Source organism: Cricetulus griseus, chromosome 6 (assembly GCF_003668045.3).
Source record: "Cricetulus griseus strain 17A/GY chromosome 6, alternate assembly CriGri-PICRH-1.0, whole genome shotgun sequence".
Lineage (NCBI taxonomy): Eukaryota > Metazoa > Chordata > Mammalia > Rodentia > Cricetidae > Cricetulus > Cricetulus griseus.
Window position 1 is genome coordinate 44,327,453 of NC_048599.1, and position 144,179 is coordinate 44,471,631.

The following is a 144,179-nucleotide window of genomic DNA, read 5'->3' on the forward strand; positions in this document are numbered from 1 at the left end:
AAAACAGGTGGGCATAGGTGGACTTGGGGGAATGAAGAAAACCAGGGAAAGAAAGATATTAAGAGAAAGGAGTGAGAGGACTGAGACAGGGAGGAATAGAGGAAGGCAAGAAAGGAGATGCCTTGATAGAGGCAAACAGTATAGGTATGGAGAGAGGTCTGGCACAGTGGAAATGTTAGGGGCTCCACAGGGATGACCCCAACTAAGAATCCAAGCAGTGGTGCAGAAGATGCCATTGATGCCTTTCCCCTATAATGAGATTGATGTGTACCTTGGTTACCATTCCTAGAGCCTTCATCCACTAGCTGTTCGAAGCAGAAACAGGCACCCACAGCTGAGAACTGAACCATACTCCTGGAATCCTGTTGTGGAGAGGGAGGAGGGATGAGCAAAGGAGCCAAGACGGTGTTGCAGAAACCCACAGAAATAGTTGACCTGACCTAATGAGAGCATGAAGACCCTAGTCATAAAGCTGGGAAAACAGCATTGGATCAAACCAAGCTCTCTGAATGTGGGTACCAGCTAGGAGGCCAAGACAGTCTATGGGACCTCTAACAGTGGAGCTAGTCTTTAACCCTAGAGCACAAATGGGCTTTGGGAGCCCATTCCCTATGGAGGGATACTACTGCAGCCCAGATACAGAAAGAGGGCCTAGGCTCTCCTCCAAATGATATGACAGAATCTGAAGGTCCCTGGTGGAGGGCCTCACTATCCCTGAGGATGAGTAGGGAGATGGGTTGGGGGAGTTGGTGGGGAACTTGGGAGGATGAGAGGGAATGGAGGGTATGGATATGTAACTATGAGTAATAATTAAACAGTTTAAATTAAAAAATTAATTACATAAATATAGTATTCATATATGAAATTCTCAAAAGAAAACAACAAATTAGTTTTAAAATGACATTTTAAGTTAACTTCAAATAATCCCCAATGTCAGGAGATAAAATGGATCACAAATAAAAATAATTCCTTTATTTTCAAGAAGAATTAAATAAGGATGACATTAAGTGAAGTTGCTCTAAATTTTGTTTTCCAGGATCTAATAACTCAATAACTTCCATGCTTAATGTTACCACTTCTGAGCAAATACTGCATTCATTTGCTGCTTTGAAGCTTACAATAATAATGCTGATAATAACTAAAATTTGTTAAAATAATTTTTATAGTGGGATTTAACTAGTTACTTACATTCATCATTTAAAACAACTTTCATTTAAATGCCTGAATGATTTTTTGGATGAGCTTAATTCTTCAATCAGTAGATTCAATTATGCAGATTGGTCTGTTAATATGAGGGCCTCATAACCAGTTAGTTGAAGAAAAAATACAGCATAAAATCTTCCCCAAATAATGGAAACATTTTCTGTCTAACAAGTGGATCCTAGGATGTTAGTCTTTGTTGCTTTCTGTCAAACTGTAATATTGCCTATTCATTGGTCTCAAGCCTGCAGGTTTTCAGACTGAATCTATTGTCTGATTGGCTGAAACAGGCAAAAGTTGACCAACAGAAATTTCAGACCCAAGGACCAGAGATTAGAATGTCCATGTGAATTTTTAATTAGAAAGCAAATCAATTCTGTTTAAAATAATATAAATTATTATGTAAACAAGATTTCCTTGAAGAACTTTGTGTTCAAGGAAGACCTTACAGTGAAAATGGCTGCCACTGAATTAGGGAGCCAAAGTGGAAAGGGAGAAAACACATCACTTGATTGCACGGTGCCAAAGCCAAAGTTCAGTATGGCATCCTAACTGTAGTAGAGTCAAACCAATGAACTGTCAGGGAAGCCTGGGTCTCACAGACCTCTGGTATCAACTATCTAATCAAAGTGTTCCTCTATGGGAAATAACAGAGCAGCTACCAAATTCTCATTTCATTGGTATTGACAAAAATGATCACATTCTAGCCCGAACTATAGTAATCAAAAGTTACAGCCCTTCAGTCAACTTCCAGACTTGATGCAATGACAGATCCAGAGGTACATTAAATTATGAGAAGACAGACCTATATGAAGACTGACCTTCCTTTGGAAACACATTCCAAAGTTTGTACTGTTAACATGTCTCCTAATATTCAGAAATACAACCTATGGCTTTTGGATAGGGAAACTACAAGGCAGACAATGAAGTTCTCAATCATTAAGGTACTGAAGACACTGGTCCCAGACTGATACTAAGTCTAGAAGACACCAAAATTACAGTGTCTCTGAGTAGGAACTTTTGAGGGTCAGGATATTATTTGGCGTTTTAATTCTACCTTATAAGTGGGCCTAGTGTGTCCTTCAGATATTTCTGTAGTTTCCTGTTCCATCTTGATCAGTTTTCCAGTGCATTGACAAAAATAAGGGCAAAAAGTTAATTTCTGAGGTTTCAGTCCAAAGTTGGCTGACTCCCTACTTCAGTCCTAAAGTGAGGCATTATCAGACTTGGTAGGAGTTAGGAGGCTCTCATTTTCTCATTTCATGGCATCCAGGAAGCAAGGTTATGGGAGGAGAGAGGGAAATGGAGAGGGAGACGGAGAGAAAGGGAGATCTTAAGTGAGATACTTCCTGTAAGCCCTGGTTCTTAATGATTTATTCAGCTATTAACTCATCAATGGATTGACCAACTTTTGGAATTGAATTCATATGATCTGATATCCTGTCAACACTGCTATGGGACCAATCCTTTGACATACAGACTTTGAGAACCTTGAAATTTTGGTATCCAAATCTTAACATTCTCAGTCATGGATGTATAATTGGAGTGGATGTATTTAGTTGCTTACAGAACCTCCACATAGCTCCATGATCTCAATGAAGGCAATTACAATTGAGAATCCAATTGGAAGTCACTGAACTACCTGTGCTTAGGAGAGTAGCAAACTGATAGAGACACTGCATCCCTGGAAGACTGCAGAGAACAATGCTGCCATCAGGGACTGCAGCAATGAAACAGTTGAAGGTGTCTTGCCACCTGGTCTAGCTGGTTTGGATGCTTGAGAAATGTAATGTATCTTATGGTACCTGGTCCATAGCTTTTAGTCTGACATGCTTTTTCTTTATCTCTGCCCAAAGAAACCACTTAATGCCACTCCTCTCTCTCAGTCATGCACACATCAACTCTCTAGACTTATTTTTGTTTATGGGGAACTTTTTCATCTTCCCACTCTAAAAGATAAATATACTGGTTCATTTTAGCTTTTCACCCATGGAGTGGCTGGGGGTTGGAGAATTGAAAGCGTGACTGGGAAATTTTTGTCAAGAAAATGAGAGGAAGAGTAAAAAGTACCCCTCCCCATTCCCAAAAACACTAAAGTTGTGGATGCATTTCTTTGTATGTGATTACTCCAGTAAGTGGCATCAGAAAAATAAAGATTTTAATAATCATGTAAATAAACTGACCTGTTCTCATTCAATAAGTTAAGCAAAAAAAGGGGGCATTATGACAAAGACACAGTCAGTGAAATGTATGCATCTTTGAACTTGAGCTCTATAGGTTTGCCTGCCTATTGTTTAATTTGCTGCCAGTGAATGTAGCCTTGAGACATAATGTGTCTTGTTCCGAAAGATGAAAAGCCATTATCCTGGCAGTATATCAACTAGATTACAACAGTTCTGTCATGGGACATGAGGTATTTTATTGCAACAAATGCTTTAGATAAAGACTTGTTTTCCCTGTATGGACTATTTTGTCCCCAAACTGCCACCAAAGGGTTCATTGGGTGGAGTGTTCACTGCTGTGGTTCTGTACAGCACTGTTCTTGATAATTCCACTTGAAGTTTGAAAACCCCAATATCAATCTCCTGGGTTTTTTATTAATTCATGTTATATATTGGCACCCAATGTTAAAGTATGAATTCACAAAAAAGTCACTTGCTTCAAGCTGAATATCAGTAATGCAAAGCAGGTGGCCACTACTTCTCGCCTCTAGCTCAGGATGAAGAGGCTGATCCACTCATGAGCTCTTCACCAAGCCTCAAACTGCTGCCTCTCCTCAGTGGGACTAGAGAATTAATGCCTCCCTGAGACCTTGCTTGTCTTATATATTTTCCTAAGGCTGGCATTAAAGGTGTGAGCAAAATTCTCTTTTAGACTGATTCACTCTTGTATAGATCTGGGTGGCCTTGGAAACACAGAGATCTGTCTACTCTTAATCCTGAGCCATAGGATTAAAGGTGTGTACCACCACCTCCAAGCTTCTGACGGAATTAAAGCTGTGCGCCTAGTTTCCAAGGCTTGTGGCTGACTTCGTTTTTCTGAACCCTCCGTAAAGCTTTAATAAATCATAAATAATATCTCACTATAATTCTAGTAGGTGTGAAGTGATATTTCATTGTGTTTTACATTTATGTTTCTCTCAAAATTAAAGATGTTAAACATCTTATTGTAGATATACTGGTCATTTGTATGACCTCTGTTGAGACACTTCTTTGCCTTTATAATTGTGTTTTATTATTGTTGTTCTTATTATTCCTGTCATTGCTTTTGAGTTTTTTGCTTTTCTTATATGTTCTCAGCATTAACACACTGTGGGTCAAATATCAGCTAATACTTGATCCTATTCTGTTTGTGTTTCTTCATGACTACTTCTTTTGCGGTGAATTTTTGTTTAAGGTAATTCTACTTGTGTTTTTTTTTTTCTTAAAACACATGTATTGTATTATGTAGCAAAAAAACTTTCTAAGACCAATGTGAAAAAAGGGGATTTCTCTTGTTTTCTTTTTTTCTAGTATTTTTATAGCTTCAGACTGATGTTAATGTCTTTTATCCATTTTGAACTGAGTATTATGTAGTAAGAAAAGGATTCAGTTTTATCCATCTGCTCTGAATATCTGGTTTTACAATCCCCTTTATTGAGAAGGCTACCCTTCCCTATTTTGTGCCCTGGCACCTTTGTAGATGGTTATTTTCCATATTGCATGTATTATCATTTGTGCTCTCTATTCTGTTCCATCAGTTCATTTGTCTGCCTATTAATTAGTTCCTATTGCTTTCATTATGAAGGCTTTGAGAATATTTTGAAATTACAGACTATGATACCTCTGGCTTTTTCTTCTTTAAAAAAAGCATGCAGAAATCTAGCTTTCTTTGAGTTGCACACATTAGGAAATTATATTATGAAAAAATTGATAGTGAAAATCCTGATAAAATGTGCTTGAGTTTGTGGTTACTGGTGTTAATGTACACAGTCATCACTGTTAATTCTTCAGCCAAGAAACATGTTTGCTTTCTGTTAGTTTTCATTTTTTGCAATAATGTTGAAGTTATTTGTATATTATTCAGCTGAATTGAACTCCAAGATGACTCAATCATACAACTAAGGTTTGACCCAGTGCTTGGCTATGCTGCTAACCACAGCACCTGAATGCGGCTTCTCCACTGTGGTAATCTCAGGTTAGACAGATGTTTCTCATGGTGGAGCCTTCAGAATGAGCAGAGTGTGGTAGAGCCACAGATCTTACTCTGGCTTGGCCACAAAAGTAATTTAATATCATTTCAACTTTTTTTTTTTTTACCACAAATGAATCAACAAGACAGAGGCAGGTTCAAGGGAAGAAGAAGAAAACAAAACAAACCAAACAAAAACCTCTTTCTTTGAATGTCAGAGATGTTGTTTAAAAATATGCAAAATAATCTGGGGCCCTGGTTATTTTGAAGTGGTATAAAACAATAATATGGGTTTTAACATGAGATCAGGTTTGAACCTTTTCCATCCCTCATTGTTTTTGTGGCTTTGACTGCTCTAATAAAGACCTGTTGGTCCCCTGACCTTTTCTTTCGCTGGTATCTAACTTGTGCATGAAGGTGCTGTCTATGTGCACTGTCTGTCATGCTATCCAGGGCTCAGTTAACAGTGAAAGGAAGAGTTCACACTTCCATGAATGATTCACCCACTTCCAGGATTTATTAAGTATAATTTAAAGGTGCTTAACTGTCTAATTTTAGTTTCCTTTTTTCCTTTAGAGACAATAGATACCCTTCAAAGTTTATGTATTAATACCAAAAGAAAATTAAACAATAGCCCTCTGTGCAGGAATGGTAATAATTACCAATGAGCTCCTCAGTCTCTCTTTCCTCTTTTGGCTGTATAATGTCATGCAGGTACTTATAAGATACTTAAGGAAGCAGTAGAAATTTCTCTGGTCAAATCAGAATTTTTGGTTGTTCTGCTCTCATGAAACTTTCTCTTTTTGTCTGACTTAGAGAAAGGAAAGTTCGGTATATCTAGTCAGATGTTTTATTGTACAGAGCTCAAGAAAAATCTGCTATTTGGAATCTCCCACATATGAAGAGATTAACTGAATTAGCAAATCTAGTTTAAAGAACAGTAACAGGTAAAAGACAAAAGCCAGGGACACACTTGATGTGGTACAAAGTGGCGCATGTGGAAATCATTCGCACTGGAAATTTTCACATGGCATGGATGAAAGTACTCTTCTGTAGAGATTCAGGAGGCATGCTGGTCATCCCATTACACCACCTCCGCACCTCTGCCAACTGGAGCAGTTAACCTCGCTGTTGTTTTGATGAGACAAAGATAAAAACTGAAGCCCTGGTGATTTCATAGGAGCATGAGCTGCCTGTGTCTTTGGCTATTTCTTGCACCCATTTGCTGTTGAGACATACTTGATTGAAAGCAGATGTTGTCCCCTTGGCATGGCCCACTGAATACACATTTCTCAGAGACCTCTGTGGTTAGGGAGAGGTACCCAGGGATAGTTTATCTGTCCATCATAAAAGATAGGCAGACAGATACCTGATGATTTTTCAGGAGGCTTTCCTGGGAGTCTAACTTAATAGATAACAGATATCCACATATCACCCTGTGACTGGATGTGTCCCTCCCTCTCCCAGAAAGGTCCTTGCAATCATTTAAAGTGCCATATCGACTGCAGCATGGACTACTGCTTTCCACTCTAGTCTTGAAAATTTAAGAGGTAGTTATCATAAAATCTCAATTTCCAGCTTCTGGCTCTACTTTTCATATAATGACAAATAAGTGTTTTTTACAACTGCAGGCTAACTGAGCCTTGGGCTATTTTCTGAGCAGATGGAACCCTGCTTTGAGAACTGGAGAGCAGTTTTCTTGTTTCCTTGTGGGAAGAGAAAGTGGGGAGTTTTCAATGGAGCAACAGAGTTAAGCAGGCATGGGTTTGTTTGGAATAACAGAATTTATACAGCTTCCATTAAGAATATCTAATTATAAATAATTACACTAAACTTATTTAATTTCATCTTCTTGAACTTTATTACAGCAACAAGCTCAGCCACATGCATTTTGTTAAATAGACCATTGCACTGTGAAGGGGGAAAAACACTTAACAAGATTGATCTGACTTGCATGGGAAAAGAGGGATTAACAATAATTGAGCATGTTCTGCAGTATCATTTCCCATTCCATTAGAGCTGAAACATAAGTAGGTGTTTCAAAAAATGAGTTCACAGTAAAGAATTAGCTTGGTTTTAATAGTTGTCCCTGCCCTATTTAGGAGTTAATGCCAGAAATAGGCAAACAATTGGTTTTAGTATTGAGCTAAAATTTTAAATATGTAAGAAATTAAATTATTAAAGCTAACTGCTGACAAGTGACTGTAATAATAAGAATTGATATTAATTTTTCTCAGCAGCCAGCCCATAAATGTGTAAAGATATAGATGCTTTCCCTCTGAAGATGAAAAATGTGCAACATGGTTTAGAGTGGTTACTTTTGAAACCCATATTCAGCTCATTTTTGAAAACCTAAAGAGTTTTATTATATTTCTGAAAAATAAAGCTCTTATAGTGCAAAAATCCAAATGAAACAAAACATAGTAATAGACTCTATATACTTCTAATAGCCCTACTGTAGAGATAGTGTAACTATTTACAGACTGGCACATCACCCTCCAGATGTACTGTTAATGCATGAAAATTATTTTATGGAATTGTTAATAAAGCATGTCATACCTATAAAAATGATAAACCATGTTTATTCTTGAGGCAACATCTGAAAACTCTAGTTAGAAACCTTGCTCTCCCCATTTGCCTCCACTGAGCCAACTTCCTTAACTTTAAGAATTTTGATACATTTTTAACTAAAATAGAATTATGTAGCTGGGCATTGGTGGCACACATCTTTAATCCCAGCACTTGGGAGGCAGAGGCTGCAGATCTCTGTGAGTTCGAGACCAGCCTGGTCTACAAGAGCTAGTTCCAGGACAGCCTCCAAAACCACCGAAAAAGCCTGTCTCGAAAAGAAAAACAAAACAAAAAGCAAGCAAGCAAACAAACAAACAAAAAGAATTATGTAGCCTTCCCTTTTTTTATCCTCCCTCCAGCAGCTCCCTGGGACTCTTCATCTAACTGTTCCCATGCTCTCTGACACTGAATTTGATAACCTCTTTTTCCTTGACTTTTATTATTATACACACACACACACACACACACACACACACACACACACACACACACACACGAGAGAGAGAGAGAGAGAGAGAGAAAGAGAGAGAGAGAGAGAGAGACAGACAGACAGAGAGACAGAGACAGAGAGACAGAGAGACAGACAGACAGACAGACAGACAGATAGACAGACAGAAACAGACACGGACACACACATGGGCATATATGCATGCACAAATATAGAGACAAACTACTGAGTCTGTTTTGTTCTTTGTGTGTACATGATTTCAGGACTGAGCACTTCTTGATAATCAATACGGAGGCTCATACTCCCAATTTTCTGTCTCCCAGACAGCATTAGTTACCTGTATTTTTTTTTGGTCCAGGCATGGGAGCCAATTAAGATTTCCCTCTGCTGTATTAGCATGTCCATTGATATTGCCATTGTTTCTGTCTCATTTATGCAGCAATTTCCAGGAGAGAATGATTCACAGAAGAATCCCTGGTATTCTGGCCCATACAATCTTTCTGCTTTCTCTTCAGTGATGTTCTCTGAGCCATAGATGCAGGAGCTATGATATAGATGCATCTGTTGGTCTCCATTTGCTGTAAATAAAATATTATTTGATGAGAAGTGGTACCTACACTTCCCTGTGCCTATAGGATAAGATTTAGAATGTAGTAAGGGATTATGCTAGTCTAGCAAAGTGCAGTAGTAGATTCTTTTCTAAGATCCATTACCTCATTAGTGAAGGAAATGAGTTAGGTTTCCACTACCAGACTGGATTTTCTTCCTGATGATCTGGAATTAAATCCACAGAGACAGCTCTTGAATTCCCATCAACATATGAGTGCCACTTAATGCACAGTTAGGGATATCTTCCCATGCTGGTCATTGTGGTGGTTCATAGGTGTTACAGCAGGAGTCTAAAAACTGGTCCCTCAATTAGCAGCTAAGATGTTTTTATTCTCTTAACAAGGAAGCCTAACTACAGGAAGGTGGCTTTCAGCTGAGATCCACCTTCATCTGTAGCCTGCATCTTAAGTGTTTAGTGTCTTCAGCAGCAGCGGCTTACTTCAACCTCTGAGAGAGAATTGCGGGTTATATTGAAAATCTATATTGTATTGGGAGTCACTTCGATTACCCTGACTAAATCTTTGGAATAGAAGTTTATTGTGTCTGGTACTATGGTTATTGTACTTTAATTTTTCTCTCTCTTTCTCTCTCTCCTTCTCTGTGTGTGTGTGTGTGTGTGTGTGTGTGTGTGTGTGTGTGTGTATGTGCGCGCGCGCGCACATAAATACATACATACATGAATATTATGTATAATATTAGGTAAATATAAAACAATGATTCCTTGAGGCTTTATCAAACAACATTGGTGTTATTTGACTCCCATCTCTCCTTCTTTACTGACTTCCTTTTGCCTCCCCAGTCGGTGCCCTCATCCCAGTTTTTCCTACTTCCCACTTCATATGTCATCTCTATTGTACTATTTCTATCTCAAGACCTCCTTTTTTTCAATAAAGTGGCAGCCATCCTGATTCACTCTCAGATTGTGTCAGTTTCCTTCCTTCACCCACTCCACACCTCCTCTTTGTGATGTGAACTCCTCTGGAGCTGAACTCTGGCATGTGACCACAGACATGAATTCAGGAGTCACTTCTCTCTTTCCGTTAGTTTTATCTTGGATTTGAACTTAAGTCCTCAGGCTTGGTAGCAGGTCCCTTTGCCCTCCTAGCCATCTCTCTACTCCCTCAACAGCATCTCTTTTAGAGAAAGGGTTTTTGATCAAACTGCTACAGGAGATGAAAGCTAAACCCAAAGCTTAACCCAATGGATTCTTCAGAAGCAACCTTCAGGACAGCAGAAACACCTAGTGTGAAGACATTGGGAACCTGTAAAGCTCTAAGGAGAGATAAGTAGCCAGTGGCTTTGGAACAAATGGATAATGAAGGCCTTAATTAAACAGCAGGTCTGAGAAGGTCTAGATTGTAGGGCCATCATGGAGTAACATCACCACAAGGGCTTTGCCATTTATTTAACATTTGAAAAAGATAAGCAGAGAGGATAGATATATGATTAAATATATTTTTAGCTGCAAAACCCCAGTAGTTATTTTGAAAATAGTCTTTTAGGGAATCAATATCAAAGATGACTATGCCTATTAGATCACTAAAAACTTTGATTTTATGGGAGTGACATTGTACCAGTTGCATCACCACATTGTTAGCTGTGAACATCACCAAGTTGTTAGCTGTGGAGTCTGTTAGCATGAGCTTCTCTCAGAATATTTGAAGGAATGTCAATTCCCCCTAGCAAGGGCACCAGTGCCAGATCAAGAGTGATTTTATTAAGATATTGTTAAAAGTCCTTACAGGACACATGTGACAGGAAGAGGGTCAGATACTGGAGGGGGAAATGTTTCAGGGGGTATGGGTGTTAAAGGATAGATGATAGGATAGAGCAAGTAACCACACTGAGAATATATGAAAAAGAACATGGAAATCTACTATTTTCTGAGCTTATTTTAAAAGATAAGTTACTAAAGAAGAATTTGAATGTAAGTACCATTCTGAATAGATAATGCTTCTCCTAGAGACTATGTCATGAAAAATTCTCATTGCCAGTTGTACAGTCACACTCCATGAACTGCTGGTCAGGGAGTCCCTGGAAACTTCCCAAACAGCAAAGGCCATATTCATTTCTCTTGGTTGCCCTGTGGAACCACAAGGTAAGACACCCTTGATGAAAACATCACACACTTTGGTGCAAGAACATAAAGAAATCAGACTGGGACTGAGGTAGGAGCCTCCTCTCTGCTAGCCCACTCTCATAGTACCAGAGGAGTGGGAAAGTCATGAACAGTATTCAGGTAGCTTTGAATAACTTTGAGTCTGGCAAGCTAAAAAAATTATTGCCTAAGCAAGCTGAACCATGGATGCCATATGACATGACTATTATGAGAACTGGGAACAGAAAAATCACTTTTTGATTGGATTTGAGGCCCATTCCATGGGAAGGAACTTATACATGCCACTGTAAATAGCTCAAGAATGCATAGATCCTACTTGGGAAGTGAGGGTCTGTTGTTGGAAGAATATGAAGGAAGGTAATATGACTGATTACTACAATGAGGACTTGTAATTAACACTAGACACTGGAATTCAAGACCCAGAAATGACATCTTTGTCAGAGTTTTGTTTCAGCTGAAAGGCAGAAACCATAGCTGACTAAACACAGAAAGAGGAAAGAAATGGAGGCTGAGTGTAGATTATTTTTCTGGGAAAATTTGTTGGAGATGGAATGAGTGAGTGGAGTTAAAGTCAGGCAAAGGACAATAGTGTTTTAAAAGTTACAATATTGGTTTGCAGGTTTCTCTGTAGTAGGATATAGAGTCCACTGAGGATATGCCCAGGAGTGGCATAACTAGGCCTTATGGCAGTTCAATGTTTAGTTGTTTGAGAAACCACCAGACTGATTAGAAGAGTGACTGTTATTAGTTTGTACTCCCACCAGCAGTGCATGAAGATTACACTTTTACCACAGCAATTCTAGCATTTCTTGACTGTATTCCTAATGACTTTTCTGACTGGGGTGAGATGGTTATTCATTTTCATTTTCTGGATGGCCAAGCATGTTGAGTACTTTTTAAAGCATTTCTACATGGTTTGCTTTTCACCTTTTGAGTATTTTCTACTGAGTTAGTTACACAGTCTATTTTTAAGTTGTATTTATGCATTTTCCCAATGTTTACTCCCTTTAAGTTCATTGTGTATTCAAGACACTAGAGAGCTTCTATTCTGGGAGCTGTGTATTCATTCACTTCATAGTTTCCTTTGCTGTGTGGAGCTTGTTAGGTAAATGAGATCCCATTTGTTGATTGTTGATCTCACTGCCTTATTCAGAAAGCCCTTACCTGTGCCACGTAAGTTGAAACCTACTCCAACTTTTGCCTCCAGTAACTTTGGCTCTTATGTTGAGAATCTTGATCTACTTAGAGCTGAGGGTTTTTTTTTTCTAGTGAGAGATCAGGGTATAGTTTCATTTTCTGCATGTTGAAATCCAGTTTTCCCAAGACTATTTGCTAATGATACTGTCATTTTTGTAATGTTCATTGATTTTTTTCCTTTTCTTTTTATTTTTTTAATTTAAATTCTTTAATTACTACTCATATTTACATATCCATCCCCCCATTCCCTTGCCCACTCATCCTCCCAAGTTCCCCACCAATCCCCAGAACCAATGCCGCAACTCATCCACAGGGATAGTGAAGCCCTCCACCAGGGACCTTCAAAGTCTGTCACATGATTTGGAGGAGGGCTTAGGCCCTCCTTGCTTTATCTGGGCTGCAATAGTAGCCCTCCATAGGGAATAGGCTCCTAAAGTCCATTTGTGCTCTAGAGTTAAAGACTGGCTCCAATGTTAGAGGACTGTCTTGGCCTCCTCTTTGGCACCCACATTCAGAGGGCTTGGTTCGGTTCAATACTATTTTCCCAGCTTTATGACTAGGGTCTCCATGCTCTCGCTAGGTCAGGTCAACTGTTTCTGCAGCACATCTTGACTCCTTTGCTCATCCCTCCTCCCTCTCCACAACTGGATTCCAGGAGTATGGTTCAGTGCTCAACTGTGGGTGCCTCTTTCTGCTTCAAACAGCTGCTGAATGAAGGCTCTAGGAATGGTAACCAAAGTACACATCAATCTCATTATAGGGGAAGGGTATCAATGGCATCCTCTCCATCACTGCCTGGATTCTTAGATGGGGTCATCCCTGTGGATCCCCTAACATTTTTCCTGTGCCAGACCCCTCTCCATACCTGTACTATCTCCCTCTATCAAGACATCTCCTTTCTTGACCTCCTCTATTCCTCCCCTGTCTCGGTCCTCTTGTTCTCCTCCCCCTCCCCTTCTTAGAGGGACTATGCAATCTTCTCTTGGGGTCCTCTTTGTTTCCTAGCTCCTCTGACAGTGTGGATTGTAGACTGGTAAACCTTTGAACTATACCTAAAAATCATATATGAGTGAGTACATACCATGTTTATCTTTTTGTTACTGGGTGACCACACTCAGGATGGTTTCTTCTAGTTAAATCCATTTGCCTACAAATTTCAAGATTCCATTTTTTTTCTGCTGACTAGTACTCCATTTTGTAAATGTACCATATTTTCTCTATCCATTCTTCAGTTGAAGGGCATCTAGGTTGCTTCCAGGTGCTGGATATTACAAATAATGCTACTATGAACATAGTTGAACATACATCCTTATGTATGAGTGTGCATTCTTTGGGTATATGTCCAAGAGAGGAATTGCTGGATCTTGAGGTAGATTGATTCCATTTTCCTGAGAAACCACCATACTGATTTCCAAAGTGGTTGTATCAGTTTGCACTCCCACCAGCAATGCAGGAGTGTTCCTCTTTCTCCACATCCTCTCCAGCATAGACTGTCATTGGTGTTATTGATTTTAGCCAGTCTGATAAGAGTAAGATGGTATCTCAGAGCTGCATTTGAGCTGCATTTCCTTGATGACTAAGGATGTTGAACACTTTCTTAAGTGTCTTTCAGCCACTTTAGTCTCCTCTGTTGAGAATTCTCTATTTAGTTCTGTACTCCTCTATTTAATTGCATTGTTTGGTGTTTTGGTGGCTAGCTTCTTGAGTTCATTGTATATTTTGGTGATCAGCCCTCTGTCAGATGTGGGGTTTGTGACTATCTTTTCCCATTCTGTGGGCTGGTGTTTGTTCTTGCTGACTGTGTCCTTTGGCTTTCAGAAGCTTCTCAGTTTCAGGAGGTCCCATTTATTGATTGTCAACACAATGTTTGTACTACTAGTGTTATGTTCAGAAAGCCGTCTCCTATCCTAGGGTAATACCTACCTTCTCTTCTAGGAGGTTCAGTGTGGCTGAATTTATGTTGAGGTCCTTGATCCATTTGGACTTAAGTTTTGTGCATGTCAATAGATATGGATCTATCTGCAATCTTCTACATGTCCGAATCCAGTTATGCCAACACCATTTGTTGAAGATGCTTTCTTTATTTTATTGTATAACTTTAGGTACTTTGTCAAAAATCAGTTGTTCATAGGTGTGTGGGTTAATATCAGGGTTTTCTGTTTGGGTCCATTGGTATACCTGTCTATTTTTGTGCCAGTACCAAGCTGTTTTCAGGACCATGGCTCTATAGTAGAGTTTGAAGTCAGGGATGGTGATGCCTCCAGAAGTTCCTTTATTGTACAGGGTTGTTTTGGCTATCCTGGGTTTTTTTGTTTTTCCATATGAAGTTGAATACTACTCTTTCAAGGTCTGTGAAGAATTGTGTTGGGATTTTAATGGGAATTGCATTGAATCTGTAGATTGCTTTTGCCATTTTTACTACATTGATCCTACCTATCCAAGAGCATGGGAGATCTTTCCATTTTCTGGTATCTTCTTTAATTTCTTTCTTTAAAAACTCAAAGTTCTTACCATACAGGTCTTTCATCTGTTTTGTTAGCATTATCCCAGATATTTTATGTTGTTGGTTGCTATTGTAAAGGGTGATGTTTTTCTGACTTCTTTCTCAGTACATTTATCATCTGTATATAATAGGGCTACTGATTTATTTTAGTTAATCTTGTATCCTGCTACTTTGGTGAAGGTATTTATTAGTTGTAGGAGTTCCTTGGTAGGGTTTTTTGGGTCACTTATGTAAAATATCATATCAACTGCAAATAGTGAAAGTTTGACTTCTTCCTTTCCGATTTGCATCCCCTTGATCTCCTTTTCTTGTGTTATTGCTCTAGCTAGGACTTTAAGTACAATATTGAAGAGATGTGGAGAGAGTGGACAGCCTTGTCTTGTTCCTGATATTAGAGGAATCGCTTTGAGTTTCTCACCGTTTAGTTTGATGTTGGCTGTTGGTTTGCTGTATATTGCTTTTATCATGTTGAGATATGTTCCTGTTATTCCTGGTCTCTCCAAGACCTTTGTCATGAAGGGATGTTGAATTTTGTCAAAGCTTTTTCAGCATTTAGGAATATGATCACATGGTTTTTCTTTTTCAGTTTGCTTATATGGTGGATTACAATAGAGCTCAAATCACACATAAAACCTCACACACTTATAGTGGGAGACTTCAACACCCTGCTCTCACCACTAGATAGGACCACTAGACAGAAACTTAACACATAAACAAAAGAACTAACAAAAGTTATGACCCAGTTGTGTTTAACAGATATCTATAGAACATTCCATCCAAATGCACAAGAATATACCTTCTTCTCAGTGCCACATTGAACTTTCTCTAAAACTGGCCACATACTCAGCAATGTAGCAAACCTACACAGATACAAAAAGATTGGAATAACCCCCTGTATCTTATCAGACCACCATGCCTTAAAGTTTGAATTCAACAACACAAATTCCAGAAACCCTACAAACTCATGAAAATTGAATAATGTGCAATTGCACAATTTCTGGGTCAAGGAAGAAATAAAAAAGAAATTAAAGATTTCCTAGAATTTAATGAGAATGAAGACACAACATACCCAAACTTATGGGAAACTTTGAAAGCAATGCTAAGAGAAAGTTCATAGCAGTAAATGCCCACATGAAGAAACTGGAGAATAGTCACACTAGAGAATTAACAGTACAACTAAAAGCTCTAGAACAAAAGGAAGCAAACTCACCCCAGAGGAGTAGATGCTAGGAAATAACCAAACTAAGGGCTGAAATCAATAAAGTAGAAACTAGGAAAACACTACAAAGACTCAATGAAATATAAAGGTGGTTTTTTGAGAAAGTTAACAAGATAGACAAACCTTTATCCAAACTAAACAAAATGCAGAGAGAGAGCAAGCTAATTAACAAAATAAGAAATGAAAAGGGGGACATAACAATGGACACTGAGGAAATCTAGAGAATAATCAGGTCATACTTTGAAAACCTGTGTTCCACAAAATTTGAAAATCTAAAGGAAATAGACAATTTTCTGGATAGATATCACTTACCAAAATTAAATCAAGACCAGATAGGCAATTTAAACAGACCTGTAACACCTAAAGAAATAGAAGCAGTCATGAAAAGTCTACCAACCATAAAAGCCCAGGGCCAGATGGTTTCAGTGCATAATTCTACCAGAAATTCAAAGAAGAGCTAATACCAGTACTCCTCAAATTGTGCCACACAATGGCAGCAGAAGGGATATTGCCAAGCTCTTTCTGTGAGGCTACTATTACCTTGGTACCCAAGACACACAAAGACACAACTAAAAAAGAGAATTACAGACCAGATGATTAAAGGAGAGATGTGGGAGATAATAAGTAAATAAACTACGTAAAACACAGGTTTAAAAAAACTAGGTAAATAAACTAGTTAAAAAAAAAATCCTAAGGATGTATGGGAAATTCCTACAGAAACTACCAGTTTCTGTAATCTACTTTCAAAATAAAATGTTAAATAAAAAGGAATTTGGTACAGGTCTTTCAATTTTTTGGTTAGTGTTACCCCAAGGTATTTTATGTTGTTTGTGGCAATTGTAAAGGATGATGTTTCTCTGATTTCTTTCTCCACCAATGTGTCATCCGTATATAGTAGGGCTATAGATTTTTTTGAGTTAATCTTGTATCCCACTTTGCTGAAGGTGTTTATCTGCTGTAGGAGTTCCCTGGTAGAGTTTATCAGGTAACTTATATAGACTATCATATCATCTGCAAATAGTGAAAGTTTGACTTCTTCCTTTCCGATTTGTTTTCCCTTGATCTCCTTTTGTAGTCTTATTGCTCTAGCTAGAACTTCAAAGACAATATGGAAGAGGTATGGAGAGAGTGGAATTTTAGAGGATTTTTAGAGGAATTTTGAGTCTCTAAAGAAAGAAATTAAAGAAGATACCAGAAAATGGAAAGCTCTCCCATGCTCTTGGATAGGCAGGATCAACTTAGTAAAAATTGCAATCTTGCCAAAAGCAATCTATAGATTCTATGCAATCCCCATCAAAATCCCAACACAATTCTTCACTGACCTTGGAAGAACAATTCTCAACTTTTTATGGAGAAACAAAAGACCCGGGATAGCCAAAACAGCCCTGTACAATAGAGGAACTTCTGGAGGCATCATCATCCCTGACTTCAAGCTCTATTACAGAGCTATAATCCTGAAAACAGCTTGGTATTGGCACAAAAATAGACAGGTAGACCAATGGAATAGAGTTGAAAACCCTGATATTAACTCATACACCTATGAACACCTGATTTTTGACAAACAATCCAAATTTATATGATTGAACAAGGAGAACATCTTCAACAAATGGTGCTGGCATATCTGGATGCAAACACATAGAAGACTACAGATAGATCCAAGCCTTTCACCCTGCACAAACCTAAGTAAAAATGGATCAAAGACCTCAACAGAAACCTAGCCACACTGAACCTATTAGAAGATAAAGTGGGATATACCCTTGAATTAATTGGTACAGAAGACTGCTTCCTGAACATAACACCAGTAGCACAGACACTGAGATCAACAATAATAAAAGGGACCTCCTGAAACTGAAAACCTTCTGTAAGACAAAGGACACAGTCAACAAGAAAAAATGGCAACCCAAAGACTGGGAAAAATATTCACCAACCCCACATCTGACAGAGGGCTGATCTCCAAAATTTACCAAGAGCTCATTAAGTTAATCTCCAAAATGACAGATAATCCAATTAAAAAGTGACTCCTCAACAGAGAAGTCTAAAATGACTGATAGACACTTAAGAAAGTGCTCAACATCCTTAGCCATCAGGGAAGTGCAAATCAAAATAACTCTGAGATACCATTATTACTCCTGTCAGAATGGCTAAAATCAAAGACACGAATGACAGCTTTTCCTGGAGAGGATAAAAGGAGAAAGGGGAACACTCCTCCACTGCTGGTGGGAGTGCCAACTCATACAGCCATTTTGGAATTCAGTATGGAGATTCCTCAGGAAAAATGGGAGTCAGTCTAACACAAGATCCAGCAATTCCACTCCTAGGCATATACCCAAAAGAAGCACATTCCTACAACAAAGACATCTATTCAACAATGTTCATAGCAGCACTATTTGTAATAGCCAGAAACTGGAAGCAGCCTAGATGCCCCTCAACCGAAGAATTGATAGGGAAAATGTGGTACATTTACACACTGCTCAGCAGAAAAAAAAAACACAATGGAATCTTAAAATTTGCAGGAAAATGGATGGAACTCGAAAAAACCATTCTGAGCAAGGTAACCCAATCACAAAAAGACAAACATGATATGTACTCACTCATATGTGGATTTTAGACATAGAGTAAGGGATTACCAGCCTACAATCCACACCGCCAGAGAAACTAGTAAACAAGGAGGACCCTAAAAGAGACAAACCTTGTCCCCTGGAGAAGGGGAAAGGATCATGATCCCCTGAGCAAACTGAGAGCATGAGAAGAGGCAGGAGGGAGCTATGAGAATGAGAAGGGAAGAAGAGGAAGGATGCAGAGGTCATGAGGGAGCAGAAAGTTTGAGTCAGGTGTAGATTAGAAGAAAGGATATGTGATAGGTAGGGTTTTAGTTGGGGGGTAGGGGAGGACAAGAGGGAGAAGGGAACTCAGATTGTCATGTAATTCAATCTTGTTTGTAATTCAAATAAAAAAAAGAGAAAAAAAGGAATTTGAATTGAATTACTCTGCATAGGTGGATAATGTTGCTCCCAGAAGAGATGGGTTATTAAATGGAAATTGCAGGATAAAGCATGAGATACATCCCTAAGAATTAGTGGTCAGAGAGGGCCCTGATGTCTTCAAAACAACACAGGCTACTATTACTTTCCTTGGTTGCCCACCCACACCTAAATGGTGAGATTTTGTTACTGAAGACACAACATATTTTGGCTACAGGATGTAAAAAGCAAGTACCAAAACATCTTGGGAATGTCCTCCCTGTTGGATAGCATCATTGTACTTGAAGGTACTGTGCATATTGTTGGGAAAGAACAGATATTAAAGGCCTTACCCAGTACTGGACCCTGAATGCAGTACTGGACCTACGAGACATATCGGCCCACTTGTGTAGTAGTGGCATGAGTGTTATGGAGGAGCCTACCAGTTTCTGCTAAAATTGGAGGCCTTCGCTACAGGAGAGAATTTCATGCATGTTATTGCTAATCTGAACAAAAGCTCATGGCTAGAAATACCATAGGTTCTAAGGTAAACTTGATACTGTAAAGTTAAGTTCTCAGATTGCATTCTGTAGGGTTTTTTGTTGTTTGTTTTCTCTTAGGGGGCCCACCACCTGGATCCAAAATAAATACACAGAGATATATTCTTATCTATGAATGCCCAGCCTCAGCTTGGCTTGTTTATAACCAGCTTTTCTAACTTAAATTATCCCATTTCTCTTTATGCTTTGCCTCTGGGCTTTTTACCTTTCTTTATTCTATATATCTTTCTTCCCTTCTTACTTTGTGGCTGTTTTTTGGCCCCAGGCATCCTACTCTCCTTCTCCTTTTCTTAATTCTCCTCTCCAGATTTCTCCTATTTATTCTTTCTGCCTGCCAGCCCCACCTATTTCTCTCTCCTGCTTACCTATTGGCCATTATTAGAATAATCAGATGTTTTAGGCAGGCAAAGTAAACCAGCTTTACAGAGTTAAATACAGCATAAAAGAATGCAATATATCTTTGCATAATTAAACAAACATTCCACAGTATAAGTGAATGTAACACATCTTAAACTAATAACCCACAACAGCCTTTTAAATGTTTATATTTGTATCTGTAGACCTAGGATGATCTCAGAGAAATGTTTTGCATTGGACAACAGGCAGGGGGAGATACACAACTGTTCAAAGTGCTGAAAATAAGAGACTTAGCTCCCAATTCTAAATTAAATCTCAAACCACTAAAGTTCCAGGAAATATTGTGGGAAAGGAGGCAGCAAGAATATAAGACCTAGAGGATGGGAAGACGTGCTGTGAGAAAATGTCTTTTGTACACAACACAGTCAACAGCTGTGATCACATGTACAAGGCCTGACCAAGATCAAGCCAACCAAAATCCTGGCATAGATGTGGTGGATGATTTCCAAGTGCTAAGCCTTACTTAGAAGCAGTGGAAAGCTGCAGGGAAGGTAAGGTACTACATTTTTGAGGGTATGGTCACTGATGAGTATCCCATGCTACAGTGGATGGTTCTAGTCCCAGTGTCACATGCCCAGCACTAACTGGACATAGTGAGATACAACCACAGCCCCCCGCCACATGCACACATATGTGTATGTAGATGATTGACATGTGTTGGGGGGAAATATATACATAGTTAAAATCATCAAAAAATAAGGGGAAAATAAAAATTAATATAAAACTATTATTTTAATGATGAAATGACAGCATTTCGAACTGATAGAAATGACTCAGTAAAGGAATCAGTGTGGTTACACTTAGTGAAGAAGAAGGCATTAAGATAAGCAAAGGGCATAGGATCTAGTACAGTGGTAGGCTTAACCTTTGGTGGGAAAGTGGATATTATTTGTGCAGATGGGAAAAAGGCAGAATGAATAGGGAGGTGGTTAGCATTTGAAAGTCATATTCATAATGTTCTCATTTTCTCTACTCGGTACAGTGCAGAATGATCATCTAGCCCAAAGATCCATAGAGAGCTGGAAGAAAGAAGAAAGCAATCAGATGTCACGTGGGGAATTGCAAGAGCTGTTGAAATTAGCAGAGCCCACCATGCGGTTCCCTTACATGGACTTCCAACACTGGCTTCTGCCTCAGCAGTGGAAAGGAATCATGCTCTTAATCCTCAGATCAACAGCATGCTACTTCTGTGCTTGGGGAATATTAGCTAGACCTAGATCGTAACTCAAACTTGTTAATATGTCAAACAGTGTCCTATGGCCTGTACAAATCCATATACACATGTATACTTCTCTGAATATCCCCAGGATCTGACACAATTCAGGTTCTTAGAGGCCTAACTTGTTCTAATGCTGTGTACGTGCTCAACACTGTGTCTTTGCATAGGCAGTACTCCCTTTCTGAAGAAACCTGGAAATACCTTTTCTTCTTAAAATGCTGCTCCTGATCCTCTGTGACCTGTCAGCTTGGAAAGCAGAGCTTGTAGGCTTGCCTAGTGAGTTCCAGTTACACTAGAACTCAGTTCAGAACTTTGCTCTGTCAAATTGTATTATTGTTTAGTGAGTCTGCTTGCTGTAGATCAGGTAACAATAGAGATGGCATGTCTCTCTCTCCCTCTCTCTCTCTCTCTCTCTCTCTCTCTCTCTCTCTCTCTCTCTCTCTGTGTGTGTGTGTGTGTGTGTGTTTTACTCAAACTGTTGAAGCAAGCATTTACCTAACTTCTCTCACTCCACAATCAGTTATAGGAATTTTAACTTATATTTTATAATTGCCTCTTTCTACCAGATTTATGTGTTTTTAATTTAACAATAACAAAAACCACTACACAGTGCCGGCATTGGATTTTGGCAATGATAGACATCAAGTATAATTAGATGAAGAATATGTAATCTAAATTGGATACAACTCTGAACTTCTCTCAGATGGAAATGTTGAATGGAAAAAAATCTGTAAATAAATGAAGTAATTGTCCTGAACTTGTGGAATACTAACTGTCAAGATTTTTAAAGTAATAATTTGGTTCATTCCTGGTGAAGTTTCCTGTGCTTATCTTTGTGTCTTTGGTGGAACTGACTTTTGCGTGATAATGAGCATTACACACTGATCAAATTAATGTAATAAAACATCTATTCTGAGAACTAAAGATCTACCACAGGAACACTCAGTATGTTGTCCCGTTCAGAGCTGTTCTTCAGAAATAAGTTTTGAGTCTTTAGCTGTAGGAGAAATGGTGAAATCCACAATGTTGTTGCTTTGTTATTGAAACTTTAAAGAAAAAACTGATTGGCATAAGTGAAGTCAACCACTGGTACTTGACTAAATAACAAGTATGTGCCAGGAAATACAGAGAGCACATTTGGTAGAAAAGGTTATATTTGATTATGACCCATGCTGGGCATTACTTTATGTAGAACAAAGTTTCTCAAGTCCTAACGCTTAGGCTAAAATAAAATTTGGCTGTGTCTTTCACACATCTAACCCATATATTCATACACATGTGTATTCAAATATATATTATACACACATGTACATACACATGCAAACACATACATATCTATCTATACTCATGCACAGATACACACAAATACACATTCTGTGTAGGTCTCATTACACACAAGTACTTGTTTAGTTGTTCCAATCTTGACCCTCAGTGTCTAGTATTATTTTCAGAGCTCTTTGGGTGATTTGAAAGTTTATAGCTGAGAATGACTTTTTAAATTATTCACATAGAATGAGCTAAATCAGATCCAGCAATGGTCCTCTGCAATGTGTTTATACTTCTTGCTTTAAATATTATTACTTGGTATTTTTTAATTAGGAGATTTTAGTGTAGTCCTTTCTGTAAATATTCAGAGGCTGACAATGTATAAATGGCTGAACAACATTAGAATATTCTGAATAGCTGTTGCCCCCTTGAAATAGTGCCAGATCATCTTTTTCCTCTTCTTACATACAAACTCCTCTCTTTTCTATAGTGATATGTCACATACATTTTTATCTAAAGCAATATCTCTCATATATGTCAAACTCATTTTTCTCCTCTGCTTACATACAAACCACTTTCACATCTATAGTGGTATCTCTCATACATTTCAAGCAACAGAGTTTAGGAAACTTGATGTGCAAAACCCTCTCAGAAATAAACAGTGAGTACCCATAAGAGATATGTAGAACACTCATTTCAGCAATAATTTTTATTTGAATTGTGAAGACAGAGAACGTCTTAATGCAGTGAATAAATAAGATGGCACTGCCAAAGGTAAGACGGGTCAGAACTGCCAGATCCGGAGGTTCCTTTGGCATGGTGTTATGATTTGACTATGATATTCCCTCCCTAGGCTCATGTGCTGAGTGCTTGATCTATCAGTGAACTATTTGTGGTAATGCTAAATGATGATTTCCTTTGAAACACACCTTTAGAAGTGGGGCTAGCAATTAGAAATGAATTACTAGCAGGTCAGGCCTTTGGAGGTTTAGCCTGGCAAGCCTGAGAACTGAGTTTGGATCCCTAAGACCTATGTAAAACAAAACAAAACAAAACAAAACAACAACAACAACAAAAAACTGAACATGGCTACAAGTGTCTCTCATCCCAGACTGGGAGGTTGGTCAGACTGATCTCTGAGATCATTAGTCTCCCAGAGTATCAGAGAAGGTGTGCTTCTGTCTCAGTGATGGACCCTATCTTAACAAATAAGGTCAAGAGTGATTGAGGACCACACCTCACATAGACTTCTGGCCTCCAGAGACACATGCATGGACAGATGCTCTAGCACACACATCTGCACACTCATGAACACACACACACACACACACACACACAAACACACACACACACACACACACACACACACCGCATATACATTTGTACTCACACATAAAGAACTACAAATAGTGCTATGTCATACTTTTTCATCTGGATGCGATAGACCTTTGACCATCATTTGATGTCATGTGCACTGATTACATTCTGGCTTCAATGTCTTCCAAGTTTACAGATACTGGAGAGAGGAATCTCCCTGAAAATGCTGCAGAGAGAATCCATGAAATCCATTCCTTTGACCCCAGCCTGCCTTTCAGATGTGTACTTTAGAAGTATTGCTTCACAGCAGTTTCAAGATTTCAAACAAAACCGTCTATAGAATTCAAAACATGAGCAGAGTATCAGTAACCTTCACAAATGTGTTTCACATTATAATAGAAATTTGAAAGACTCAAGTCAGGCTGAAGGGAGTGACTAATGGACTTCACTTTGAATTTTGAGTGAGCTTCTGCTGTACCCATCATCTCATTTGATGGGCTTATTTCCTTCTTATTCTGAAAACACTTCTGATAACTGAACCAGAGCCTTGGACATCTAATCCAAAATGGCAGTCCTTCTGAAGCCAACCCCCAGGAGAATGAAGGCTTGAGAGGCTGCTGACAAAAGAGTTACTTTACAGAACTCAGCATGGCCAGCACAGGGATGTTTGGTTACAAAAGAGAACAACTTATGGTTCCCAGCGAAGAAGGGACTCCACTGCTTTTTTTTTTTTTTTTTTTTTTGTGTGTGTGTGTGTGTGTGTGTGTAAACATTTTTGGCTGATATCATGGACTTTGAATTTCTGAAGGATCTAGAAACAGAGTGGAGTGTGTAAGGAGCAGAAGAATTTTACATTGACGCATGTGGAATGCTGTGTAACGTTTCCACACATGCATGCATTGTGATGTATTCAATCAGGGTAAGCATATATTTCTTCTCAAACAATGCTCATTTTTGTAATAAAGACATTCAAAATTATTTTCTTTAACTTAAAGAATACTCAGTACATCGTGTATGTTTATTCTATTGTGAAATAGAATGTGCAAAAATGTTTTCTCCAGCTTAATTATAAATTAATATGCATCAGTCAAACTTTACATAACTTTCTATGGCTCTTATACTCCCAGTCTCTGGTAGCCACAATTCATACTACAAGATAAACATTTTTTTATTGTACATATGAGGGTATATGTGACATTTTTCCTATGGCATAATGACCACCAGCTTTTTAAAAAAAAAAAAAAAGGATGAGCAGCGTTTCCTTGTGTATGTGCACCTCTTGTTTCTCTTTTTCAGCTTTTTTTAATATTTATTTTTTATATATTTGAATTACAAACAAGATTGAATTACATGACAATCTGAGTTCCCTTCTGCATCCCTTTCTCCTCTGCCACCCCACAACTAAAATCCTACCTGTCATATGTCCTTTCTTCTAATCTACATCTGACTCAAAATTTCTGCTTCCTCATGACCTCTGCATCCCTCCTTTTCTTCCCTTCTCATTCTTGTAGATTCCTCTGCCTCTTCCCATGCTCTCAATTTGCTCAGGGGATGGTGACCCTTTCCCCTTCTCCAGGGGACAAAGTTTGTCTCTTTTAGGGTCTTCTTTGTTTACTTGTTTCCCTGGCAGTGTGGATTGTAGGCTGCTAATTCCTTACTCTATGTCTAAAATCTACATACGAGTGAGTACATATCATGTTTGTCTTTTTGTGATTGGGTTACCTCGCTCAGAATGGTTTTTTCGAGTTCCATCCATTTTCCTGCAAATTTCAAGATTGCATTGGGTTTTTTTTTGTTTGTTTGTTTGTTTGTTTTTTCTGCTGGCACCTCTTGTTTCTTATCCTGTTGGTTTGATTCATATTTCTATGCTAATTATGCATAGTTTTCATTGATTGGAAAGCCCAAGAAATGTTTTCCTTTGAAGCATGACTGTATAGAGCTACTGTTTATTTTGGATTTATGTTGTTTTTCTCTTGATCAGAGTTGTTTAAACCTCTTATATGTAATGATTAAATATCCTTGCCAGATACTGGTTGCATTTGTCTTCTGTTCCTTCAAGTTTGTTTCACTCTGGTAATCACTTATTTGTCTGAGAAGAACCTTTTTATTTTAATGAGATGTCATTTTTATATTTTTAGTATTGTTTTCTGGGATTTGGGGTTTGATGAAAAATATGGCTAATTGAAGGTAGCAGCACACTTTTCCTGGGCTTTCATTCTTCTAGTAATTTCATGGTTTTAAACCTTACATATGTATCTTTAATCCACTTAGAGTTTATTTCCAAACATACTGAGAGAGAGAGGTCACATTTTCTACAAGGATCCAATATTCTTACATAATGTGCTGAAATGACTTTTGAGATAGGAGCTTATTCCTGAGTCCTGAACTGTTTCATGCCTCTATGATTGTGTTTTTCTCATCCATATCATGCTGCTTTTCAGAATGGGTTGAAGTTGTATTCTCTGGTGCCTCCAGCTTTGGCTCTTTAGAGCAGGTTTACTTTAGTTATTTAGGATCTTTTGTTGCTCTATACACATTTTAGGAATACTTTATTTTTTTTTTCTGATGCTATGAAGACTGCCCCTAGTATTCTGACAGCGCTTTGATATTTAGCAACCTCCTGGTTGATTTGAGTAGCTTGAGCATTTTAACCACAATGCTTCTTCTGACACATGACCATGGGTATCCTTCCCATTCATTTACAGTTATCATTGTAGAGATCTTTTACGTCTTCAACTAAGCTACTAAGTTATATTTTTATTTTGTGCTAAAGACATAAAACAAGGAAAATGTTTGGTTAACAGATTTAAAGCACACTGCCCTATTATTAATGTAGGCCTCACACTGCCTAACAGGCTTCTAGAGTCTTCATTTGATAGAAATTGAAATTTTATACCCATGCTCACCCATTTTTCTCTGCCTCCTGTGACTACCATAATTCTTCAAACTATGTTATTAAAGTTTTGTATTTGTTAATTATGTCCCGGCAACATTAGATAAGGTAATCCTAAATTAATACTTCAACATTATATAATATGATCAGGAAAAGTGCTCATTTCTACCACCCACTAGACTCACTGGCTAATGTGTTCATTCCTGGGTCTGCTGGCATTGTCAATATTGAAAGAAGCATCGAAGTTGAGTGCAACAAATTCAAATGCAGATTAATCTTAAGAGTCCTTGAATCATGTCTGTCTTCTGTGAGTGTTTCAGTAGATTTTTCCAAACAGGGATTTACAAGATAAACCCTAAGCAAGAAGCGTAGTTCTAGCAATAAAATTCAGGAGATAGGGGAAATATTTGTATCATGACCTGTGGTTCTGGAAAGGGGTATGTGTTCAATTCTTTTGGTAAGGTTTGCCCTGCAGAACTCCTGATGACTCCAGGCATTGCATTGCCAACAGTGTCCAGGTGGGTCTGTTACGGTGTATTCAGTCTGCTTCTCTGTTGTCCTGATAATCACCATTACCAAAAGTAACTTGCAAGAGGAAAGGATTTATTTACTTTGCACTTGTACATCACAGTTTATCACTGAGGAAGTTGGAACAGGAACTCAAGCAGGAATTTGAAGTCAGGAACCATGAGGGAATAATGCTTGCTGGCTCACTCTCTGACTATCTTTAACTCATGCAATATATATAATCATATATAATATGATTGCATATATATATGATTGCATATATATGATTGCATATATATTGTTGCATAATTATAATATATTGTATAAGATTAAATATACAAAATATTAAAAATAAAATTATGTATGCATATAAAATGAGTTAGAAGGGACAGAAAGTAAGCTATCAAGCAGCATTTATCTATATATATGTGTGTGTATATGTATATGTATATATGTGTGTGTGTGTGTGTGTGTGTGTGTGTGTGTGTGTGTGTATTAACCATTTGCTGGAGGAATAGGGCACCCTACAGTAAACTACATAGTAGTTTTTTTTTTAAACTCTTTGGAGGAATGCCACCCAACTTCCAAATAAATATACAGAGACTTATTCTTACTTTTGAATGCCTGGCCTTAGCTTGACTTATTTCTAGCCACCTTTTCTAATAAACGATACCATTTCTTATTAACTACATTTTGCCTCTGGACTTTTTACCTTTCTTTATTGTATATATCTTTCCTTCTTACTCCATGGTTGTGTGTAGCTGAGTAGCTGACTGCTGGCATACTCCTCTTTTCCTTTTCTGGCTTCTCACTTATCTTCAGAGCCTGGATTTCTCCTCCTATTTATTCTCTCTGTCCACCAGCCCCACCTACTTTTCGGTCTCCTGCCTAGCTATTATCTGGTCAGCTTTTTATTATACCAAATTATACCAACCAGTTGTTTTAGATAGACAAAGTAACACAGTTTTACAGAGTTTAAAAAATAAAACATAAAAGGATACAACATATCTTTGCATCATTAAACAAATATTCCATAGCATAAATAAATGCAACACATCTTAAGCTAGTGTTCCACAATACTATATCATCCTACACAAATTAATAATCAAATACTACCTCATAGACATGACCACAGACCAGCCTAATCTAGTCAGTTTCTTCTCTCTGATGACTCCAAACTGTATCAAGCTAACAATTAACATTAATCACCAATATAAATATGGTAATACCTTTCTTATGTATGAGGCATTTTGCAACTTCTCTCTTACCAATGGCTAGAATAAATATTAGCTAGCATGCACAAAAGACCCCATTTAAGATGTCATATGTAATTGGCGATCTGAGAAATTATATGGATGCCTTCCTCTAATTTATTTGTGGAAATTGCCACAGTGACTTGTCTTGTTAAACTTTTCTCAGTGTCTCCAAGTGACAGTGAGCCTGAAAGACAGCATTGTGAGCATCAGTCTGAGGTAGGATTAAAACAAGATGCTCAAGAAAACAGAACTCTTTACACCTGTGAAACTTCTGGAAATCAAACATGTCCTCAGCAGGAATATAGACATTAACCTCTTCATAATTTTTATAATTACAGAAATTTTGGATTTAGAATCTAAAGAATACAATCTCTGATGATAATGGCTTCTGGTACAAATTATGAATTTTCCACCACACAACCTTGATGCATTAATATGGCTTGAACTAGCTATAAATTTCATTGAAATGACAGAAGTATTCAATTTTGAAAATCAGATGATTGTATGCAAACAAATTTCAGTGTGTAAAAGGAGAAGGCACTAGCAATATATGGAAGATGAAGTTGGGATTCTGTCACATGCTAAGAGCAAAGGGTATTATTCTTTTGAAAGCAAGATTGTGGGGGTGAGATCTTTAGTAAAAGTGAGAGACAAGATACACAAACTTGAAGAAGAGAATGAAGTGTCTGGGGGATTGTTTCAAGCACTGGTTAAAACTTTTAGGGATATTATATGGGGTCATCTGGTGTAACTGGAAAAAGGATACATTTTCTATATATCTGACTTATCAATCCTTGACAATTATTTACTCCAGGCTATGCCAGATTGAAACCAGACACCATGCCTTTAAGTGTCTCCAGGTACAAGTTAAGTGCAGGTTGGGTAACCTCTCCACGTTTGTCCTTTCTTGTGTAAAGTAAGAATGGTTCATCAGTGAAAGAGTGTCCTGTCTCACATTTGTTGACAAAAGGATTGTGCCTGGAAAATCAAACCTGCTAAATTATATTGGGTTTTTAATCACTGTTGTTAGAAGATTTATTTGAGCTACAAATTCTTTTTATTTAAATTAGAAACAATCTTATTTAACCTATCAATCCCAGTTCCCTCTTCCTCCCATCCTCCTATGCCCCCCTTACTCCCTTGCTCCCATCCTCCCATTCCCATCCCATCCCCCTTCTGTTCCCCAGGGAGGGTGAGGCCTTCCATGAGGGATCATAAAAGTCTGTCACATCATTTGGGACAGGGCCTAGGCCCTCCTCCATCTGTGTGGGCAGAGAGAGCATCCTTCTATGGGGAATGGGTTCCTGAAGTCCATTCATACACTAGGGATAAAGATTGTTTCACCACCAGAGGACCCATAGAGTGCCCTGGCCTCCTAACTGACACCCATGTTCAGGGAACCTGGTTTGGTCCTATTCTTGTTTCCCAGTGGTCATTCTGGGGACCATGAATTCCCCTTGTTCAGGTCAGATGTTTCTGTGGGTTTCCTCAGACTGGTGTTGACCCCTTTGCTTATCACTCCTCCCTCTCTACAACTGGATTCCAGTAGTTCAGCTCAGTGTTTAGCTGTGGGTCTCTGCTTCTGCTTCCATTAGCTATTGGATGAAGGCTCTAGGATGACATATAAGGTAGTCATCAATCTCATTATAGGGGAAGGGCATTTAAGGTAGCCTCTCTACTATTGCTCAAGTTCTTGGTTGGGGTTATCCTTGTAGATCTCTTGACCCTTCTCAAGTGCTAGATTTCTCTTTAAACCTATAATGGTTCCCTCTATTAAGGTATCTTTTCTTGCTCTCCTCTATTCTTCCCCAGACTCAATTTTCCCACTCCCTCATGTGCTCCTCCCCACTCCTCTTCTCCCCTTCACCATCTCCTAATTCCCTCTCCCATCCCCACGTGCTCCCAATTTTCTCAGGAGATCTTGTCCCTTTCCCTATTCTCCAGGGCACCCTATATGTCTCTCTTAGGGTCCTCCTTGTTTCCTAGCTTCCCTGGAGTGTGGATTGTAGGCTGACAATCCTTTGTTCTATATCTAATATCTATATATGTGTGTGTACATAATGAAAGGTTTAGGCTTTAATGCTGATTGGCAATATCTCTTTAAGAGACAGACCCTGCCCCCTGACAACAGTCAGGGCACACACAGGAAAATGTTCTCTATCATCACCATGTCACTCGCCATGCATTATGGCCTGCTGAGGACTTTGGGCATGCGTGGAACCTCAGTGCGCATGCCCAGTCTTCCCTTTAAAAGTTCTAACTTCTCTGCTGCTCTCTCTCTCTGCTTTGTCACTCTACTCTTCGCTCTCTCTCTCTGCCTCTCTATGGTGACTGGCCATGGTGGTCAGCCATTGCCCCTGTTCCTCTTCTCTCTTAGTCTTCCTATTCTGCCTGGGCCCTTATAATAAACTGGTTAATATGTCTCATCATCCATCTCTTTTCCTCTTTTTCAACAAAAACATAACACATACCATGTTTGTTTGTGACTGGGTTACCTCACTTAGGATGGTTTCTTCTAGTTCCATCCATTTGCCTGCGAATTTCAAGATTCCATTATTTTTTCTCCATTGTGTAAATGTACCACATTTTCTTCATCCATTCTTCAGTTGAGGGGCATCTAGGTTGCTTCCAGGTTCTGGCTATTACAAATAATGCTGCTTACAAATATTGAACATAGTTGAACAAATGTCCTTCTTGTATGTATGTGCATCCTTTGGGTATATGCCTAAGAGTGGAATTGCTGGATCTTGAATTAGACTGATTCCCATTTTCCTGAGGAACCACCATAGTGATTTCCAAAGTGTGGAATTCTTAACTTAAACACAGATGACCTATGGACATCTCTAATTTTTTATTTGATGGGCATCTTAAATTAAACATCTTAAATTAAATGTCTAAGGAAATTGATGGTTCTTTTCCCAAAGGTAGGCCATATTTCAATGTTATCTTTTGAATAGAATTGAATCCCCAGAATCTGATTTCCAGTAGTTAGAAATCTGGGACTTACCTTTTGCACCTCCATCAGCCTCACCCCTTATCTTCAATATTCAGCCAAATCCTTCCAATACTTGCCAATTACAGATAGATCAACTAATCTTTGAGTTTATGTTTTCTTCTTACTGTTGCTGTACTATTTTAACTTTTTGGTATATAAATTCTGTGGTATAGCAATGCCCCCCCCCAAACAATGCTTATCCTGGTTGTTTGTCATCTTTTCTTGTGCAAAGCAATAGAAGATTATTAGAAATACTAACTGGATTATAGAACACTCCCTTCTACAATGCCTTCATTTGCTGCCAATGCTCTGAGAACGCAGACCCAAATCCTTAAGCAAACTTCACACAATGTGGATGCTACTGTTGTACATAATAGGATCCTTTGGCATATAACTTCTCAGCCCTTTCACTGAAGGCTGAAGTATGCTGGTTCCTTGGTATGGAAGGAAGCCCTTCCCACTCAACCGGCTTCTGCATCCTCATTTGCTAGGCTGTACCTGTATAGTTACTAAGAGCAAGTCTTGCTGAAGGTCCCATGTCAAATTGCCTCTCACAAACTTAAAACAATATAAACTTTGCTTTATGATTTATGGGGCATTTTTCTTGTTTGTGTTTTAAAAATTAAAATGTCTTTAATTAAAGTCTGTTTTTTAATTTGAATTTTCTCTACAGATTAGGAGTAGAGAAATGGCACAGCAGTTAAAAGCATTTGCTGCTCTTGGAGAGGATCTGAGTTTGGTTCCCAGTACCCACATCATGAGGCTCACAGTAGCCTAATATCTGTAGCTCTAATGTCTTCCTCTGGATTCAGCAGTACCTACCTACCTACCTACCTACCTACCTACCTACCTACCACACACACACACACACACACACACACACACACACACACACACACACAAACACACACACACACACACAAACAAACACACACACACACACACACACACTTAAATACAAATAAGATATTAATGTTCTCCACAAGCATTATTTCCTTCCATGAATCTTGGGTACTAAAAGGTTGGCTGAATTTTTTACTTTCCCTATCCTCCCTTAGGAACTGGAAATGATATTCAGTAGCTCAAGTTGGTATTTGTCACATACAAATAGGAAGTAAGAAAAAACAAAAAAAAATATTAGCCCCCAGCAAGACTGTCTGTGTACAACATGCTTGATTCTTTTTCTTCAGGGTTCAGTGAGTTCCAGTACAATGACTGACTAAATTAAGCATGCAAAGATCATCTGGATCGTGGGAGAAATGTTAGTAAACCATTCCCACTTAAATCTTGGGAATATTTGTTCAAATTAGATTTGTTGAATGAGCCCTAATTTTTGGAACTAGGCTGACTTACATGCAATTATCAATAGAGATATAGATAATGATGATAAAACTGCTTATTACCCATGAAGAAGTAGAACTTTTGCCTTTGTTTAAACTCTTCTAATATGCTCCCCATCCATTCTTCTTCTTGCTAATGAAGTTCAATCATCCTGCTCCTTTGGAAGGCCACTTTGTAGTCTTGCAGTTCTCTGGCTCTCTCTGCTATAGAACACATTTTGTCTTTAACATTTCATATTTTTCTGCAAAATCAATTTGCTTTTTTATCCCAGAGATATGGCTATTTTATTGGATAAGGTGATGGGCACCTTGTAAGGGGATTTGAATGTGTACATTGGCACTTGTTTGTCTAAATGGTCTGCTGAAGCTATGGACCATGTGCACAGCTGATTTTCAACTTAGGTGATGATAGGATTTTCATACTCAGTTGCTATGGGAACTGAACCATACAGCCATATTAAAGGGAAAGACTGACACTGACTTTTTGGCCAAATCAGCAAAACTCGTGAAATCCCCATGCATTTGGAATGGGTCTATGCCCAAGCTCAGTTCAAACAGAGGGCACTGGTGAGGCTTAAATTAGCAGGACACCTAATATGGGTGAGCTGGTTGCCACATTGTCCATTAGATTTGAAAAGAATACTGACATTCTAATTCCATCAAAAAACAAGGCACTTAGAAAAGCAGATTTGGGGAGAGCAAACCATGAAAATCCAGTGTTTGATTTCCATTTCTCTTATAAGACTCATCCAAGTCGATTTTGAACTCAGTCACTTCGACTTCCAATTTCAGATTCTTATAAAAGCTCTGCTTGCTTATTTCAGCTCATTGTCTCAAAATCCAGCTATGACAGAAACATCCTAATATTATCCCAAAGACAGAGTGATAGTGCTTATATAGTAAAGTTTCTCATTTTGTGGAGTTTTTGAGACTTCCAGACATTTCCTTTAATTTGTATCATTTAGCAAACTAAATGTGTTCCATATTTTTATATGGTATGGTAGAGTGAGTCAGAGATTAGAAGATTTTCTTTTAGGGGCATACAGGTCTGTGTTTATCATAAGTACTCCAACATGGATAAAGGAGGTAGAAAGACATGACAAAACAGTGTAGCTTATATTAAGCCTTTTGGGGACTGGAGTTTGTCAAGGACTTCTGGGAAGTGTCGCCATGGGTTTACACAGCAAGACACTTGACTAGAGGGAGAAAATGAAGGCAATTTTATCAGGTCTGTAAGGTGCTTAAAGAATTGTGAGGAGGACCATGTAGAGGACACAAACCCTGTGACAATGCCACAAAACAACACAGAGCTATTCTGTGGGCTGTGCAGTCTTCAAAGACCCAGGGCTTTGGAGAACCAGAGACAGGAGGCAGGAAGATAAGAAGTAACCCTTGCTCTAAATCTTTCTCTACATTCTCATGACTCACCTGTACTAGTTTACATTGACTCTCTATCTCCCCTCCCTACAAGGTATGGAAAGTGAGATTAAGCATACAGATGAATAGTAAGCTTACCTATAAGGACTGAGAATTATTTATTTATTTATTACATACTCCAGAGTACCTGGAGAGGTAACTGAGAGGTAATTTGAGTTGGGAAGGAATGAGATAGCAGCACTAATTAGAGTGCCTCTACCAGACTCATAAGGAAATTGCAAAAGAACTAGAAATCCAAACCAAACAGTTCTCCCAGACATATTTATTGCTTTAGCTACAGTGAAGAAAACAAAAGTATTTCTTTTGATGTCACTTCCCATTGCATTTTGAAATGAAGGACTCAAAAGCTTCCCTGCCATTCTGCCATGTTCCTTTGTCAGTAGGTGTTTCGTTGAGCATTAGTCTGCTTGGGGACTAAAAGCCCATTAACTTCTTTGTTGAAAAGTCACAACATGGGGGACGATTTCATGACACTGGTAGGATTTTGTGGCTCGGTCCCCGAAAGAAACTGCCATCAGATGGAATGGAAGTTCATATCTTGGTCTAGATTCTATACACTTGTCACGACAATTCTGAAAGTAGTACATATCAGAAAACAAAATTTATAGATAGAATATCAAGCAAACTTCATAAATAAAAGTTTTTACCTGGCCTCCTTTTGCAGGCAGATGGGCTAACGTATGGGTATGGCTGCAGGGAACAAAGTGTTTCTGGCCTCCTTTTCCTGGCCATCAGAAGTACACCACTCTTCATGCTTCAGATAAAATCTCTGTGACTCTGAGCCAGTTGTAGAGGAAACCAAATCTTAACCACCAGATGTAGGCTTTTCTGTCTCTGGAATGATGGTGCAAAGTACTTTTCCATCCTTGGTGTCAGATCCTGCTTCATCTGTCATTTTGATTATCTATTGGATGCTGTGGACATGCTGTGAGTAATATCACTGAAATATGACTTTTCCTTTTATCTCTTTGGTTGGGAGATATGCCTCCTTCATTCTCTCTAGTTAGACTGTCATGCCTCTCTTAACCAGGATGGCAATTAGGAACTTAATGGTTTATCTGCTGACCTCAGGATTCTTCCCTACTGTACACAAAAAGCATGATGCTGGATCAAGAGAGCATGAAGTTCATATATTCTTCTGAGGTAAGAATTGTAGACCATGCATAACTGGTGAGGCTTTTCTCATTAGAAGCCAGGCATTAACAAAGATGTACATGTCCCTATAAGTTAACAACAGGTCACCTTTTGCCCCTTTAGGGACTTTTTCCCTTTTTAAAAAAAAATTCTCAGTAATCAAGAGAAAGTGTGAAGTACCCTTGAGTGAATTGGTACAGGAGCTAGCTTCTTGAACATAACACCAGTACCACAGACACTGAGACTGACAATAAATAAATGGAACCTCCTGAACTGAGAAGCTTCTGTAAGTCAAAGGACACAGTCAACAAGACAAAACAGCAGCCCACAGAATGGGAAAAGATATTCACCAACCACACATCTGACAGAGGGCTGATCTCCAAAATTTACAAAAAGCTCAAGAAGTTAGTCTCCAAAATGCCAAATAATCCAACTAAAAAGTGGGGTACAGAACTAAATAGAGAATTCTCAACAGAGGAGTCTAAAAATGGCTGATAGACACTTAAGAAAGTGCTTAACATCCTTAGCCATCTGGGAAGTGCAAATCAAAACAACTCTGAGATACCATATTACTCCTGTCAGAATGGTTAAAATCAGACACGAATGACAGCTTATGCTGGAGAGAATATGGAGAAAGGGGAACACTCCTCCACTGCTGGTGGGAGTGCCAACTCATACAGCCATTTTGGAATTCAGTATGGAGATTCCTCAGGAAAATGGGAATCAGTACTCATTCATATATGGATTTTTGACATAGAGGAGAGTATTACCAGCCTACAATCCACACTGCCAGAGAAGCTAGGAAACAAGGAGGACCATAACAGAGACATATATGGTCCCCCAGAGACAGGGAAAGGGACAAGATCTCCTGAGCAAACTGGGAGCATGGGGGTAGTCGAGAAAGAGCTAGGAGAAAGAGAAGGGGAGAAGAGGAGGGAAGAGAAGGACATGAGGGACCAGGAAGGTTGAGTTGGGAGAAGGACAGAGGATAGCAAGATAAAAGATACCATAACAGAGGGAACCATTATAGGTTTAAAGAGAAATCTAGCACTAGAGAAATGTCAAGAGATCTATAAGGATGATACCAACTAACAATCTAAGCAATAGTGGAGAGGCTACCTTAAATGCCCATCCCTGATAATGAGATTGATGACTACCTTATATGCCATCCTAGAGCTTTCATCCAGCAGTTGATGGAAGCAGAAGCAGACACCCACAACTAAACACAAAACTGAACTCCTGGAATCCAGTTGCAGAGAAGGAGGAGAGATGAGCACAGGGGTCAAGACCAGGCTGAGGAAACCCACAAAAACAGCTGACCTGAGCAAGGGGGAGCTCAAGGACCCCAGACTGATAGCTGGCAAACCAGCATAGGACTGTTCCAGACCCCCTGAAGTTGGGTGTCAGTGAGGAGGCCTCAACAATCTATGAGGCCTCTGGTAGTGGATCAGTATTTATCCCTAGCATAGGAATGGACTTTGGGAGCCCATTCCACATAGAGGGAAACTCTCTCTGCCTAGAAACAGGCCTAGGCTCTGCTCCAAAGGATATGACAGACTTTGAAGATCCTCCATGGAAGGTCTCACCCTCCCTGGGGAGCACAAACAGGATGGAATTGGGGGTTACTGGGGGTCAGGGGAGGAGGGGAGAGAAAGGGAACTGGGATTGATATGTAAAACAAGTTTGTTTCTAATTTAAATAAAAAGTATAAAAAAGTATAAAAAATAATTATATGATTAAAAAAGAAAAAAAAAGAGTAATCATTGTATTTTCCCCTGAGCCTTCATTCTTATTCTAACCTCTACACCTTCCCTTTGTCTTATCATCTTCAGTGGTAGCTTTCAGAGGAGTGATTGTCTGGAGCTGGACTTTCAAGGAGCCAGCAGGGGTGATCTATTAGTTACTTTTCTTGCTGAGGTGATAAAATACCTGGCAAAAACCATTCAAAGGAGGAAGGTTTGTTTCAGGTGATTTCCACCTGTCAGTGCTGGTAGGCAAGGTGATAGAGGCAGCTTCCATCTATGGAGGCAGGAGCATGAAGCCACTGGTGACATTGAAAGTGCCAGGCAGGAAGCACAGTAGGAAACAGAAATGGGGCTGTGCTGTAACTCAAGCCAGCCCGTCTCAAAGCTTGCTCCTAGAAGTCTCAACCTTCTAGCTGAGCCCCACTTCCCAAAGACTCCATAATCTCTTCCAAACAATTCTACCAGGGGCTAAACACATACTCAAAATATGAGCCTGGGGGCTGAAGTGATGGATGGCTCAGCAAATATTTACTGCTCTTGTAGGGGACCTGGATTTTGTTCCCAGCACCTACATGGTGGTTCATCCAGGAGATCCAACTCTTTCTTCTGGTTTCCATGGGCTTTCTGTATACATAAATGTGCAAACACATATACATACACATAAGAGTTTAAACACACACACACACACACACACACACACACACACACAACAATCTATGGTAGGTGTTTCAGATTCAAATTGGTAGATGCTAAAGTAAAGAGTGGGCATTAAAATGATCTTGAACTCTCCTGGAATCCAGTAGTCACTTTAAGTTCTAGTTCTCATTCAGCTCCAACAAGAAATACGGTAGAAATAGTGAAGGCAGGTGGAGGATTTGGAAGATGATCTTGGTTAAAATACTTATTTAACTTCTGTTTCAGTATTTGAATGGCTGAAAGGACAGAGTTGGGAAGCATAGCTATGATGCTGAACTTTGAGCCCTGACTCATGATGGAAATTTAGTTTTCTTTATTATGCCTTGTTATTGTCTCCTAAGTTTGAGCTACTGGAGGTGAGTTACTGGAGGTGAAGGCTGAGTTACAGTGCAAATGAGGAATTAATTAATTGTAATCAGTGACTCTGCAGTGGACCCCATATGATACAGAGGACTTTGGCAAAAACAGGGTTGTGCACATTTCTTCACAGCACTTATAGATTAGCTGCTAAACAATATAGCCTGTGTTTGTGCCCAAGCATTTTCGCTCATACAGTTACCAACATTTCCAAAGGGGAAACCATAGAGTAATCATGGAAGTAAAAGGAATCAGAACTGATAAGAGATAGATATGTTGGGCTCTTTCCTTTGTCAGCCATGTCTTTATGCAGAAATCTTCCCTCAAGGGAGACAGATGACACTCAAAAAGCCTTCTCCCACCTGCTCCAAACTCCAAAGATAAAAGTTCCCTCCCTGAGAAGTAAGCTTTCCAGGGTTCAGCTTCAGTTATTTCTGCATCCATGGACGGATGTTGAATTACTTCCTATACTTTTGTCTCTAGCTTGCATTATCCAGGGGTTCATTCGGTCATGCCAAAGATGCTAAACAAATGCCAGCAGACATGTTTGCCTAATCCCCATTACCTTTACCATAGTGCAATGTAATTTCTCCAAATGTTTCATTTATTTTATTTTAGAGCTTGTGACAGTCAGGATTTTGAAGTACAAGCCTGCATCTGTAATCTATTTACCAACTCTCTCCAGTGCAATGGAGAGAGGAGAGAGAGAGAGAGAGAGAGAGAGAGAGAGAGAGAGAGAGAGAGAGAGAATTTGGGAGTTTTTTAAGCATTGAAAAACAAGCAGAGAGAGTAAGAGCACATCTGTTTTCATAAGAAATCATGGAACCTGGCCCCTTTTCAGTGGGGTATTTTACTACCACATGGCTTTAATCCTACATCTGGGCCTGTTGTTTTATGAAATATTTCCCACAGATGATGTCAATTATAATTTTTGTCCCGGTCGTCAATTTACGAACTCTTGGAATAAGACAAAATGAAACAACCAGAAAAAGAACAACTTATGTGGTCTACTCTCTGACAAAATTATAGCTGTGTGATACACATCTAAAATCAATAACTCTGCTAATGATTAGCAGAACACACTGCTTGGTTTATGGGCAGGGATGGGGCCCACACTGTGCACATGTTTGGCTCTGGCTTGCATTTTTTTTTTGTTTGCTGTGTATTTACCAGCAGATGTCCAGCCGTTTATTTAATGCTTCTTCTATGAGCCAGTAGTAGGCCATGTCAGCGTCTGTGCGACATTTATAAGTCATCTGCCAGCAATACAGGTGGAATGCTTTCATGAGGCCTTTTCCTTCTCTCTGTGGTGATGATCTATCAGAGAAATCAGGGATAAGTCTTTATAGAGTTATATGGCTATTAAGATGTGGAGCTCTGATCATGTGTGTAAAGAATTTTGGATTCCAGCATATGGTTTTTTAGAATTGCTTTGAAAGGAACGTTTGTGGTGTTCAACTTTAGCAGCTGGTCTGAGGGCAAAAGGTTTTCCAGAGAAACAAAGAAAAACCATCAGACTTAAGCAGAGCCAAAATGTTGGCAGCAAATGCAATTTCTCTCTATTTGTAAGGATTCTTTCAGTACACGGAGATAAACTGGATTCCTTAAAACTTACTTCATGAATACTAAGTTTTGTAAGTAATAAGAAACCAGAAGGTTGGGGGGTTTAAATTGGTGGGGGGGCAGTGTGGTACTGATGAGAGTGCTGTCTACTTTTGGTCTATCAGTGCTCAGGCTGGCTTCAATAAATAGCTACCACTGAAGCTGTGGCAAACTTGGTTTCACAAAGAAAGTGATTGGAAAAAGGCAAGAGTTTGGGGATATCTTAAATCATCATGATTCTTCTTTGTGACACAATTCTTCATATTTAACTTTGGAAACTCAGTATCTAGTTTTATATATCCATAGATGAATGAGCACTTAATGGGGTTTGACATTGGTTAATGATAGGCCAAAGACATGGACTATTCCATTTCTTATCATTGTACCTCTATTTTCTCATGAATGTCGATGTGGAGTAAGTTAGAGCACATCATAGTTGTCAGAACTGAAGGGAACTAAGAATTTGGATTTGATAACATCTGTGTTGATTACTGGGTGGATGGGTGTGGGCTTGCACTTTAAGGACAGTGTTTCTTTCAAAGGGTTTATATTTAACCAGCATATTCTCCCATTGAAAATGGGTTAAGACATTAGGGAAGACACTGTCAGTGTTCTAGTCTGACCTTATTTAGATGTGCTGCACATTCTATATGTGGAGTCTGCATTAGCTGCTCAAGGGTCCTGGCTCAGCTTCTCACTAACACCCAGCCTGCATCCTTCATTTTCTTTCTCAGAGGGTTATCTTTCAAGACATCACTTGTGCCTGGTGCCACATTCAAACTACAGCAGTATAAACAAGGAGTAATCTTATGGAAGAACGAGATCATCAGGGAAACCTACAAAAAAAACTTGAGCTCCATAGCTAGTGAGTGTGAGAAATAAATATTTCTCCTTCATCTTTTTCTTTCAAGACGCTGTATATCCAAGACTAGCCTCAAACACTTGCCTACACCTTGCCTAGGCCTCTAGAACACTGGGAATGTAGGTAGTCTATAATGAAGGATATGGCTGTGTTTCAACTATTAAAGTATCTTTACCCCTGCTCTGACTGCATCAACTTGCTCATGTCTTTTCTCTCTCCTCCTCCTCCTCCTCCTCCTCCTCCTCCTCCTCCTCCTCCACCACCACCACCACCACCTTTATCATTATCATCATTTAAAAGACGTATCTTCACTTTTCTCCATCCTCTCTGGTCACTCTGATTTATTCATTTTAACACCTTTACTTACCATTTCTTTTCATCAGACATTTAGCAGGAGTTAAATTAAATGCTAAAAGCAATATAAACACAGAGAAGCAGTTTTTACAGTGATAATTATAACAGAAAGCAACCAAGTTCCAGTTTGAGTCTGGTATAGAACTCTGGAAAGCATAATGAGCTCTGCTGGGACAGAAAGCCCTCACATTTGAATAGTAACTGGAAATATGGGTAAGGGGATTTTGCCAGAGAAAAGAATAGGAGAGAAGTAAAAACAGCACAGACACATAAAACCATTCTACCCAAGGGCTGAAGTTCAGAAGAGATGGAAGGTGATGGCTAAACAACTTTGCAGTCACTCACAAACACTTCCCAAAAAGGAGGTCCTCTGGCTTTTGCTCCATAGGAACCACCAAGAGCAAAAGCTTGGAAGGGGATTTGTTCTCGGGTTGAGAACTATGTTGTTCTTTCTATAGTAGAGCCGGAGTCAGCACACTTCTAAAGTTTGGTTGAGATGCTACCATAGCTCTCATTATCATTTGTAGGGTCTACTCTGCCACCCCAAGGAATGAATGGAATGCTTCAGCAGAGAATTTAGCAGCAACAGCTGAATTATTTACTGTCAGCCCATAAGAGAAACAGGGTTTTATGTTAGAGCACTAGAGGAGTGAAAGAATGGTTGCTGAAATAGCTAACAGGAGGCTCTGTAATGGCTGTGGCTGCAGAGGTAAGCGGCTAGCTCAGGGCACTAGCACTAGGACTAACAAGAGGACAGAGGAGAGAGACATTACTGCGGTGGGATTTTAAGTCACTGTTGACTGATTAGATCGGGCCATTCTGAGGGGAGGAACTGTGTCTGCATTTTCCAACATATGAAGGGAATTGGGCAGTTGGTCACAGCAATACATACAGACACAGAAACAAATTGAAAAGGGGAAGGAAGAAGTGAATGAAGAGTATGGTTTTAAAATCACTGAACATGAAATGCTGATGAAATATCAAAGGCTGATCTCTAGGTGGTAGATTGATACGTGACTAAGAACAGAAAGATGGGTTTTGGTTCTTTGAGATCTCTGTTTGATGTAAATGCTGTGTGCCCGTTGTGTAACAAAACTTTTCCTAGAGCAACAGAACATGCATGTATACTCACCCTAGATGGGGATCCCATAACAGACTAAAGTACTATGGGTACCATCAAAGTCAACTTGGTGAACCAATGAGTGTTATTGGGGTTTCTTGCAAGAATATGAATGAAGGGTTACATATAAGAACAGAAATGACTCATAGATATCAGAGCCCACTTCTGCAGGGGTGACAGCTCAAAAAGCATGGGAAGGACAAACTTAATTTGTTCTCTAAGGGGTGAGCCATTACATTTCCCTATGCCATAGCTCTTCCATGGAGCATCTTTACATTTCTCCATGTCTGATTAACTCAGTTGGCCTGACTTAATCTGTTCAGACTTACTGAGGGCTGAGGGGGCATGAAGCTCTGTTCTACCTACCCTGGGATACCTGCTGTCTCCCCAACTCTCAGAAGCCCTCAGTTTGCACTGTAACTGTAGCCATAGCTGTTGTGTCTCCATTGACCATACTCTGGCTAGGAAAACCATCTCAACCCCTAGCACAAACTTTTCTCTCAGGGAGATTAGTGATGCACCCTCCCTAATGTGAGTGGATAATCACCCACTCCTGGGACAAGCTTTATTGTCTTTACTGTATTGCTCTATCAAGTATGTCTTTTGTGAACTGCTCTTCAGGCTTTAAAGCCTTGCAGTGGTTCCTTAGCACATAATCTGGCTATCATTTCCCCACTCAGCAATTCCACATTGATATAAATCATGCCACATTGTTCCTTCAGGTAACACATACAGACCTTTCCTCTGCTTTACTATTTTCTCATCATCTCTAGGTTGCACTCTCATTTTTATGAACTTTCTTGACATGCAGGTAGAAGTCACTGAGATCTGCCAAAGCCTTTCCTACTTTATAAAGATCTTGCTTGCCACAGAAACCACTAAAGCCCCATATCAGCTTGAGGTCCCTGCTGAATCAATCTTTACTTGAGCTCTTCTGTGAACATAGCTCTATCTGGTCCAGTGAACTGAGGTTTGAACACAGCTCCTATTATTCGTCGTTCTCTCAATAGCACACATCCCTCCTGTATTGTTTTCCATTTATGGACATTTATGGAGACTTCAGATGGAGAAAACAATGTGTTTCCAATGGCTCTAATAAGCCAGTCCATCATACACTGACTTCCTTCATATTGTCTCAGGCTATGCAGCTTTTGCCTTAAGAAGGGATGGGTGGGTAGTTACTTTCCTCAGGTTTTTCTGCCTCCACAGCAGTCAGACAGATGCCATCTGCTCTCATGTCCCACTGATTACCCTAGTTTCTTGTAGGATACCATTGTAAAGGTCCCATCTGCACATTGGGTCTCAGGTTCTCCCTGTTTTTCTACTACAGGTTTGGCTTGAAGGACATCTTCTATTACCATTACCACATTTTCCTCCTTCTCATTCTCAGAGTCTTCCTGAGGAGTCTAAGCTCTTGGATCCTAGGAAGGGATTTGGGGCACAGATATACCTTGTACTCTATTTTTCTTCTGGCCCCTGAGCTAGACAAAGTGTCAAGCCAACACCTTCATCTCAGCGTCGTGTTTATGGAATTTACTTGTCGAATCAAAAGCTAACATAGGAGATCCAATATGGTGCAAAGGGCAAAGGAAAAACACCCTGACCCTGACTTGGGAACAGGGATGAAATCTTACCCATCCCTGAGCATGGAGTCCTACCAATTCCTGAGGCCCCTGAGCACAAAACCCCATCAATCCCTAGTCACCCTGGAAAGTCCCCTGACACAAGGAATCCTATATAAGCCACCTTCCTGGATTCTTCCCTCCCAATTAATGTCTTGAATGAGGTTTGTATAAAGACCTAGCAGGGAAGTAACACTTTTCACCTGGGGCAGGGTGGGCAGGGCAGGACACATTTCTGCCTAGAAACCTTCCCCTAGTGGAGCAGGGTTGTTATATTCCAAGGGACCTAAGCAGAGATGTTAACACTTTGACTGGGGAAACTGATGCCTGGACCAACACTTACAGATGCTAGCCTCAGCCCCCTTTCTTATTGAAATTGCTTCTTTACACAACCAAGTTCCTGCTTGGCATCATCTCACCCCCAGATGCATTTCTAACCTCAATTAACTGTGTTCAGGCAACCCCCGCCTATGCTTGCAGACAATCTCTAGTGCAATAATCTCAAAGAATTCAAAATTTACTCTAAACCTTGAACTGTTTTCAGGGCATCTCCATAGACACAGGGTGGACCACATTTAACAAGCAAGCATGCCACTCCACACTACACTGTTATCCTGGGATTCCTCCCACAGACACTCCTAGTCCTGATTCTCCCCCTTACTTGCACATCTCACTACCTATAGCAAAAAACATGCAACCACTGTCATAGCTCAAATACAAATTAGCATACCCCATACAGGGAAGGACAACTCTATCAGAATTTCCTCCCTGGATGCTCCCCCTTCAGAATTCTCAGCCTCAGTTGCATGCCTTGCTACTCATAACCAGGCCATGCACTCACTCCTTCTCAACTCATCTTTAGATCTATCATGTCCCTGCTCAGGTGCTAACAATGTTATGTGTATGTGACTCAATGACAACTGCATCATCAAAACCCACCCCAACACAGATGACAGCTCACAAAAGCTGGGAACTTGGAGCACACTGCACAGTCCACAGGCAGCTCAGCAAGTTGGAGAGTATCCTTTCCAAGTGATTCTGACCTAAACCTCTTCCAGGCAGCTCTGCTTGTTTCTCTTTTTTTCCAGGCAACTGGTCTGGTCTCAGAGTCTTTATTGTCCCCTGGCTTGTCTGATAATAACTTTCTGTAGCTTGGCTTGTTTTCTCAGGCAGGGAGGGGCCTAGTGAATCTGGTCAGTTTCGGGAACTTCCTGGAGTTATTTTGAGTTGTTTACCTTCTGGCTTAAAGAGTTTCCTTGAAGGATGGAATGTTTTAATCCCAGAGGAAACTGTTAAAAAAACATCTTCCCTGCAAAGCTGTGCATTTCTCTTCTGTAGTATCTTGCATGAGTTATTACTGTAGCTTTGCTATGTTACATTGAAATTTTCTGGAAGGCGGTCATTTCTCACAGTTAGTTAATACCTGGCATGTCAAACACTCACTGAACATGTATTCCTTCATCTCCTATGAATGAGCTCATATGCATGTCTGATAGTATTCACATTCTCAACTTTAGCTGATTCACAAGTATGTAATTCCAGCCAGGCTCGATCTCAAAGACAGCTGTCATTTATTAATATCTCAAACCTTTTGAATGTCTTCCCCTTTCTATTATTATCATTCTTGGTTTTTCAGAGTCATGCTCCTATAGGATTCCAGACCATAATTTCTATATTCTTGTGCTGCTGAAGATGTACTTCCAGCAAGCCTATCTTTTCCTTACACTATTTGAAGATACATAGGGATATTGTGAGGGCATTCAGTTCTGATAAATAAGGCGATGGGTGTGTTTGCTTTTATAGAGTAGCTGTGGGTTTTGATGTTGTCCTTCCCACTAGGTAGATATTAAACCATTAGTAGTAGAAACCATGGAATTTTCTTTGAAATTTCTCCTCGCTGAGTTTCTATTAATTCTATGCTATTTAAGCTTGGCTCCTGTGCTTTCCAAAACTCTGGCAACTAATTAAAGACTGCCGTTGTGCCTTTTAAACTAGTTAAAATGGTGTGTTTGTTACTTTTCTTGTAGCTGTGATATCTACCTGACCCCACCCCTGACCCCCAGAAAAAAAAAGCAATTGAAGAGAGTAAGATTTACTTTGGCCCACTCCATCATGGTGGAGAAAGTCATGGTGGCAGAAGGAAGCTTGAGACAAGGTCATATTGCATCCAGTCTGGGAATGGTGCTGCCACATTTAGGGTGTGTTTTCCCACCTCAATTAACAGAATTCAGAATCTCTTTTACTGACATACCCAGAGCTTTATTTCCATGGTAATTCTTAATTCTATTAAGTTGGCAATCAAAACTAATGTTACAACTCGAGCTCTAGTCAACTTGAGATCTAAATACATCACTTTTAAGCCATTAAGTCTATAGTGTATCCCTTGTATGTCCATCTTATTTTGAAAAATACATTCATTTCAATTTCAAATATCCCTAAAGTATTTAATAATTCCAACACTGTTCAGAAGTATAAATGCAAAGTCTTTCATTGTTGTTGTTTTGTTTTCAACCAAACTGTAAATCTCTGATCAATTGAAACAAGATCCATGCTTCCAACATACAATTCGACAGAACAAACATTCCTCTTCCAAGATGGAGGAACATAGGCCTAGCAATGAAAGATTGGGTCACAGCAACCTAAATGCAGCATAGTAAACACCAGAACCTGCAACTCCATGCCCAGCATCTGAGCTCACAGTGATCATACTTGCTGCAAGGTACTTGTTTACCCTGCCTTTCAAGTTCTGCTGCTAGCACCACATGTATTTTCTCTCTTGAGCCAGTTCTACTCCATACATGCAGATTTCCACAGCATGGTTCTAGTATCTTAACATCATGGGGTCTCCATTGAAACTTAGTCTTCACCACTTCAAATCCTGGTACCACAGAGCCTCCTTGCAAGAGGTCCAGCCCTACCAGATATTGCCTGATCTTAGAAACTCTTGAATAGTGGTTCAAGACATCATAACCCCCTCAATGTTGTATCTTTCATGCCTGCAAAATCAGTACCATGTGGCTACTCAACGGTATACACTAATGTTTAAAGATTCAAATCTAAAATCCACAAATATGAGAGAATGCAAGGCATTTGTTCTGGGTTACCTCACTCAGGATAATTTTTCTAGCCCCATCAATTTATTTGAATATTTCATGAGTTCACTTTCTTTACAGATGAGCAGAATTCCATGTGCTGAGGAATGGATTTTATAGGTCATATTGTGGGACTATTTTTAGATTTTGAGTATTCTTCACACTGATTTCCTTGGTGGCCACACCAGTTTGCAATCCTTCCAACAGTGAATGAGGGCTTGATTTCCACACATCCTCTTCAGCATTTTCCAGTTGTTTGCTTGATCTTAGTAATTCTGAGTAGGGTAAAATGAAATCTCAAAGTGGTTTTAATTTGCATTTCCCTTATTGCGAAGGATGTGGAATATTTTCTGAGAAATTTCTTGACCATTTTTATTTTCTTCTGAAATCACTGTTCAGATTCTTAACCCATTTTTGAAGTATGGGACTTAGTGTCTTGACTTTATTTTTTTTAATATTCTGAATATAGTTCTCTATTGGCTATATAGCTCACAAATACCTTCACCCAGCCTCTGATTGCTTTTCATTCATTCAATTGTTTCCTTTGCAAAACAGGAGATTTTTAATTTATGTGGTCACATTTGTTAATAGTTACCCATAATTCCTAAGCAAATGGAAGTCCATTTAGAAATCCCTTTCCTGCACTTATATCCTGTAGTTTCTGCCTATGTTTCCTTCCAGAGACTTCAGGTTTCACATTGATATCTTTAATTCATTTGCTATAGATCTGACTCTAATTTCATTCTTCTCCACATGCACATCCAGTTTTTCCGGCACGATTTTTTTAATGCTGTCTTTTTTTTTATTTCTTTACTTTTTGGAATTTTTGTCAAAGGATATCAGATGGCTATAGTTTTGTAGATTCAGACTTAGGTTTTCTGTTTTGTTCCACTGATCTACAAATATGTTTGTGTGCCAGTCTCATGCTGTTTTTATTACCGTAGCTCTATAACATAACTTGAAATCTAGTATGATAATCTCTCCAGCACTTTTTTTTTTCTTGCTCAGAATTTCTCTGATTATCCAGGGTCTTTTTTGCTTCCATATGAATTTTAGAATTTTTAAACAGTTTCTGTGAGGGATTCCACAGGAATTCTGTTTTCATTATTTTGAGGATTTATTTATTTTTACTTTATGTGTATGGGTGCTTTGCCTGCAAGCATCTCTGTGTACCACATGCATGCCTGGTATCCACGAAATTGGCTGTAAGCCACTATGTGGGTGCAGATAGTCAAACAGGGATTCTCTGGAAGAACAGCCAGCATTCTTAACTGCTGAGCCATTTCTTCAGCCCCTGTCATTGGGATTTTGAGTAAGACAGCACTGTCTCTATAAGTTATTCTTGGTGAGAGGGTATGTTAGTCAGGGTTCTCTAAAGGAACAAAACTTATCATATATATATATTTGAGATTTGTTATACTGGCTTTTAGGGGGTAGTCCTTGTACTCCTTGTACTCCAGCTATGTCTCTCATGACAGATAGGCTGAAAATCCATTAGTTGTTTCATGCATGAAGCTCCGTGTCTCAGCAGTCTCATTCTGGCTGTGGAATACTGGAGGACTGCTGAAGAGCTGTTGGTCTTTAATCTATGTTGGAATTCTGAAGAAGTTGAACCTAATACCAGCTATAGTATCAAGGCAGACAGATTTGAATGTGAGAGTGTGGACAACAGGCACTAAAAGCAAGGTGAGCTTTTACTTTTTGTATCCTTTTATGTTGGCTGCCACCAGAAACTGTGGTCTAGATTTAGGGCAGTTATTCCTTAAGCTGATTAAGAAAAATCTCTCAGCAAGACAGGGTGGTGCACACCTTTAAGCTCAGTGCTTGAGAGGCAAAATCAGGTGGTTCAAAAGTGGTACATAATGAGACCCAGTCCTCTCAAAAAGTAATAGAAATGAGAGAAAAGAAAAAAATCCTTCTCAGGAATGTGTCATAGCTACATCTTCATTGATTCCAGATGAAGTCCATTTGATAACCAAGATAAGTCATCAAAGATGGTCATTTTCACAATGTTAATTTTATCACTCCTTGAACAAAGGAGGTCTTTTCATTGCCTAGAACAGTGGTTCTCAACATTCCAAATGCTGCAACCAATCAGTTCCTGATATTGTGAAGACCCCAGCCATAACATTATTTTCATTGCTACATCATAACTGTAATTTTGCTACTGTTATGAGTCATAATATAAATATCAGATATGCAACCCCTGTGAAAGGGTTGGTCTAACCTCCAAAGGCTGATAGAACCTGAACTTTGAGAGGTGCTGTTCCAGAGTCTTCTTAAAGCTTCTATGAATCAAAGTGCTTTCATCCATGATCTTCTTAGAATGGGTGTTCTCTCTCTCTCTCTCTCTCTCTCTCTCTCTCTCTCTCTCTCTCTCTCTCACCCCGTGTGTGTGTGTGTGTGTGTGTGTGTGTGTGTGTGTGTAGAAAAGCTACTGATTTGTGAGTAGCTTTTGCACAGGGGCCATGCTAATCTCTGTATCATGCCAATTTTGGTGTATGTGCTGCCAAAGGGATCTCTAAATTGACTTTATAATTCTGCCAGTTTGCTCAAAGTATTGGCCATTTCTAAAATCTTTCTTTTATGTCTATGTTTTAGTAGGGGATCCTTTAAGGAGCATTCCCTACTTAGGCTCCACTTAAATTGAATTTTGTTCTCAGGTACTTTCACATTGTCCCAGTGCATGGAAACAATTTTTGGAGTGGGGCAAGTCTTCTGCTCTCTTTTGTTTAAAGCTGTAAGCATGCAGACTGCTTTCCTTACAACATTTCATGTTTTTCAAATATGCCCATGTCACTGTAGACTTGTACGAAAGAAGCAAACAATAGCCATAGACAAGCATGAATATTGTCTTCCACCAATCGAATTAGCCCATTGCTCCTGCATTCAGCCTCCCTACGTTCTCAGGATGTAGCCAGATTAATTATCAGTATGATGTAAAAAGGCCTTCAGCACAGTTCCCAAGAAGGTCCTTGCTCAACTATGAAACCTCATGATCTGGACCTCTACTCTTTGATTCTCTCAGCATTCATGTTATCCAAGATCTCACCCAAAGAGATCATTAAGTTCTACTTAGTACATCCCAGAGTTTTGGAACTCATAGCTGCAAACTCTTCAGATTCCTCTCAAAAGCTAGATTCAAAAACTTAGGTATGTGGTAAACAGGCTTATTTCAGCAACAACCACACTTTTAGGTACCATTTCTCTTCCCATCACTGTGGAAAATACCTGATGGTGGGTCTATCACTAAGCCTGGAGCTCAACAATTCAGCTAAGCTGGGTAGCCAGCATGCCTCAGGGATCCTTGTGTCTCTCACTGAGATCCCAAGAGATCTGTTTCTATGGTAAGTCTAAATGCTGTCAAGTTGACCATCAAGTTTCAACTTTCTTCTATTTAATTGATCTTTGAGGAAGAAAATAGTTTTGTGAGAAAGACATGGTGCTAGAGAAGTGACATTTAATTCAAGGATTGTGATTTGGATAGTCTTAGTTAGGGTTTCTATTACTATGAAGAGACAAAATTATCACAGCAATTCTTATAAAGAAAAATATTTAACTTGGGTGGCTCATTAGCATTTCAGAGGTTTAATCCATTATTGTCATCGTAGGAAGCAAGGTACCATGTTGGCAGAAAGTAGTGGAGAGTTCTTACATTTTGACTCCCAGGCAGCAGGAAGTGCTCTGAGGCACTGTGTGTGGCTTGGGCAAACTCCCACAGTAACACACTTCCTCTCCCAAGGCCATACCTATTCCAACAAAGCCATACTTCCTAATAGTGCCATTCCCTTTGAGGGCCATTTTTTTTTTCAAACTACCACAGATACTTGATAGGTGAAGTACTTCTGTGTATGTTTATCTTATTGATTGTTAAATAAAGTTCTGTTTGGCCAATGAAACAGCAAGTTAGACAGGACTAAGAGTCAAAGAGGATTCTGGGAAATGTAGTAGAGAAGTGGTGATCCAGGCTGGAAGTGACATACAAGGAGACTCATATTTAGCGAGAAGAAACGGGAAGTGTCCCCTTTTCTCCCTTCCTCCTCCAGCGTCGCAATGTGATCCACCTGCAAGATAAGTCTTATGAAATATATAGATGTATGATAATTGAGACTGAGCTAACAGATGAGAATACTAGTCATTGGCCAAGCAGCTTTGAGCCTAATACAAGTCTCTCTGTGCTTTAATTGGGGCCCTAACTCAGGCGGGCAGCTGGCATAGAGCGCACACCTGGCGGTGGAACTCGGGCGGCTTTTGGCTGAAAGATTTATCTTAACAGATACTGAAGATTGATCTTCCATGCCAACTTCATTGGATTTAAAATCATGAATTGATGAAGCACAGCTTCAAGTGTATCTGTGCGTGGCTTCTGGAAAGCATCAATGGAGAAAAGGAGATCCTTTGAATGTGAGAGGCACTGTTGAATGGGATGTGGATGTAGAAAGGACTAAAAAAGGCAAAAGAAGAAATCCAGAAGAATGCTAGTATTCAGTATCCCTCTTTCTCCTCTCCTTGATCTACCATAATAGAACCTGCTTTCATCACCACACTGCCCCACAGCAGTTCATTGAAACAATGAGCCCAATGGATCATACTTTCTTCATGGTGTTCTGGCAAGTATTTCACCAATGTTATGGAAAGTAACAGATAGAAATTTTCAAGTGAAAGAAATATTAATATAAACTGGTCAGTGGTTTCTTTTAAGCATTTAGAAGTATATTATCGTGAAGAAAACTCACTTGTGGAGAATTTTTCTATTTTCTAAAGAACTGATCAGTACTAATAACTGCTTCCCACTTTATCTGTGGAGAACTTTGTAAGACAAATCAAGTACACATCTGTATCCTATTAATACACTCTTACTTTGGTGCTTATGCATGTGTCATGTGTGTTGTGTTTGCACACACGTGTGTACGCGTGTATGGTACACTATTTTGCTAAATTGTCATGTGCTGTTTGGGATCACTGCAAAGCTGACTCTGTCAGCAGAGCTGAGCTTCTCCATTTCAGACTCAAGCATGTTTTTTCTCAAAGTATCCTCTCAGATCCCTTGGCTGTGTGTGGCCTGTCCCCCTAACTCTTAGAGAGAAGACAAAATGGCTCGAGTGAAAACACTGTGCCCTGAGAACAGCTGGAAAGTGAACCATTTCCAACAAATGCCTCTGCTTTCTATCCGTGGTATAAAACTGCCTGCAATGGGAAAGGGAGGCTCAGCTTGGGGAGAGAACTCATGTAGAAATTGGTTGTCTTTCTGAGTTTCCACATTGGCTTCTGTTGTTTGAGTGCCCACTTTTACAATATTATCTCCATCTATTGTTCTTTGTTCTTTTACTTGGCAGCCTCACCTGAGAGGATGCTTTGTGGTTTTGAACTCTCTACTGGGAATAAACTGGTGGCCTTAAAGGAGCTTCCTCAGTCAGTTTGGGTTGGAGGTTTTTGTTTGTCGAGTACCTGATTTGATGACACTGTACTATCTGTAGTCAGTCTGTCTAAGATACTGTTTTGTTTCTGTGACAAGACACCATGATCAAGGCAACTTACAAGAGAAATCATTTAAAAGTGGAAACCAGACAGACACACATGGTTCTAGAGGAGTAACTGAGAACTTGATGTCCAGATCTGCAGGAAGCAGGAAGAGAGAGACACTGGGACTGGTGTGGGCTATTCAAACTCTGAATTCCCAGTGACACACCTTATCCAGTAAGCCTGCATCTACTCCATCAAGGCCACACCTCCTAATCCTTCCAAATAGTTCATCAACTGGGGACTAATCATGCATATATGTACATCTATGTGAGGCATTCTCATTCAAACTGCCACACTATCATCTCCCCATCTCCATATATCTATCATTTATTCGTTTGCCTTGATTGCTGTATCCTTAATTACCCCCTCATTCAAAATGAAATACTACTTTGGATCATTCTTCAGAGCATAAGGAACAGTGTGTATGGGGCGGAAGGTGTGCTGGGGATGAAACCCAAGGTTTTGCACATGTTACACAAGTTCTCCATTGCTGGGATACTCTCACTCTTTATAACCCACAAGAAAACACATCTGGTACAATGCTGTCTCAGTTTATAGTGTCGTCTCTTTATATTGTGTTACTTGTGAAGTCATTCTGGGAACACGGAGCCCAGTGCAGATTTTATCTCAGGATCTCCGAATCCCTGGCAGGGCAGTGTCTGTTCACCAAAGAGACATGTGTTTTGGGATCAGTACTCAGAGTTCCAGGGCTTCTTCCCCTTAAAGTGCTTAAAAGAATTTGTTGCCCACTTAAATATAAGGAAGAGTGCTGGGGAGTGTGACCTAGGTGTGAAGCTGGATAGATGGTCAATGCAGCCTACTTACATAGGTGGATTCCTATGTAAGTAGACAAAGATATTTTTTGATCACTTATAACTGTTTCAAAAGGTGAGTGGTATGCACTATAATGCTGATACTTCAGCCAGGAGCCTTTAATTATACCCAAGAAAGAATATGGTACAGCTGTAGACAGATGATGTGAACTGGTCTCTGTAGAACCACAATAAATCTTGCTGTAAGCTATATTTTTGCTAATTGGATTGCCATTACTTGCATTACTGAGCCATACTCAGTGCTTCCACCCAAGTTTAGGTTAAAAGGACTGTGGCATTCTTGTGTCTAGCACAAGAGGAACTGACAGCACAGAGCTTATAAAACAGCCTGCACACAACCTTTTATTAAGAGAGGACCAAATTGACTATCACTGGGATTTGTCATTTGTCTTGAACTATTTACCAAACCCCAAATCCAGTTTGGTTGGATTTTTTTCTTTATTTTTTAAGCCTAAGTCTTTCCTGGGAAATGTATTCCATATGCTTCTGAGCCATTTACACTTAGATCATCAAAATATTTTGCAAGAACTATTGATGTCCAAGATGTCTTTTAAAGCCACTTCTCCTGTAAGCAGGAAGTCATTCTTTGTTTTGTTATTTTTCATTTATGCTTTTTTCTTAAGAATAAAGAACCCAGCAAGAATGAAACAAACACCAAGATTCTGAAGGGGTTCAGCAGACACTGTACATAGAGCAGAGGTTTTCACGGTAACAACTGCAGGAAATTTACTGATTTATTAGAATACTGGTACACAGTATTCTTACTGACTAACACCAAAGAAGTGTTAAATTCCCCTTTCAGAAAAATATAAAAGTTGTTATAAAACAAAAAATGAATATAGTTGTAAGTACAGAAGTAATAAAAACATAGCCAATACCGATTTCCTGATAAACTTAACATGTCTTATTGGTTTTGGTGAAGTTTTCTATTGAGTGTTCAATAAATAGGCAAAATAAGGCTAAATGTGCAATAAAATAGTTATTATTATAATATATAGCTATTAGTATAATAGATAGCTCAGTAATAGAATAATTGTGTAGCATCTATGTGTAAGGCCCTGTATTCAAATCCAAATTCTGCCCCCAAATAAATAGTAACAATTAAAAATAAAATGAGCAAATATGTTGAAGTGATTTTATAAGAGAATGAGTAGACATGGACAGCAAGTATCTAAAAAACTCCTTCCACTACTAGAATTCTCTTGTGTTGCTGACAATTGTCTACTAACCCAGAAATCATCACACACCACTGATGATTGTGAGAAAACACTGACTAAAAGCAACTCAAAGAGTTGTCTTTGAGTTTACTTGTCTTCCATTTCCCAGGTCATAGTGCATTGAGAGAAGCCAAAGCAGGAACTCAATGCAAGAAATAGGAAGAGGAGCTGAAATGAAAACACGGTGAAGGAGCACTGCTTACTAGCTTGCTCTCTCATGGCTTCTCTCTTCTACAAGACTAGACTACCAGCACAGATGTGGTACCACCCTCAGTGTGCAGGGTCCTCCCACGTCAATCATTGATCAAGAAAATACCCCACAGGCCAGTATGGTGGAGGCATTTTCTCAGTTGAGTTTCCCTATTCCCAGATGATACTAGATTGTGTCCACTTGACAAAATCCCAAACAAGACATGGGTAAATGGTATACCACGTGGTTACAATGTAAGGGCTTCTTAAATGCAAGCATTTATATACTGTAGCAGTTGATGTGATAGCTTAAATGGCTGCTAAATAACCACGAGGCAGCTCCCATCTACCAAGTAGATACACTAGATAAAGAAACTGCTTTGAATGGAAGGGAATTGTGATGTCACATGATATTTAGAGATACACAATTAAAAACTTATAGATTGTTTATATCTGGAATTTCCCCTTTATTTTTGGATCCCAATCAACCACATGTACCTAAAACAATAAGTGGAAAGGAACCCATGAAGTGGAAGTAGCTACCAGAACTGATTGTGTATACCAGATACCTTACCTGTGGTGCTAAAATTGCCTTCCTTATTATCAGATTATTTTATTAAGTTTATTTTAATGATAGCATTTGTAGCTCACTCTAAAGTATATCCCATCCAGCCCTTGTTTCTGTCATGTTTTTTCTACCTGTAGTGACTCCTCATGAATGTAATATTTGTACAGGGTCTGATCCTGCTATATAGCAAAAACATCTACGTGACCTGGTTGCCTACTTTTCTTTTCTTACATTTATGTGATAAGATGCTAGCTGCCAATTTGTTGATTTTATACTCTCTTAAGCATAATTTGATAATACTCACTGATATGTCAATCTTGAGTAGCAATCAGTGCTTTATATAGTCATTTGTTGAGCACAGGCAGTGAAATCAAGAAATGTATTGCTTGATCTCAAAGAGGCTCAATCCATAGCAGCCTATTTACTTCCCAAGTTTTCTATATGGTCAGGACTTACCATAACAAAACTTTACATGATGCCATATATATGATAATAAAATATATGTATTATCCATAGGTAAATAAATATCAATCAAATATAAATGATGAAAATGGCCTCATTTACCAAGGAGGACCCATCAACTCTTGTCATGATTTTTTCAGGGCTACAAAGCAGCTTAGACAGAGTCCCAAGACGAATTCAGCTCTCCTGAAGAGTTTGCTAAATAAACTGAGCTTGTGTAAAAGAACGAGGTTCATTAGAGTTACTCTAAAGATCTTGTTTCAATTACCTATGGCCCGGTGAGTAACAGGACAAAGAACTCAAAGCCTCAGGTGGCACCTATTTAGAATAAGATCGGCTCACTCATGCTGACAACCAACTGACTATTGGGTGGTCCAGATTGCAGAGCCTCAGCTCTACCCCTCAAACCTCTCCACTCCTAGACCAGAAGAGCCCGGAGATGTTCTTAGTCTGAGGATGGAGAGATTAGGGGAGCAAACCCACTTTCACAAGTGCTTTTCCAACAGCTTTCATGCTTGTTGATTTCTCATTGGTCAGATCAAGTCACATGGCCATTCTTTGGTTTACAGTTAGGCAGTCCCCACAAGCTTTCATGACAAAGACTATGATGACAGAAGGGGCTGGAGATTTAGGCCATTTTTTTTTCCACTACAGATCCCTGTCAGCATTGGGATTTGTAATTGGATTGCTTAAGGGAAAAAAATTGTTCCCAAATTCAGTTTTTATTGTCACTCCTGCATGCATAATACAGGAAATTAGACTAATAGCTATGGAAAATGGAAAAGAAAAAACTATGCTAATATTTAGGCTAATCTTAGATTGTGTGGTTTTTTAGTTTAGTCCAATCATGAACATCAAAGCCACACTTTTCTAAGAAACTCACTGTTGTGTTTTTATTTTTATATTTTAATACTTAGTGTGACTGTCAAGACTTCCTAACTTTAGTTAGTATGCAACTGGATTTTTGAGTTTTTTCAAGCAGTCACTGACTTAATTATCTTGTTGCTCATTTTTATTACTATATTGAAAAGGGGGAATGAAAAAAAACAGATTCAGGGAACCTAAAAATGGTCTTGCTGAAAAAAAAAGTGGAAAATTAATTATATATAAATCTTGCCAATTTTTTCCAGATAAAAGCTCCAAATCCCTAATCACCTAGATACCTAGATTTAGAATTCAGCAGCAAGTGTTTCTATGACAACCTTACCCACCAGGAATCCTGTTTCTCATCTCCTTAGCTATGTGAGGGTGTAAAGATAAGATGTTTCTCTGCTCAGAAAGCCCCCTTCTCTTCAGTCAGCTGCTTTATGTTCTAGGCCAGTCTTGTCAGCATCTCTCACAGCTCACTCTATGAATAAATCTGCCTCATGTCACATGTGTAAAGGTGAAACTATGCTTCCCACTTGGAATTTCACAGTGCTCTCTACCAGAATAGAGTCTGAAAATCTTATGATAACTAATTCCATTTAGTTTGAACTCAGCCTCACAATTCTAAAACTCTATTTGATGTACATGCCCTTTGTTGGTGGGGAGAGGGCAAACAAACAGCTATTTCCAAGCTATTATGAAGTAGTTTTTCATGGAATGCACCGTGTAAAATGCTACCCTCTAAAACCACTGAATTTTATTTATTTACTCCCAAACGTTGAAGATATATGATTACTAAAGCCTTACCTTTCACTTAGAACTCTGTGTTGTGGACCTTTCCCTGTGCTGAATTAGTGGGAAAAGCAGAAATTCTGTATGTTAGGCAAGATCCTATCAGTTAGAAAAATGCCCTGTGGCTGATTTTCTATCTGAGCCCAAAGAACTCAGTAAGAGTGGCACTGCCTGCCAGGAGGCTGGCGCTCTATGCCTTTGAGTGCTCTTGGTCTCCCTGGACTTTAGATATTTTTGAGATACAACCTAAAATTATACAGCAAGGATTCTTTGCATATTGCAACTAGGGGAAAAATCAACAGTGGTTTTTCAAGTTGCTTCATAGAATATGAAATGCCTCAAGTAGGGTTTACATCCTTTTACTGGGGATATACAATGCTATGTGATGCAATGCCAGCAGAGACCTATCAGTGATTGTGTGATTTTTTAAAACTGTGTCCCAAAAAAAGGTATACTTTAGGCTTTTAACTTTTATTTAATTAGCAAATAAAATTATAATTTGAAGAGCCATGACTGGTTTACAATTTGAAATTGAAATTAAAAGCCAAGCAATCCAAAAAACAAGTTACCAATTCCATTTTCTTTCTCTGTAGAGTAAGTCACAGCCACCACCTGTGTTTTTCTTGAAATTCTGAAGTCTGATGAGACTACAATTTCACCATTAAAGGGTGCAGACATGGCACAACCTTAGTGGATCATAAAGCTGGAAGGACCTTTAAGTATGGACAATAGAGGCTGGCTCATGTGGTTTCAGAGAGGAAGGAGTAAGGACCCTGTCTGGAACTGGATTAGAGTCATTTGTGTGATACTCTGGAATCTGGCTACATTTTTTACATGTCCTGAGCTTCCTTGCTTGGCAGAGGAAATTTCAAAAACAAGATAGGATTCAGGCTAGGGAATGGCTCCTGTTATTTTACTATTCTAGGTCCACAATAAAAAAAAAAAGAAAAAAGGGCAAAAGTCTAGCAGAAAGATTAAAAATGTGAAGCCAGTCAAGGAAAAGATCATGAGACAATTAAACCCTACTGACAAGATAGGTTTGAAAGCAGTTAATTGTTAGACATACTAGACCAACTAGAGTTAAATCATAATGCTTTGCACTGGGACAGTATGGTATACCTATCCTGAATACAAGATCTCCCCATTAAAGGCTGGTGAAAATGTGAATCATTTGAAAGGAGAAAGTCTAAACTTGGGAATGCTATTGAAGTGGTTCCTTGCTACTTGAAAGTAACTAACTACATGGGAATTATTTCCCTGGGACCAGTACACATAAGCTGATATAACTGTGATCCAATGGGAATGAGTTCTGTCATGAGCTTGTAGCATCAATTTGTCACAAGCATATTTGTAACACTTATTTTGCTGCTGTATATAAAGCAAGATTGAGAGTGTCATACAGTCTGGACTCTAGACAGTCACTGATGCTGGGAAATATGTGGAAGAGTTAGAATACTTGCAAGAAGACACAAGAAGCACTGGATGAAGTGTTGATTATGGTTGCCACATGCGCTCAAAGATGATCCGTAGTCTGTAAGGCTAAGATTTCTTTATTTAGATAAACACCTGCCCAAACTCAAGCTAGAGCGGTGCTAGAGTGTCTCCCTACAATTCTCCTTTTAGTATTAAAGAGGATTAAAACTTAATAGTGTAAAACATCTAAAATTAACAATCATAAAGGTGAAATATGTGAAGATACAATAATCTGCTATTGCACATCCTATGTCTATTCCAGTTAAGCCCTAAAGTCATGTGGAAAGGGTGTCTAACTTGAACACCTCCTTCCAATCCCAGCTCTAAACAATAAGAAGGTCATTCTTAACTAGGCTTACACTACCCTAATAAACAATAATGGGGAACAGGGGCGTAGCATCTTCTAAGTTACTTCCTGCTGAAATGGGATGATGGTAGCCATGTGGGGTCCTGTGGAAAAAAGAATGATAGTACAGGGAAAGTCTCTAATGAGTTATCTCTAGTCCATGTTAGATGAGATTTGCTTGATTGAAGATTTAGGTTGAAATCCTCAATTTGATTGAAGTAAGTATTGGAGTTTTCGGTTGGAGTGTCAGTCGAAACGGAGTGAGTTGAATCCAGTACAGTAGGAGAGGTGTGGTCCAATTCTTTTTCCGGAGCATGTAGGGATTGTTGTCAGGCTGGTTCTCATTGGCTGTATGGGACTCAAGCATAAGTGTCATCAGAGAAATGTTTGATTGTACATGTCCCGGTTACCTGGGGCGGGGCTAGGATGTCTCCCTACAGTGAAGTTGTGAAGATGAAACTTAAGTTTCAATAGATCCTAGAGATGATAGGACCATGGGACATATGCTGAGGAAAGCATGGAGTCAAGTGGAGATGCACCAGTAGAAAGGCTACTTATATTGCAGGTAACACAGATGGTAGCGTGGGACTACTCAAGTGCTTTGGACCCAGAAAATCTTTTCTTGAGCCCCAGATACTAGACACAGAGCGGAATCTAATATTTGCACTGATGAAACTTGGTCTTGCTTTTTGATATGGGATGTCATTCTGTATGCTGTGAATACGTGTTGCTTTTATTGGTTGATGAGTAAAGCTGCTTTAACCTATGACAAGGGAGAATATAGCTAGGCAGGAAAGCCAAACTGAACACAGGGAGAAAGAAGGATGGAGTCGAGAGGAGACACCATCTGCTGCCCAATGAACAATATCACAGAGCACCACTGGTAAGCCACGGGCCATATGGTGATACACAGATTAAGAGAAATGGGTTAATGTAAATGTAAGAGCTAGACAGTAATAAGCCTAAGCCATTGGCCAAACATTTATGATTAATACTAAGTCTCTGCGTGATTATTTTATAAGCAGCTGTTGAACTAGGCAGGACACAGAAAATCTTCTGGCTACAACTTTTGTTTGATCATTCACTTCTATGGCCCCAACTTCCTCATTTGGAATGAGAATGTTTATTTTGTGCCATTGTATATAGGAACTGTGAAACAAAGCTTGTTTTTTTATTAAATAGAATCCCACAATTGAGCAAAGGAGCCAAGACTGTGCTGGAGAAACCTGCAGAAACAGTTGAGCTGACCCACTGAGAGCACAGAGACCATAGTCGTAAAACTAGGGAACCAGCATTGGACCAAACCAAGTCCTCGGAATGTGGGTGTCAGCTAGGAGGCAAAGACAGTCTATGGAACCTCTAACAGTGGAGCCTGGCTGTTTATCCCTAGAGCACAAATGGACTTTGGGAGCCCGTTCCCTATGGATGGATAAGATTACAGCCCAGATACGGGAAGGAGGGCCTGGACCTTCCCCCAAATGATGTGAAGGATTTTGATGGTCCCTGGTTGAGGGCCTCACTATCCCTAGGGAGGTGGGGGAGGGGTGGGTTGGGAGGTTGGTGGGGAGCACGGGAGGATGGGAGAGTGAGGGAATGGGGGAATGGATATGTAAATAAGAGTGCTTCTAAAATAAATAAATAAAATAAATAAATAAAAGGAGGTTGTTTTAATCTCAGGAGATCTGCACTTATCCTTTTGATCAGTGTTAAAATTTTAAAGACTATGGGAACTCTTATAGATAAAAGACCTTTCCAATACCTATATCCTGTAGGTACCACCTATGTTTTCTTCTAGCAGTTTTAAGTTTCACATTGATGTCTTTCATCTAGATGGAGTTAGTTTTTGTGCAAGGAGATAGATACAGATCTGCCTTCATTCTTTGCCATGTGGAAACCCAATTTTCCTAGCATGATTTCTTGAAGATGCTATCTTTCTTCCAGTGTATGTTTTGGCATGTTTGTCAGATATAGATATCTGTAGTTACATCAACTCATGTTTGGGTCTTCCATTTTGTTCTATTGCTCTACATTGCTGTTTTGTGCTGGGATGTACTTTTTTATTACTATCATTCAGTAATGTCTTGAATCAAGAATGATAATTCTTCCAGCATTGCCCTTTTTGCTCATAATTGTTTTGGCTATAAAGGGTCTTTTGTGTTTATATATGAATTGTAAAATGGGTTTTTCTATTCCCATGAGGGAATAGAGCGTGAGGGAGCCTTTGACTGGGATTGTATTGAGCCTAAAAATGGCTTTTGGTAGAATGTTCATATTCTCTATATTAATTCTACCTATCCATGACCTTGAGATGAATTTCTATATTCTAGTGTTTTTTTCTTATCTCTTTCTTCAGAAACTTAAAGTTTTTATTGCTGAAGTCTCCCTCTTTTTTAGTTGTGTTTATTCCTAGATACTGTTTAGTTTTATAAATGGAACTGTGTTCATAGCCTCCTTCTCAGAGGGTTTGTTAGTGGTGTAAAAGAAAGCTATTGATTCTATGGGTTTTGTTGTGCTGTCCTTGACCCCTCTGGCTCTTTTAGTGGCTCAGAGATTGAACCAACAACCAGGAGGTCTGCATGGGACTGACCTAGGTCTTCTGCATGTATGTTACAGTTGTGTAGCTGGGTCTTTTTATGGGATTCCTACAGTGGGAGCAGGGGCTGCCTCTGCCTCAGTTGGCAGCTTTTTGCATCCTATTCCTCATGTGTTGCCTTATCCATCCTTAAAATAAGGGGCGGTGCTTACTCTTACTGCAACTTGATATGCCTAGTTTTGTTGATATCCATGGGAGGACTGACAGTTTCTGAACAGAAATCTAGGAGGAGTGGATGATGGGTAGGTCAGAAGGGAGGTGGAGGGGAGGAAATTGGAGGAGAGGAAGAAGGAGAAACTGAGGTCAGGTTGTAAAAACTTATAAAGTGAAAGATTCCTTTATGTGTTAAAAAAGAAAGAAAACAAAAGCTGTTGACTTTTGCAAGTTAATTCTGCATCCTACCAGTTTGCTCAATTTGTTGATCATTACTAGAATTTTTCCTGTGGAATATTTTTGGATCTCTTATTTATGAAATATAATTTATAAATATTCATAATTTGACCTCTCTCCCTATTTTGTGACCATTTAATTTCTTTCTCTTATCTTACTGCTCTAGTTAGAGTTTCCAGCACTAAAATGAAACAGAATATGGATAGTGGACAGTTCTGTCTCATTGTGATTTTAAAGGGATTTTTTTCACGTATTTTCTACACTTAGGAAAATATTGACTGTGGTTTTGACATATATAGCCTTAACTATATTTTAGGTATGCTCCCTCCAGTTGTACTCTCTCTGGGACTTTTATCATGAAGCCCTATTGGGTTTTGTCAAATATGTTTTCAGCATCTAAGGAGATGGTCATGTGGCTTTTGTCTTTAAGTACATTTATGTTATTATATTGATTGACTTGTGAGTATTGAACCATCTCTACATCTTCAGGATAAAGTCAAGTTGGCCAATAATATTTTTGAGTATATGGTTGAAATTTTTTGCAAATATTTTATTGAAAAAAATTTGAACCCATTTTTATCATGACTATTGGCCTGTACTTTTCTTTTTCTGTTGTGCCTTTACTGGGTTATAGCATTATAATAATGGTGGCTTTATGCAAGGAGTTTGGGAGTCTTCCCTCTTTTTTTCTTCCTTCCTTCCTTTATTTCTTATTTCCTTCCTTTTTTCTTTCTGTTAAATAATTTAAGAACTGGCTGTAGGCCTCCTTTTCAGGTTGGGTAGAATTCTGCTTTGAATCTACCGTGGCCTGAACTTTTTATAGTCATAAAGGTTTTTATTATTGTTTCAATCTTCTCATTTCTTATGAGTCTGTTTAGGTTGTTGATCTCTTTGTGGATTAATTTTGGTGGTTTTGATGATTTTAGAAACTCAATCATTTGTGTTAGATTTTCCAACTTGAATTTTAAAATACTCATTTTAAACATTCTGAAATTGTTTGGTGTCTCTTGTAATGTTTCCATTTTCATTTCTGTTTCTGTTAATATGGGTCATTTCTATCTTTCCTTTGGTTAGTTGGACCAAATGTCTCTTCTTTTAATTTTATTTTATTAGTTCAAATTAGAAACAATCTTGCTTCAGATGTCAATCCCTTCTCCCTCTCCCTCTCCCTCCCCTCCCCCCCAACATCCCACCTGCCCCTAGCCATCCCCCCTCCACTCCTCAGGCAGGGTAAGGCCCTCAAAAGGGGCTCCTCAAAATCTACCACATCATCTGGGCCAGGTCTAGGCCCTTCCCCATGTGTCCAGGTCAAGAGAGCATCCCTTCACATGGGATGGGCTCTCAAAATGCCTTCTTTTTTTTAAGACCTTACATATATAATACAGTGCGTTACCCCTGTACAAATGGAAAAAAATTAAGTTCAACATTTCTAGACCAATATGGTGTCAATTTTTGTACAATGCCAACTCAACACAGTAAACTGGGATACTTTTTTCCAAAGTTGACAGCACAGCTAAAGTTTCCAAAAATTCAAATTATATATATATATATATATATATATATATATATATATATATATACAAATAATGACAGTATGTTATGCATCAATAGCAGCAACAGCTTTTCCAGGTTCTGCAGTCATTTGAACAAAATTGTAGACATCCAGCACTTTCCATTTAAAAAAAAAAAAGTGAAAAACAAAATCCCAGAAAAACAGCACAGTTCTGTTACTCTTGTGATACCTGGCACCATTTTTTTTTTAAATTAGCTTCTCAATCATCATCTGGAAGGAAACCATTCTGAGCAACATCATTAAAAACAGCTCTGATAACACACTATTATTTATCATAAAGCAGGTCCACATATGAGTGAGTACTTATCATGTTTGTCTTTTTGTGATTGGGATACCTCGCTCAGAATGGTTTCTTTGAGTTCCACCAATTTTCCTGCAAATTTCAAGATTCCATTGTTTTTTTCTGCTGAGTAGTACTCCATTATGTAAATGTACCACATTTTTTCTGTTCTTTCTTCAGTTGAGGGCCATCTAGGCTGCTTCCAGTTTCTGGCTATTACAATTAATGCTGCTATGAACATTGCTGAACAGATGTCCTTCTTATATGAATGTGCTTCTTTTGGGTATATGCCTAGAAGTGGAATTGCTGGATCTTGTGGTAGACTCATTCCCATTTTTTTGAGGAGTCGCCATACTGATTTCCAAAGTGTTTGTACAAGTTGGCACTCACACCAGCAGTGGAGGAGTGTTCCTCTTTTTCCGAATCCTCTCCAGCATAAACTGTCATTGTTGTTTTTGATTTTAGCCATCCTGACAGGAGTAAGATTGTATCTCAGAGTTGTATTGATTTGCATTTCCCTGATGGCTAAGGATGTTGAACACTTTCTTATGTGTCTCACAGCCATTTTAGATTTCTCTATTGAGAATTGTCTATTTAGTTCTGTACCCCATTTTTTAATTAGATTGTTTGGTGTTTTCAGAATAGCCTCTTGAGTTCTTTGGATATTTTGGAGATCAGCCCTCTGTCAGATGTGGGGTTGGTGAATATCTTTTCCCAGTCTGTGGGCTATTGTTTTGTCTTGCTGACTATGTCCTTTGCCTACAGAAGCTTGACCTTTGTCTGCTCAAAGAACGAGTTCTTAGATTTGTTGCTTCTTGTTTGTTTCTATTTCATCAATTTCTGCTCTGAAATATTTCATCAATATTTCATACCATCTAATGGATTTAAGTTTTGTTGGTTTTCATTTTTCCATTTTGTTTTAGTTGCATCATTAAGTCATTAGTCTGTGCTAATTGACAAGTAGGACCTCATAAAACTAAAAAAACAAAAAAACAAAAAAAAACAAAAGCTTTTGTACAACTAAGAAAACAATCAAGAGAAGAGGGAGGCCTCAGAATAGAAGATAATTTCTGCAACCAATAAGAACCCCAGTACTAGGTGAGAGAAATCCCTTATGAATTGGTCTTGGGAGTACAAAAGACTATACCAAAACAATCCAGGCTATTGTTGTTGCTCTTGGTTGCCTCCTAGAGTTTGAAGGTAAATCTTTATTGTTGAAGACAGCATCCACTTTGGGCACAGGACTTGGAGAATCCAAACTGAATCTCACGTAAGTTTTCTCCACAAGGAATGACTTTTGTAGTATCAGAAAGTATTATACAAACTACCAGGGTGTCAGAATAATGCCTGTGAACTATAACAGTAACCAGCATGGCAAGATATCTCCAAAGTGTAATGGTGGCACTCATATCTTGGTGATAACAATCAGCTGTCCAAAAGGAGTTAAGGTCCCTTCAGTAGGGAAATTGGGCCTTGTACTGGAGACCTAGTCAATTATCCAGTGCTAGTGAAGACATGGATCTTAGAGGAGAACCTACTACTGTCAATTTACTAAAGCAGCATAATTCCCAAATTCATTCTAAATACATATCTTTTTATTCAAATTTCATGTAGTTCTCATTCTTCATCAATTACTATTCTCTTTGCAGTAGATAGAGATAATCACAGAAATCTAAAACTGGCAAAAATGTAGAAAGCAGCTGATCACGTAGTTTTCAGATCCAGTTGATATATCTACCACATAACTCTTGCACCTAAGACTCAAGGAACACCACACAAAAACTAGCAGAAAGATTGTAATATGTGAAGGACCAGAAAATAAGCTGTGAAATTGTGCATCCTAGAAAAAACAGGAAAGTCTTTTCCCATGACACCTCATCAATATGGCTGTTTAAACAAAGCCTAAACAAGGATGCACCAATACGCATGCCAGCATAGAAGGAAACATTCATACAACACACTAAGCCATGTACATAAAACACACACACACACACACACACACACACACACACACACACACACACAGAGAGAGAGAGAGAGAGAGAGAGAGAGAGAGAGAGAGAGAGGAGTCTCTAAACTGGTGGTAAAATTTAAAAGCAAAACATTTAGACACATATTCTTAACTTTCTTATTTCCTTAAGTATTATGCCAATTCATTAGTCTGTTTTCTTAATCTGTCATCTATTTTGTTTTTCCTCACCCCCTTTTCTTCCATTGATTGTTTTCAACAAACATGCACAATTTAATTTTTAAAGGGTTCTTTCTGTCTTCAGAACGTAGAATCAACTAACTCTCCAGTGCTTGTTTCTAGAAGACCTGTCTTCTCAAAGTGAATGCTTAGAAAGTACATTGTGTATACAAAAAAGGAAGCAATGAACTGTAACTATATTCAACATTTCAGGTAAATCTCACAACTATGTTAAATGATAGAAGATATATAAAATAAGACATTTTAGAATTTCATTTATATAAAGATGAGAGACAGGTAAAAATTTATTTATAGTTGGCATGTCCGAAATGGGCATTCTGGCTGAGCTTCTCTGAAGTCATAACATTTTCTAGTCCTATATCATATATGGGTTGAATAGCTGTGGTGTCTGAAAATGCACTAAGATATCATTAGTCTTTAGATTTCTTTAAGTTTTGGAAGATCATTGTTTTGGAGGGTACTCTCTCTTTTTTTATCATACTCTCTCTCTCTCTCTCTCTCTCTCTCTCTCTCTCTCTCTGTGTGTGTGTGTGTGTGTGTGTAATTATATTTACATCATTTCCTTTTCCCTTTCCTTCTCCTTCCTTGAAACTTTACCATATACCCATCCTTGCTCTCTTTCAAATTCATGACCCCTTTGCTTCATTAATGTACATATATATTCATAAATATAATACATACATAAATAAAACCTGCTCAGTCCATATAATGTTATTTGTGTGCATGTTCCCAGTGCTGACCATTTGATACTAGATAACTACTGAGTGTGCACTTCCCTGGGGAAGACTATCATTTTTTTTCTCAGCACTTCTTAGTTCTTTGTCTACTAGGGTTGAGGCCTTGTGAGCTTTCCCAGGCCACATTGGCAGTCATATCTCACAGCAAACTTCATTATTCTCTGGCTTAGACACCCTTTCAGTCCTTTTGCAAATAGCTCACAGTGTAGATCAGACAAGATCAAAGCAGAATAGATCAGAGAGTGGTCCTTGTGCTAAGTATGGAGTAATCAAAAAACAAACAAACAAACAAACAAACTTGAGAACAGATCAGTTTTTGAAACAAATAACCAAACCAGATAACAAAAACATCCAGATGAAACTTCCTTTGTTAGACCCCCTTGAACAAAAAGCAAATGTGACACTAGAATCTATTTTTCATTCTTTTTCTGCTCTTCAGCCCTATGTTGCCTGGAAAGCAAACCATTCTTCACACAGTTCCTGTAAAAATGCTAAACCTGAAGTGCAGCACATAACCAAAAATGAAATCTAATTCTATCTTCAAAACCAATCCTTTGTAAAGTTGCCAATTAGCAGGTATGTTATGAGATGTTCAAATTCATTTTAGGTCTCCACAGCCAATCTGGATGGTGTATGTCAGATTTTGCCATTCCATGCCTAGGCTGAGGTCTCTGGGTGATGAAAACAAAAGATGGAAAGTGGTCAGCTGGGGTAGATATTCCAAAACAACAATTCTGAGATTGTCCTTCCTGAATAACAAGAATTCCAGAATAGAGTTCTGATTCTTAATTCTTTTCTGTCTGGTGCTTGCCCAGAAGCTATCCGTAAAGTTGTGACTGAAGCTGACAAGATGCATCTGGTTAGGCCAACTGAACTGACCAGCTCATTTCTTTGCATCCTGCTTTCTGCCATGTCCTTTTAAAAGCACCAAGACTAGCATCTCAATTGTACCTCAACCTCTGAAATCCACTCCACTGTAAACTCTGCTGCCTCCTAAGATCCCCCATCCCCATGAATCTACTACAGTAGCTGGAAGTTTGGATCCCATCACCTGTTTCATCAGTAACATTAGAAATTAAAAAGCATTTTTGGCATTCCTTGGAATTTAAATTACCATATAAAAAGATGAAGGTGTCTGAGTATTGATGGGGATGTCCTTCTGTATGCTGTGAATATATGCTTCTTTTATTGCTTGATGAATAAAGCTGTTTCAGCCAACTGACAGGCAGGATGTAGCCAGGCAGGAAGTATAGGTGGGGTTACCAGACTAGGAGAATTCTGGGAAGAGGTACACAGAGAGTAAGTTGGGGGAGAGAAGACAGGTAGCTGCTGAGAAAGCAAGAGACTCAGGCATCACCGGTAAGCCAAGACCATGTGAAGATAAACAGATAAATAGAAATGTGTTAATAATTAAGAGAGAGCTAGCTAGTAAGAATCCTGAGCCATAAGATAAACAGTTTATAATTAATATAAGCCTCTGTGTGCATATGGGGGGGGATTGAGCAGTACAGAAACTTCCTCTCCAGTCTTGAGTACAGATCCAGCATTATAAGCTATTCAAAGGGAAGTGAGAGGAATAATTATTCCCTTAATGAGATAATAGACTTTTCCTACCCAGAAACCCCTCACCAAGCCAGCTGCTTACAAGCCAGTTGCTTGCAGAGCTCCCATCAGCAGCACTGTGGAGCTTCTGCAGTCTGCTGGCTCTTCTGAGTTCAGACTTTAAAAGGCTGACCATTGCTCTTACTTTTCTTTATCCCTCTTTTGGATACCAACCAAAGGCCAAGTAAACTTTTCTTGGCACTGGGCTTTTTCAACTCTTGACTTACAGCTACCTTCTCCTTTTGCCTCATGGCTCTCTACAGCCTCCATTTCAAACTGTGTGGTCCTATCTCTTCCTCTTCTGCATTTCCCTTCTGTATCTGTCAAGAATTACTGCTTGGCTGGGCTATTGGTTTCTCTTAAATCTCCAATAAAATTGTCGTGGAGCTAGCTTCCTTTAGTGTCAGTTTTCAATTTATCTACAAAATCAAGAATCCTCAAATGGAACTTCAGTGTCCTGAGAAACAAATCTATAATAAACGTTTAACATTGATCCTCCATGGTCCTCAAATTTCTTCTTGAGATGAGAACCACTGACTTCTTAGAAATTTTGTGTGACCATGACCTCCAGGCACACTGAGTTAAAAAATGCTTTGGTTGTCTATTCTCTCCAACTGAAGAAACTAAAGTGCTTGACTTTTCCTAAGTCTTTGAAAAGTTGTTCTGTCTACTTGGGGTTCCTCTGCACTTTGGAGAAGACAGAGAAAAGACTTTAAAGAAGCAGACAAATAAGCAACTCATGTGATTCTGAAACGAGTTTTATCTCCAATAATGTAATGATAACTCTTTCTGCCTGCTGCCTGAGTTCCACTGCCATGTTAGGGCCCCCAAATAACACACGGAGATTAATATTAGTTACAATGCTGCTGGCCAATGACTAGGATTCCTTATTTGCTAGCTCTGTCTTAAGTTTCAACCATAACCATTAATCTATATATTTTATAAAGACTTATAGAGGATGCCAGCGGCATGTGTCCTCTCTTACCCCGGATCACATGGCGACTCACATCTTTACTACATTTCCCAGAATCCTCCTCGACTCTAGCTTCACATATCTTGCTTCTCTATTGTCCAACAGTGCTTTATTTATCAACCAATGTGACAAACATATACACAGAAGGACTTCCCCCATCACAAGAGTTTATTTAAAAATGTATTTTCTTAATCATTTCACAGTATACATTTTTTAAACTAGTGATGATATGGAATTTGGACATCCATACAGACAAATCTAGATATATTTTTTAAGCCTGTGGGGACTGTGAGTACAAATTGAAGTTACAGACAGAAACTCTCATAAAGGTTCTGTTTGACATATGTATTTCATAGAGAATGTGTTCCATGACCCCCAAAGCACTTTACTTCAGCTAAAATTGAGTTGATGTAGTAGTTTGATGAGCCCTGTATTTCTTTAAGTAAGAGCAATCACTATTCCACATATCTTCAATGGGTGTTCTATGACATATTAATCACTTAAAAAATCAAACTAGACTGTCCCTCATTTGTGAAACTGACACTAACCAATTGTTAATGCCAAGTAGTGGGTAGAATTATTTTCTTTATATTTCTTTGCTTTCTAAGTTTTGTGACTCACTAAATTTTAAGATGTGTATACATTCTACAAAAGAAGACAATAGCATAGTTACTTTGCTCAAGTACAACTGAAGGCTCTATGACATTCATAAAAAAAAAAAAAACAAACAAACAAGAAAACCACACTATACCAACTGATGCTTAAGAGAGGTGTCCTTTCTCCTGCCTGCATCAGAACCACCCTGGGGCTTATTAAAATTTCAGATTAGGAAAACTATTAAATCACAGTCTCTGGGGTGGCATCTATTCAATTTTGGGCTTGAAGTAGTGATCGATCTCTTGGGGTAATTTTGGACAGATTAGGTTTGAGAATCAGAGGTACTGATTGGCTGACATTATTCTATGAGTTCTTGGTCATCTTTAAAAAATAATGTTAAGGATTGCAACATAAATAAACAATGACCCAGAGACTGGTATTGGGTTACAAGTTTCAAGCTGAATATCAGAAAAGCTAAGCAGCTGGCCACTAGCTTTTTACCTCTACCTCAGGGTGAATGGTCTGGTCCTGTCTCCATGAGCTCTCACCAAGCCTCAGACTGTAACCTTTCCTCAACATAGCTGGAAAATGTATGCCTCTCTGAGACCTTGCTTCTGTCTTACATACTTCCATAATGTTGGGATTAAAGGTGTGAGCTATAATTCTCTTTTAGAGTGATTCATTCTTGTATAGAACTGGGTGACCTTGAACTCACAGAGATCTGTCTATCTTCTTTTTCCTGAGTCCTAGGATTGAATGTATGTACCACCATCTCCAAGCTTCTGGCTGATGGGATTAAAGGTGTGTGTCACCACTGCCTGATCTCTATAGCTTGAGGCTGACCGTGCTTCTCTGAATCCTCAGTCAAGCTTTAATAAATGATAAATGATAAATGATACATCACTACAAATTATACCCTGTGAGATAGCTGCCAGGGCTATGTGGATTCTCATCTGATTGTTTCAGAACTTTTTCCTGGGCTATTATTAATAGTGTTGGTTTTGACACCTAGACTCTCCTTGTCTACCAGATCTTTTCTCCAACAGAGTGAGATTTTTATAAAACCATCATTTACAAATGTTTATTTATAAGGTGACCCCTGCCTCAAGGAGAAAATGGGCAAATTAATTTGAAGTTTGATCCCCAAATCATCTTGCCTTGTTCTCTAACATAGAATCTAAAGGAGGAACAAGGATAAATCTCTCCCTCTATGAGACAGTGCAGCAAATAAGTAAACCTAAATTTAAAACAGAAAAAAAATCTGGTACCTAGAGCCCCTGGTGTCTTCATAGTCCTGTCAAAAGAAGTACACTTGAAAAGCCTTCTCTTGTTCTGCCTGGGTGGGGGCATTGCATCATCATCTCCAGAAACTCATTTGGGCAGAGGCAGGAATCTGTACTTGGAATGGGTGTGCTTGGTGCACGAATGGTAACCACTGTGAGTATAAATAGAGCTGGAAGAATAACCTTTTTGTGAACTGCTGTGTGGTAATCATCAGGAAGCCAGGAAGCTGCTATGGCTTCAATGGCCCTTTTATAACATTACATGTTACTCCCCCAGATGCCCTTCACACACCAGCAAGGCTTACTTAAGTTACCATTTTTAATGCAAATCATCATAATGGCTTGATAATTATTTCAATTGGCATTTGTGAAGCCATTCAGTAAAAGACCAGCCAAGGCAAAACCTTCTCTAATCTTCCCATCTTTCATACCCTCTGGTTTGAGGTAGAATAACACAAGAAAGCCCCAAAGCCAGAGGGTTTTTGAAGTTTCTTCTTAATGAGCCCAAGTCTCCCTCCTTGTTACTCTACAAAGTGTACTCAGCCCAAGCTAAACAAAACAGCAAGAGCATAATATTTTGGGTGGCTTGAAAGGAGAGGAGGCAGTGACAAGTGACCCCTTCCTCCCTGGCTTAGCTTTCAGATTGGTTAGTCAGCTTTTTAACAAGTTGCTGTTATTATTGAGAAGAACATAATAAACATTTATTGAACACTGTGATATGCCAACTATTCTAAAGATGTTTTGTCTGAGAGGGTCTTTAAAAAAATATTCATCTACTTTTAAGTAGATATAAATATCTACATTTACTTTCCTAACAGGGTTTCATTTTATACTCTGAGAATTTCATACAGTACATTTTGATCATATTCTTTTCCATCCTACACCTACTCCCAGATTCTTCCTTATTTCCTACCCACCCAACTCCACATTCTTTCTCTCTCTTAACACAAACACAAGACTAAAAGAGCTAAACACATAGGAGTCTGATTTGTTAGCTAATCACTCCTTAGCATTGGGGTCTTTCCTGGATTGTGGCAGATATATCCAGTGTCACTCCATTTGCAAATATGGCTGGGGGTGGGACTTTGTGTTCATTTCCCCTCCTTTTGCTGGGATTTTGTCTAGCTTGAGCTTGTTCAGGTCTTATGTGTGCCATGTGGCAGTCTCTGTGAGATCATATGGACCTCAGTTCTGTTCTGTCTGGAAAATGCTGTTTCCTTAAAATCATCTACCACCTCTGGCCCCTTTTCCACCCTTTTAATTGAAAGTAGATTTTTTTTCTCACATAATATACCCTGATTAGATTTCCCCTCCTTGTACTCCTCCCAGGTTCTTCCCACATCCCTCTTATCTGAATCTACCTCCCTTTCATTAGAAACAAACAAACAAGCAAACAAAAAACACAGGCTTCTAAGGGATAATGATAAAATTTTTAAAATCACATAAAACAAACACTATTGGAAAAGGACAAAACAAACAGAAGTGAAAGAGCCCAAGGAAAGGCACAAAAACCAGATCTAGATGCATATAGCCACTCATTCACACACCCAAGAATCCCATACAAACACTAAACAGGAAGCTATAACATATACCCAAAGGACCTGTAAGGTAAAAAGATAAATATATAAATAAAATAAAAATGAAAAATAAGATAATTTTTTTAAAAAGCCCTGACATAATGTGAGAAAAGGAACCTCCAAAGATGTCATTGAGTTTGTTTTCTGTTAGCCTTCTATTGCTAAGCTTGCAGCCTACCCATAACTTTGTTTCTCCACTGAGACTCCCTTGTAGAAAGCAAAATTTGACTTTTGCAAGTGGTTATTTACTTTTGGTTCTTAAAACCTTCCAGTCTGCCTCTTCGACATAGATCCCTGAGCCTTGGGAGGATGGGAAGAAGGCATCCCATTTAATGCTGAATGTCCTAAAGTCTCTCTATGTTGCTCAGTTGTGGATTTCTGTGTTAATTCCATCTACTGCAAGAAGAAACATCTCTGCCAAGGCTTGGGTGATACACTTATCTATGGGTAGAGCAATATGTCACTAGGAGTCATTTTATTGCTGTGCTCATTAAGTAGAATAATAGAGGAAATTTTTAACTGTTTCCAAAGTAAGTAGTATTCAGTTTATGTGTATGAAATTCAGATATCCTCCTCTTTGTCTTACCCCCCATTATAATTAGAGTCAGACAAACTCAGAACTGAGAAAGCCAAATCCTGGCTACTTGGAGTTGGGGTGCATTGGGTGATGCTAAAGACAGCATCCAATAACCACCATAATTTACCCTTAAGAACTTGGGCTTGAATTTTTTTCTTCAAAACCAAAGGATGCTGACTCTGTAATATACTTCTATGAAAAATTTTCAGATCCATTAAAGGATTTTTCTTGTCTGAAGAATGGAATCTCCCTCTGTGTAGAGACATACCATTGTCTCCTCCCATAAGAGTCAATCCAGTTGGGCCACTCAATCACCTGGCCAAGAAACCATCTCTCTGGTATATAAATTCATATTAAACCATACTTAGGTGATGGGATGAATCCTTCCCAGAACCCAAGCTCTCTGTGCTCTAGGGTCACCACTGTGCACTGTGTTAAACATAACTCCATCTTCTTCCCTTCTGTCCTGCTGCAGTTACTCAAAACCAGGGTGTGCTTTCCTGGACACTCTGGGCTTTCTCACGTTTTTATTTGTAAACTTACCCACCCCTTTCCTCCAGGTGGCTAATTACAAACAACATGGCTCCCTGTAGCCCTCTTTCCCATCTTCTTTCTCTGAAGAAATGCAATGATTGTCAGCTTGCCTGCCCTGAGTTCTTCTTTTTAAACTCTAATAAAATTGTTCTTAAGCTTTTTTCCTTCTCTTAATCCTTTCTTAAATTCTTTTATTCAGAAGACTAAGAACACTGAGAGAGAATTCCAATTTCATTGTTAATAAAACAAAAAGCTGGTAGTTATGCATGCTTGAGCCCACATAGTTGGCCTACTAGACTGATGGAGCCATGTATGTGGTCTTAGATCTCTACCCTTATTCCTTAGCTTTACCTGTCAACTCTATTTAGGAAGCTGGCTCCTGAACATAAAATTTTGACCAAGATATTAGTCAACTCAGTGGTAGGAAAATCAATCATTCATCTGGGAAATTATAAGTTCAATGGTATATTTTTTGTTCTTATCTAAATAAACAATAAGGTTCATAACAGTATCATTTAAATCTCTGTTTGTCTCTCTCTCTTTCTCTCTCTTTGTTTGCATATATATGTATGTATACATATATATATATATATATATATATATATATATATATATATATATTGTATCTACCTATTTACACATTCCTCTACAGGCCTCAATAGATTGAGTTGTTTTCTAATCTTGTCCCATGAGAGATTTCAGGTTTGGACTGTCCTTTTGGGTAATAGTTATTAATGTTATAGACAGACAATCAGACACAGAATTCAGTGAGTTCAGGCCCATGAGCCAAGACATGATTCACTTCTTTTAGGTCTTAGAGGTAGGAGAATGTTTCTTGTAGTCAGACTGCTAATGAATCCCATTGGGCAGCAAGAAGGTATGAGTATAACACTGACAAGAAGGGTCTGCAACTCCAAAGGTGTAGGGACAATGAAGAGGAAAGACATATCTAGGTGTAACAGTTATATGGATGGAGAGATATGTCACCAAGCCTGTTCTGGATTCTGGCAGTCTGAGTCTGTCAACTTCCTTTGGGAAGGAAGAATGGTGCCTACTATTCTTCTGCAACTCTGGCACCAACCAGTCTGTTACAGAGTTAGAGACTCAAGGAGAGATTCTCTGTGGAGTGTTCTATCTACCTGCATCGGAGCTGTGGGAAAGAGGCTGTAACAAGTGGGCTTGAACTGAGCAGAAGTCTTATCTGAACTCTAACACCTCAATGTGCTTTGTCTTGCCACCAGTACCGCAAAAGATGATATTATATTTTGTTTTTGTTTTAAATTTGAGATCCAAAGATCTTAAATATAATTTTTCTATGAAAAGAGGGAGAGAAGGAGAGAGAGAGGGGAGAGAGGGGATAAAGACCTCTCTATCCAGATTTTAACAGAAATTAAATATTTCCTTTAATTTTAAAAAATATAAACAGAAAACCATACATTAACAGGCTTCTAGAAACCATTGGATCACAGAGAGATAGTTGCAAATATCTTAGAACATCATTAAATACCTCCAGACTTCAAAAATATTATTAAAAATGCTGGGGAGTTGCCCCATTCAGTAAAGTGCTTGGTGCAATTCTAAATTGTCCCCCACCCACTCTGCACTCTCAGAACTGGGTAGTAAAGGAGCTCACTGAACAGTCAGAAGCAGTTATATCAGGTTCACTGAAAATCCCTGTCTCCATTAAATAAATAAATAAATAAATAAATAAATAAGTGATTGAAATAAACTTCATACATTGATCTCTGATCTCCATAAACAATGCTTCCAGGCCTTCATGCACACATGGATCTGTACACAAACATATGCAAATATTATTTAATCAATTATAATATCAATATTCTAAATGTCTTATCCAATAAGTTTATAAATATGCATAATTATGAAATTTTAATCTATCACATTTTGTCAGTACCCACAGAATAGACTCCATTCCATTTTGACTTAAGGTCAGAGACTTTTTGTCTGCCCTTGCTCTTCCAAGTTGAAACAACAAGGGTGACTGGCCTAAGATGTATATGCAACCCGATGTTTGGCCTAAGGTGTGGTTGCTGCCTGTCCTGCCTAAACAACAAAATACTTAGCTCAGGAAATAGTTACTTGATGTTTTGGGTACTGAGATGGTAAAATTAGACTTGCCTATTCTTTGTATCTTGTTGAAGAACTCTTTTGTCAACACCCCCTCTTTTGATGGTGGTATAAAAATACTTTGGACAATAAACAAGGACAGTTCTATATTCACTGAATGCCCTCCCAACTCTACCTCTTGTGTTTTGTCTAATTACTTTCCTCAATCCACATTCCTCCTTTCAAGCATAAACTGGACAGACTACACAGAGGGACTGGACAAAAGCCCGCTGAAATTGGGTTATTACAACATTTTACTGTAGATTGTTTGGTTTTTTTATGGTGTTAGGCAGCAACTGTAAAGCCTTGGACATGTTTGGCCAGTATTTTTACCACTGTTCTACATAATTTATCCACATTTCAGGATTTCTGTGACTGTGAGTATAATGGCTTGCTTTGTAAATCTTGTATAGTTTATCATTAAAAACCATTGTTCTCAATTATGACCTTTGGCTTTGCCTGGGATGTGATTCCCCAGAAAATAATAATGGAAATAATTAATTGTTCTGACCAGCAGTAATGTCAAAGCAAGCAAGCAAACAAGCAAACAAAACAAAGCCCCAGGCCATGGAAATCCTAACAAATAAGAAACATAGAAAACATGGATGAAGAGAAATCTAAACTGGCCAATTTAAGTTGTGGTTCTTTTGTTTCCTCAGCTTATGTTGTGTAACTTCCGGCCTGCCCTGAATATCATGGTGACAGGAACACCCAGCTACAATGAGTTTTGGAAAATAAGCAACAACCAAATGGTCATTATCACTTTGATGTTTAATTGTATTGCAATTATTCAGGAACAGAAAGCAGTATTTGGTTATACTGCAACATGCTATAAACCTGCCCTATTCCGTCACAAATTTATCTGTCTTTTGTTCATTCACTAATTTCAAATAAAACTCTATACTCAGAGGACTGAACCAAATCAGTAGTAACAAATGTATAAACAACAGAAAACTCTAATGATTGAGGTGGCCCTGCCTTTTCCTAAAAGACTATTTAGATTATTGAGCAATATTGCAGCCATTTGTTTGGGTCTTCAGATAACATTAAGGAACTCTGTAACATTAAGGAACTCTGTGCTGGCACCCTTTGTGGATTCTGAACAAAGTTTGTGCTCACAGCATATATTTGTAGTTTTGGATGTATCATAGGTCACAATGGAGTGGATAAGTGCAGACAAAATAAAATGCTGATGAGAAATAGAACAGAATTTTCTGTTAAGTCTACTAGCATGGGGAAGTACAAGGTACCATGAAGGACATCCAATGTCTCATCCTAAAACTATAGCACAACATTAATCCATCTCTAATTGATCATCTGGAATGCAGACCTGCTGTGGCAGAGGCTGGCCACATGTCATGAAAAGGTACAAATAAAATTTTAATGGCAAGTCAACCAATGGTTATAGTCATTCACCAATTTCCAATTCTTTTAAATATATGTAGAAAAGGGCATATACCTTAAAAGATCTCTAGATCATATAACATACCACTATACAAATGTAAAATAGAATTATTTTCAGCACCTCCATGGCTTCCTATACATATATTATGATCCAAAATAATACTTTCCTCCTCTCAGGATGCATGAGCATCTTGACAGTAGAAAGAGAAGGAGAAGAAGGGCAGGGGACAGGAGAATTGAAAGGGGACAGAGTGGGTGGTGCTAAGCATCACTTACTTTGAGAATGTACAGTGTTTCAAAGAAGACACAGCATGTTAGTTTGGAGAATTTGACATGGGCAATAAAACACAGACCATTGTAATATCATTTGGATAAAGAAATAACTTTCTGAAAGATTATTGACCTGACCTAGAGCTTGTAAGCATGCGCAGGTGAGGTTGTTTGCAGTGGAAATGGTGAACTGTACAAGGTAAAAGTACAGTCACACAAACCTGGTCCTGTGTTAAAATACTAGACTTGGATCAAATCAATTTTCTTCCAAAGTGGTTAAGTTCTTGGTGGAGTAGTTGCTTAAACTCTTTCAACATGCTGTCTGATATTATGCAACTGAACTGAAATTTGAGTCACTTCTGTAATCTCTTGATTTAAGCTATAGATTCTACTGTTGTTTCAGTCCTCTTTACAGTGCCGATTGGTCTTCATATCATGAAAAAACTCTTGTACTGTGTTGACAAATGAAAGAAAACAAAGATTCATATTTTTGCTCAATATAATCTTAACTCAGATTGAACTATTATTTTTAATGCAGGACAGACACAGAGAAAGAAAGCCATTTTTCTGTGCATTTACTGTGCATTACAAGATCTTGCATCCAGCTATCTTCCATTGTGGTCAAGACTCTTTTTCAACTCTTCTTCTTCCATGAAGGAATCAGCCTTCTTCAGTCCCATACTTTGTATTTGTTGTTAACTCTGTTTCCACTTTGTATAGCCACATTTACCCCCAAATCATACTCATGATGGTGTTAGAAGATTCTTCTGTGACATCCCCAGCTGTGTTCTCGGATTGATGTACAAGCCCCTTGACAAAGAAATGGCTCAAATTAACTTTCAATTACACTTCAAAGTTCCTTTAAAGATGATGAAGTTCATTGCAATATCATCTTTAAAAAGTCGTTTGTCTATGAGGGTGATTAACACATAGTTAATGGGAATGGTGTTCTTTGTTCTTTTATGTGCACTCCACTCTTCTCCTAGGGGCTAACCTGGGTGGATGCATAAACTAACTCAGCAATATTTACCCCCTATCTTCAGCTGAGTGTGGTTTTGGAGGCTACAGAGTATCTCAGGTACCCTCCATTATGGGAATGGAGCATTAGTGAGGGTGGGTTGCATTCTTCATGGAGCAAGGGTTTTCTTGACCACCAAGTGACTCCTACTTGTCTTCAAATTTGATTTTCTCCCTATCTTTCAGATCTAAGAGATCTCAAAACATTTTTTTCTGTTATTTTAAATGACTGAATGTTTCATCTTTCCACTCTTTCCCCTGGTCACACTCACATACAATTAAATAGTCAATTAATTACACTCTACTTCCTTATTTTAATTTGAGCATGCTGAGTGTTTTTGCTTCTACCCTGATGGTGGAATAGTGAAACTGTTAGCCCATGGTGGATGAATAAGACAAGAAAGTGATTTAGATTACATTTGAATTCCAACTTCATCATTCCCATGACATGTATTATTTCAGCTGATATAAGGTTTAGGTAAATATAAAAATCTGCCAAAGAGAGGAAATGCTGAAGGTGGTATAGCAGACTTTGCTTATTCTAAAATCCTTGATATATCTTACTTTTTAATCAGAATGTCAGCGCTTCCCAGTTTCTAAATTATATTTGTTCTAACAAACTGAAGCTCAAAGAGCAGTAACAAAAGAATGGAAAATTGTTTCTTCCTTTACATAGCATACTATTCAAATGTTTATTATATAAACAATGAAACCAGTAGCTTCCATTTGTCTGTAAATATCTATACAAAGTCATTCATTGTTTAAATACATTCAAACAATGTAGAAGTAGGACACACGCTGTAAATGCACAAACTGTTTCCTTAGTATTAAATAAATGTAAATTTCCTTAAAAATGTAAAAGATTCATTTATTTTATATATATGAATATTTTGCCTACATGTGTGTATGTGCACCACATCAGTGTCTTGTGCCTATGGAGTTTAAAAGACGGCATTGGATCTTCTGGAACTGGAGTTCTGGATGGTTATGACACATTATGTGAGTGTAGTGCTGAGAACTGTATCTTAGACCTCTGCAAGAGCAACAAGTTCTCTCACCCACTGAGCCATCTCTCTAGCCCCATATGTAGAATTCTATTCATGTCTGTATGAGGTCTACCTATTCACATGGAGCCAGGGGCTGTAATTTTTTTAAGTACATCATGGGATGCTCATAGCTTTTACAATATCTCAGTGTGTGTGTGTGTGTGTGTGTGTGTGTGTGTGTGTGTGTGTGTTATATGAGTATTGTACTACTTCTTTTTAATTTGTTAACTTTTCACAAGTTTTCATAGATGTTGGGTTCTGAATTCAGGTCTCATGCTTATGTCACTGTCTGTCTCTCTCTGTCTCTCTCTCTCTGTCTCTCTCTCTCTGTCTCTCTCTCTCTGTCTCTCTCTCTCTCTCTCTCTCTCTCTCTCTCTCTCTCTCTCTCTGAATCTCGAACCCACCAACTGGGGACAATTATCAGGCAGTGAGAAAATCAAGGGATTTTCTCATGTCTATCTCCCAAGAGCTAGGCTAGCTTTGCATGTCTGTATCATCACTCTTGAGTTTTTATAGGCATGAGGTTCTGAATTCTGGTCAGCTTATCGGTGCAGAAAGCACTTTATTTCTGAAAGAGTCTTTTTCTCAGCCCCCTGGTGCTTCATTTTTAGCATGTGGTATTTGGGTGAGTTAACTTTACAGAAGAGATGTGAAGAAACAATTCCCTAAGTTATACTGTCCTGAAAATAAAAGATGCTACTTGTCTTCACAGACTATTAATGAGAAAGTCACTGATTCCCTTGAAATATATAAAGCACATAGATATTAAAGGAACAATTACATAGTAGATGTCACTACCATTTCCAATGTGAAATTTCTTGTTTAATTGTAATTAATAGAATACGAAAGGCCTATGTTGGTAGCACATGCCTTTAACCCCAGCACTTGTGAGGCAGAGGCATGTGGATCTCTGTGAGTTTGAGGCCAGCCTAGTCTACAGAGAGAGTTCCAGGAGAGGCTCCAAAGCTACATAGAGAAAACCTGTCTCAGACAAAAAAGAAAACAAGAGAGAAAAAAACAAAGAAAGGCCTATGTTCCTGACGTGAACAGTTCAATTGTTTACATTAAGATCAAAATCATTTAATTCTCTAAAAATGTTGATTGTGGGTTGGGGAAATTACTTTGGGATGTAATCATATTTTTTCCTGGGTATAGAATTTCTCTATCATTGTTTGAAATTTCCATATTACATAGGTGATTTATCTATAGGCTATTCCTTGGAACATGGAAGTTTCTATAAGCATGCTTTACCCATGACTGCATTTGTTCTAGTACAGAATAATGTATAGAATATTGGAATTAATTAACAGAGAGGACTCTGAGAAGTCTTTCCTACTCTCTCAATTAAGATAAGAAATACTGTTTTAATCAAAGTTTTTAGAAAGGAGATTGTGCACTTCCCCGCAGTAATTGACCCTGAAATTGAACAAGTTGAAGCCCAGTCGGTTTCTCAGGGCAGTTTGCACTGTTTTGATCTCAGGGTAAATGAACCACAATTGTTCTCTATTCCTGTTTAGTGTAATTTTTTAGCTTTGTTTTACTTCATTTATTCCTAAGTATCACATTTCAGATGCCCTTGGTGTTTTTCTTCTCCAAGATACCTAGTCCTAGTTCTGTGAATCATTCCTTATGAATTAAATCCTTAGATTTGATTGTGTTTGTGATGACTGTTTTGAACCACTCTGACTCTTCCATTTGCCACTTCAAGGACAAGGCACCGAGAGTGACCAAGGTGTTTTTTTCAGCACAAGTTTATTGAAGTTGCCATAGATGAGCACTCTTTTTCAGTATAACGAGGTATCAAATGCCCAGAACCACAGTGTTTACTAGGACTGTTAATTCTACACAACTTGATAGGAACTAGTCTTCAAAAACTGTTTAATTTCTTGTGTTCCTGTGTGTATTTTCCAGTGAGTTTGGACCTGCTATGGGTCTGACTTTGAAAAACAGAATGAAATGTTTCTGGCAAAGAGCTGAAAATGGATCTCATGGGAAAGTGAATCCTCACATGAGTGTCAGCTGGATTTTGGATGGTGATAAAATTCAGATCATTTGGATAAATCCTGGATGAACAGATAATGTTTTGCAAGAGCACTTGAACTAACTCTGAACCCCCAAGCATGCATGGTTCATCTATCACTGGGTATCCATGAGGCGAATGTATCTATCTATCCTAATTTCATAGAATATCTTGTTGCATCAAATTCAAACAGTTGTAGTTTTACTGTAGACTTCAAAGTTCTAACCAGTCTTGTAGTATGGCTAGAGCAAACTGCACTCTGGAAAGCTCTTCGGTGAATTGTATCCTATTTCAAAGCCATCTTTTCAACTGTTGTATTGCCCATCTCAGAGTTTGCTATTTTCCTGGTCCTTAGCAAAGAGTTGAGCTCATTCTGTGCAAAATATCTAAGCCATTAGTTGACTTTGAAGTTAGAGCAACCAAGGAAGAATAGCATAGTTCTCATACAATGCACAGCATCTTCCTTGGGATTTTTAGAGGAGTAGCTCAGTGAGCTTACAACCTTAAGAAACATTTCAAATGAGACAAAAGCCTTACAAATAAGGCTGTCAGCAGTGTCTCTTTTGATTCCCCTCTGGGGAAACAGAACAAAGCTGAAAGAATTTGGATTTGGATTTATGTGTTCTGCCCAACTCATGTGACTTCAATCAGGGCTCCATAAAGGTTTCCTCTGTCCCATTATTTGGAGTTATATTGCAAGGACAGGTGTTTGTTTATGTCACACTGTAATGTAAAGCATACCACTATAATATTTATTTATTTTGAAAAGAATTTCTCAGGCAGATTATTAGAGTATATGAAATGTCTGTTACAAAATTATTTCACGCACAAAACGACAAATGTGCACACATGAACTCATGTAATACTAGCAGTAGAGCCACCAAACCCATGTCACTAGTGATAAATTAATATATGATGATAAGAGACATGTACAGAGCAGCTCATCAGGTTCCTATCACGTGCTCATCAGGTGCCTATCACGTGCTCATCAGGTGCATATCACGTGCCCATCAGGTGCCTATCACGTGCTCATTAGGTGCCTATCATGTGCCCATCAGGTGCCTATCACGTGCTCATCAGGTGCCTATCACGTGCTCATCAGGTGCCTATCACGTGCTCATCAGGTGCCTATCACATGCTCATCAGGTGCCTATCACGTGCTCATCAGGTGCCTATCACGTGCCCATCAGGTGCCTATCACGTGCTCATTAGGTGCCTATCACGTGCTCATTAGGTGCCTATCACGTGCTCATCAGGTGCCTATCACGTGCATATCAGGTGCCTATCACGTGCATATCAGGTCCATATCACGTGCTCATCAGGTGCCTATCACGTGCTCATCAGGTGCCTATCACGTGCTCATCAGGTGCCTATCACGTGCTCATCAGGTGCCTATCAGGTGCTCATCAGGTGCCTATCACGTGCTCATCAGGTGCCTATCACGTGCTCCTCAGGTGCCTATCACGTGCTCATCAGGTGCCTATCACGTGCTCATCAGGTGCCTATCATGTCCTCATCAGGTGCCTATCACGTGCTCATCAGGTGCCTATCACGTGCTCATCAGGTGCCTATCACGTGCTCATCAGGTGCCTATCACTTGCATATCAGGTGCCTATCACGTGCATATCAGGTGCCTATCACGTGCATATCAGGTGCCTATCACGTGCATATCAGGTCCATATCACGTGCTCATCAGGTGCCTATCACGTGCTCCTCAGGTGCCTATCAGGTGCTCATCAGGTGCCTATCACGTGCTCATCAGGTGCCTATCACGTGCTCATTAGGTGCCTATCACGTGCTCATCAGGTGCCTATCACGTGCATATCAGGTGCCTATCACGTGCATATCAGGTCCATATCACGTGCTCATCAGGTGCCTATCACGTGCTCCTCAGGTGCCTATCACGTGCTCATCAGGTGCCTATCACGTGCTCATCAGGTGCCTATCATGTCCTCATCAGGTGCCTATCACGTGCTCCTCAGGTGCCTATCAGGTGCTCATCAGGTGCCTATCATGTCCTCATCAGGTGCCTATCACGTGCTCATCAGGTGCCTATCACGTGCTCATCATTACATTAGACATTGGTAAAGTCAATGTATTTGATGCCCGGGTCCCTGTATCTGGGCTCAGCTCAGAGAGTAAATTCATCTTCTGTTTGAAACCCTGAAGGGTGAAGCTGTTTCCCTCAGTGTTTTAGTGATGAATCAATGACCCCCAGTCTGTCTGGCGAGCAGGTAGTTTTTTCACTATTTGATTCTCATAATCTTTTCCTGGTGCCTTTCAGGCTCTGAAGACCTACTTTTTCATACTTTTTATTTTACCTCTATGAAATCATCCCACTGACTGACTTTTTTCTCTAAATACAATATAAACATTGATAGTACCACAAATTTTCAACAGTGATTAAGGAAGTGATTTTCAGATTCTACTATTAATTAAAGTTGCCTGTGGCAATTATTAAAATACCGGGCATTCAGTCCTCATGGCTTATATTTGTTTATTTTTTTTTCAGTTCAAATGATGTTATAAGAAATGACCATGAATGTAGTGGCAAAAATCAGCATGTCATGGTTTCAGCCTGAACTGGCCCAGTAAGTTTATATTTTGAATGCTCAGCTCTCAGCTTGTGACCTTGTTTTGAAGGCTGAGCAGTGTTTGGGATATGAGGTCGGCCTGGTGGAAGTCGGCCGCTCTGGGTGGCCTTTATGGGGAGATCCATTGCTGCTCCTGGCTTACTTTTCTCTTACCCTGGTCTTCTGCCACGTCTGTAGTTTTGTTCACATATTCACATAGCCCTGAACCTTCTCATGCCCCCCTCGCTCTGTCTTCTCACTGACAGAAAGTAAATATTAACTCCTATATGTTTCTTCTGTCAAGTACTTTAACATAGCAATGCAAAAAAGTGACCAGTAAGAAAAATTTATACCCAAGAATTAGAATCATTGCTGTGCCAACCTTGACCTCTTGCTCTTATGCCTTTGGAACTGGTTTGTTGCAAGAGTTTAAAGATAAAAGCCACTGCCTAAAATGTTGTAAGACTGGCCTAATGAATTATTCTTGTGGAAATGTGGAAGATGAGAGTGCTGATGGAATGAAGCTCATGAGGGATGAAGACTCTCCTGAGGACTAAGCTGAATGTCTCTCATGTTACACCCAGGCAAAACATCTGACTGGATTCAGCTTTCGTCCTGAAAATAGGAGTAAGGCTGAATTAGAAACTCACGGATTAGTATTGTCTTCCTTAGCATTAGGCTTACTATTGCTGCGATGAGACATCATAACACCATGACCAAAGCACCTTGGGGACAGGGTTTATTTGGCTTACACTTCCGTATCACTGATCTTCATAGAAATATATCTGGGCAGGAAGGCAAACAGATCAGGAACTTGGAGACACAAGCTGACGCAGAGGCCACAGAGAGTGCTGCTTATTGTCTTGTCCCCACGGTTTGCTCAGCAAGCTTTCGTGTAAAGCCTAGGACCACCAGCTCAAGGATGGCACCACCCACAATGGGCCGGGTGCTCTTTCATCAATCACTAATTAAGAAAATGTCCCATAGCTGGATCTTATGGAGGTATTTTCTCAATTAATATTCCCTTCCTTCAAATAACCCTAACTTGTGTCAAGCTGATATGAAACTAGCCAGCAAAAATGTATTTAGAAAAGGAAATTTTAAGGCAGTATAACATTCAGGTTGTTGCATAATTATTATTCTTTATTTTCAGTCAGATTTACAGTAAAGACTCAGAGCTACAAAAAAAAAACGATAAGAAAGAAGTGAAGAGATGATATTTGGAAGGAAAGGAAGATGGATATAGTTTTAGATTGCAGACAAAGATAGTATCACCATGGTGATTTTAATTGTTACTACTATCATTATTATTATTGCTGTTCTTATTATTAGTTTTATGCAGGGTCTCATCATGTAACCCTGGATGGTCTAGATTCTCTCTGTAAACCAGGCTGGCCTTAAACTCATGGAGGTCTATCTTCTTTTGCCTCCATAGTGGCTGGTACTAAAAAGTGTAAGCCACCACATCCACTTATTGCACTTTTCACATGGATGATAGAAAAATATCCCTTGAGTATCTTTCATTTGATAATGAAGAACTGATGGGAACTACACTATAAAAAGTTCTAGCCAGTTGTACATGGAGTTGGACACTATTACTGAGGAGATGTGAAGAAAAGTCTACTCAGTCTCAAAAAGCTGCAGACTTGGTGAAAAAAAAGCATTTACTGGGTTTACATACAGGAGTATAAACAAGAAATTACTTACAGGACCACAGGCAACTGAAAGGCACTTTGATCATTGAAATTACAACCAAGCATGGGTGATCATCAGTTTTTTTTTGTTTGTTTGTTTGCTTGTTTTTTGATTTTTTGAGACAGGGTTTCTGTGTAGCCCTGGCTGCCCTGGAACTCCCTCTGTAGACCAGGATGACCTTGAACTAACAGAGATCTGCCTGCCTCTGCCTCCTGAGTGCTGGGATTAAAGGCGTGTGCCACCACTTGGTGACTGATTAGTTTTATAAACTGGAACACTGGAGTTCTCTGCACAACTTTCAGGCAGCTTGAAAGGTGGGAAAGTGTCCTCTCCTCAGCAGTTGTGACTGCCTATATAACCTTGGTGAAATTGTCTTGTCCCTGACAAGTTTCAGGGACTTACTAAATGTTGTAAGTCACTTGCTTCCTGAGTTGGGATAAACCTCCTTTAATTTAGAATTTCCTGAATCTTCTAAAAAATATCATTTTGATGATTTCATTTATAAATATTTAACCTATATATCTATATATCATTCCCATACATACACTTTATACAGAGAGACACACAGACAGACACACTGCTGAATTCTCAAAGTGGTGCTGGTTATGTACATGTGTTTAGGCTGACTACTTGGAATAGGGTCACCTATTAGGGAGTGCTAAACATATGTCACCAAATAAAACAAAAAAAATGGGTTATATTTTTTGGAGTCATTAGCCAAAGGGTCTCAGAGACACACCTTAAACATTAGGGGCTATTGCTGGAGGTATTAATCATTCCATAACCTGATGTTATGACCCTTTTGCTGAAGCAATCACACATTTATGTCACAAATAGAGAGAAATCAAGCTATTACTCAACTAGAAACTTCACCCCTACTAACTAGCATTCACAGTGCTCAAAGTGCTCTGATATGACAAATAATCATTAGTTTTACCTAACTATAAGCTTGTTGTAGTTTCAGCTACAACATACAATAGGAACCTGTCTGAAAAATATGCCCACTTATGCAAGAGTGGCATGCATGGTATGGGAATTACCAATCACTATTGATTAGCCCAAAAACCTACTCTATGACAAGGAATACATATCTAAGATTGCTAAAGTGACTAAGAACCTAAGATTTGATATATTATGGTTCTAGGTGGATAAGATAGTCCAAACAAATGGACCCAAGAAATGAGCTGGGGTAGCTATCCTAGTATCTAACAAGTTATACTTCAAACTAAAATCAATCAAAAGAGATGAAGAAGGTCATTTCATATTCATCACAGGAAAAATCCACCAGGAAGAAATCTCAATTCTAAACATCTATGCCCCAAATACAAAGGCAGCAACATTTGTAAAAGAAACATTATTAAAAGTCAAATCACAAATAAGACTTCACACAGCTATAGTGGGAGACTACAACTCCTCACTCTCACCACTGGACAGGACCACCAGGCAAAAACTTAACAAAGAGACAAAGGAACTAACAGAAGTTATGACCCAACTGGGAATAACAGTCATCTATAAAACTTTCTATCCAAACACAAAAGAATATACCTTCTTTTCAGCATCACATGGAACCTTCTCAGAAATCAGCCACATACTCAGCAACATAGAAAACTTCAACAGGTACAAAAATTGGAATAATCAGAATAATCCCCTGTGTCTTATCAGACCACCATGCTTTAATGTTAGAATTCAAAAACAGCAGAAATTGCAGAAAACCAACCAACTCATGGAAATTGAACAACAGGAAATTGCACCATTCCTGGGTAAAGGAAGAAATAAAAAAAAAATTAAAGACTTCTTAGAATTCAATGAAAATGAAGACACAACATACACAAACTTAAAGGACACTTTGAAAGCAGTACTAAGAGGAAAGTTCATAGCTCTAAGTGCTCACATGAAGAAACTAGAGAATACTTACACCAAAGATTTGACATCACAGCTGAAAGCTCTAGAAAAAAATGGAAGCAAATCCACCCCAGAGGAGCAGACGCCAGGAAATAATCTAACTGAGGGCAGAAATCAATAAAGTCAAAACAAAGAAAACAATTAAAGAATCAATGTAACAAAGAGTTGGTTCTTCAAGAAAATCAACAAGATAGACAAACCTTTATCCAAACTAACCAAAAGGCAGAGAGAAAGAACATGCAAATTAATAAAATCAGAAATGAAAAGGGGGACATAACAACGGACACTGAGAAAATCCAGAGAATCTTCAGGTCATACTTTGAAAATATGTACTCCACAAAATTTGAAAATCTAAAGGAAATGGACAATTTTCTGGACAGATATCATTTACCAAAATTAAACCAAGAACAGATAAGCAGTTTAAATCAATCTATAACCCCTAATGAAATAAAAGCTGACATCAAAAGCCCCCCAACCAGAAAAAGCCCAGGGCCAGGTGGTTTCAGTGCAGATTTTTTACCAGAAATTCAAACAAGAGTTAATACCAGTACTCCTCAAATTATTCCACACAATAGAAGCAGAAGGGACATTGCCAAACTCTTTTTATGAGGCTACAATTACCTTAGTATCCAAGTCACACAAAGACAGAACTAAGAAAGAGAACTATAGACCAATATCCCTCATGAACATAGATGCAAAAATACTCAATAAAATACTGGCAAACTGAATCCAAAAATACATCAGAAAAATCAACCACCGAGATCAAGTAGGCTTCATCTCTGGGATGCAGGGTTTGTTCAACATTTGAAAATCTGTCAATGTAATCCACCATATAAACCAAATGAAGAAGAAACACCACATAATCATCTCACTAGATGCTGAAAAAGCCTTTAACAAAATCCAACATCCCTTCATGATAAAGGTTCTGGAGAGATCAGGAGTAATAAGAACATACCTGAACATAATAAAAACAATATACAGTAAGCCAACAGCCAATATTGAACTAAATGGAGATAAATTCAAAGCTATTCCTCTAAAATCAGGAACAAAACAAGGCTGTCCACTCTCTACATATCTCTTCAAGATTGTCCTTGAAGTTCTAGCTAGAGCAATAAGACAACAGAAGGAGATCCAAATTGGAAAGGAAGAAGTCAAGCTTTCACTGTCTGCAGATGATATAATTGTCTACATAAGTGACCCAAAAAACTCTACCAGGGATCTCCTACAGCTGATAAACACCTTCAGCAAAGTGGCAGGATACAAGATTAACTCAAAAAAATATGTAACTCTACTATATATGGATGATAAATGTGCTGAGAAAGAAATCAGAGAAACAACACCCTTTACAATTGACACAAACAACATAAAATACCTTGGGGTAATGTTAACCAAAAACAGTGAAAGACCTGTATCATAAGAATTTTGAGTCTTTAAAAAAAGAAATTGAAGGAGATACCAGAAAATGGAAGGATCTCCCATGTTCTTGAATAGGTAGGATCAACATAGGAAAAAATGGCAATCTTGCCAAAAGCAATTTACAGATTCAATGCAATCCCTATCAAAATCCCAGCACAATTCTTCACAGAACTTGAAATAACAATTCTCAACTTTATATGGAAGAACAAAAGGCCCAGGATAGTCCAAACAAGCCTGTACAATGAAAGAACTTCTAGAAACATCACCATCTCAGATTTCAAGCTCTGCTACTGAGCTACAGTCCTGAAAACAGTTTGGTATTGGCACAAAAATAGACAGGTAGACCAATGGAATCAAGTTGAAAACCCTGATATTAACCTGCACCCCTATGAACACCTGATTTTTGACAAAGAAGCCAAAGCTATACAATGGAATAAAGAAATATCTTCAACAAATGCTGCTGGCATAACTGGATGCCAGCATGTAGAAGACAGCAGATAGATCCATGTCTATCGCCATGCACAAAATTTAAGTCCAAATGGATCAAAGACCTCAACATAAACCCAGCCATAAACCCTAAACTTATTAGAAGAGAAAATAGGAAATACACTTGAACGAATTGGTACAGGAGACTATTTCTTGAATATAACACCAGTAGCATAGACACTGAGATCAACAATTAATAAATGGGACCTCCTGAAACTGAGAAGCTTCTATAAGGCAAAGGACACAGTCAACAAGACAAAACGACAGCCCACAGAATGAGGAAAGATATTCACCAAATCCACATCTGACAGAGGGCTGATCTCCAAATTTTACAAAGAACTCAAGAAGCTAGTCTCCAAAACACCAAATATCCAATTAAAAAGTGGAGTACAGAACTAAATAGAGAATTCTATATAGAGAAATCTAAAATGGCTGAGAGACACATAAGAAAGTGTTCAACATCCTTAGCAACCAGGGAAATGCAAATAACAACAACTCTGAGATACCATCTTACACCCGTCAGACTGGCTAAAATAAAAAACACAAATGACAGTTTATGCTGGAGAGGTTGAGGAGAAAGGGGAACACTCCTCCACTGCTGGTGGGAGTGCCAACTCGTACAACCACTTTTGGAAATCTGTATGGCAATTCCTGGGGAAAATGGGAATCAGTCTACCATAAGATCCAGCAATTCCACTCTTAGGCATATACCCAAAAGAAGCACATTCCTACAAGGACATCTGTTCAACTATGTTCATAGCAGCATTATTTGTAATAGCCAGAACCTGGAAACAACCTAGATGCCCCTCAACTGAAGAATGGTTAGAAATTTGAAGGCAAATGTATGGAACTAGAAGAAACCATTATGAGCAAGGTAACCCAGTCACAAAAAGACAGGCATTGTATGTACTCACTCATATGTGGATTTTAGGCATAGAGTAAAGGATTGCCAGCCTGCAGCCCAGGCTGCCAGAGAGGCTGGTAAACAAGGAGGACCCTAAAAGAGACATAAATAGTCCCTTGGAGAAGGGGAAAGGGACAAGATCTCCTGAGAAAATTGGGAGCATGGAGGGAGGGGAGAGGGAAGTAGGAGAATGAGAAGGGGAGAAGAGAAGGGGTGAGGAAGATCTGATGGGGCAGGGAGGTTGAGTTGGGGGAAGAACAGAAGAAAGCAAGATAAGAGATAATATAATAGAGGGAGACATTATAATTTTAAAGAGAAATCAGGCACTAGGGAAATGTCTAGAGAGCTACAAAGATGACACCAACTAACAATCTAAGCAACAGAAGAGAGGCTACCTTAAAAGCCCTCTCCTGATAATGAGATTGATGACTAATTCATATGCCATCGCATAGCCCTCATCCAGCAGCTGGTGGAAGTAGACACAGACACCCACAGCTAAACCTTGAACTGAACCGAAATCTAGATGCAGAGAAGGAGGACTGATGAGCAAAGTGGTCCAGACCCCCCGAATGTGGGTGTCAGTGAGGAGACCTTGAAAATCTATGGGGCCTCTTATAGTGGATCAGTACTTATTGCTACCATAGGAATGGACTTTAGAATCCCATCCCACATGGAGGGATACTCCTTGAACTTAGACACAAGGGGGTTGACCTAGGTCCTATCCCACAAAATATAACAGACATTGAAGACCCCCTATGGAAGGTCTTACCCTCCCTGGGGAGCAGAAAGTGTATGGGATGGGTAGGGCATTAGTTGGGGGGGGCAGGGGAGGAGGGGAGGAAGAGGGACCTGGGATTGACATGTAAAATAATTTTCTTGCTAAGAAAAAAAGAAGAATAGTAACAAAATCAAATCCTAGAAGATGACATTTAACAGCAAAATTAAAGATTTTTGCTGGCTCTTACATTTGACTTTTTATTTCCATGCAAAGAAGGCTGCTAACATAGCCTCAGAAATAAGAAAGCTGCCAGTTGTTGTCTTTGGTCTTCAGGATTCTTGAATTGCATTGCATTTCATGTTTGTGCTGAAGCATTTTGGGAAGGAGACCTTTTGTCATGAAAAATTGTGACAACAGTCACTTTAAAAAAAAATCACTCATGTGGAAGAACATACAAGCCCCATTTTACTAAACTAGAACAATCCCTTAGTAAAATGTAAATATTTGTCCTTATATCCACAGATGAGTGTAGTCTTCACTCCTCAATAATTCTTTTTCAGCTGAGAGATGATTACAGAAAACGACAACCATTAATATGCAGAGTTGTAAAACCTTGTCTCAAAGGATACAATATATGCACAATATCACAACAAAGGTTCTGGGATCATTGTAGAAGAGGGGCCAGAAAGGCTCTAACAGCCAGAGAGACATTGAGTTTGCTTCGAGATTGTGTCTCCTAATGGCTGCCAGAAGCCACACCCATAATCAATATGATTGCATAAACATGAGCTGAACATGGACGTACTAATATGGACAGGGGAGGGGATAAGAAAGCCTATAAAAAGAACTACAGGCAACTAAGGAATGCTGAGACAAGAAGAAATAGTCTTATTCAGGAAGTGCACACCAGTTTGTTTATCCAAAATCAAATGGTCAACCCAAAAGAATACATACAAGTAACATTACAGACTGAGCAGGTTGTAGGTTGTGGTTATATATTGAGAGAGAGAGAGAGAGAGAGAGAGAGAGAGAGAGAGAGAGAGAGAGAGAGAGAGAAATACTGAAAACAGAGGCTATGACTTTGAAAGAAAGCAAAGAAGAGAGAGCTTTAGAGAGATGAAAGGGAAGGGGAATAATTTATCAAACCATAATCTCAAAATAAATAAAACAAAGAATAAAAGAAAATAAGTCACGGGGCTGGAAAAATGGCTCAGAGGTTAAGAGAGCTTACTGATCTTGAAGACAATACATGTTCAGTTCCTAGCACCCATGTAGCACAGATTATAATTACCTGTAACTTCAGCACCAGGGGAATACCTTTTTTTCTGGCCAGCATGTGCACACATGTGTGCATGAGCACACACACACACACACACACACACACACACACACACACACACACACAAGTAAAAATAAAGCAAATCTTCTAAAAGTTACAAAACTTGAACTTAGAGCACCTTGTTAATTTTTTTCTTAACTACACACAAGTCAATGTGTTGTTTCAAGAACATGCTATAAGGAGTCACCAAATCAAACAGAAAAGCATTTGCTGCCTGTGCCTATGTCCCTAGATAAATGAATTTCAAAGACTGAGATATCTTCTTATTTCTTCATGTATTGCTTCATTAGCACGAAAACTATTAACAAAGAAACAGGATATATAAAGATTATATTCTCTATTCTAATTTTGAATGCTTATTATTGTTGCTTATTATAATGTGTCCTTGTTTCCAAATTCTTGTGTGTAGGCATATTTTTCCATCCCACCAGCCAGCTCCCAAATAACCACACAGAGACTTCTTACTATGAAACATCCAGCCAGTATTTTAGGCTTCTTTCTAACTAGTTTTTATAACTTAAATTAACCCATTTCTTTCTCTTTTTTGTTTTTGAGACAGGGTTTCTCTGTGTAGCTTTGGAGCCTATCCTGGCACTCACTCTACAGACTGGGCTGGCCTCAAACTCACAGAGATCTGCTTGCCTCTGCCTCCAGAGTGCTGAGATTAAAGGCATGTGCCACCAAATTAACCCATTTCTATTAATTTACTTTCTGCCTCGTAAAGTAAAGGTAAAAATTTACTTTTTACCTTTACTCTATACTGTCCATGCTGCTTTCCTGCTTCCTCCATGTCTGGCTGGTGACTACCATGTCTCTGCCCTCTCCATCCTACTTCTGACCAGTGTCTTCTCTACCATGGAAATCCTAAGTCAATCTGAGTGACAAATCTTCACACTGTACAAAAAGATTATTCCACAATACCTGTGTTATATTCAATCACCTATGTCCACAATGGCTATCCATATCTGATAGGACAATGTGTATAACTCGTCACTGAAATATGAAAAGAACATTTTCAGGTAGTTAATAGCAAGTCCAAGATGCCTCATGTTATTTTAAAGGACATAGTCCAGGCAGACACTGTAAAGCTTTTAGCAGAATGTGGAAACTTGCTTTGATAGATAGATTCATGGTGTTTTTATGGAAACAAGATTGTTGGTAGAAAGCCTGCAGTCATGAATAAATTTAAAAAGCCACAAATTCTGCATTAAAGTTAAAAGGGCTAAATGTAGGTTTCACAATTAAAAAGTAAGAATTATAAAACTGAAATACCCCATAAGGAGCCTAAGTCCTTTGCCAATGAAGTATGGATAAGACTCTCTTTCCCTATAACTGGAAGTAGTTTCTACCTGAAGGGTTGTCACAGTCCATGCTTCTACTTCTCCTTCCTCTTCAGCTGGAAATATAAATGCCCTAGTTGACTTATTCTAGAATGTCTTAGCTAAGTCTAGTTTGTTATACTTCACAATGTAGCTGTGTACAGCCATTCATTATGAGTCCAAAATTCTTTGAAACACTCAACAAATACCCTTGTATTTTAATGTAGGGCAGCAATACCTACAATCCCTTTAAGGGACTCTGAAGTCTAGATGGCATAAGTTGACACAGTATTAGCTCTGTCTTTCCTTCTTTTCTATTCATATTTACAGAGTTAAACATAAATTTATGTCTTTAATAACAGTACTTTAGAATGATTGGTGCTAATAAGTGCTTTTTTGTTGACCTGAGGAATACACACACTTATGTGCAGGGTAAAACGAACAAACTAATCAGCAACAACAACAACAAAAACATGGATAACATATACAAAACCATATGCAGGTTGCAAGCCAGTGGACAGAACTGAAGTTATAAAAGAAACTCTAGACACAAGGATGTGTATTGTGGGTGGGTAAGGTCATATGACTACAAAAAGAAGAAGTACGTACAATGGACAGGTCATCTTGGTTTCAAGAGTAGCCTCAGAAAAATATTGGCGGAAAATTCCCAAGATACTGAGAAATGTTATTGGTCTTTAAACCTCTTTCAGTGTCTTGGTTCCTCTTTCATACCATCAGGGCCCCAACCAATGATTGTGATTGTTAGTCAAAACTAAAGTTAAATACAGGCATGCATGCATGAGTGATTTTTAAATCACATTGAAGTATCCAAAAGAATCACTGTGAGTGATACAATAGGTTGTGGCAATTTCTGTTGAGTTTTATACATGTAGTAAACTAAAGGTAGTCCCTATTGACAACTGTTAGTGGTTACATCTAAGTTTTGTATCAGATTCCCTTTAAATTAACACAATCTCCATCCATGATGGGTTCCCAGGCTTATGCAAAACATATTGATATAATGACAAAAAGAACTTTAAAAAAGAAATGTGGCAAATATCAACAAAATTAACATGATTTCCTCATTTCATGCTTTTGTCTCCGTGATTCAAACACCTGTTTCTGATACTCTGTATAGACTTTGTGTGTTTCTTGGACTTTTTGGAAATGCTCTGAGGCTGTGTTGTTGTTGTGTATGGGAATTTTTCCTATCATCATTTTTTCATTATTGGTCATGGTTTGATATTTGAAAACAAGAGCAGAATACAGGACATCAGCACTAACATCATTAGGAGGATCCCATATTTGCCAATACCTCAGATGTTATCACTAGAACACACCTTTAAGCAATAATTTCAAGTGATTCATGTGGACACGAAAACTGGAAAGATTGATCAATTTGATTTAGAAACAGCATCTTAACTTATTTTTTGTGGGCAGAACATAGGGGAAATGACGATGTTTATAATAAGGATAAAAATTGCTATTCTAGCATTAACATGCTTTCTCATTTGTATATGTGTATGCACATCACAATTTCTCACTCCTAGGTTCAGGATTTAAATGTTCTGTCTTTAACAAGCTCCTAACAGTTACCTGCACTGCTTGTCCATGATATTTTAGGTACAAAGCCTCTAGAGCAGATGATATAAAAAATGGACTCCTCATGGTCAATGTGATTCTGATGCACTTGTGGATGATCAACTTCTGTCCTAGATTTGGAACATATTTGCATCCTCAGTCCCCTGATCCAATTGTCTGCCTGCCATCCAAGCCAGAAGTCATCATCCCCAAATGTTCCTGAAATAGTTTTCCTCACTAACCAATCTTTCACTGGAGTAGTATTTTGATCCTATCAATGAGCAGGGATGATGTTCTTACTTTATGGTGTGTGTGTTTCCTGTCCATGTATGTGAGCTCATATGTGAAGATATGTGTAGGCATGTGTGAGAGCAGTGGGCAGGTGTATAAATTCGTGCTGCTTTATCACAGTATGCCATGTTCTGTTGTGAAGATATGACTACTACTTCTGTAAGATAAACAGCATTGGTGTGCATGATTACAATTCGGCATGTCATACTCTGCAAGTTAGAGGGTGTCACCAGTAGGAGAATCGATGTGTGTTGTGTATTTATAAACATAATATTCTCTATATTATATAAAACATAAAATATAATATATAAAGTGGCTTGTGTATTAAATCTGCATTTTTATGAACAATCCACTGAAGGTTTCTTTTTCCTCAAAAGCCTTGGTGGAAAATTGTACATTGGCAGTCTTTTCCAAAAAAATATTCTTGAGGCAGTTTACTTAGACTGCAGTCCAAAAACAACAGAGAGATAGGTTTTTGCAGGGCCGGGATGCAGGTAACTACCTCAATTAACCCATTGTCTCATCTCCAAGGCAGCTGAAAGAGGAGAGGGCAAGTTGGGAAGGAAGCCCAACTCCCTTGTGCACATGCATTTTGATAAAGTTCAGAGAAAGGTGAGAGCCTTAAAGTCATTAGCAGAACTGGAGAAGAGACAGAGCGATGCAGATGAGTCCAAAGTATCTGGGGATACTTGAGTGCTTTGGGGGTTTTCTGGATGCTTTCATTTGGGAAACAGCTGTGTGTTGAATCAAGGTCACTAGATATAGTAGGCTACTTCATAGGGACAGTTTCCCCAGTTCTTGTCAGGCATCTAGACCTATCAGAGAGTATGTATTTCACAGAGCCCTTCTACTTTCATAGCTGCTTTCACTACAAAATGTTTTCCTTCAGCTGTTGTCATCATGGGTCAGTGTGTTTTCACATCTACTTTCCTTGACTAAAGTGGTTTGTGACTCTGACCAAAATGAAGCCATGAGATTTCTAATGTTGATTTGTAGATGGCTGAGAAATTTCTACCAAGTACTTCTTCACCTATATTTAGTACACAGTATCCATGTTGAGGGAAAAGCCAAGCAGCTGTATGAAGAATTCCTCTGCAGCAGCGACTCAGCTGAGAGCCCACCTCCATCAGTAGCCCTAGGAAAGGTGGGTAAGTCTACAGATGCTAAGTTGTAACAAAGTGGAAGTTTATTATCCTTCTTGAACTATTTCCAAATGCCTGAATCAGTGGATTCAATAACATCATGGTATGATTACTGCCTTATTGGATGATTTTTATGAGGTAAATTTAGCTGGAAGATGTTACTATAAATCTTTCCGCCAAAAGCCACGTGTGCGCTTTATGCCAGCCGCCCTCCCGAGTTAGAGCCCAAATTAATGCACAGAGAGACTTGTATTAGGTTCAAATGCTGCTTGGCCAATGACTAGGATTCTAATCTGTTAGTTCAGTCTTAATTATCATAAATCTATGTATTTTATAATACTTATCATATCGGATGCTTTATTGGCATTCCTCCTTGTCGGTGGATCACATTGCTCTGCTGGAAGAAGAGAGGAGGGGAAAGGGGACCCTTCCTGTTCCTCCTTCACTTAAATATGAGTCTCCTTGCTATGTCACTTCCTACCTGGATCACCACTTCTCTACTACATTTCCCAGAATCCTCTTTGACTCCTCGTCCTGTCTAACTTGCTGCCATTGACCAAATAGAACTTTATTTAACAATCAATAAGATAAACACACACAGAAGTACATTCCCCATCAGGAAGAGTTCTCTGCAAAACTAAAACATAAACACAAAAATTACTTAAAAGTATGGTAGACATTTCTCTTTCTAGACTAAACCCTTCCTCCTTTTAGCACTTTACACTTTCAGAAAACAAGTTATCAAGGAGTATATATTGTCCATTCCTTCAATTGTTCATCTATATAATGGTCAGATGACATGGTAATTGCAATGTAAATGGTAAAGACAACAGCTCTTCTACAACATCAGTCAATGTTCAATACACTGATACCAACCTTACCAAATTCAAAAGTCATAAATACATTCCAAGTGTTAGGTTCATTTGTTAAATGCAATTTGTATCACCTGGCCCTATATTAAGGGTGGTGCCCAATATTATATAATACAGCTTTTTCATTGCCTATTTTGTCTCCTGTTCTTAGTTTAGGACAATGGTCACCAGAGAGACTATCAGGATTCCCTCACTACCTCTTATCTGCATGTTAAACCCAAATACAAATAGTCATGAAATCAGAAAGTGTTGTTACAAAACATAAATATAAAAAATGTTACATTGAAACCCATATGGACCATCATGGAGTTTCCATGGCATGATTACTCCTGTACATCTGTTGGCCAGCAGTGAGTCCATTGTGTCTTCCTTGTAGATCAAGGCTGGTGAAGTTGTCTGAATAAAAATCAATAGAACATGTGTACACTGTGGAACTAAAGAATATTTAGAATTTTCCATGTTTGTACAAATGCAAGCAGGGATGCATATGATATACAAAGGTTAGACATGTCCTCATGGAAACAATGGTGTTAATTATTGGAATTTATTGCTGCTAAATACTTTCCACACAAAGAACATGGTGGCATAGTCATAGTCATAGTTACCCAATAGCCCAAGGAAGGAGAGTAACTTAATTCAAGATTTTATTTTATTTTTTGATTTACAAACATTAGTAATATTTCTAATGCTTTCATACTTCTAGAATACATACAAATATATTGCTGCATTAATAACAAATGACATGTGGTATTAATAAAGCATTTCAGGTATCCAAAAGCACTTCAGTGTCCACTGCTTAGATTCTAGGTTAGAAAGCTCAAGCCACAAAAATGAAGCTAGCAGAGCCTCCTGTCACAGCTTCACTTGCTGCCCCTTCCTACAAGAGATGTCGCCTTCCTCAAAACATGTACAGATGCTATGACTTCACATTTAAGATGAGAGTTATATGTGTGTGTGTGTGTGTGTGTGTGTGTGTGTGTGTGGTGTCTCAATAATCTTCTCTGTCATCTCTTTCCTTCCTATGTTTTTAAAATTAAATTTTATTTAAATTAAAAACAGTCTAGTTTTTATTAAGGTATCTCTTTCCTTGCTCTCCTTCTCTGTTCTTCCCCTAATTTGATCTTCCTGATTCCTCATGTTCTCCTCCCCACTCCCCTTCTTTCCTCCTCTTTCTCCTACCTCCCTGCCCCTGCTGTGCTCACAATTTCCTTCCAATCTTTAAACATGTTAATGCTGTCCTAATGCTATTAAACTAAGAAAATTCATACTCTGGTTCTTCTTCATAAAGCATAAATCTTTTTCCTTTAAAAATGAAGTCATATGAAATATTTCTGTCCTGAAGTTTGCTTTCTATTTTTGTATTTTTACTGAAATATAGGAATTCTGAGTAGAAGCAGCTTATTAATAGTAATTATTTCATTGATAATATTTTTACATAGAATAGCTATAAATTTTAACATCACATCATTCTAAAACTTCCAACATTAATTTTCTTTTTGTTTTTGAGACAGGCTTTCTCTGTGGGTTTGGAGGCTATCCTAGAAATAGCTCTTATAGACCAGGCTGGTCTCAAACTCACAGAGATCCACCTGCCTTTGCCTCAAGTTTATTACATTAAATATTCTCAATGTTAGCACTGCTTAATTGGATGTTTTTAAACCTTTCAAATTCAATTATTTCTCAAATATATTTAATTTGATTGATAATTTTTAATGTATAATTTTAAATGTTCTGGTAAGAATGAAGATATTCTAGTGAGAAACAATTGTATTTGACTTTGGCTTTCAGGTTATTGAGACTGAATTTGTACCTCAAGAAATTTGATTATCCCAGGAATCTCATGCTGGGGGAAGGAAAAGGCTGAAGCTGGTAAAAGCAAGGCGGATAACTTGTCTCCTGGAAAGAGATTTCACATCTATTTAAACATAAAGGACAAAGCCAGAGGCATCATACTACCTGACCTTAAATATACTACAGGGTCACAGAAACAAAGACATCATCTGGATATTAGCACAAAGGCAGACATATAGACCAATAGAATATCGTGGCAGAGATAAACTTATACATCTAAAGAATCAAGTTTTGATAAAGCCCAAACTCATGCAATAAATGAAGCTGAAAATACTAGCTATCACTTTTAGATAATTTAATTAGAACCGTATCTTTTACCCTTCAAAGACAAACTTGTACAAACAACTTGATTTACAAATTTTAATTCCAAAGTTGTTGAGGTGAACCACCAGGGTATAAGTACATGCATATATTTCTGAATAGTATTCTAATAGCACACAAAATAAGAATTGTCCAAGAATTGACAAAGAGGATTATATGAATTTTAAAAGCTTTTATACAACACAAGAAAACTATCAACAGTGAGAATATAGAGTAAACAAAATGGGATAAAAATCATTCCTAGTATATGATAGGCAAGGAGTTATGCTTAGAATTATATGTCAGGAAAAAGAAAAAGAAAGTCGGGCAGTGGTGGTGCATGCCTTTAATCCCATCACTTGTGAGTTAGAGGCAGGTGGATCTCTGTGAGTTTGAGGCCAGCCTGGTCTACAAAGGAAGTTCCTGGACAGCTGGGGCTATTACATAGAGAAAGTATGCTTTGTAAAAGAAAACCAAAAACAAGCAAACAAAAAGAAACTATATAAAGACCTATGAAAAATGAATTATAAAATACTATCTCTGCTGACCAGCAAGTGGGACAATATATTGAATATACAATGCTTCAAAGAGGAAATAACAATATCTAATAGCAATGTATTTATTTATTTTTATTGATGTGCATGAGTCTTTGACTACATGTATGCCTTGTGCCCACAGAGGCCAGAAAAGAGTGTTGGATCCCCTGGAAGTGTAGATAGATATGGTTTTAATTTACCATGTGGGTTCTGGGGATTGAACTTTGGTCCTTGGCAAGACTAGGCAGTACTCTTTATTGCTGAGCCATTTCTGTGAGCTCTTTATAATAAACGTTATTAAAATTGTTCAACATCCTTAGTCATCAGGAAAATGCAAATTAAAAGTTCTTTGAGATTCCATAAAACTGCAATTACAATAGTCAACATCCAGAAAACAAATGGCAAGAAATTGATGAAGACATAAGGCAAAAGACACATCAATAGAGGAAGCTATTATAGGTTTAAAGAGAAATCTGGAACTAGGAAACTGTACAAAGATCCACAAGAATGACCCCAACTAGGAATCTAAGTTGTAGGGAGAGGCTACCTTAAATGCCCTTCCCCTATAATGAGAATGATGACTACCTTAAATGCCATCCTAGAGCCTTCATCCAGTAGCTGATGGAAGCAGAGGTCCATAGCTAAGCACTGAGCTGAACTCCTGGAACTCAGTTGTAGAGAGAGAGGAGTGATGAACAAAGGGGTCAAGACCATGCTGGGGAATCCCACAGAAACAGCTGACTTGAGCAAATGGGAACTCATGGACCCCAGTCTGACAGCTGGGAACCTACATAGGACTAAACCAGGCCCTCTGAATATGGGTGTTAGCTAGGAGACCTGGGAAGTATGTGGGGCCTCTGGTAGTGAAACCAGGATGTATCCCTAGCGCACCAAGGGACTTCAGGAGCTCATTCCCCGTGGAGGGATACTCTCTTAGCCTAGATGCACAGGGAGAGCCTAAGCCCTATCCAAAATGACTTGACAGATTTTTAATGATCCCTCATAGAAGGCCTCACCTTCCCTGGGGAGTGGATAGAGGACGGTATAGCAGAGTCTGTGGAGGGCATGGGAGGATGGGAGGGAGAAGGAACTGGGATTGATATGTAAAATGAGATTGTTTCTAATTTGAATAAAATTTATAAAAAATGTCAAAAAATCCTTAAGACGCTGAATAAAGGAATTGAAGAAGATATCAAAAGATTGAGAGACCTTCTATACTCATTAGTTGAGAAGATTAGTATCATAAGTTGAGAAGATTAGTATCATAAATGTGGCCATCCTACCAAAAGCAATCTACAATTTCAATGAAACCCCCATCATAATTCCAATGTAATTCTTAACAGAAATCGGAAAAAAAATCTTAAATTTAATCTGGAAACAAAAGATCCAGGATAGGTAAAACAATCCCAAGCTTTAAAAAGACTGCTGGAGATGCCACTGTCTCAGATTTTAAGTTATACTATAGATTTATATTAAACAAACAAACAAAAAAGCACATGTTAGTGACACATACATTAACAGTATAGAAATAGGGATTTACATATAAGCCCACACTCCTACAACCCACCAGAATTTAACCTTAAGACAAGCATACATTTGAGAAAAGACGGCATCTTCAACAAATAGTGCTGGTCCAACTGAGTAGTTACATGCAGAATAATGAAAACATATCCATATTTCTCACCCTGCACAAAACTCAACTCCAAATGAACCCAAGACCAAAATATAAGAGCTGATAGCCTGAATCTGCTAAAGGAGAAAGGAGAGAGACTATGCTTGCATCCACTGGCACAGGAAAGGACTTTTTGAACGGAACTCTGACAGCACAGGTATTAAGAGTAACAACTAATGATGGGGACTGACCAACTTCTGTACAACAAGGGACACCGCTAGAGAAAGCTCACAGAATAAGAAGGAAATCTTTATGAGCTACACATCTGACAAAGAGTTAGTATCTAGAAAATACACATAGCTAAATAAATAAATAAATATCAAGAAAATAGTCAAATTTAAAAATGGGGCATGGAACTAAACTGAGAATTCTCAAAAGATGAATTATATTGGCTGGGAAACATTTTTAAAAATTTCCACTTCTTTTGCCTTTGGGGAAATTTCAAGTTAAAAGTGCTTGGAGATTTTGTCTTATCCCATTCAAAATGGCCAAGATCAAAGAAAGAAATGGTAGCAGATGTTGCAGATGTGGGGAAAGAGGAACACTAACTCACTGCTGATGCAAACTGGTGCAGCTATTATGGAAATCAGTGTGGGTTTCAAAAGACCTGAAATTCATGTACTACATAATTCAGCTATGCAAATCTTGGGCATGTGTCTAAAAGTCTCTACACAACATGAAGTCATACATGTCATCCAAGTTTATTCTTGCTTTAATTAAGAATGGTCAGAAACCAGTCCAGATGTCCACCAATGGAAGAATGAATAATAAAAATGTGACATATGTATATATTTCAGCTACTGAAAAATCAAGTTATTAGATTCATAGGTAAATGGATGGAGTTGAAAACAGCCATTCTGAGTAAAGTAGTCCCTGGGTATACAATGGTGACCCGCATAAATGATATTCTTGTGCAATAGTGGAACAAGAAATTATAGCTATAACCAACCACAGTCTGACTGGACTTTAGGTCCTCTTCATAAGATGAAACCCCTACCTTACACTGCTTACATGGCCAAGAATCTGGGACTAGACAGGCCCCAGATGTAGGGGAAAATCAAATACTATTGTTCTGCTAAAGAAATGTAGTAATATAATGACTCTTAACCAAAAATCAGTTTCCTGCTCAGGCATCATTACAGAAGCTCCCAACTGTAAATAGATGGGAACAAATACAGACTGGACAATGTGCAGAGAGTGAGAGACTTTGGAACACACAGTCCTAAATGGGATGTTTTCTTTAAAATATTTTTTAAAAGTACAAACTTAAGAAAATGGATGAAGACTAACCATTTATACCTATTGATATGAGTTGGAACTTATCATCTCCCATTGTAAACTGCATTCCTGCAATTGATGTATGTCTTCTCAGTCCTGACTATAACAGGTGCATTTGTTACTGCAACCCTCAAACTGAATTGATATTGCCTATGTTCATGCATGAAGGGAGAGACATTGTTTCAACAAAAATGGATCTGTGTCTTGGGAAAACCTTGCCAATGTGAGTTCATTAACAAGATAGTATTGGAAATAAAGGGAGATGAAATTGATGGGAAAACTAGAAAAATCACTTCAGTATGGAGGGAATTAATACATTTTTTAGTCATTCAATTTAACTATCCACTTGTGGGAAGGAAATCCGATGGTTGTAGAAATTATACCATGATATATGAAGAAAATTCCAGAGCTATAACCTATAGAAAACATGACATTTGCTTCAGAGTGCTTACATGCTGTAATTGAAAATAGTAATCAAAGGAGCAGACATGGTGCCAAAATAGCTCAGCTGGGAGAGCATTAGCCTGAAAATAGTAATCAAATCCCACACATGCAGCAATAGGAGTTCTTCCAGTAAGTGATAGAGAATGTTACAGTGGTGTAACATGGTGTACATGGGAACTATTTATGTTTGTCTTCTCTGCACATTCCAGATGTCAATTCCTATTAATTATTCCTATTAATTATTTTAATATGAATTCCTATTAATTATTTTAATAACTATTTCTTGAGTTTATTTTTAACCTATAATAAAATGAAAGGGTAGTGAGTTGATATGCCTTTTATTTTAATTTTTAGCAACTAGATGTATTGTCGAACATTATAAGAAAATCCTTACTGCTGATCATTAAATCGATGTATCTCCCTATCCTAAAATTCCATCAATACATAATAAACTTCTCTATGAAGGCATCTTTTAAACCTTTGCTCTTGACTCTTTCCCCTTGCTTCCTATCTGCTGGATTAAAAAAAAAAAAAAAGCTCCCTATTCTCCTTGAAACTTTACCTCTGCCCCAACTTAGCTCCTCTGTTTTCCTTGGATAACAAAAGCTCTGCAAATTGTTTTTTCTAAACCAAAAGCTTGTCATCAAACCACACAAGCAAGCAACACTTGGAAGGTGACATGTTGCTCATGACATCATTTTGTTTACTTTGTCCATTATTCTCTGTCCCCACACCTAAATATGTATTCTCTATTTCAATCCAGACCCTGAAGGTTGACAGTTTTTCTTTTCTTTTACTTTTGTTTAGTTGAAGCAGGAAGTCAAAGAAACCTTTTTTTTGGTTGTTTCCCAGACACATCAAGCATGAGGATGTAAATTTGATTCTGTTCACAATAGTCTCTAGATTCTTATTTCACAAACCACATTTTACAAACATGGAGGCAATTGGACCTTCTTGAAATTCCATACACTTTCTAAATACCCTTATAAACTGCCAGGTGGACACAGGCTGATTTCCTGATAATTGTGTAGATAGGCATAACACATATAACAATATAAATACAATACTATGGACATATGCCTTTTGTGTGTGGAAAAACATGTCTCGTCACATTTATGTTCCTTTCCCTACTGCACATGACAGGTTTAGTAGAATGCCTAAACTGGGTCCAAATTGTACTTCATGCTGCAGAAATTATTAGAAGTTCTAGCCTGTGGGTCTCCTTTTTGCTTATTTCCCGAGCAAACGAGGTTTTATCTAGTAGAGGTCAGAAAAAAGATTCTGCACATATCATTGAAGAGATAGGATGTGCAATGTGTATGATAAAAATCATAGTCTTCAAACAAAAAGTAATCTTTTTGAAAACTTTTGACATGATTTCCATATTAAAACAAGGAAAAAATCAATTTTCATGACTTCCACAGGAACACATGAAAACTGGGACTCTGTCCCTCTTTAGCTTTGAAAATAAAATGAGATAACTCAAAGTTACATGTTTTCTGGAAATTTTAAAGTATACAGTACTCTTTGGCTGGTAAACTCTAGACTTAAAAATCTCCGCCAGTGCATCCTTTCTGAAAACGCTATCCTCACAATAGGCCCCCTTGGCAATATTTTCCTTCCTGTACTAGCAGACTTGTAATTAGGGAGGTGGTTTTTGGTCACTACCTCTTCCATTTTAATTATAAATTGACCTTTCCATGTTTATTTTAGGCATTATCTACCCACTGTCTAACATCACTTAGCACATAAGAAATACTCAATAATATGTGTTGAACTAATGATTCAATAAATAGCATTCAAATAGCAGTGTGTTTATGAAGCTGTTTGCTGAAGTAAAACAGCCATCAAACAAGTTGTTCTATGTCTGGCTGTAGTGCAGGAGCATTTTTCACAAATCTCCAGTAAGATAAAGAGAAAAGCCAGCCTCCTCACCCACTGCATCAGGATGTCATTGCTTTGTAGAGTCATAGTCATTCTTTTATGGTTCATTTAAACAAAGTTCAGCACAGGCATAGAACATACCTTGCCCAACTTTCTTCACCAATAACAAATATTTCTAAGTAGAACAGTTATTTTTCTTTCAACAAACACTCTGTCGTCTTTCTCAAATAGAAAGCCAGACAGATGATTAAATACTAACATAGACACAAAAACATATTTTACAGAGTAAGCATACCTATTGCAAATGGTATGTAGACAAATCAATTGTCCTCACATTTGTCTTTCGGCATTCTAATGCATTTCTCTTTACAACTCTATATTGGAAGGCTAAAGCTCTAGATTATGCATCTCTAATAGCTTCATAGTTAAAGACATAAGAAATGTGGATGATGGGGTTTTAAGCTGAGGCTTTATTACTGATAGTTATGCACATTGGCTATGAGATTATTTCATATTGCTAAACTGTTTTATATGCATCTCTCTAATTCTACAAGAGGCCCAGTCAGATAAGTGAATTGTCTCAGAAGGAGAGATAGCACAAAAATTGCTGACCACCTAATCTCTAAACCATGCTGCCCTTGCAAGAAATCTTTCCCCACCCAGCACAGGGCCCTTTGCTTAAGCTTTGTGTGCTGTTGGGTTCTAGCCAGATCACACCATCTGGGTTCGCCATTTATGTTTCTGTTGTCCTGGTATCTCCTGCCTGACCTTTCCAGAGTCTAGACCCATGATTACTAACTATAGTGTACACATATCATTGTATCATTCTGTGTGGGGCCTTTTCTTGTGTCTGACTCAACAGAGTAAATGCAGCATTTCACACAGTTCAACCATATCAGGAGGACTCTAGGTCTACCCACTACAGATCTCCCTGGTGATCTAGCATAAGAAAAGAAAGTGATTCAGTCTTGAAGGCTCTCCACAGCACCATCCCCTAAATCAACATGGTAAAAATTCAGAGCCTGACAAATGGATGGAACTAGAAGAAACCATCCTGAGTGAGGTAACCCAGTCACAAAAAGACAAACATGGTATGTACTCACTCATATATGGATTTTAGACATAGAGCAAAGGATTTCCAGCCTGCAGTCCACACCACCAGAGAAGCTAGGAAACAAGGACCCTTAGAAATAGATGGTCCCCTGGAGAAGAGGAAAGGGGCAAGATCTCCTGAGATAATAGGGAGCATGGGGGGAGGAAAGGGGAAGTTACAAGAAAGAGAAGGGGAGAAGAAGACAGGAGAAGAGGACATGAGCGATCAGGAGGATCGATTCAGGAGAAGAACAGAGGAGAGCAAGAAAAGAGATATCATGACAGAGGGAGCCATTATAGGTTTAAAAAGAAATCTGGCACTAGGGAAATGTCCAGAGATCTACAAAGCTGACCCCAGTTAACAATCTAAGCAATAGTTGAGAGGCTACCTTTAACGCCCTTCTCCTATAATGAGATTGATGACTACCTTATATGCCATCCTAGAGTCTTCATCCAGTAGCAGATGGAAGCAGGAGCAGACACCCACAGGTAATCACTGAGCTGAACTCTGGAATCCAGTTGCGAAGAGGAAGGAGTAATTAGCAAAGGGATCAAGACCAGGCTGGTAAAACCCACATAAACAGCTGACCTGAACAAGGGGGACCACATGGACCTCAGACTGATAACTGGGAAACTAGCATAGGACTGTTCCAGACCCCCTGAATGTGGATGTCACTTAGGAGACCTGGGCAATCTATGGGGCCTCTGATAGTGCATCAGTATTTATCTCTAGTATATGAATGGACTTTGGGAGCCTACTCTACATAAAAGGATACTCTCTCAGCCTAGACACATTCGGGAGAGTTTAGGCCCTGCTCCAAATTATATGACAGATTTTGAAGATCCCTATGGAAGGCCTCATCCTCCCTGAGGAGAAGAAAGGGGATGGGATAGGAGGTCTGTGGGGTCAGGAGAGGAGGGAAGAGAGAGTGAACTGGGATTGACATGTAAAACAAGCTTGTTTCTAATTGAAATATAATAAAAAAAAGGGGGGGAAGAAGTTCACAGAGCCTGAAACTATGGTTTGGGTTGTCATTAGGCAGGGGTGAAATGCTCCCCCAGTCCCTATAAATCCATGAGTATTGTTTAAGCATGTAAAAACATGCTGTGAAGGACTAGTCTGCATGTGGTAAAACTTTCCCCTTATAATATTGGTCATTTACTGTTCTGTGGTCCTAATACAATAAATGTTTCAGCATTTTGAATCTGTACAACCTTCATGGCATGGTATAGGTACCACTGAAGATGACAGAAATCAAATGCATCATGCCTTAAAGAAAATGTTGACTTGCTAGTGTAATGGCAAAGTCCCAGGATGGACTTCAGCTACAGCCAGAGCTAAAGGACTGTAGCATGAATTCTAGTTGGCCTTAGTAATAAAAACTCAGAGGTTAATGCTGAAAATCAGAGAAGCAAAGTGACCAAACAAGTAAAACGTTCTCACCTCTAGCAATGCTCACACCGAAGGGGCAATCCCGACCTCAGACTACATTTCCAGATGGCACTGCTTTCCACTGAACCTCAGATTTCACTGCTCCTGTCTCCTCCCAACTTATATTCTTCTCTAGTACTAGGATTAAAGGTATGGGATCACAAGTGCTGGGGTCACCTTGGTGTGAGCTCTGTCTCTCTTTTAGACAGATTCAATCTCATGTAGCCCAGGGTGGATCCATAGCTACTGAGAAACCCTGTCTCAAAAGCCCAAGAAACAAAACAAAACAAAAATAGAAATAGAGCTGGGGAAAGTGGATTCCCACATGCAGAAGGGTGAAATTAGTTCTGCATCTATCACTTTGCACAGAAACTAACTTCAAATGGATGCTGAAACTGAGAAGAAAACATAGTTAGTTCTCTACATGACATAAGTATAGGAAAGGGATTTCTGAATAGGAGTCCATTTGCCGAAAAGTTAAGACTGGTAATTGACAAGTGGTAATTCCTGAAAACTAAAAAGTCTCTGTGCACATTTAAAAAAGAAATTTATCAGTTGAAGAGGAAGCCCACAGAATGGAAAAAAATTAAAGATCTTTAAAAAATGGAAAACAACAAACCCCATTAAAATGGGGCTGAGAGTTCCCAAAGAAGAAAAAATATGCTAAGAAATACCTCAGTTTTTTCATCATCCCTTGCAATTAGGGAAATGGAAATCTAAACAACTTTGAGATTTCATCTTATTCTATCCAGAATGGTAAAGATCAACAAAACAGTGAAGGACATATGAGGAGAGTATGTGAAGAAATGTAGACCCCATTAATTGTTTGTGAGAATGCAAACTTGAAATCAGTGTGGAGAAACGTCAGGAGAAAAAACTAACTAAAAATTAATCTCCTGTTTTATCTAGTTATACCACTGCATTGCACATACCCAAGGGAATAAACATCTTACTTCACAGATACATGGTCAGCCATGTCCGTGGCTGCTCTATTTGCAAAATCTAGGGAATGGAAACCATATAAATGCCCTTCAAGGAATGAATGCAGAGTGAAAGTATTATACTTACACACTCTGGAATACTATTCAGATGTAAAGAAAAATAAAACATGAATTTTGTAGGTTAATGAATAGAACTTCATTAACTTAATCAGTGATAGTGATATGGCATTTCTGTTTTGGTTAATACAAGTGTTTAGCTGAACCAACTTGATTTAAAAGAAGCATTAACTTGCTGTACAAAATGTTAAGCTACAATATTTTGTTTCCAATTAAATAGTAAGATTTTCAATTCACGAATTACTTGGAAAAATCATCAAAAGACTTACTGGATTGGCATCTCTAGTCTTTTGTCCACAAAATATCTCAACCAATGATTTTAATTTTTTTCCTTGATAACAATCATTGCTAGCCTGAATCTGTTTTGATTCATGAAAAAATATAGAATACAAAGTGAACAGTCATTACTAGTTTAAATGGAAACCATCACTAAATTAGTGTGTGGTTAAATAATATATCAGTGCCCACAACACTTTAAGGCTGAAGTGAAGATAGATGTGACAACCTTTGGATGGAACTCTCTGCTATCCAATATCTGACTTGTAAATGGTTGGCCTTCAGTGATGCTGAAATAACCATGTTAGTAAATCAAACTGATATGACTTTCAAACGATGGTGACTTCTTACACAAATATTTTTAACTTCCCTAAAAACTCTTTGATGGGACCCTCATTCTCAATTTTGTCTAAATATTTAATACCAAATAGAGTACTTATTTCAGAAATCCTCCCAAGATCAACTTATTCCATAGAAACCCAGAGGGAAATTGGTCAGGATGCAGGCCATCTTTGGAAATGAATGGTTCTAAGAAGGTGGTCTATGAAGGCAGATAAACACCACAAGATTTGAGTACTTCTCTAAATGTTATCCAAACCTCCCTGGCCTGGAAATCACACACAATCAGCCTCCTGCAGTGTCCCTTATCCTCCTGGTCTCCACTAGCAGTAAACAACAGAGTAGAAATAGGGGTTTCTCATGCCCTGGATAGCCCTGCTCTGTTCCTGGCTGAAGAAACTGCATGCCAAGGCACACAATTAAACAGAAAGTGCAACTGAACCAATGAGGACCTTAAAAATGCCAGAGTATAGATTTCATGTCATTTTCAGAGTTGTTATAATTTTTAGCCAAGCCGTACAGAGCCAAAACCATGAATTAGGTACTTCAATCTTGAGGAAACAGTAGCAAACACAGTGAAAACTAAAACAACAGTGCATCAATTTGTTGAATCTGAATAAGAATACAGAGGAGTACAATCTGGAAATAATTTGGGGATTCATAGATCAGCTCAGGAGCTTGAAGAGGAATGGTGGATGAATGAGTAGTCCATACTGCTGACCTGGAGTCATGCTATGCACACATATGACTATAGAAGAAGTTGTGATTTTTTGTCCAACCTTTTTTTTTTTTAATTAGAAACAGGATTGTTTTACATGACAATCTCAGTTCCCTTCTCCCACCCATCTTCTCCTGCCCCCCAACTAAAACCTTATCTGTCACATATCTTTTCTGCTCCCCCTAGATGGTGAGGCCTTCCATAGGGTGTCATCAGTGTCTTTCGTATCATTTGGGATAGGGCCTAGGCCCACCCCCATGTGTATTGGCTCAGGGAGTATTCCTCTATATGGAATGGGCTCCCAAAGTCCACACCTATGCTAGGGATAAGTACTGGGCTTCTACAGGAGGTCCCATAGATTTCTGAGGTTTCCTCACAGAAACCCATGTTCCTGGGGTCTGGATCAGTCCCATGCTGGTATTCCAGCTATCAGACTGGGGAGCAAGAGTTCCCAGATGTTCAGGTCAGCTGTTTCTGTGGGTTTCACCACCCTGGTCTGGACCTCTGTGCTCTTCACTGGTCCTTCTCTGCATCTGGGTTCCAGTTCAGTTCGGTGATTAGTTATGGGTGTCTGCTTCTATTTCACCAGCTGCTGGATGAAGGCTATAGGATGGCATATAAGTCAGTCATCAATCTCATAATCAGGGGAGGGCATTTAAGGTAGCCTCTCCTCTGTTGCTGAGATAATTAGCTAGTGTCATCTTTGTAGATCTCCAGACATTTCCCTAGTGCCTGATTTCTCTGTAGACCAAAAATGTCTCCCTCTATTATGATATCTCCATTCTTATTATCATGTATTCTTCCCCTGACTCATACTTTCTGCTCCCTCATGTCCTTGGCATCCCTCTTCTTCTCCCCTTCTCATTCTCCTAGCTCCCTCCCCTCTTTTCCTGTACTCCCAATTTGCTCAGCAGATCTTGAAACTCTCCCCTTCTCCAGGGGACCATGTATATCTCACTTAGGGACCTCCTTGTTTATTAGCTTCTTTGGCAGTGTGGATTGTAGGCTGGTAATCCTTTACTCTATGTCTAAAATCTGCATATGAGTGAGTACCATGTTTGTCTTTTTGCAATTAGGTTACCTCACTCAGAATGGTTTCTTCTATATCCATCCATTTTCCTGCAAGTTTCAAGATTCCATTGTTTTTTTCCACTGAGTAGTACTCCATTTTGAGTTGCATTTCTCTGATGGCCAAGGATTTTGAACACTTTCTTAAGTGTCTTTCAGCCATTTCAGATTGCTCTGTTGAGAATTCTCTAGTTAGTTCTGCACCCCACTTTTTAATTTCATTGTTTGGTGTTTTGGTGACTAGCTTCTTGAGTTCATTGTAATTTTGGAAATCAGCCCTCTGTCAGATGTGGGGTTGGTGAAGATCTTTTCCCATTCTGTGGAGTAGCAGGATACAAAATTAATTCCAAATTAATTAATTTGGAATTACAATTACAAAATTACAAGATTACAAAATTAATTACAAAATTAATTCTACTATATGCAGATGATAAATGCAATGAGAAAGAAATCAGAGAAACATCATCCTTCACAATATCCACAAGCACATAAAATATCTTGGGGTAACACTAACCAAAAAAGTGAAAGACCTGTACAGTAAGAATGTTGAGTTTTTAAAGAAAGAATTTAAAGAAGACACCAGAAAATGGAAAGATCTCCCATGCCCTTGGATAGGTAGAATAAACATGGTAAAAATGGCAATCTTTCCAGAAGTAATCTACAGATTCAACGCAATCCCCATTAAAATCCCAACACAGTTCTTCACAAACCTTGAAAGAACAACACTAAAATTTATATGAAAAAACAAAAAATCCAGGATAGCCAAAACAGCTCTGTACAACAAAGGATCTTCTGGAGGAATCACCATCCCTAACTTCAAGCACTATTATAGAGCCATAGTTCTGAAAACAGCTTGGTATTGGCACAAAAATAGACAGATAGACCAGTGGAATTAAAATAAAAATCCTGATATTAACCCACACACCTATGAACACCTTATTTTTGACAAATATGCTAAATCTATACAATGGAAGAAAGATGGCATCTTCAACAAATAGTGCTGGCACAACTGGTTTTGGACATGCAGAAGATTACAGATAGATCCATATCTCTCACCATGCACAAAACCTAAGTGCAAATGGATCAAAGATCTCAACATAAATCCAGCCACACTGAGTCTTCTAGAAGAGAAAGTGGGATTGAATGAATTGGTGCAGGAGACTGCTTCTTGAACATTATACCAGTAGCACAGACATTGAGATCCACAATTAATAAATGGGACCTCCTGAAACTGAGAAGCTTCTGTAAGGCAAAGGACACAGTCAGCAAGACAAAGCTACAGCTTCATTTTGAAGGAGGAAAACAATCAGTAGAGTCTGACTTTACTCAAGATCCCTGGCCTGAACTGATAACCAAGGCCAGTCTCTAGCTGATTCTCCTTTCTCAAGGGACTTTGTGTTGGGCAAGAATAGTGCTGTTTTTAAGTCCTGGGGGCATATAAATAAACAAGGGGTCATTGTCAAGCTTAGCTTCTCGGGAACACTGCCATTGCTTATTTCTCTGCTTCTCTGGTTCCTGCTGAATTTTGGGAGTTCCTGCTGGAAATACCCAACACTTCCATCACCTATATTTTGGACTATGTTTCCCTGTTTAGTTGTTTCCTTTATTATTCACCTATTTTTCATTTAATGGAAACTTTTCAAATATGTTCAGTCTAATGAAGCTACCCATTCTTTCGCCAAGCCTATCACTGACTTATTTTTTCTGTCATTTCAAGTACAATGAGAGAGGAAGAAACATAATTGGTCATGTTCTTCCAAATAAATTCCATGTTGTTGGAAGTTCTTGACTTCCTTCGAAATTGAAAACTGTTGAGGCATCCTGAGTTGTTTCCTCAGGCACCCACTGCATGTACTTTGCTAAAGTCCAGGCCAGCTTTGGATGCTGTATGTTTTGTGTGCTTTACACCCATCATGCAGTCTAAATAGCATCCTATGCATTGCACTCCTATTTATGGACATACACTGTGAAAATGTAGGTCTAAAAGGAGGTAGCAATAATCTTTCACATGTGTCAGATGCATATTAGGTGGCAAACATTTTGTTAATTGTTCTATTTCTTTAATCCTTATAAATGTGAATTAGCTGATCATCACTTTACCAAAGAGGAACTCAGTGTTAAAATTTAAGCCATGGTATATGGGTTGGTAAGGGAAACCAGAATGGCATCCAGACTGAAAATGCAGGAACAAGCATTTATAAAATTCTGCTTTGCTACTGCTGTTATGTTCAGGAAGCAATCTCCTGTTCCAATTCACTTGAGGGTACCTCCTACTTTAGCTCAAACACTGAGATCAACAACTAATAAATGGGACTTCCTGAAACTGAGAAGCTTCTGTAAGGCAAAGGACACAGTCAACAAGAAAAAATGGCAGCCACAGAATGGGAAAAGATCTTCACCAACCCCACATCTGACAGAGGGCTGATCTCCAAAATTTACAAAAAGCTCAAGAAGCTAGTCCCCAAAACACAAAATAATCCAATTAAAAATTGGGGTACAGAACTAAATATAGAATTCTCAATAAAGAAATCTAAAATGACTGAAGGATACTTAAAAAAGTGCTCAACACCCTTAGCCATTTGGGAAATGCAATTCAAAACAACTCTGAGATACCATCTTGCTCCTGTCAGAAAGGCTAAAATCAAAAACACCAGTGACAGTTTATGCTGGAGAGGATATGGAGAAAGGGGAACACTCCTCCACTGCTGGTATCAGTGCAAACTTGTACAGCCACTTTGGAAATCAGAAAATGGGGATCAGTCTACCACAAGATCTAGCAATTCCACTCTTAGGCATATATTCAAAAGATGCACATTCATACAACAAAGACATTTGTACAACTATGTTTATAGCAGCATTATTTGTAATAGCCTAGATGCCACTCAACTGAAGAATAGATAAAGAAAATGTGGTACATTTACACAATGGAGTACTACTCAGCAGGGGAGGGGGGAATGGAATCTTGAAATTGGCAGGCAAATGAGTAGAACTAAAAGAAACCATCCTGAGCATGGTGGGAGGGAAGAGAGATTAGGGAAAGAGGAGGGGAGAAGAGTAGGGAGGAGGAGAACATGAGGGTTCAAGAAGATTGAGTCAGGAGAAGAATAGAGGAGAACAAGGAGAGAGATACCATAATAGAGGGAGCCATTATAGGTTTAAAGAGAAATCAGGCACTAGGGAAATGTCCAAAGATCTATAAGGATGACTCCAACTAACAATCTAAGCAATAGTGGAGAGGCTACCTTAAATGCCCTTCTCCCATAATGATTGATGACCACATTGAAGGCTCTATATGCAACTAGAGCCTTCATCTAGTAGCTGGTGGAGCAGAAACAGACACCCACAATTAAACACTGAGCTGAACTCTGGAATCCAGTTGCAGAGACGGAGGTTTGATGAGCAAAGGTGTCAAAACCAATCTGGTGAAACCCATAGAAAGAGCGGACCTGAACAAGGGGGAGCTCATGGACCCCAGACTGATTGCTGGGAGACCAGCATGGGACTGATCCAGACCCCCTGAACGTGGATGTCAGTTTGGAAACCTGGGTAATCTATGGGGCCTTTGGTAGTGTATCAGTATTTATCCCTAGTATATGAATGAATGAACTTTGGGAGTCCACTCCACATAGAGGAATACTCTCTTAGCTTAGACACACGGTGGAGGGCCTATACCCTGCTCCAAATGACATGACAGACTTTTTGAAGATGCCCCCATGGAAGGCCTCACTCTCCCTGGGGAGCAGAAAGGGCATGGGATAGGGAGGAGGGGAGAGAGAGTGAACTGGGATTGACATGTAAAACAAGCTTGTTTCTAATTTAAATAAAAATTCTACTTGTTGCTGCTTATTTTCTCACATATTTATTTACCATGGAAATTGGTTAAAATTACATTTTGTGTCTTGTTTTGGAAAATGAGGGCAAACATGAACACAATTGGAGACTTTTACATGGAATTGTCAGTGTGAGGCACAATAAATGTGTGTGGGAAAAACTCCAGTAACTTGGCATTAAGAATAAATTATAAATGGCCACATGGAAATTTATCATAGTGTCTGCTTAGTGGGATGGTTTTCTAATCATTTCTAAGAGGAGAAACAAGTTCATCACTTATATTCCTCTCCCTTCAAGTCAGTGTCTAGTATCATGTCAGTGTCTAAACAAGGGGCCTTTTCTTTTTCCACACCATAAAAGTGCCTTGAGGTGTGTTGGTGCTTTCCCCAACTACCATCTCAAGGGCCTATTCTAAGTACCCCATGGATCTGATGTTGTGACCCCCTTCTTTCTACCTACTACCAAATGGTGCCAGCAATTCCGTGTTTATCTGTGAATCCATTTAAACTCATTAGTCAATGTTCCTATGACTGTCTTAGTTCCCTCAGAGAAAACAAAGCCAATCACAAAGGATCCCATGCCCCAGAGATAAAGGCTCCACAGAACCACATCTAGGTCTTGTGATTTTCACTCTCATCTCCTCCCAGTCAGTGATTTCTCACCTCTGAGATTTTCTCTCCTAGTCATTAGACAAGAGTTGGCATAATGAAGATTCTAGAAAAAAATATGTCAATAATGTGTGTAAGCCTTGTATTAGAAGCACATTTTACCTTGATATAGAACTTCTTCCCTGTAGGCAAATATGTTCTTTGGGGGTATACACTAAAATGTCATGCATGTCCACTAAGATACTGGGAAACAATAAGCTCTGGGGGCGCCTTGTGACTCATGTGTTCATGAAAGCTTGTGTAGGTTTTGTTTTCTTAAAACATTACAATTAGGAGCTAGAGAGCGGGCACAGTGGTTAAGAGCACTGCTGCTCTTCCAGAGGATCCAGGTTTGATTTCCAGCACTCACATGGTGGTATAGAACCTTCTGCACCTCCTGTCAATGGGGATTCAACGTCCTCTTCTGGCCTCTGCAGGCACTGCATGCATATGATGTGCGGACTTACATGCAAGAAAAACACCCATATACATATTAATTAAAATATAAAATTATTACTGCTACTCAACTAATATAAATCAGCTAATTAAAAACTGACAGTATGTAGACATGAACTCACATGTGGCACTCATTAGATCTTAACTATGATTTGTTTGTTGTTGTTGTTGTTTGTTGATGAGATCAAGGCTATGCTATGCTTGTGATAGGCCACTGAGCCACATGTCTAGACCGGAACCTTTTTCTTGTTAAAACTTTTGTATTTCATCCACTAACTTGCAAAGTATAATAACTCCTCAACACACATAAGTACACACAGAGAAATAATATTTCTCTCCATTTACACACACACACACACACAGAGAGAGAGAGAGAGAGAGAGAGAGAGAGAGAGAGAGAGAGAGAGAGAGAGAGAGAGAGAGAGAGAGAACTACAGGAAAATGTGAAAACGTATAGAAAGGACAATTTCATATTTTGTGGTAATTGGAAAATACTTTTTGGAAATCAGTGTGACATTTCTAGTAAATATAAAGTTGCTTCTAGCCCATGAATCTACAATTCCACTTTGAATTTTACATTACCCCAAATTTCTGAAGCCATATTCAGGAAACCATTCTTAAATGTAGGATCCATGTTGTTTAAAATGGAACAGGTTGCTAATATTAATGACAATCAGGAGATGAGCACTGGATCCACTGTGTTGGTTTCTGTCTTTGAACACTGAAAAGCAACCATGATTGAAGGAGCTGCACAGAATACCTGAGTGCTAATATGCATGTAAATGAAAACACAGGGAAAATACTATGTCTAGAGATATACATACTAGTAGTGAGAGAGATAGCAAGAGAGAGGGAGAAAAGAGACAGAGAGACAAAGAGAACACATATAGACTACCATATACCATATAGAAGAAACTTCTGGAACAAAATGGAGGGTAAAATGACCTCAGCAATATGTGTCTGGTATTTAAGAAAAGAGATGTGGAAAAAAATGTACACAAATGTCAACATCACATGTTGAATCTAGGTAATAGGATAGGGTGATTAATGCAGTCAGAGAAACATTAAAAACAACCCTCTTAAAACCACAGATGTTATAAAGTTGCTTTAGATGTTTTATCCACAAAGTATCAGCATCTACAGAGCATGTGTCTGTGTTTGCTTTACAGCCATATTCATTACAGAAAGCATGTGATAAATACACAACTGTGTGGCAGTGTACACACTCTACACATAGCCTGTATTTAGATAAGACCCAACATTCCAATCACATATATGTACAGTATGGTTGGCTTCACTGTAAATTACTTTGAATTTTTCACCAAAGGCAGTGTTTCACTAACTTAGAGAAATGCTGTTCGATGTATTAGTGGTGTTGCCTGTCCTTGTAACAGGGCTGTGACAGATGTCTGACTTACCTTCCTTTTTGTATCAATAACATTTTCTGCAACCTTTCTAAGGCATGCCTACCATTCAGTTCTCTTCTGCTTTGCTTCATCGTTGTCTACAAAAACCGAATGGACATACTTTAATAACATTTGTTATTAACATATTTAATTTTAAATCTGTTAACTAAGATACAGGGTGTTCAGAGTGTGCTTGAGTCATAAAGAGGCCGGAAATCTGCTTTTCCATCTCCTGGAAATGTCTTATGAAATACCAAGTAAAAGAACCGCCTAATTGCAATTTCCTGTAACTTAGAGTGGCTTTTAATAAAGCTCACTCTTTTTATGTTTTGCTATAGCCTGCCTTCTGGATTGTGTGATTAGGCATCAGAAATTACTTGGATGAGATTATTTCCTTGAATTTTTATTCCCAGGATATGTGCAGTCATATTCGTTCTCCATAATGAAAAAAAAATTAATAAAACACTCAAGAAACAAATGGAGCACAATCCCATGAATTGGGAATAATTACAAAGAGACTTACACTGAGTCTAGGAACAAAGAACACATTAAAGGAGGTGTAGTGGCCACTTTTGACTGGAGGCACAAGGGAGAGCCCATTCAGGACAATAGGGAGCCTAGCTAGAGTCCAGCTGAACCCACCAGCAAGAACGGAAATACTTTCTTTTGTTAATTTCAAATGGCTTGACTTTCCTTGGGCTTGGGAACAATAGTGTATTAAGTGAAACCCCAGGATTTCTGATAACACACCCCACTTAAATGAAGAGAGCTTTGAAAACACACTTATTTCCCAAACCATGAATTCTAAAGCACTAACAGGTACATAAAACCCCGGATGGAAGGTTTGGGATGTTTTTCATAAATCTAAAGGCATCAGCATAGTATAGTTAGGGGACAGGAAAAATATACACTTAAGGCACTTTTCTACCCTGAACCTCCCCTCATACAAAACACACTGTATCAGATCACATGGGAGGCAGCCACCTGAGAACCCAGATGTCTGAAATACCTATAGAATTGACCTTGATGGATGAAATGGCTTGTTTTAGATTTTAAGAAAAAGTGTTTTAACATTTCCTCAGATCATTAAAAATATATTTCTGAGCATCAGAATTGATTTGGTAAGTATGACTTTATAAAGTCTGATTTGTATTTCTTTTGAAGAACTCAAGATTCCCTTAATATTTTGGGAAATTTGAATAGATTCTGCAAATACTTGATGTTCTGAAAATTCATGAGTCATAGAGTATTTTGCTTCTATCATTGTTTTCTTGTTTTTTTTTTTTTCCTGGCAGGGCCTTTTTTGTCAAGGTCAGTCCAGTCTATTGAATCTCAAATAGACTTCTTGCCTCATGTAGGTGGGACCAGAGGTGTGTCCTAAAGGCCAGGCTCATAGTTTGGAAAATACATATTTTGCTGAACTATGTTATACCATTTAAATCTGAAAACATATGTAATTGAGACATTTTTCTCCAGAAAATTATTTGCTTAAATAATTTCCTTTTAAATATTTTTCACATTCATATTTTAATCTTTTTTCAGATACCCCTTTTATTATATGCCTATATATATGTATATATATATATATATATATATGATATACTATACTTTATCTTTTCAGCTTTCTCTCTGTGTGCATGTCTCTGTCTGTCTATCTTTCTATCTCTCTTAAATGCAAATATATACACGTGCCCTGGAAGCCTTGCTCAATTTTATACTTTTTCCTGTATTGGGAATTATTTTATTTTTCTATAATCTATCACATTGTATTTTTAATTTCTCAGGTCAATTTCTTTGTCTTTGGGTGCTTATCTGTGATAATATAACCCCCTTTTAAGTAAAAATACCTTTCTCCAGCAGTTATACTTTATAATTTTATTTCAAATATTTTCCCAAATAAGATACTCCTCATATACCAGTGTTTGGTTTCATTTGTTTTGGAGGGAGATCCCACTTGTATATCCCATAGAGTGATGATTCTCCATCTTTTAAGGTATGATCTTGGTAAATTACATAACTGATTCAGATTTACCTCTTACAACCAGATACAAAAATTCTTCAAGTTACACTTGAAATCCATTTCTATTAATGTAACAAATATAGTCACCATTCAATAATGTGTGTTCATTTCCTAGTTATTTTCATTCATTACTTAATTTAGTTACTTTTCCTTATTTACTACAAATTTTATATCCCTTGTTATATTTTATGTGTTTTCCCCCAACCCACTACCAGTCTCCAGCAAAGGCCATGTTCACATTTTCATTACAATGAAGAAGAGCTAATTATATAAGTCTGTGTGCACTGGTATTTAATTTGAAAGACAAGAAATTAAAAATAACAACAATGGGTCACTATCCATTGCATATACAGAAAATTATTTGTTAAAAATAAAGTTTTAATGACTATTAAACTTCTGCATATTTTCCCTCCCATGAAATGTTTACTGACCACACCATCCTCTGTAGTTTCCTTGTTCTGGTAATAAATTTGGTAGTATCTGCAGAGTGGTGTCAGTTTTTGCTCTGGGCGAGCTTATGTCACTTAATATTTTCTATATGTTAAAATAATGAAGTCAACCAGAAATGATTCCAGCTTTTGCAATGCTGCATTGAAGTAGTTCAGTTCATCTGTGGTGTGTGTCTCAATGTCTTGGTATGCCAGCCACTTATCTTTTACCCAATATTGTTGCCTACCAAGCAAATCCATTAGCTTAAAACAGTGAACATTTATCTCCACAACAACTTGCATCTCTTCTTTGTGTCCTTGCAGAGGTGATCCTTGACATATTTTCATGGCCTAGTATAGGTGTACAAGAATAAGGTGTGTGTCAGAAGAAGAGCAGAAGAGCATGTACACATGTATGCACACATGCCTTCACAAACACACACACACACACACACACACACACACACACACACACAGAGAGAGAGAGAGAGAGAGAGAGAGAGAGAGAGAATGAATTTTTGATCATGTCTGCTCATATCACATTGGCAGAGTTCAGTGGGGTAAGGAAGGAATTACAAGTCACAAAGAAAAAATTGGGAAAGATTGCAGAGAGGGAAACCCCCTTAACTGGCTTAAGTAAAGTAATCTACTGAAGTGTAATGTTTTAAATCCTGTATTTACTGAATATATTCAGATTGGGGTTGAGAAGACCTGGGTCATAATCCCTAACAACAACCTATATAAATTTGTCATGATACCCACAGATAGTCTTCACCGCTCATCAAGGAAACTTCTCTTTGCAACAGATGGATACCATTATAGAAAGCCCCAACTAGTCAACATACACAGTTGAGGAGCCCAGTCCCAATGGATATATCTACAAAAACACTCCCATACCTAAGGCTCAGGAAACAGTCTGGAAGAAGATGCAAAGAGATTGTAAGAATTGGAAAAATCAGGGAGTTTTCTGTGAGATTTGTCTCCCAGTGATAGCAGAAGATAAACCCACAGAGTATCAACATTACCACCCAAATGTGAGCTGAATAAGAAGGACACCAAGGGACATGACAAACTGGACAGAGAAAAGCCTACAAGGTCTCAACCCTGCCCTCCACACACAAATACTACAGGCAACTGAGGAAAGCTGGGGATGAGAGAGAGGTGCTTCTGCAGAGAAGAGTGCACCAATTGGCTGTTCAGTGCCAAATATTCAGTCCTGAAAAATACATACACATACAATATACACATATACATGTACACACACACACACACACACACAGAGAGAGAGAGAGAGAGAGAGAGAGAGAGAGAGAGAGAGTTTTAAGGAGAGCAGGGAGAGTTATAGGGAGGCATTATGGGAGGAAATGGAAGAGTGACATAGGGAAACATGTAATTAAATTGTAGTTGCAGAAAAAATAACAGAAAACCTTGAAGGAAATTATTAGTATCCAAATATTGAATAATTAGCACAGTAAATCATCAGAAAGGAGAGTAGTCTTGAAATCTGAATATATGCTAGGTAATTTTTAATTCCATAATAAACTTCAATCGGTTTTATAATGCAGCTATTGCTATGTCAGGGAAATGGCCCTATAGGTAAAATCACTTGCAACACAAGTTTGGTAACTTCAGCCAGAGTCACAGAACCTATGTCAGAGCCAGATGTAGTAGCATCCATCTGTTATCTCACCACATCTACAGAGAGGCAGCAGATGGAGACAGGAGAATTCACCAGAAAGAGGTTGGTTAGCAAGCCTGATATAAATGGTGCTGTGCAGGAAAAAATAAGACTCTTTCTGAAAACATGGTGGATGGAGCTAAATAATTCCTTCAAAGCTGCCCTCTAATCTCCAGTCTTGTGCTGTGGCACTCCAGTGTGTCTGCACACTCACATACAAACACACACACACACACACACACACACACACACACACACAGGAACACATACAAATATATAAGCAAATATATTCACATATGCACACACACACACACATACACAGAGACACACATATACATAGATACACACACTTGCCCAGAAACTCACGCATAGACACACCAACACACAGTCACCTATAAACACACAGACATACACACAGGCACACAGAGACACCTACACACACACACACACACACACACACACACACACACTGTTGGAGAACCCTGCTATTAAGATCACAGTCCACAATGTCTAGATAGCTCTCTAAGCACAGCACAAAATGGAGGGCTACTTTTCTCAGTGGGGCTTCTTCTTCTCTGTCTAATCTTAACTGGAGAGTGCCCCTGAAAGACCCCAGGGGCTCAGGCCCTCAGGGTCTTGGCCCAGGACTGCAGCGACCCCAATCACCAGGGGGAGGCGAAAGCTTGATACAAACAGCAAGAGGTTTTATTGCAGTTGTTTAACGAGCTAACATGTGATCCACATAACATGTGGATCACATGTTAGCTCGGGCCTTTCATCCATCCACCATGTCGAATGGCTGGGAAAAGGCATCAAGAAGCCACAGGATAGAGATCTTATAGGGCAGTGTAAGGGGAGTGTCTAGGGGTGCGCACAGGCTCAGGATTGGTGTGCCTCCAGGCTTGGAGGACTTGCCCTGTGCTGATTGGTCAACTGGTTGTTATGGCCCATAGGCCCTCCCAGGGTGGTTGCTATGCTCTGCACGTCATTGCTGTGCACTTGTCTGTAAAGCATACCCAGAGCCATAAAGCATAGCACTACCAGCTAACTTCTGATTGGTTCCTTGCCAGGAGGCAGGCATCTGACCTCCTAGTGACCAAGGCAAGGTCAGGCAAGCACGTGTTAGGCTGTTATGGCTGCTGGAATGGGGAGCTGGTCCCTTCACCCCTAAAGTTAGATACCTGACCTTATTTGTATGATGACTCTGCACAGAGCTCCTTAAAAATGATGTATGACTCAGCACTTAAGTCTCACTCTTTCCTCTCACCCATATAATTAGTTGCTGTGTTATGACCAATCAGCTTTTCCTGCCCAGAACCCTAAGGACCCTTATATACCTTATCCCTGCAACAGTAAAATGAGAAGTCTCTCTAAAGTTGACAGCCTGAAATTTCTGTCCTTCATGCTCAGAGCCATCTGAACCCTGCTGTCTGCTTCTGTTCCTTTTGCCTTCATGGGCCAGTGACCAATGACCCTTGAGGAAAAGGAGGCATTCAGCACACCACACACACACACCACACACATATATTTGCAGCACACAAATACATACACAGTACACTCATACACACATACATGCATACACCGCACACACACACAGATGCTACATCAATTCATACACATGTACCCACAACACACACATACACAACACACACACACATACATACTAATACACACGCTGCACATATCTGGCCTTCTTTATTTAAATTTGAAAAAAAAAAAGCCTGTATCTGAGGTAATTGTTTTTCTTTCCAAACATAAATGGTAAATCCATATAGAAATGAAACTGATATGAAATAATAAAAGCAGAGGCAGGAAAATGACAATATAGTGAATATAAAAGCATAAATAAAGCATAGACTTCCCATAATTCCCATAGTATCCAAACATTTATGAGCACTAAAACAATGTATTTGTCCAATTTTTAAAATGTCTAATTTAAAAAAAATTTAGGATCAATAAGGGAAAACATTTTTCTAAGTGGAGAATATAATGTTTTAATGAAGTATGTACATTAATAGAACTCAGAGAATTGCAGTGTTACCAATCAATGCTATATTGTAAATGGCATAGCCAAAACAAAGTAAAATGATATTGAAAATAGTTTTTATAATCCTGTGGTTGCATTGGTTAAAGAAAACTGGTATAAATCCACAGCTTAATGTCTGAGTATCAAAAGGATTAGTTTTCATTGCAATCAGTTTTACTTGTGGTAGAGATGGATTCATCTTTTAATTAGGATGAACTAGCTGTAAAGCTTGTTCGGTCTTGTCCTGACCTTCCTTTGGCCTTTTCCTATTGACTTTCTTAGCTGCATACTACTATTGATGCAGAGATACATGAAAGGCTGAAAGAAAGGGTGCATTCTCCAACCAGCCACAATATCAGGTAAACAGCCATGAGATGACTACAAGGCAGCCACTCTGAGGCTCTTCCAGAGGACTGAAGGAGAGATACAACAGCACCTCGCCATTAAACCCAGTGAAAAGAATCATGTTTTCTTTCATCTTCAAACAAAGGGGAGAGAAGCTTATCCAGGCACACCTGCATCTGGGGTCATTTCGGCTTTTCTCATAATTCTTGCCAAAACCAAAATGTGGACAAAGAACATGAAGAAGGCTAGTGTGCTCATTTGACAATGAAGACTTTTTATTCTCTTTCGGAGAAGTCTCTGGAAGAGGTGAAGAGCAGGAAGGGCCAGGAAGATGACTCAGCAGTTCAGTGCTTGATGTTGTTCTCCACAGGGCCTGAGTTCAGTCCCCAGGACCTGCATACAGTTGTGTACACCTGACAGTCCTGTAGCCCCAGCTTCAGGGGATCTGATGCCCTCTCAGTCTTTCGTATACACACACACACACACACACACACACACACACACACACACACACAGAGAGAGAGAGAGAGAGGGGGGGGGATACAGAGGGGGAGAGAGAATGCTTCCTACATAGATGAAGATCATGGAAGACATTCACCCCTTGGTTTCAAAGAAATATTTTTGCAAGATTTCATTTATTTATTTATATATTTAATTTTGAGACAGGGTCTCATTATATAGCTTTAGCTAGCCCATTACTTGGTAAGTATATTAGGATGGCCTTAGACTAATAGAGATCTACCTGTCCATGTCTCATGTGCTGGAGCTAAAGGTGTGTGCCACTGTTCGCAGCATTGCAATGTCTTTTCAGAGGAATATAAATGGCATTTTTTTCAATAGCATCTATATCTGTAGATTACATAAAACATTTTCAGGACCTAAAATGCCAACATGCTTCCTGAGAGACACTTCCTTTTAAGCAACATTGGTGGTATAGACAAGGAACCAAATGATCTCAGCATTGCTTGGAATTTCTAAGGGTCGGTGAAATAAAGAAGACATTAATTCTGTTTCCACATGTGAATGTGGTTTTCTATGAGAATTTATTTAAAATTGCTATGGATTCAAACTGAGTTCTATAGAGGGATGAAATCCCTTTATTTTCATAGATTTTATCTCTGAATCTGAATGTAGAATATAGGGTACCTAAGGTAAGTAAATGGGTTTCATTCATCTCCTAGAACTTTTAGCTCATAGAATAAAATGAGTGTGCTGTCAATGTTAAAGAGTGCATTACAGAGCTTCCATGGAATAAGCCTCAGTAAGATACTACAGAGAAAACAAAGAATATTAGCCCATGAAGGCAAAGAGAGCAGAAGCAGAGAACAGAGTTCAGATACCCTGAGCATGAAGGATAGAACTACTGGGGGTGTCGGCTTCAGAGAGACCACTCATTTTACTGTTCCAGGGGTAAGGTATATAAGGGTTCTGGGCAGGAAGAGCTGATTGGTCATAACACAGCACCTAATTATCATACGGGCAGGAAGAAAGAACAAGACTCAGGAAATGCAAGCATTTTTTTCTTCAAGAAAAAAAAATCTCAACTCCATAACTCAGAGAACAATAAGATTTTATGCTCAAATATTCTCCTTAAGCACTGAGACTTTCATTAGTCAGAACCTGTTTTTCATTAAGCTTTTCCTGAGTAGAGTAAATAGCAGGTTACTCTATTAACCTTTTTCATTAAGCTTTTCCTGCCTATTGTCATTGTGCTTTGCTCACATGACCACCCTGATATCTGTCGCAACAGAAAGGTAACTTATACACACATGATACTACCAGAAAACAAGGATCTATTATCCCACACAAAATCTTAGGTTATGCTGGGTGAAAAGAGACAACCCAAGTTGTTAGAATGTGTCTATGTAGCTTCTATTTGTTTGTTTTGGGTTGTGGAGATTGAACCTAGGAACTCACCTATTAGTTCTCTACCACTGACCTAAATTCCCAGCCCCTTACTTTTGATTTCGAGACACTGTCTTGATAAATTTCTGAGGCTCGGATTGTTGCTCTGTAACTCTCTTTGTCTCACTGTACTTAAGGCAGCCCTTGAACTCACATTTTTCTGACTTCACCTCTCAAAATAGCTGGAATAACACGACTGAACTCTCAGATGCTACTCAATAGCTTTCTTAAGATTTCAAAATTATGGGGGGCTGGAGAGATGGCTCAGAGGTTCAGAGCACTGACTGCTCTTCCAGAGGTTCTGAGTTCAATTCCCAGCAACCATATCGTGGCTCACAACCATCTGTTATGAGATCTTGTGCCCTCTTCTGGTGTGCAGATATACATGGAAGCAGAATGTTGTATACATAGTAAATAAATAAAATCTTTAAAAAAAGATTTCAAAATTATGGAGCTAAAGAAAATATTAATGACTGAAAAAGAAGATGAGGAAGTGTCTGCCGGTGTTATGTGAGACATCTTTACATTTACACTGTGGTATTGGCATACCAGTTTATCGATATCATGAACTTGCACAGAAGATTCTTGCCTATCTATCTATCTATCTATCTATCTATCTATCTATCTATTATCTATCTATCTATCTATCTATCTATCTATCTATCTCTGCTTCTAGTCTGGTAAGATCTAAATAAAATCTTTGACCTCTATGAACTTTATTCTGCTGACTGTTATATTACACTAGCATAATGTGAAATTTTTCTCTTGGGTGATACCGGGTGAAGAGTATATAGTTACGTCTATCGGTTCTGAAAACTTTGTACACATTTATTAAACATGCATATGGCAGAATATTTATTATTGAAAGACAGCAGACTCTGAAGGAATACCTGTTACAAGATTCTACCTATTTGAGGCACCAACAGCCATCAGATGGAGATAGATAGGGAGTAACTGAGCATGGGAATGGGAAGTATGAGCAGTAATTTCAGTTTGTAGTGGTGAAATATGAATAGCAGTGGTTATTACTAAACTGTGTAAATATATATAATACTACTAAAATGCATCCTTGATACAGCCAAAAGTAGATTTTGCTATGGATCATTTTCCACATTACAAATTTACCATTCCCTTAATCTAACATATAAGCTGCTTGTGTGAGGGTGAACATACGGAAAGGTTTGCCACTGAGATAATTAAAGCACCAAAATCTTTATTTCTATGTAGTTTAATAAGAGGAAGAACTGTTGCTTTGAATAGTGCCTCCTACTCTCCAGGCAATTTACAGGACTGAGAAAGGCAAAAACTGCCTAATTTGAAATGTAATCATGACTATGAACTTAATTTTATAGTTGAGCTGTCAGGTCAAAGTTGACTGGCTATGGTAGATCTTAAATATTATTGAAGCTAAAATCTACTGTATTTTGGAAATGCTGTTGGTTGAACTAATACAGCCCTTAGTTTGGGCCCAAAGTTGGCTTTTAAGACAGTAATTCTCAACCCGTGGGTCAAGACACTTCTGAGGTCACTTATCAGATGGTCACATTACTTATGACACATAACAGTAGAAAATTAGAGTTATGAAGTAGCCACAAAATGATTTTATGTTTGGGGACTACCATGACATGAGGAACTGTATTAAAGGGTCACAGCACTACATAGTAGGAAATTACCAATATGGAGTCAGGTAGAAATATAAGAGTATTTAATAGGGAAAAGCCTTACTTACAGAGCGAACCAGCCAGCCGGTCGTAGTCTGTACAGCAAGAAGCAAAGAGAAACTGAAACCGAAAACGCAGACCCCCTACTCACTCTGACCACGCCCTCACAAGCCTGCCCAGGTACTCCTGTAGCCAGCCCCTAAGAAGGCGTGGCTACAGCTTCCCCTACAATTCCCCTTTTAGTCTAAAAGAGGATTAAAACTTAACAGTATAAAGGTAAAATATAAGAAGATACAACAATCTGCTTATGTCACCTCCTAACTATCTATTTTAACTAAACCCTAAAGTCATCTGAAAGAGGTGTCTAAGCCTGAACACCTCCTTCCAAACCGAACCATAAACAATAGGAAGCTATTCCTAACTAGGTATATACACTATCCTAAGTGACAACAATGGGGAAAGGGGGCGTAGCATTCTCTAAGTTACTTCCTGTTGAAATGGGACGACTCTAGATGTAGTAAATATATTTGACCAGCAGGTAGCACAGGCCTTTAGTTATTCCAAGGCGTTTGGCAGTAGTCAGTCAGCAGTGGAGAGAGGTCACAAAAGCGGCTGTGCTTATCTTAGAGGGTATATGGCTTTGTGGCTTTCCCTCAGCAGCGGCCAGTTTCTCCGAGCTGGGTGGATGGTTCTGAGCAGCTCAGCTGCAGTGGGTCGGCTGTTAGCCGGGAAACTCAGCTGTAGTAGGTCTGTTGTTAGCCGGGAACGCCTGTGGAGAGAGGGCGCTTTCCGGGCCTAGGTCATGGGCCCGATGGAACCCACAGCCTGTCCCAAATGGGGTGTAGGTTTCCAATATCCCACTTCTGACACCAGATATAGTAGAAAATTACCAATACGGAGTCAAGTAGAAATATAAGGGTATTTAATAGAAAAAAGCCTTACTTACAAAGCGAACCAGCCAGCCGGTGATAATCTGTACAGCAAAAAGCAAAGAGAACCAAAACCAAAAACACAGACCCCCCTACTCACTCTGACCACGCCCTCACAAGCCTGCCCAGGTACTCCTGTAGCCAGCCCCTAAGAAGGCGCGGCTACAGCTTCCCCTACAGCACTAGGAAGCTGAGGAAGTTTTAGGACGACAGACTTCAAGGCTTCTTCACTTGAATGCTGCTGCGAAGATTACGGCTCGATTTTTGAAGCAGCGGTCGTGGATGTTACTTTTCCTACAAATGTGGAAGCCTGCACTCTAGGAGGCTTAGTGGCAGGCAGAGGAGGCATAACTAAGCACAAGGTTGAGTCTCTGTGGAAATCTCTGTCACAACCTTCAGGCATTAAAGCTGGCTCAGTGGGACTTTGTGATGAGCAGTTTCCCTGGGTTACAGCTTGGTTTAAGCATTCTAGTGACCAAGGTCACCCCGAGTCACTTCATTGAGGAAGGGGTTGTACTAGTCTTTGATATTTTTAAGGGCACCGTTAAAGATTCTGTGTAGTCTGTATGCATCCTTTGATTTGAGAACTGCGTGGGGGAGAAGGGGGCAGAGGCTTGTCCTAAAAAGGGAATACTATCTCTCTCCAGTGCATCATTCTTAGCATCAAATAGCTTCCCATACTCCTTACCCATCCATTGTAAAGAGTCACAGCCTCAGCAAAGTTTTGCTGTAGTGAACTTAATGGCGTCATTCTGGAGTTAAAGCTTATTTCCTCTTACTCCACTAGCCATTCAGAGCAGCTGGCAGCACTCCTACTTCCCACCAGCTTTGGACAAAACTAATAACATAGATCTACGTGTATTAGGCCGAATAAAAATATACAGAGGAAGCTGGAAAATTCTCTTTCTTAATCAACAAATTTATAAATTTGTTTAAACTCCCTGAAGTCCACCTCTTCACAGGAGAAGAACAAGTTAATTGCGTTCTCATGTTATAATGGCACAGTCAGGGAAAGCTCTCTCAATATCCTGTGGCGTGCACGCGGCAGGAGGTTGCTAAGTGAAGAGAATCTTTACCATAACAGTCAAATGGAAACCCTTTGAGAGCAGCATCTTGGGGTTATGGAAACTTCTGTGTAGCCAGGCTACATCCAGCATGCTTTGCTGCTCACTTCTTTGTGGGTTCAAAGTGCAACGCAGTAACCGGCGAGTTACAGGAATGCCTTCATCAGACATGCACGCTGTCTGTGTTCTCAGGTACATCGGCCAATGAGCTCATGGTTCTTGCACCCAACTGAGTCAGACCAGCCTGTGAACTGAGATGTATGCTCCTTGAAGGAGAGAATAAACCGTGCCCTTGCATTTATCTTTTCATATATTTAATATGTATTGAGCGTCTCATATGCATTAGCTGCTATGAATGTTCCTGGAGCTAAGCACAGCTGGCAGGGGATGACTGCTGCAGAGAGAGATTCACACATGAGAAGCTGAAATCTTGACCCAGGCAGCCAGGCTTTTCCATAAAGCTGTGTGGACTTCCTCCTGGACTATTATTTTATCATAAAATCACATGCATTATGAGCTCTTTCTTATAATGAGACTATTAGAAGAAATATCTCTAATGGAGACCTAAAGTACAAGCAACATAATTGAATTATGCCACTTATTATTCCTGATGTTGTTTAGTGCTACTGTTACAACCTAAATAACATTGATTCTCTATAGAAATATCAGTGGAAATTAATCACAGGACTTTGGTGCTTTAGTGTTGATAATGGATTTTTTTTCTTACTTTTAAGGGGAAAAAGAACATTTTCCCATGGTTAAACATGTTGCCATCAGAGTGAATCCAACCAACCAGGAAGCATTAGTGGTAAAACTCCATTGCATTGTGTACCAGTGACTGTTATTTCAAATAATTCTGACTTAAATTACCTGAGAATAAAAAAGTGCAATTAAATGTGGGGAAATGCAACTTTATGCTCTCTTAGCCCCTTTTCTACTTTAGGCTCACATGGAGCTTGCATAACCAAAATTATGCACATGAATGATGAAGGCTTATATTTTATTAAAAAATGAACAGTGAAATTTCCCCATAGATGCTGTGTCTGAGATCTCAATGTGTGTGAATGCTATATTGAGCTACATAAAAATATGAAATGTCTCACCTTTCATCCTTTATTAATTAAATAGCATAAAAGATGGGTGTCTGATATGTGAAAGATGAGGACACAGTGGCATGATTGTAGACAAGACAAATAGCTCTGGAGATTTCTGGACATGAACCAGCTGTGCTATAATTGTCATGAGTAGAGGAGCCAGGGATTTAGTGGACTTGGATCTAACATTCTCCATCTATAAAAGGGAGTTATAGTGTGCATTTAAGAAGGTATTGAATTACTAAATTTAACAGTTTATGTATTCCTTAAATTTATAACCTATTATAAATTGATAAGCAATGTGCATTGGTTTAAGTAGAGGAAATTTTATTCAAAGAAAAAAAAACAGTCTGAGTGAGGATTGGTGCAACAGTTAATTGTAGCTGGTCCTAATTTTCAGAGCAACATCACCAAAGATTTTTAGTGAGTACTGTTTTAGGAAAGGTGAAGCAAGAAGCCAGAGAATTATCATAGTCAGAATCACAAAATGAGCTCTATGACATAGCTTGTAGCATCCTTAGAGGCACTGGAGCTTTAGATATATATAAAATGTTAATTTGGAAGTTTCGAAGGAAATGATTAGATTCAGGTTGGTCAATAATCTCTTCTTTATCCCTTTAATTTAAAATGTGTAGGAATTATGTCTGCTCTGTTCAGGTTTCCAGTATCTATTCTTTCATATATTCCATGAAGCAATTTCATAGAGTAGTTTCCACTCATTTTATTTTTCCACTTAACTTCTACATCCATAAAAATCTCTATGACAAATGTGGGTACATTTTTATTGCCTCTACTCAAAACTAGATCTAAATGCAGAGACTGTGGATATCACTCACATACAAAAAGATATAAAAATGTTTATTGCTTATTTGTAAGGCTCTGTGGAGGTTTGACAGTTAGCTTACCAAGCAAGTGCAAAAATAGTTCGACAAAGCAAGTGAGGCTGGTTATGACGATTCACAATCCCAATCCAAATATTTGAGAGGCTGAGATAGGAGGATTGTTGTTGAAGTTTAGCTTGGATTACTAAGGTCAAGGCCAGCTTCAGCTACATAGTGAAATCCTGACTCAAAAAGAGGTAGGGAGAAAGAAAGGAAGAGAGAGAGAAGAAAGAAAGAAAGAATGAATGAAAGAAAGAAAGAAAGAAAGAAAGAAAGAAAGAAAGAAAGAAAGAGGATGGAGGAAGGGAAAGAAAGAAGAAAGGAGACAGAAGGAAAGAAGGGAATTGGAGAAGGCAGGAAAGATAGAAGAAAGGGAACACAGAAGGAAGCAGGTGCAAAGTTGTGTTTTGTTTTTGTGAACATCCATCAACACACATCAAAGTTCAGTTTTAGAACAGTTCTACTGTCCCCAAAGTTTCCCAAGTCTTCAGGCAATCATCAGCCTCAAGCAGCCATTGGTGTGTAATACATAATACTTACATACATACATACATATACATACACGCATACGTGTGTGTGTGTGTGTGTGTGTGTGTGTGTGTGTGTGATCACTGAACACCATAGGCTCTCTAATGAAACCCCATGACCAGGGATTAGAGCCCCCTTTTTGGATTTGTTGATCAAGCATCTCCACGAGACTCCCCGAACATTATAGGTTATTGCCGTTACCGTTGGTTTCCCACCAGAGCTGGAAGGTAAGTTTTTATTGCTGAAAAAAATCATGCACTTCAGACACAGAGCCCATAGGCCCCTGAGCTGGAATTGACCTGAAAGCCTCCTCCTTAAGGACTAGCCATGATAGCATCAGAAATTTCCATGTAAGCTTCCAAAGTCCTACTTAGTGATGATGCCTGTCAACCACAACAATGACCATCACGGCACAAAACCCTAAAAGAACAATAATGGCATACATTTCTTGGTGGTAACCAGCATCTCTATAATTGGACTTGCTCAAAAAGATGGAAACCATGCCTGATACAGTCAACCAAACCAACTCCCAGGGCTAATAAAGTCATGGTTCTTAGAGAATAACCTATAATCACCATCTACTAAATGAGTATAATCCTAATTAAATTCTAAATTCTTGTCCTACACCTACAGATAAGTCTAGTCTTCACCATTCAGCAAGGAAACATCTTCTTCCAATAGATAGATAACATTACAGAAAGACACAATCAAACAAAATTTAGAGTTGTGGAGTCGAGACCCTATTGCGTCATGTCTCTTAAGAATTCTATAAGCTACTCCCATGAAGGTGTGTAGTTTTTGATGGTAGATGTCTATGATGCTTTGCTTTTGTCAACTGTACATAAAGGAAAGTCATCTGGGAAGAGGCTAAGATGAGGATAAGTATCTATCAGATTGACTTGTGGGGGGATTTGTTTTATTAAGATTGGTTTGACAGGAATAAGCCCATTGTGGGCAATGCCTCAACTAGGCAAGTGGTCCTGGGTTGTATAGAAAAGCAGGCTGAGTATGCATGTCATGAAGAAAAAGCCAATAAGCTGCATTCCTCCAGGCTTCTGCTTCAGTTCTTAACTTCATGCTTCTGCTTGATTTTATGTCTTGGCTTCCTTCAATGATCGCCTGTGACCTGAAAACCTATTCCTCCCATAAGTTGCTTTTGGGGTCAGCATTTTATCATAACAGCAGAGAAACAAACTAGAACAATATGGCTGATGGGGTACAAGAAAAGCATCCCTCAAACATGAAAGGCGTTATGCTACTAATACCAAAAGTTGGGGCATATGGCCTTTTTAACTTAGCCAGGTGTAGAAAGAAGATGAGGGACACTTAAGGCTTAAAAGCTTTTAACAATCAAATATAAAAAGAAGGAGTCAGTCTTGTTATTTCACTTACCAAAAATAAGTTTTACATTAACAAAAATAAACTAGAAATCAGGTATCAATTCACTGGAATATATTTAAAACATTATTTGTGTTTGCCTTATCTTTGGCTAGCATTATTTTATTATACCAAATAGGATTAGTTAGCTTTGATATTTTACAAAGGCTCAGTCTTGATCTTCATTAATGCTTCTGTTTCCTCTTCTTCCCCAAGTCCAGAGTATATTCATCTATGTCTTCCAAAACTAATGTAAATTCATTGGACTTATTATTAAAATATAACAGATTTTAATATTTTTGAGTTATTACTTATTGTAAAATTCACCCACTTAAAGTATTACTGCAAAGGATTTCAATATATTGATAGAGCGATGCACTTGACACCAGCATGGATTCTGAGTATTTTCATCATTATGGATATAAACAATCCCCATTAGTGAGTGAACATGGCCCATTTCTCTATAACACTGCCCAAGCATTTCATGGAAGAGCCACGTATCTGTTTTGTATTTTGAACTGGCTTCTTTGATGTTGATGGGTCTTCTTAAGTTTGTTTCATGTTGTAGAATGTGGTAGGACTTCATTCTTTTGGCCTAATGACTTGTTCTGTGGGCAGGTGACATTTTAATAGTCAATGTATTAGTCAAATTATCTTTGGTTTATGTCTACTTTAGGGATAATTTGTATAATTTTCCTGTCTTGGGGTTTCTATTGTTGTAAAAATACACCATGACCATGGCAACTCTTATAAAGGAAAAACATTTAATTGGGTGGCTTATAGTTTCAGAGATTTAGTCCATTACTAAATAAACTAGTAATGAGACATGGCACCATGCAGGCAGACACGGTGCTGGAGAAGGAGCTGAGAGTTCTACATTGATATGCGGGCAACAGGAAGTGGTTTCTCTGACTAAGTGGGGCTGGAGCATATATGAGACTTCAAAGTCCATCTCCACTGTGACACAATTCCTCCAACAGGACCACACCCACTCCAATACCTACTCCAATAAGACCACATCTCTTAGTAGTGCCACTAGTTTGGGGGCCATTTTCTTCCAAACCACCACAGTTCTTTTGAGCTTTCATGGGAAAGGTTTTGTGTAAACATATGCTTTTATATGTCTTCTGTGTATACCTTGGAGATTTGGTATATCACGTTGCAATAATATACTAAGCTCTGAAATTTCCAGAAGTAGTCTCTGAGTTTTCATTTTCCCCAACAATAGATGTTGATTCTAAAATTGTACTTTAATGAGTGACTATATCAGTGATTATAGCTGCTATTTACTAAATATGTAGAGCATACTAATGTTATTTGACGACCACATGTGCATAAATTGTTTCTTATGCCTTACAATTACAAATGATGTTCACATTCCTATCTGAATTTTTATGAGACATGAAAATATTTATAATTTTTTAATCCTATAGCAATTTGATGTTAAACTTGATTTTGAGATTAGATTACTGGCATCTGTTCTCTCAGTCCTTTTTGATTTTTCTCTTTGAAGTGGATCTGGGACTAAGGAAGGTCAGGGAGGAAGGGCTAGGAGGAGTGGAAGGAGGGAAAACTGTGGTCAGAATGCATTATAAGAGAGAAGAATAAATACAAAAAATTAATAATTCATATTGTAATTTAACTATAACAACTCTCTTTTCCCTTTTCTCCTTACAAACCTTCCCATATAATCCTCCCCATTCTTCTTCAAATTCATAGGCTCTGTTTTCATTAATCACTATTGCATGCATATATATATATATATATATATATATATATATATATATATATATATATTCCTAATATAATATGTTGAGACCATATGATGTTACTTGTACATAGTACATGTGTTTTCGGGGGGCTGACCATTTGGCACTGGACAATCAATTGGTGTGCTCTTCCCTAGGAAGGACCACCCAACTTTAGTCAGTTGCCTGTAGTTTTTGGGTAGGGTTGAGGCACAGTGGAATGTTTCCTCATCCAGTTTGGCATGTTTGTTTGTATCATGTTTGAGAAGTCACATTGATGAGGCTTTATGGGTATAGTTTCAGATGATACTGAGAGACACAAATTCACAGCGAAGTCTCTCTTTCTGCCTCCTTTCACAAGGTTCTTGAACATTAGGTGTGGGAGTGCTTTGTATATGTATCTTTTGGAACTCTGAATTTTGATTAGTTGTGGTTTTCTGTTCCTTGATGAAAGGTGAAGATTATACTTGTCTGTGGTTATAAGCATGAATACTTATGGTTTTTTTAAACTTTCAATCCCTAGACAGAGATGAGGAACTAAAGATAGTGCATACAGTGGCTGTCACAGAATGAAAAGACTAAGGATGTATGAAAACTAAATACAGTTTAGGCTTCTGGCTTGTGTCCTAGACCAGAAAAGGACATAAGTGGAATAACTAATACAATTCTTATGAAATGTGTTATTTATTTACTAGTATTATACCAATGTTACCAATTTTAATTTCTTGATTTTTAGTTGTACTATGGTTTAATGTATGATATTATCATTAATGAAATCAAGGTGACCAGGTATAAATAAATTGTAGAAATTTATTTCAATGTACACACACGCACGCACACACGCACACACACACACAATATATATATATATATATATATATATATATTTGTCTTAAAATTAAAATGCTTTTAACGACAGTGACTTTAGTGGTCCTCTATGGGTGAGCCTACATTTGGTCAATCCTTATCCATCTCTGCCAGCAATTTTTCAATGGGTACAAATAACCAGAGATGATTGTGTAGGATAATAAGTGAGCCAACCTGTAAGTAGATATTTTCATTTCAAAGCCATCATTTAACATTGCTCAGACTCAAAATAAACAGTCTTCCTATTTCCAAATATGTGTAAGCTCACCTGTCACCCTCTTCTTTGGTAAGCTTTGTGCATTGTAATGATAGGTTAGTGATATTATGATGTGTTTTCTCAGACTTTTAATAGAAGAAGGACTTTTCTATACAATTAATAAAATGTTATACAAAGTGATTTTTGAGGAAAGAGTAATTCACAAGGTTTTTGTAAAAATGTTATTGTTGTTCAATATTGAGAGAACTAAAATTAAAGTCTGTCACTACAATAAACACTGTGAAGGAAGCAAATCTACCCCATGTTTCATCCTCTATGCACACAGACTAGCAAGCATCCAATTTATAAAAAATATGCAAGTGTGTGTGTGTGTGTGTGTGTGTGTGTGTGTGTGTGTGTGTGTTTAAATGACATTCTTTCCTGTCTTAGTTGGGATTTTTATTGCTGAGAAGAGACACCATGACCATGGTAACTCTTTATTTATTTTTTATTTTTATTTTGTTTGTTTTCTGAGACAGAGTTTCTCTGTGTAGCTTTGGAGCCAATCCTGGCACTCGCTCTGGAGACCAGGCTGGCCTTGAACTCACAGAGATCTGCCTGCCTCTGCCTCCCGAGTGCTGGGATTAAAGGCGTGCACCACCAATGCCCGACCATGGTAACTCTTGAAAAGAAAACATTTAATTAGGGTGGTTCAATTACGGTTGCAGAGGTTCAGTCCATTATCATCATGATGGGGAGCCTGGCAGCGTGCAGGCAGATGTGCTGTTGGTGCTGAGAGTGCTACACCTTGCAAGCAACAGGAAGTCAACTGAGCACATCAAACCTTAAAACCCACTTCCAAGTGACACACTTCCTCTAACCAGGCCACACCGTCTAATAATGCCACTCCCTTTGGGAGACATTTTCTTTCAAACACCATGTGTACCTTGAATAATTTCAGTGCCCATATGTATGGTGATTTACCAACTTCTTATATTGTCTGTGTGTGTATTATAGGTATGTGTTTATGTGTTTTGAGGCATGTGTGTGAGAGTATATGTGAGTATGTAAGTGTGTGTGTGTGTGTGTGTGTGTGTGTAAACCAGAGGTCAATGTTATTTGTTTTTATCAGTTACTTTCTACATTATTTTTTGAGACAAATTCTTAATCTGGTGCACACGGGTTCAGCTACAATAGCTGGTCAGCAAGCCCTGTTTCTGCCTTCCCAAATCTGGTATTACAGTTGCATTTCACTATTTACATGGGTGCTAGGAATCTCAACTCAGTTCCTCACACCTGTGTGACAAATGCATTACCACTGATCCCTAGACTTCACAGTGATAATAATACTGCTCTAAGAAATGAATGTACTACACTGATGCTCAATCAAATGAGAGGGAAATCCTGTGTTTTCTCTCCTAATAAAGGCTTTCAGGATGGTATCACAGTGCTTTGATGGCAGGAATAAATGACTAGAAGTTAAGCGGACTTACTGCTATCAGAAGACCATATCCCCAAATCACATCAGGCAACACACAGAAACCTACAACCCCAGCTCCAAGGGATCTGACCCTCCCTTCTGGCCTAGGTAGTCACACCCCCACATACATATACCTCCAGTACACATAAATAAAGTAAAATAACTTTTAAAAAGAAATTACAATTTGGGGCCCTACTAATTATCCCTTTTCGGCCTGATGAGATGGGAATAGAAGTGAATTTCACTAAAAGGCTGCTCAGCCTCAGAAACCTGCCCAGCCAATTCCATAAAGCTATGTAACTGGGTTTCAGGCTTAGCCAGCCTGCTTCAATTTATACTGTAGCCACAAAGTGCCTCCTGTGAAAGGGAATATCAGCAGCTTGAACATGGAGCGTGAACTTGAGGAATACCAAGTTTCAATGATCTTTTGTTCTATTTCTTTTTTTTCCACATAAATGTAAATGTGCTCTTTATAGGAATCATATTATACCCTCTATTTTAGGGCTTACAGAAAATGTTTATTTAAAAAAAAACTTAAATGAGTGTATGGATTTACCTTTCCCTTGCAAAATAAACACCTGCTCATTTGATAGCCGTTAATGCTGAGAGGGACTCCCAGGAGGAGGACTCACAGCAAGCAAGGTGAAACACATCCTCCTTTTAGGAGGCTGGCTGTGATTCACTGCTGACTCCCATTAGGTTTATCTCCACACCCTCCCATTTTAGAATTTGGGATATAAATGTGATATTTCTAATTAATATTTCTGTCTGCCAAAAAAAAGTTAATTCCAAGATCAGAGATGCAGAAAGTTTGGTTTCCTCCATGTGTACCACTCAAGTGATGGCTGTTCCCACGTGTGAAGGCCCATACATAAACAAGAAGGTTAAAAGAAATATTGAGAAATTTGGGGGTTCTTTTGAATCTAGATAACCAATTAGGATTATTTGAATTCAATTTTCCTCTCCTCGAGTATGACATCTATTTTCAATATCATTTCCTTTTCAACAGCTAGCTTGGTTTCCACTGTGGGACTCAGAGAATCATCAAAACACTCCAGGACAGGCAGATGATGAAATCCTGGGGCTTCTTTACAAGGTATGTTAAAAGGCTGCATTGTATCTGCTTCCTTATCTGTCTAAGAGAAGGACAAAAAGTACTACATGTTGTGAGAATTAAATAATAAAGTAAAATTAAGGTCACTCATAACTTGTAGTTTAGGAAGTTAGTAAAGAAAGCTGTGATTATTAAAATAGTATAGTTCTGTTGAATAAAGAAAAGAAGAGGGTAGTAAGTGTAGGTGCACAAATCAGCAGAAATCAAGTGTCTTTATAAATACTGCAGTTGTTCAAAAACAGTGATGAAAGATAGAGAGCAAGATAAGAGATAATATAATAGAGGGGGACATTATAAGTTCAAAGAGAAATCAGGCACTAGGGAAATGCCAATACAATACAATACAAAGATGACACCAACTAATAATCTAAGCAACAGAGGAGAGGCTACCTTAAATGCCCTCTCCTGATAATGAGATTGATGACTAATTCATATGCCATCATATAGCCTTCATCCAGCAGATGGTGAAAGTAGACACAGACACCCACAGTTAAACCTTGAATTGAACTGAAATCCAGATGCAGAGAAGAAGGACTGATGAGCAAAGGGGTCCATTCCAGACTAGTGAAAGCCACAGAAACAGCTGACTTGAACAAGGGAAAACTCTTGGTCCCCAGTCTGATATCTGGGAAACCAGCAAATGGACTGATCCAGACCCCCTGAATGTGGGTGTCAGTGAGGAGACCTTGGAAATCTATGGGGCCTCTTGTAGTGGATCAGTACTTATCACTACCATAGGAATGGACTTTAGGAGCCCATCCCACATGGAGGGATACTCCCTGAGCCTAGACACAAGGCAGTTGACCTAGGCCCTATCCCAAAGAATATGACAGACTTTGAAGACCCCCTATATAAGGCCTCACCATCCCTGGGGAGCAGAAAGGATATGGGATAGGTAGGGCGTTAGTTGGGGCGGGAGAGAGGGACCTGGGATTGACATGTAAAATAATTTTCTTTCTATTTAAAAAAATAAAAAATAAAAAAGATATCAGTCTTTATACAATATTAGGATAGTTAAGAAAATCAAAATTATTTCTACAGTGTAAAGACTTTTTAAAGTAAGAAGATTGGAGTTCCTGCCTCTGGCTAGGGGAGAGCAAGCTGCCAGAATAAGAGCAGGAGAAGAGCAGTGGAGGAGAGAAAATGTAGGAGCAGAAATATTGAGTTGGGGGAAGAGTAGAGGAGAGAGAGCAGGATGAGAGATACCATATTAGAGGGAGCCATTATAGTTCCGAGGAGAGATCTGGCACTAGGGAGATTTCCAGAGACCTACAAGGATGACATGAACTGACAATCCAGGCAATGGTGGAGAGGATAACCTAAACGCCCTTCCCATAAAATGAGATTGATGACTACTATTTATGCCTTCCTAGAGCTCTCATCCAGGGCCTGATGGAAGCAGAGACAGACATCCACAGATATACTCTGAAGTGTACTCTGGAACTTAGTTGAAGAGAGGGAGGAATGAAGATCGAAGGGGTCAGTACCGGGTTGGAGAAACCCACAGAAACAGTTGGCCTGAACAAGGGGGAGCACATCGACCCCAGATGCTGTCGGGGAGGCCAGTACAGGACTGATCCAGACCCCTGAACATGGATGTCAATGAGGAGGCCTCTGCACTCCAGGGGGTCCCTGGTAGTGGATTAGTATTTTCCTCTGGTATAAGAAGGGACTTTGAGAGCCCATCCACGAGAAGGCACTCTTGCCCTGGACACATGGGGAAGGGTCCAGGCCCAGTCCAGGATGATGTGTTGGACTTTGCCGAGCCCCCGTTGAGGGCCCTACCCTGCCTGGGGAGTGGAGGGTGGATGGGGTGGGGGTAGGTCAGGGGTGGGGGAAGAGAGATGGGGGTGAGGGGAGGGAGAGGGAGAAGGGATTGACATGTGAAACAAGCTTGTTCCTAATTTGAACTAAGAAAAATGCAAAGAAAATATAAAAAAGATAATGATTATAATACAAAAAAGATTGTCTAGAAATGATTTCTTGAAAGAAATAAAAATATGACAAAATGTAACATGTCTCATTATTTCTTAGAATAGAATACCTTTTAACAATGTTATCTGAATCCCAAACTGTAGTGAATCAAATTTTTAGTCTGAGTTTTAAAAAACCGAAATGTCATATAATAAAGCCCACCAAACCATAAGTTAGCATTTGCTCTTCAAAACAGCCTTTCTGGTGTCTGTGTTTGTGGTATAATGGTGACCATAGCTGTCTTCCAAAACAGCCTCTCTGTACCATGAATGGAAACACAGACATGCAGGAAGGAGATGACTAAATGAACGAAACCTAGCCACTACAGTAAAGGTTAACAACTGAACTGGTTTTTTGTTAGACCTATTGGGAAAGGGAAAATCAGTTTTTTCTAATGGAGTGACATTGTATATATCAAGAACTACAGGGCAGGCCTCATGATCTGGAGTAGTTGCCCAATATATAATATGTTCCATAGAATTTTGTGTGTGCTTTTATTGGTAATGATTTTGTGGAGTTTTGTTGTTTTTGTTTTCTTACTTGGGTGTTGTTTTATTTCATTTTCTTGATTGGGGGTTGTTTTTATATTGGGTTTTCTTGATAAATAGCTTATTATTAGCTGGGTAGGGAGTGGGAGAGGATCTGGAGGGGAAGGGGAGAATATGATTAAAATATATTCAAATTTTAAAATAAGTTTTAAGGAGGGATGGGTTGCTGATGAGATAATCAAAACTAAGAATATATAAGGGAAGTGAAGAGACTAGAAGACTTTTTCTCTATGTCCCAAACTGTAAGTACTGAAGATAAGACATTCTATAATCACAAGCTTCATTCATTGATAGCTCAACTGATGACTTTGCCACAGGGGTTTTTAACGTCATGACTCAGGGAAAGATGAAACTCACTTATTTGACTCAATTGTTAGGGAATATTTTACCCAATGAAATGGAATTTGAAGCCATGTTTGGCTCCCCTTGTATTTTACTTTGCAAATGTATACCAAGAATAATGAAAAATTTCACCTATGACCCAGCAGGTTTGGGGGTATGCATCTGATTTCTGTATGCTTTGAGCCTTTTAGTAGTTAGTCTTTATTTAGTGTGACCAATTTTCTTTCATTTTATTTTAAAATTCAAAGTGAATATAAGAGAATCATGAGCCTCAGAAACGTTCTACAACAAGTTAAAATATTAACCCCTAGGGTTCACCTGTCAGTGACCACTGACCAATGTCTCCTCTCCATGCTTCAGAAAGCAGAAGAAACTTTGTTTCATTAAATATTATTCATGCATCCCAGCTGTTGTTCAGATCTTCTCTAAATCTATTTTCCTGGTTATTTGATATTTTTTTAATCTCTGACAAATCCACTCATACATGGAGTTGGAAGAAAAGACATAACAATTTTCTCATAAAATTTTTAAAAATTGTTTTTATTTAATGAAATTATACTTGGAGTCAGGATGTTCAGGAAGAGATAAAAGTCAATAAACAGGAGATAAGCAAACAGAAAGAGGGAGTATAGAAGAAGAAAGAACATAATTGCTTTTTTCAGGTATATCACACTTCGTTTAAGGACACAGCACACATCATCTACTGCTCATCCACAAAGAAACAAAGAGAACTGTTCTTGAATTATAGAATTATAGAAAGTGCTCCTGAAGGGCCTGTTCCTGGAAGTGCATCTTTGCCATCTTTGGGAGTCATGGGAGGTATCTCCTGTGAAATGTAGCCAGAGGTGATGAAGATGAAATGTGTGTAGAAGGTGACAGCATTGTCAATAAGTTCCCAGGGCTCATACTGTGCTATGGTTCTAAAATGAAAGTTTTCGAGGGTGATATGAATACCAAGTTGTTCTGAAAGGCTTCAATTACTCCGTATAATTGAAACAGAGTGCCTTCCTGCAAACATTAGCATGTCATAAATCATTTGGGTCCTGGAAAACTACTGGCTTTCAACGGGGTTTTATTTAATGAAAATTAACACAAGACAATGTCTTCATTGCAGGATAATCATGCTGCAGTGGGATCCACTCAAGACACATGGTTTTCATTTTTTTCTTCTTCTGGAAACATTAAAACATCTTGCCAAAGTAAGATAGGCAAAAAGTTTGATTATTTAACATTCTTTAATTTGTAATGGATGGCACATTTGAGAATAACAGTGATGAATACCAGAATTCATTTTATGTCACCAAATCAGGATTTCATTTTTGGTAGCATATTACAGGGGCATGTGGTAAAAGTAGCATAAGTGTTATAGCGCAATTAGAGACAGAAGAAAGAAACTCAGTTTTGTCCTGTAAGAATGGTTAATTGAGAACAGCCTCTTAATCTGTTCAGCTGAGTCTTTCTGGTGAGTAGGGAGATTCGAGGAACGTGATTTTTGTAAGTTCTTGCCTGAAATTTCTGCCTATCTGTTTAGATACTTGCCAGAGCAGGTAAAGCATAGTACACTTGCAGAGAAATTCTCATA